General features: G+C 47.3%; 2 protein-coding genes across 6 annotated transcripts; both read right to left on the bottom strand.

Annotated features, from left to right (window-relative positions):
- Positions 1 to 40,373: 40,373 nt before the first annotated feature.
- SMIM12 (small integral membrane protein 12) lies at positions 40,374 to 44,338 on the bottom strand. 2 transcript variants are annotated; one of them, XM_045476628.1, is made up of 2 exons: positions 44,185 to 44,338; positions 40,374 to 41,299 (listed from the first exon to the last, which is right to left on the bottom strand). In XM_045476628.1, exon 2 carries the CDS (start codon positions 41,292 to 41,294, stop codon positions 41,016 to 41,018), a length of 279 nt encoding a protein of 92 aa, XP_045332584.1. In that variant the 5' UTR covers positions 41,295 to 41,299; positions 44,185 to 44,338; the 3' UTR covers positions 40,374 to 41,015. The 2 variants fall into 2 exon arrangements, with proteins under 2 accessions (XP_045332584.1, XP_045332585.1); XM_045476629.1 differs by lacking the exon at positions 44,185 to 44,338 and adding an exon at positions 43,958 to 44,022.
- A 4,792-nt stretch (positions 44,339 to 49,130) lies between these two features.
- DLGAP3 (DLG associated protein 3) lies at positions 49,131 to 111,597 on the bottom strand. 4 transcript variants are annotated; one of them, XM_045476631.1, is made up of 12 exons: positions 111,492 to 111,597; positions 90,269 to 90,351; positions 87,811 to 88,968; positions 83,183 to 83,388; positions 82,797 to 82,869; positions 71,943 to 72,156; positions 71,346 to 71,659; positions 70,930 to 71,015; positions 52,150 to 52,634; positions 51,113 to 51,204; positions 50,732 to 50,875; positions 49,131 to 50,003 (listed from the first exon to the last, which is right to left on the bottom strand). In XM_045476631.1, the coding sequence occupies exons 3-12, from the start codon at positions 88,915 to 88,917 to the stop codon at positions 49,785 to 49,787; spliced, it is 2,940 nt and encodes a 979-aa protein (XP_045332587.1). In that variant the 5' UTR covers positions 88,918 to 88,968; positions 90,269 to 90,351; positions 111,492 to 111,597; the 3' UTR covers positions 49,131 to 49,784. The 4 variants fall into 4 exon arrangements, with proteins under 4 accessions (XP_045332587.1, XP_045332589.1, XP_045332588.1 ...); XM_045476633.1 differs by lacking the exon at positions 111,492 to 111,597 and adding an exon at positions 107,408 to 107,511; XM_045476632.1 differs by lacking the exon at positions 111,492 to 111,597 and adding an exon at positions 94,871 to 94,895.
- Positions 111,598 to 121,896: the final 10,299 nt, after the last annotated feature.

A 121,896-nucleotide genomic window follows, 5' to 3' on the forward strand; every position in this document is an offset into this window, starting at 1 on the left:
ATACTAGAAGTGGAAAAGGGAAAAGAGAAGACACTAAAAAAAATTTAAGAAAGAAATGACTGAAAAAATTAAATTTCATGAAAGTCATAAACATCTCATTAAAAAAGCACAGTGAAACACAACGAGAATAAATATAATTATAGTCACACCAAGGCACATCATAATCAAATAGTTGAAAACCAGAGATACAGAGAAAATCTTAATAGCATCCACAATTTTTAAAAAAGCATTACATATAAAGAATAAAGAATGAGAGAAAACTTTGCATTAAAAACTAAGTAAGCTTGGGGCGCCTGGGTGGCTCAGTTGGTTGGGCAACCAACTTCACTCAGGTCATGATCACACAGATCGTGAGTTGGAGCCCTGCATCAGTCTTTGTTCTGACAGCTCAGAGCCTGGAGCCTGCATCAGATTCTGTGTCTCCCTCTCTCTCTGTCCCTCCCTCACTCACGTTCTATCTTCTCCTTCAAGAGTAAATAAACATTAAAAAAAAAGTAAATAAATAAATAATAAAAAAGTAAGTAAACCAAAGAAAAATGGAACAATATATTTAAAGTTAAAAAAGAACTGTCCAGGGGTGCCTGGGTGGCTCAGTCAGTTGAGCGCCCAAATTCAGCTTAGCTCATGATCTCATGGTCCGTGAGTTCGAGCCCCACGTCAGGCCCTGTGTTGACAGCTCAGAGCCTGGAGCCTGCTTCCAATTCTGTGTCTCCCTCTCTCTCTCTGTCCCTCCCCCGCTCACAGTCTCTCTCTCTCGAAAAATAAATAAACATTAAAAAAATTTTTTTAAAGCAATTATCAGTGCACTCCTTAATCCCCATCACCTATTTGACCCATTAAGGAATGCACTTATCATGATGGTAAAAAAAGAAAAACAAAAAGTGGAGAAGGTAATTGGTTTTAGGAAGGTGTGCAGGTCCATTTCAACTGAATCAAGAAATTGTTACATATTTTTTAAATGTTTATTTATTTATTTTGAGAGAGAGAAAGAAAGAGTACTCACATGAGTGGGGGAGGAGCAGAGGAGAGGGAGAAAATCCCAAGCAGGCTCCATGCTGTCAGTACAGAGGCTGATGCAGAGCTCAGACTCATGAACCATGAGATCATGACCTGCGCTGAAATCAAGAGTCGGATGCTCAACAAAGTGTACCACCCAGGCACTCCAACAAATCATTATAAATTTTTTTTAAATGATCTATAGTACATAAGTATTAACATTTGTTAAATACTGGGAATGGATTCCTGGGCACTCTATTATGCTATACATTTCTGAAGTTTTGAAATATTTCTTAATAAATAATGATAAATAATAAATAAAAACAAAGAATTAACAATAACAAAAGAACTGTCCATCCAGAACTCTAAATTCCAGGGAAAATAGATTTTGAAAATGAAAGTGAGACTTCCAGTTTCCAGTCCAGGATGTTGGGTCTGGAAGTCACCATTTCATTCTAACAACAAGTAAAAAGCTAAACAAACTGAAGAATCAACAAGTTTCCTTGGATCTATGAGAGAATTGAGGTCACAAGGCAAAGTGTTGCCCCCAAAAAGGAAAGGCCAAGAGGTGAATATAGAAAATCACAATAGACCAGACCCATCGGCTGAGACCTCTGACAGAACCAGTGCCAGGGTAGGAAGACCTATACAGTAATTAACAAATCTTAGAAACTCAGTGTGGACAAGTCTGAACCCAAAATTCCAGAGGGAAGATTGTGTGGGGAGATCCCCACACTTCTGTGAGTTTTGCCTTCAAAATCTCAACTAGGTTCTCACAGTGAATATCAGAGAAAAATCCCCTCTGTTTCCTGCAATGGGAGGGGAAAGTAGCCATTTTGAAACACACCAGAGTTCTGTTCTTCTGAACAACATCTGCCCTCAGGAGAAACTTTGAACCAGCTGAGAAGCACTTGTGAAGTTCATGGTCAAGAACCACAGGCTCATTAAGAGACTGAGACTAATCATAAGACTTTTAAACACTTCCTCTGCCCCCACACCTTACCACCATATTACCAAAGTCCTATTTACGGCAGTTCCTTTTATCCACTATGTAATGACCAGTTATCAAGAAAAAAATCACAAAGCATACTAAAAGGCAAAAACACAGTTTGAGGAGACAAACATCAGAACCATACATGGATATGACAGGATCTGTCAGCCTGGGAATTTAAAACAACTATGACTAATATGCTAAGGACTCTAATGGATAAAGTAGGATACAAGAATAGGTGGGCAATGGAAGCAGAGAGATGGCAATTATAAGAAAGAATAAAAAAGAAATAGTAGAGATCAAAAACACCATAACAGAAATGAAAAATGCTGTTGATGGGCTTATTAGTAGACTGGACACAGCCGAAGAATCTCTGAGCTTGAAGATATCTCAATAGAAACTTTCAAAACTAATAGCAAAATGAAAAAGACTAAAAACAAAACAAAACAAAAAAGAATATCCAATAACAGTGGGACAACTACAAAATGTATAACATACACATAATAGGAATACCAGAAGAAGAAAGAGAGAAAGGAACAGAAGAAATATGTGAAGAAATAATGACTCGGAATTTTCCCCAAATTAATGTCAGACACCAAACCACAGATCTAGAAGGCTCAGAGAACACCAAGCAAGGAAAATATGTCTCTCCAAAAAAACACTAACACCTAGACATACCATATTCAAATTGCAGGAAATCAAAAAATAAAGAAAAAGTCCTGAAAGAAGTTAGAGTCAAAAACAAACAAAAACAAACAAACAAACAAAAATAACAAAACACCTTACCTATAGAGGAGCAAAGCTAAGAATTACATCCAACTTCTTCTCAGAAAGAAGAGAGTGAGGTGAAATATTTAAACAGTTGAGAGGAAAAAGTCACCAACCAAAAATAAAGGAGAAATAAAGACTTTCTCAGACAAACAAAAATTGAGAGAATTGGTTGTCAGTATACCTGCCATGAAAGAAATGTTGAAAGAAGGAAAGGAAAGAGAGAAGGGCGTCTGGGTGGCTCAGTCAGTTGAGCGCCCGACTTTGGATCAGGTCATGATCTCACAGTTCGTGGGTTCAAGTCCCACGTCAGGCTTTGTGCTGACAGCTCAGAGCCTGGAGCCTGCTTCAGATTCTGTGTCTCCCTATATCTCTGCTCCTCCCCTGCTCTCTCTCTGTCTCTCTCTCTCAAAAATAAAATAAACATTAAAAAAAATTTTTTTAACTTTAATTTTTTCTATTTTTATTTGATCTAACAAGTTGGTTCAAAAACAAGAATAGCTGGGACACCTGGGTGGCTTAGTCATTTGAGTGTCCAACACTTGGTTTGGGTTCAGGTTATGATCTCACAGTTTGTAGGTTAGAGCCCTGCGTGGGATTCTGCCCTGACAGTGCAGAGCCTGCTTGGGATTCTCTGTCTCCCTCTCTCTCTGCCCCTCCCTTGCTCACCATCTCTCTCTCTTTCTCCCTCTCTCTCTCTCTCAAAAATAAACAAACATTTAAAAAATAAAAAAACAAAATAGCTAATATCTATTCATTTGTGTGTGTATGTGTCTGACTACATATAAGTGAAATGGACAGTAGGAAAGAACTAGGATTATTTTATCATAAGCTACTCACACTACTCATGAAATGGTGTAGTATCATTAGGAAGTGGATTTGGATTAGCTGATATTGATATTGATAGGAAAAGAATAAAACAGTCTTTGTTCACAGATGACATGAATATCTATGTAGAAAATCCTAAAGAATCAACCAAAGAAACTCCTGGAACTAATAAGCAATGTAGCAAGGTTGCCAGGATACAAGTTTAATATACAAAAATCATGTGGTTGTCTCCATAGCTCAGGGATTAGAGCAGTGGTCTTGTAATATACAAAAATCAGGGGTGCCTGGGTGGCTCAGTGAGTTAAGTGTCTGATTCTTGATTTCAGCTCAGGTCATGATCTCATGGTTCATGGTTCAAGCCCCACATCAGGCTCCATGATGACAACATGGAGCCTGCTTGGGATTCTCTCTGCCTCTCTCTCTCTCTGCCCCTACCCCCTCAAAATAAATAAACTTTAAAATATATATATTTTATATGTGCGTGTGTGTGTGTGTGTGTGTGTGTGTGTGTGTATGAAAATCACTCACTTTCTTGTATACCAGCAATGAACAATTGGAATTTGAAATTAAAAACACAATATTGGGCACAATATTGGCTTGGTGGGTTGAGCATCTGAATCTTGATTTCGACTCAGGTCATGACCTCATGGTTCATGGGTTCAAACCCTGCATTGGGCTCCACGCTGACAGTGTGGAGCCTGCTTGGGATTCTCTGTCTCCTTCTCTCTGCCCCTCCTCTGCTTGCTCTCTATCTCTCTCTCAAAATAAATAAATATTTTTAAATTTTTAAAAAGAAAATCATTTAAAAAAAACCACTACCATTTATATTAGCACCTCCCCCAAAAAGGTATATATTTAGGTATAACTCTAATAAAATATGTACACGATCTATGTGAGGAAAACTATAAAATTCTGATAAAAGAAATCAAAGAAGTAAATAAATGGAGATAGTACATGTTCAAGGATAGGAAGACTAAATGGTATCAAGATGTCGGTTCTTCCCAACTTGATCTATAGATTAAATGTAATCAGAATCAAAATCCTAACAAGTTATGTTATGGATATCAACAAACCAATCATAAATTTATAGGTAGAGGCAAAATACCTAGAATAGCCAACATAATATTAAAAGAGAAGAACAAAGCTGGAAGATTGACACTACCCAACTTGAAGACTTACTATAAAACTATAAGAATCAAGATGGTATTGGTAAAGAATAGCAAAGTTCATCAGTGAAACAGAATAAGGATTCCAGAAATGGACCCACATAAATATGGTCAATCTTTGAAAAGGGAGCAAAGCCAATACAAATAAAGGATAGTCTTTTCAACCAAGGATGATGGAACAGCTGGACATCCACATGCAAAAAAAAAAAAGGGGGGGGGCGCCTGGGTGGTTCAGTCCGTTGAGCATCCGACTTTGGCTTAGGTCATGATCTCGCAGTTCGCGGGTTCAAGCCCTGCATTGGGCTCTGTGCTGACAGCTCAGAGCCTGGAGCCTGCTTCAGATTCTGTGTCTCCCTCTCTCTCTGCCCCTCCGCCACTCATGCTCTGTCTTTCTCTCTCTGTGTCAAAAATAAATAAACAATAACAAAAAATTTTTTTTAAAAATATAGACACATCTTAAACTCTTCACAAAAATTAGCTCAAAATGGATCATAGATTTAAATATGAGATGCAAAACTATAAAACTACAAAAAATAACATAGGAGAAACTCTAGATGATATTGGGTTTGGCAAAGACTTATTAAATAAACACCAAAGAAAGGCACAATCCATAAAAGAAGTAAATGAAAAGCTAGACTTTGTTAAAATTAACAATTTCAGGGCACCTGGGCAGCTCAGTCAGTTAAGCATCTGACTTCGGCTGAGGTCATGATCTCACCGCTGGTGGGTTTGAGCCCCACCTCGGGCTCTGTGCTAACAGCTCAGAGCCTGGAATCTGCTTTGAATTCTCCCTCCCTCTCTCTCTCTCTCTCTCTCTGCCCCTCCCCTGCTCACACTCTGTCTCTCAAAAATCATGAACATTAAAAAAAAGAGTCTTTAAAAAAATTAACAATTTCTCAGGGTGCCTGGGTAGCTCAGTCAGTTAAGTGTCCAACTTTGGCTCAGGTCATGATCTCACGGTACGTGGGTTCAAGCCCTACATCGGGCTCTGTGTTGACAGCTCGGAGCCTGGAATCTGCTTTGGATTCTCCCTCTCTCTGCCCCTCCCCCACTCATGCTCTCTCTGTCTCTCTCGAAAATAAACATTTTTTAAAGATTTTTTAAAAATTTGAACAATTTCTCCTCTTGAAAGACACTATTAAGAGAATGCAAAGACAAGCCCCAGACTGAGAAAAATTATTTGCAAAAGACACCTGATAAAGAACTGCTATCTAAAATATACAAAGAACTCTTAAAATTTAATAAGAAATCAACAACCCAATTTAAAAAATTGGCCAAAGACCTTACCAGACATCTCACCAAAGAAGATATACAGATGGCAAATAAGCATATAGAAAGATATGCCACATTGGATGTCTCATGGAAATTAAAACAAGATACCACTACACACCTATTACAATCTCCAAAGTCCAGAGCACTAATCACCAGATGTTGGTGAGAATATGAAGCAACAAGGACCTCATTCATTGCTGGTGAAAATGCAAAATGGCACAGCCACCTTGGAAGACAGTTTGGTAGTTTCTTATAAAACTAAGTATACTCTTACCATACAACCTGCAATTGTGCTCCTTGGTATTTACCCAGATTTGAAATTTCTATATAAAAGCCTGTGTATAGATGGTTATAGCTTTATTCGCAACTGCCAAAAATCTTTCAACAGGTAAGTAGATAAACTGTGGTACATCCAGATAACAGATTATCATTCAGCATTAAAAAGAAACAAGTTATTAAGCCATGAAAAGAGATGGAGGAAACTTAAATGCATATTATTTAGTGAAATAAGCCAATTTGAAAAGACTGTATTATTTCAGCTATATGATATTCTAGAAAAGGTACAACTATGAAGATAGTAAAAACAACAGTGGTTGCCAAGAGTTAGGGAGGAGAAAGGGATGAATAGACCTGAATGATAAAGATGAATAACAAATAGGTAATTTTAGGGCAATGAAACTATTCTGTATGATATACAGTTGTCAAAACCCATATAACACTAAGAGTGAACCCTAATGTAAACTATAGACTTTTGGTGATAATAAGGTATCAATATAGATTCATCAGTTATAACAAATGTATTATTCTGGTGCCAGATGTTGATAGTAGGAGAGGCTCGGGGGTGGGGGGAGAAAACAGGAGGAATATAGGAACTCCGTACTTTCTGCTCATTCTTGCTGTGAACCTAAAACTGCTATAAAAAAATAAAGTCCTGTTTATTTTTTAAGTAAAAAGGATGGAAAAAACATGTCATGCAAATGTTAACAGATAGTTGAGTAACTATACTAATATCAGACAAGATAGACTTTGGAACAAGGAACTAGGGATAAGAGAACATCTCATAGTGTAAAGTTATCAACTCAAGAAGATTCATCAATCCTAAATGGGTATGCATGCACTTAGTAAGAGTCTCGAAATACATGAAGCAAAACAGAGAGAACTGAAGGAAGAAATAGAAAACCTGTAATTATAGCTAAGGATTTCAATTCATTTCTTTCAATAAATTTGAAATAACAAATAGATCAAAAAATTTATTAAGGATGTAAAAACCGTTAACAATGCTATATACTATATAGTTGTTATATACTATAATAATCAATTTGACCCAATTGGCATTTGTACAACTTTCCACCTAACAAGAACAGAATACACATTTGTTCTGAGTTCACATGAAACATCACCAAGACAGATCATATGTGTGGCTATAAAACCAATGTGAACTGGGGCATCTGGGTGACTCAATCGGTTAAGCGTCCAACTCTTGGTTTCGACTCAGGTTATGATTTCATGGTTTGTGAGTTCAAGTCCTGTGTCAAGCTCCATGCTGACAGCGTGGGGCCTGCTTAGGATTCTCTCTCTCTCTCCCTCTCTCTCTGTCCCTCCCCTATGTGTGGGTGCATGTGGGCTCTCTTGCTCTCTCTCTCAAAATAAATAAACAAACATAAACCAATCTGAATTAATTTTAAAGAATTGAAATAATCCAAAGTATGTTCTTGGGCCACAGTGGAATTAAACTTGAAATCAACAATAGAAAGATACCTGGAAAAAAAGATATTTGGAAAATAACAACACTTATAAATAAGCCACAGGAGTAGAAAAAAAAAGCCACAAGAAAAATTAGAAAATATTTTAAATTGAATGAAAATAAAAACACAACATAAAATTTGCAATGAAGCTCAACAGTGCTTAAATGGAAACGGACAGTTTTAAATGCTTCTAGTAGAAAATAAAAAGTTCTAAAAGCAGTAATCTAAACGTCCACTTTAGGAAGCTAGAAAAAGATCAAAATGAATATAATTTTTTTAAATAATAACAAAGATAAGATCAGAAGTCCATGAATTAAAAAATAGATGAACAATAGAGAAAGTGAATAAAACCAAGCTGGCTCTTTACAAAGACATATAAAATTGAAAAACTACAAGCCAGATTGATCAAAGAAAGACACAAATCACAAATATCAAATATGAAAGAGTGGCCACCACTATGTCCTACAGACATTAAAAGAATGATAAGGAGATTTTATGAACAACTTCATGCAAACAAATTCAACATTTAGATAAAATGGACAAGTTTCTTGAAAGACACAAACAACCAAAGCACACTCAAGAAGAAACAAACAGGAACAGCCCTATATCTATTAAGGAAATAGAATTTATAGTTTAAAACCACACACACACACACACACACACACACACACACACACAAGCCTCCAGGTCCCAGATGACATCATTGGTGAATTCTATCAAACATGTAAGGAAAAAAATCTTAACAATTCTATACAAATTCTTCCAGAAAATAGACAAGGAGGGAAAATATCCCAGCTCAGTTTATGAAGCAAGTGTTACCCTGATAAAAAAACAACAGATAAAGACATTCCAAGAAAAAGGGAGGGAGGGAGGAAATAAGGAAGGAAGAAAGGAAGGAAGGAATTATAGGCCAATGCCCCTCATGAACATAGACAACGAAAGTCCCTAACAAAAGTTTAGGGATATATGTATAAAATAACACATTATGGGTAAGCTTTTTCCAGAAATGCATGTAGTGTAACATTAGAAAATCAAAAACACATGATCATTTCAATAGATGCAAAAAAAAGCACTTAATAAAATTAAATATGTATTCATGATTTAAAACTTTCAGTAATCTAGGAATAGAAGAGAATTTATTCAATCTGTAAGGATTGTCTACAAAAACTCTACAACTTATATCATATTTAATGGTGAAGTAGGCAAAGATGTCTGATCTCACCACTTCTAGTGACTTCTAGTCACTCACTATTATGCTGATCAATGCAATGAGGCAAGAAAAAATAATAAAAGGCATACAGCTTTGTAAAGAAAAAAGTCAAATCGCCTTTATTCTCAGATAACATGATTGTTTAGAGAATCCTGAGGAATCTATAAAAGAAGAGATACTAGAACTAATAAGTGAGATTAGTAAGATCTCAACTTACAAGGTCAATATACAAAACTCAACTTCATTTTTATATACCACTAAAAAAGTAACTGGAATTGGGATTTTTAAATTCCATTAGCAGTAGCATCAAATATATGAAAACTAGGGACCAATTTAACAAAATGTGCAAGAACTGTACCCTGAAAACTACAACACATTGTAGAAAGAAAGTAAAGAATGTCTAAATAAGTGCAACATATACCATGTTCATGAATAACAAGACTCATGGTTTTTAAGACATCAATTCCCCCAGGGGCAATTGGGTGTCTCAGTCGGGTAAGCATGCAACTTCAGCTCAGGTCATGATCTCACAGTTAATGAGTTTGAGCCTCACATCACTCTCTGTGCTTACAGCTTGGAGCCTGGAGCCTGCTTCAGATTCTGTGGTTCCCTCTCTTTCTGCCCCTCCACTCTCTCTCTCTCTCTGTCAAAAATAAACAAACATTTAAAAAAAGACATCAGCTCCCCTGAAATAGATTTCTAAATTAAATACAACATAAATTAAATATAATATAGATTAAATACAATCACAATCAAAATTCCAGCAGGGTTTTTGGGTAGAAATTGACAAGATGATTCTAAACTTATAAAAAATGCAATATACCTAGAAAAAGAACTGGGTTGGAGGACATATGCTCCCTGTTTTCAAGACTTACTATAAAATTATTATAATCAACAAATGTGGTATCAGTATAAGGATAAACATATAGACCAATAAAACAGAATAAAAAGTCCAGAAATAGATCCATACATACATGGTCCATTGAGTTTTCACAAAAATGCTAAGGTAAATAAATGGAGAAAGGATAGTTTTGTCATCAAACCATGCTGGGACAATTGGATGGGGTGGGAGGGAAGGAACCTGAGCCCTTAGTTCCACAAAAATTAACTGAAAATAGGTCAAAAACCTAAACATGAAAGCTAATAATATAAAACTTCTACAAGTAAAAAGAAGAGAAATTCATGACTTAGATAAACATTTATCAGAACATAAAAAGCACAAACCATAGAAGAAAACAGTGATAAATGGGACTTCATCAAAGGCAGTAACTGAAATAAGTGAAGAGATGCTCAATAACATTTTGGAAATTTAAGGAAATACAAATTAAAACCATAATGAAATACCACTACAAAACCCACCAGAAAGGCTAAAATGAAAAAATAAAACTGAACATACCAACAACAGGATGAATCTCAGAAACATGCTAACTGAAAAAACAAACAAATATAAAAGATGATACACTATAAGATTCCATTAGTCTGAAATTCTAGAAAAGATAAAACTTCAGTGGGAGAAAGCAGATCAATGGTTGGTAGTTTCCTACTGTAAAAAGTCATCTTCCTGGGGCGCCTGGGTGGCTCAGTTGGTTAAGTGTCCGACTTCAGCTCGGGTCATGATCTCGCAGTCCGTGGGTTCAAGCCCCGCGTCGGGCTCTGTGCTGATAGCTCGGAGCCCGGAGCCTATTTCAGATTCTGTGTCTCCCTCTCTCTCTGACCCTCCCCCATTCAAGCTCTGTCTCTCTCTGTCTCAAAAATAAATAAACATTAAAAAATTAAAAAAAAAAAAAGTCATCTTCCTTAGTACTAACCAACCAGGGTTGTTGCAAGGATTAAATGAGATGACCTCTATTGAGAACTTAGCACAGTATCTTTTTTGTTTTTGTTTTTTAGGATCCTAATAAAACTTTATTTTAAAATTCTTTTAATGTTTATTTTACTTTTGAGAGAGAGAGAGAAAGAGTACAAATGGGAGAGGGCAGAGAGAGAGGGAGACACAAAATCTGAAGCAGGCTCCAGACTCTGAGCTGTCAGCACAGAGCCCGATACGGGGCTCGAACCCACTAACCATGAGATCAAGACCTGAGCTGAAGTCGGAGACTCAACTGACTAAGCCAACCAGGTGCCCCCAATATAACTTTATTTTAAAAAAATAACTCACTGTTAGAGACCAGAAGTCTAGCAGGACCTTTACCAAAATTTTAAACCATTATTTTATAAGATGAAAATAAGTACTTCTCTGTATGAAACCAACCTGGATTTTCTAAATTAGATGACTATGTGTATATATTTTTTTTTCTTCTTTACCATATCACTGGTCATTAAAATCACTAATTCTTCTTGATTAACTTGAACTCAACTCAAATAGCAAAGCAAAATCTAATACAGCAGATGCTTCTTCCACTTTAAAAAAAAATGGCTGGGGTGCCTGGATGGCTCAATCAGTTGAGCATCCGACTTCAGCTCAGGTCATGATCTCACAGTCCGTGAGTTCGAGCCCCGTGTGGGGCTCTGTGCTGACAGCTCAGAGCCTGGAGCCTGCTTCAGATTGTGTGTCTCCCTCTCTTTCTGCCCCTTCCCTGCTTGTACTCTCTCTCTCTGTCTCAAAAATAAATAAAAACATTAAAAAAATTTTTTTAATGACCAAAGTTGTATTACCCAACATAGCAGGAAAAAAATAAACAAACATTGAATGGTCCTGTTTGGTCCTGTGCTGAGATGGGCTATTTTGATGAAGAACAGAAGAGTATGAAGGGGAGAAACATAGGTGATAGAGCTGACAAACTTGGACTTGAATCCCAGCTCTTCTCCAAGTAAATTAGGTAGGAAAGTTTTGGCATGCATTAGACCCACCTCACTAAGCAAATGGGAAGATACAATCACCACCCAGCCAGCATTTGCCTAGAACATACGTGGTCTAAGCAAGCACTTTATGATATGGGATGCTTAAATGGTAGTGGATCAAAACAGTCAACATACATTGTGATAAGCTTTTCTGCCTAATGATATTAAGTATCACCTTTCATTGTACTACAGAGAAAAGACATCTGAAAAAAGCCATACAGTTTTGAAACCCTTTCATTTTTTGTGTGTAATGGCCATTAACAAGTCTATAATAAGGTTAGGATTCCAATTAAAAGAAGTGTTTCCATGAAAGCCTTCAGGGCTCAGTGGTAAGTCATATGGCATGGAGTAGCACTGAATTTGGCATAAGACTTAATGACCTTATTTACAGCCTCCAAGAAATCCTTCTCAGTAACAATTTTTCACCCTGCTCTGATGGCAAACATACCAGCTTCTATGCAGGCACTTCTAATCTCAGTACCAGTGCTGTTGGGACACAGTCATGCTAACAATCCAGATCTGATATCACTTTCAACACTCATGGAATGAACATGAGTCTTCAAAATGTGAGTCCAACCCTCTAGATCAGGTAAGCTAAATTCAATCTTTCTATCCAATCTCCCTGGCCTCCTCAGTGCTGGATCCAAAGCGTCAGATCTATTAGTGGCCATCAGTACTCCCATGTTACCTCGACGATCAAAACCGTCCAGCTCATTGATCAGTTCCAGCATTGAAGCACCATCATCAAAACAAGCCCTTGCAATAGCATCAACTTCATCCAAGATAAGACATGCTTTTTTTGTTCTGGCCATTTCAAAAAGCTTGCAAACTATTAGAGCCCCTTCACCTAGGTACTTCTGTATAAGTTCAGATCCAGTAACTTGAATAAAACAAGCATCAGTCCTGTTAGCAACTGCCCAAGCACAGAGTGCCTTGCCTGTACCCCGTGGACCAAAGCTTAGCACAGTATCTTGCACATAGAAAGTTCAAAAATTGTTAGATAGATAGATAGATAGATAATTGATATACAGAAATAAAGAAATCACTGATATTTTTGTGTTAGAGCCTGCTGGGGCTCATCCATATCATGTTGTCTCTTCTTCCTGGACACACTGCTAGATCCCTTTTCTATCCTCCTTGCATCTAGGTAGGACCATGCAACTAGTTCTTGCTGATAGAATACAGATGAATGTGGTATGAGTCACCTCTGAACAAGGCAATTAAGAACGGGTTGTCTTCTGCATGTTCCGTTTCCTGGAGAATGGAGATGGTCTCCTGGATGACTCTGAGACCCTAGAGGATGATGGAACCACAGCATGGAAGGAGCCTGGGTCCCTGAATGACCGCATGGAGCAGAGCTCCCTTCCCCACCTGACTGCCCATGTGGTGTGCCAGACTGTGAAATAAGTAAAAAATAAACCTTTATTGTATTGAGCCATGAAGGATTGGTTTTTTATTGTTGTGGTTATACCATTAGCCTCCCTGACTAATCCAATATATGCATATGTATATGTATACCCATACATAGTATCATGCTATGCTTGTCCCTCGTACTCTGAACACAACTCCTCAAAAGCCCTAGTTCATGCTGGGATCAGCTTCCCACTCTTCAGTTTCCATCCCCGGCTCCATGCTCAAACCTCCATCTTTACTTTACTTTTGGTTACAATCCTGAGTCTAAAGTCACTGATAGACCAAATCCCACATCTAAGTAGCATGTCTTTATCTCTAGGCACTGAAGCACAAGAGAATGAACAAAACTTTGTGTTTCTGAGACCTAGATCCAAATCTCTCTATAAATTACCAGCCGTGTGGCCTTGGCCATGTGACTCTATCTCTCTGAGTCTCAGTGTCCCCATCTGTAAAATGCAGATAATAATGTCTTCTTCATAGGGTTGTTGTGAAGACTAAACTAGATAACAGATCATAGGGGTCCGCACAGCCTCTGATACACTTAAGTCCTGCAATGAACCCCAAACTACTTGCCTCATCCCCAAGGGCTACCAAGACTGGCCCAGGAGCCCGCCTACAATGTAGGGGGCTGTGAACGTGTGGGAAGAGGCACACCCCACCCCAGGAGAGATAACATCTGCTCAGCACCACTTCCTGTACCTATGGAGACAAAACTGTAGACCTCTTACTGCAAATATTGTGGCAATCTCCTCTAAATCACACACTGAGGACAACAGCAATGGCAATAATCATGTACTAACACTAGTTACAATTTCTTGGGCTTATTGTATCATAGATTCAAAATGATGGAAGTATATTTTATTTTTACAACAATTCTATGAAGCACTTTTTCTACAGATAAGGAAAGTAAGGTTCAGAGAGGTTAAGTAACCTGCTGAAAGTCACACAGCCAGTAGTAGCAGAGCTAGAAACTGAATTTATTCATACATTCGGTCTTTCATTGATTTAGTCAACAAATCATTTCTGCCATCTGCTATGTGCCAGACCATGCACTGGGCCTGAGGACACAAGATGCAGGGAGACAAAGTCCTTGAGATTCTCTGGGGAAACAGATCATGACTCTTTAGCTACAGTCCCAGAAAGAATGGAGCCTGTGCAACACCTCTCCCTCTCTGGTTCCCTTCCCCAGCTCTGCTACCTCCCAGAGCTGCTGAACCCCAGCAACAGCCCAGAGACATTTCCTGAGACCACTGTTTTCCTTGGCCCTGCGATGGGAGACAGTATGCCCAACAAGGTAGAAAACAAGGTGGGGGAGGCAAGCAGGGAGCAGACCTCCCAACAAACTGTCCCTTTCGCTGGTGGGAGCAGGGAACAGAGGAGACTGCCCTTCTACCCACCCACCAGCCCATCCAGGCCATTGTTCCCTTGTTGTGACAGGGGGTTCGGCTAGGGCCCTGCAGACTGGGGGCTTCCTCCCCAGCCAGCCATGCTTGGACAGCTGGAGGAAACAGGCGGCCGGAGAGCCAGCTATCCCTCCAATAACAACAGGCTGCTGCCCGCTGGCAGCCCTGCTGAGGGGCAGGCTGGAAGCCAGAGAGGCCACCCCACTCCACCCCGCCACTGGCAAAACATGTTTTCTTGTTTTCTGAGGGGGAGGAGGAGGCCCGTACCCATCCTGAGCAAACACAGGAGCTGATAAGCATGGACAGGCCTGGCTGCCAGGCTGCCAACAAGGGCTGCAGAGGCAGGGGCAGGGGCAGGGCTGGGCCCACCCTGGAGGTCACTCAGACCAGAATGCCAGCTTCAGAGTCAGGGTGGGGACAGTGAGCTCCTGGCCCCTCCAGGGATAAAGCACTCAACTCCAAGTCTGCCCACACTGAAAAGAGAGGACAGGGGCTTCCAAGCCACAAGTACCATCACTGACCTCAGAAATACACGCATGCTAACGTTTGATAGCAAAAGTGCACCCATCCATTGGGCGCCCGTTTTTTGGCTAGTCTCTGGGACAGCCCCCTTACCAATACCACCATTTTCAATACTAGAGAGGAAATAAGATACAAGAATTGCTTCCCATTACCTTTTTCACACGAGGTGACTGAGAGGCAAAGTGACTTGTCCCAGGCCACACAGCTCTTGGGATGTAAATCCCCATCTGCCAGACCACAAAGCTCATGATCTTTTCCATCATGCCCTAGCGAGCCCCTTCATATTTGTGAGGGTCTCCAGTTTACAAAGTACGTACAGCCTGCTGTATTCATCTACTGGGACTGCTGGGGGGCTATCATCGACCTGCCATAGCTACCCTCACTTTTCATAAGGAAGCTCACAACAGACCCATTAGGTTAATGTCTCAGTTTGGGATTTCCCTAAAGCAGACTCTGAGGTAAGGATTTGAGTGCAGCGTAGTTAATTCAGGAATTGATCCTAGGAAGTTCCCATTAGGCACATCAGTGTGCCAAGACAGCTGTGGGCAACTGGGATTCAGTCACACAGGGAACACAACACAGAACAGAATTGTCCCCCACAGATGCAAGGAAGCTGACATAATCCCCCATCACTGCCACCCATCTTTGGTTGAGGGCTTCTCCTGGGCACCTTAGCTCTCTGAGACTGCCTACGAGGGGCTGAGACTGTCCTGCGGCCAGAGAAAGTCCTCAGGTAGGTGCCAAAGGGGCATGAGTGGGGCTCTAACAGCCTCTGCCACAGTTAGTAAACAGAGAAATCATCCCCATTTTGTAGATATAACTACAAAATGTTCCCCCAGGCCATGCCATGCCCAGACCTATGTGTACTGAGGCTCAGACCCCATGGGCCCATCTTCAGCTCTAGGTAAGTGGATAACCTCTCACCAAGAGTCACAGCCCCTGCAGCCAACCCCCCAGGCTCTGAACCCCTTCCCGAGATTATAAGCCTCACCATCCTCATCCATTCCGACCCTGTCCAGAGAGAACTATGTCCTTGGATCCTCCCCCCTTCCACCCGTCTTCCATCCCCACCCATGACTTCCCCCTCCAAAAGGTGGGAGCAGGATTTATTTCCTCCTTTTCAGAAAGAAGGTCTTAATATTACTGTCCAGCAGCCATATAATAATCCACAAACACCCTCCACCACTTCTCCCACTACGTCCAGGGACTCTTACAAACCACCCCTGGTGGCCCAATCATTCAATGCCAAAGTGCCTGATGCAGGTGCACAAAGAATGCCACACTGGGCACCTCACTGTGCAGATGAGGAAAAGTTCAAAAATTCAAGTGATTTGTCCAACTTGATCACAGCCAGCTATCTTCTGATTCCAAGTGTTTGGAAAAGAGGGAGTACACATCCAGTCACTGGGGGGTTATAACAGATGCTAGACATGGGGTGTTCTGCTCTGTTTTCATCCTACCATTTGCATGTGCGCAGAGGGACGCCACAGGGGGTGGGGTCGTCTACCCCAGGTGTGGACAATAAAGGGGTCCATTGTCTACAGCAAATGTGTAAGTAATAAAACTAATTTTATTATTGACTTATTATCACTAAGCACTGGCAATTCTCGAGAATATTAGTGACCAAATAGCCCTCCCACCCACCACAGCACTGAGCTACTCCTCCCCCATTCTGTATCCCCAATAGACATGTTGATTCAATCCAGGCTCTTTTCCACTGAAGGGAGATGCTGCTACAAAACCCATCCTCCACACGACTCTCAGCAACTATATTCTGAGCTGGCATCAGAACTGACCTCTAGGACCTTACGCTTCTTAGCCCAGACCCTGTTCAAGAAATGGTCCATAGGCTGCTCTCTAAGGCCAGGGGTCCAGCCTGCACCCCATCCTCTTGCACATAACCCAGGGCCCCACCCCTACCTCTCTGATGTCACAATCCTCGCTAATCTTCCCTCACTGTCCTCGGCGCTATTTTTTTTTTTTTTTTTTTTTTTTTTTTGCCTTTTTGCCATACTCTTGTCCAACTCCACACCTGCTTCCTGCCCCCAGGGCTCCTAGGGTCCTGGCCTGAGAATTCAATCCAAAAAAACTTGGCCTCCGGCCGGACTACCTCAGAGCTGTGATCTCCCAGTGGTCCTGCTGCACAGACCCACAGGGAGCACATAAGGTGACTTCTCACCTGTACATTATGTCATCAACACAACCTTGAACCCTCTGGGAAATCTCCTGAAGGGAGGGCCTGGCCCTTAGTGCCTGTCACTGGCGGAAGATTTATTATGATTTGCTTATAGGTTTAGTGTCTCCCTCCACTGAAAAGTAAATTTCAAGAAAGCAGACCTGGTGCATCTTCTTCCCCCACTATGTCTCCAGTACCTAGAGCAGTGACTGGAACAAGAGAGGCACTCAGCAGCTAGCAGTTGAAGAAGTGGATGAGTTTTCCTCAGCCCACACCTTGGCCACAGAGGCCCAGACCCACCTGGGGTAGCTTCAACACTCAGTATGGCTCTGCCTCCAGGATCTCAAACTCTGAGCCCCCTCTGAGCACACTGGCCCTTCCCTCGGAGACTGGATCTCAAGCTCTTCTACCAACCCATCCTCTCTCCTGCCGGCTCCCTGTTTGAGAACCAGGACCTCAAAATCAGACAGGCTGATTGCTCGACCTCTCTAAGGTTCGATGTCTTTTCCCCAACAAAACGGTAAAGTAATAATGCCCGTCTCACAGGGATTAACAAGGGAGCTAAAACACACCAGATGTGTAGTGAGGACCCAATAGTGTTTACCATCACTAATGCCAAGTTAATAATGCATTATTAATACTGAATTAAGAGGCTTTTATACAACAGTCCAAAGGAAAAAATGCCAACCCATTCACCCTCCCCCAGGCCTTACAGGGATCCCTGAAGAAAATGTTCAAAATTTAGGTTTACCAGGAACTCAGACTTTAAAACAATGGGCTAATCACCACCCATTTCGCACGGCATTCATGACTCTAATACTTTATCCCTCCCTGGACCCACAGCCTTTGTAGATGACTTCGTAGCTGACTTTGTAGCTTTTCTCACTAAAGAGATGGAGTCCACCCCACCCCACCCCCAGCCCCCTGGATCTGGGCTGGCCTCGTGGCCTGCTCTGACCAACAACATGTAACAGAAATGACTGTGTGCCAGCTCTGGGCCTGGGCCCCCAGAGGTCTTGCATGTTTACATCTGCTCTCTTGCATCTCCGCCACAGCCAAGACAGCATGCCTGGACTAGCCTGCGGGAGCAGAGACTGGTGGAAATGCGCCCAGCCACAGCAGCCGAAGCAGCAGCCCCCAGACATGTGAATGAGCCCATCCAACGTCAGCAGAGCTGCCTAGCCAACCTCCGTTGACTCCAGACTTGTGAGCCACGCACCCTGTTGTTGTATACCACTCAGGCTTTATTACACAGAAAACGCTGACTGATGCACTACACAACCAAGTGTTAGATTGTGGTCTAGCCTTTCCACCAATGGCCAGCCAGCTTCTTCTCATATACCTCCATCAATGGGAATCTGATCACCTTCAATGGCAACCTAGTTCCAAAAATCTATCCATATTTTGAGCTAAAGTCTCTCTCTGTGTCCTTTTTTTTTAATGTTTATTTATTTTTGAGACAGAGGGAGACAGAGCACGAGTGGGGGAGGGGCAGAGAGAGAGGGAGACACAGAATCTGAAACAGGCTCCAGGCTCTGAGCTGTCAGCACAGAGCCCAATGCGGGGCTCAAACCCACAAACCATGAGATCATGACCTGAACCAAAGTCGGACGCTTAACCAACTGAGCCACACAGGCGCCCCTCTCTCTGTGTACTTTAGCCTTTGGGCCAAATCCCTAGATCCATACAAGAGTAGCCCAATCTCTCCTATACCCGTTTGGTGCTTCAAAGTCAGCATGTCCAAAATCAAAAGCTTCTCTTTTCTCTGTTTTGCACAGGGCAAGACACTCTCGGGTCTATGAAGTCTTGCTCTTCCTCACCCCCTGCAGTGAAAGGGTGACAGAGCCATGAGGCACACATCTCTCTCCACTGTGGGGACAGGGAGTCTCACCCTACCATTCCTTCCTCCACACTGGCTACAGTGTTCTGTCCATCCTTCTTCGTCAAACAACGTTACCTTGCATCTACTCTGTGCCAGGAGCTATGCTAAGGATGACGAGATAAAAGGCAGATCTACTCTCAAGGAGTCCGTCGAGAGAAGGGGCTCATCTTTCTCGCATAGGGATCCGATGATGATACTATGATCTATTATTGGGTGCCTACTGAGGAGGGAGCATAAGGCAAGCTGACATCCTGCATTCCCCCTCACTCACACACACACACCTGCCCCTGTGGGACATGTGTGACATTCCTCTGGTACTTCTGGTTGCCCAAGAACAAAGGAAAGGGAAAAACCAATGGTTAACTGATAGAGATCACAGTCCTGCAGGACATGAGTCTCCATCAGTTTACAAATGTCTTAGGAAATTACAATAAAGAGACAATCTTATTAATAGCCTAACCTCCAGAAACCCATAGACTCGGTTTCCTGGAGCCCCAACATCACTCTCCCCTCCACAGCGATGTGGGAAACAAAGGCAAGAAGGAAATGGCAGGTAAAATTAAATTTCTTTATAGTCTACAGCCCATTGACAAATATGTGAGATGGGCAGAGTAAAACATTCCTCCAGGAACTCCCTACTGTCTTAATGCCTTACTAGAGGAAAAAACAACCTTAGCTTGACAATAGCTTGGCCTCCAGTATCTTAGGAGTCTTCTTTAGCATGTAAAAGTACTGTTAGGAACCTCCCTTTTGTCTTTACCTCATCTGACTCCATAAAATACAATCAGTCACTCTTCACAACAGGGGTGCACCTCATTCTGCCCTGGGGTCCTGTCCCTGTGCTTTAATAAAATCACCTTTCTTTCTTGGCCATCAGATCCAGACCCCCACCACCACTCCAAAACATATCACCTACTATATGCCAAGTACTTTAAATCATGTAAGTCTCAAATCCTTGCAATGGTTCTACTGAGTTTTATTGTGTCCCTTTTTATAGGAGAGGAAACTGGGGCTCAGAAAGTCCAAGTGACTTGCCTGAGCCATAGCTCCAAAAGTGGCAACATCTAGCTGTTGGCCCCCAAACCCAGGCTCTTTCTGTGGCGCCAAACTGATGCTGTCATTATGTCCCTCCCCTACTCAACACTTCAGTGACTCCCACGACTAACAGAACAAAAGCCATTCTCTTTAGCATGGACTCTTTGGTCTTGCCTGTTGCTACACATACCAGACCTGCACGCTCCAGGCTTGCCTGCCTCCCTTGGCTTGTCTGTTTCCTCAACCCAGAAATGCTCCCTCATGTCCTGACCTATCCATTTCTCAAGACCCAGGTCAGGTGCACCAAGCTAGGAGGTCTCCTCAGCTAGCAAGACTCTCCTGTGTTCCCACAGACTCTGTCAGGCCCTCTGTGCTGGCGTGGGTCAGTCTCCCACAGAAGACTTAGGGGTCCCAGGAGACAGAGATGGAGTCTGACCCATCTCCAAACTCCCCAGGCTGCATCATCCCACAGAGGGTCTGTACTCAGGAGTTGCAGAACCAGACCAAGCTGGATTAGATTGCCGAAAAAGTGGGTTTAGTCGTGGGTCAGAAGTTGGTTGTCCAGACGCATTTGACCAATATTTATGGAGTATATACTATGTGCTCAGTCAGGATTCCTAGTTGTCAGAAGTAATAACAACTCTGGCTAACACGTGTGGAAAAGATTATTGGAGGAATATAGAGTAGTAGTAGGAAGACTAAAAAATGAGGCCCAGAGAACCGTGGGGAACCCAGGCAGGTGTGACAGCAGGAGCTCCAGTTGAGGCAACACTGTGGGCAGAAAACTCATGCCGAATGCTGTGAGTGTCCCTCCCGCCTGCAGGCTCAGCCTCTCTGAATGAGACCACTGCTGGCCTTTATCTTTGGGTCTTGTCTCTGCATTCAGCCCTAAGCCTCCATCCCGTGTCCCCACCCAAGCTGCCAGAAAGGACGAGGAGGATGTATGTTGCAAAGGGAGGCTTCTGTAGTGAAAGATGGGGCTCTGCTACCCTCCGAGACTCATATGTGACCCCTTCACGACAAAGAGGGGGTTGGGGGTGCTGGATAGACAAAAATGTATGACAAGTGTCAACAGTACACCTTTGCCACAAGGAACTTACATTTTGGAAGTAGAGGTGAGGAAGGACCTTAGAGACCATCTGTGCCAGCATTTTCCAGTGTGTGCTCAGTGGGACACAGTGAGGACAGGAGCGTGAGAGAGGCCAAGTGACAGACCCTGGATAACTTGGGTTTTTCATTTCAGGACTTGTCGGAGCCTTTGATACACCACTGAATATTGTGGAAGTCCAGGAGCAGAAGCTTTTCCCTCATTTGTCCATGCCACCCTTTCCCTGAAGAGTATTCAGCAGACAGGGAAACCCCCATCTAACTCAATCCTCATTTTCAGACAGGGAAACTGAGGGACTTTCCTGGCCTCACTGGGTCCCTGGCCTCCTGATTATCAGTCCAGAACCCAGGGAAAGGACCCATTCCCGGGAAGAGGAGGCAAAGGTGGAGGCAGGGACCTGGGCCAAGGGAACTGCTCAGGCCCTCCCCTGCCTGGCACTGCCTTCCCTGCTCTGTCTGCTGACATGAGCTCACCCTCCAGGTGCAGCACCCTTCAGGACTTCAGGACCCACTTCCACCTTCAGGAAACTCCTTGGGGGAAGCGGGGGAGAAGAGTCCTGGGCAGCACCAGGCCACCCAGGCCCAGCTCCCAGTTGCCTCAGCACCAGAGGGAAGGGGACAAGACACCCCAGCAGTTCCTGGCTGAGAAGCAGGAGTGCTGGAGTCCAGCTGTGGGATCTCAGTCATGGGCCCTTGGGAAATGTTTGTTAATTCTCTGAGCCTCAGTTTCTTCAGTGGGGAAACAAACTAAAAAAAAAAAAAAAAGATCAGCTGAGACATTACGAATGATTCAGTAAAGTGTATAGCATCCTTCTTCAGATATGAAGAATTACTCTAAAATTTTTTTTAATATTTATTCATTTTTTGAGAGACAGAGTGTGAATGGGGAAGGGGCGGGGGGGGGGGGGGGGGGGGAGGGACACAGAATCTGAACCAGGCTCCAAGCTCTGAACTGACAGCACAGAGCCCAATGCGGGGCTTGAACTCACGGACCAAGAGATCATGACCTGAGCCGAAGTTGGATGATTAACTGACTGAGCCACCCAGATGCCCCCAAGAAGAATTATTCTTACATTGGGGATCAGATAGGAAATAACTTTCCTCTTTTTCCTAATGAGAGACCCTGAAAAAGACTTCTCAGATAAGTCACAGTAACTCAAGGGGGACTTCCGCAAAAGGAGGTGCCTCCTATCTGGTTATGTCTGGAAGGGCCTAGAAACAGAAATAGGACAGCATTAACACTGAGGAACTTCTTCCAGATATATTTTCTGAGTGCCACTAATGTGCCAGGACCTGTACTCACAGTTACTTATGTGTGCACACGTGCACACACACACACGTACGCACATACCTCATGCTGCCTTGTATCTTCATCCCTGTGCCCTTCTCTGACATCCCAGGCTGCCTGGAATACACTTTCCCATCTTCACCTGGTGAATTTCTGTTCATCCCTCAAAACTCAGATGAGGTCTTCCTGGCCTCTCCTCTCTCCGGGCTAAGTGGAGGGCCTCCTCTGTGCTCTGTCTGTGCAGATCCTCATGACCGACCTTCCCACCCAAGAGTGAACTTGCCTGTTTGTACACCTGCCTCCCCCAGTGGATTGTGAGTGACTTAAGGGCTGTGAGCTTAGAAGCCTAACCCGGCACATACGGGTCGATGAATGAATGTATAAATCAGCCTTCAGCTCTTCCTGGGGTGGGAAACCCGGGGCTTTTTCCTCATGCCAACCCTTGAAGCCAGGGTCTGCGTGCCTTCACGTGTACCCCAAGGAAAATATGCAATGTGTCCAAGTGCTGGAGAGTTTGTAAGAAATAAAGAGGACATGCACACCCCACTACAAGATCTCCCCCCAAACTCATCAGACACGTTTGTTCACAGTCTCCCTCCCACCACACTAGTAGCTCAAGGTGGTAAGCAGAATGATGCCCACCCTCGCCAAGATGTCCACATCCTGATCTCCAGAACCTATGAAAATGTTAGGTTATATGGTGGATTAAAGGTGGATTAAAGTGACAGATGGAAGTAAGGTCATCAGCTGACATCAAGATGGGGAGATTATTCTCTATTATCAAGGGGATCATAAAAAGTAGAAGAGGAAGGCAGAAGTAGATGTCAGAGTGGTGTGATATGAGGACTCGAAATAGCTGTAAAGATGGAGAAAAGAGAAAAGGGGGCCATGTGGGAAAGAATTAGGTGGCTTCTGGAAGCTGGAACAGGCAAAGAAATGGATTCTCCTCTACAGACTCCAGAGAGAAACAACTTTGGATCAATGTGGTCTGTTCCAGACTTCTGACCTCCAGAGCTGTAAAAATAAATCTGTGTTGGGGCACCTGGGTGGCTAAGTCCCTTAAGCGTCTGACTTCGGTTCAGGTCATGATCTCGCAGTCCGTGGGTTGGAGCCCCCCATTGGGCTCTGTGCTGATAGCTTGGAGCCTGGAGGCTGCTTTGGAGTCTGTGTCTCCCTCTCTCTCTGCCCCTCCCCCCGCTCACACTCTGTCTCTCCATCTCTCAAAAACGAATAAATGTTAAAAAATAAAATAAAAAATAAATAATCTGTGTTGTTTTAGGCCACTAAATTCGTGGCAATGCATTTCAGCAGCAATAGGACGCTAATACATCCTTCTCTGGCCTTAGCCCCTTACTGTGCTGACTCTCCTGGTAATTCTTCTCTGGCTCCAAAGCTACACAGCTCACCCAGCTAAACAGAAGCCTTGCAGTTGCCCAAACCCACCCTCCTTAAAGGCAATTCAGCAGCCATCTGTTGTTAGGCAAGTTATGTATCCCTTGACAAGAGGGCTCACATTGGCACACCTCACAGCCTGTGCTCACAAGTTTCACAATCTGGCCAGGAGGCAAAGACACTTCTTAATCCACACAGTGCAATTCTCTGAGAGCATCCTGCTCTGAGCTCTTAGAAGCAAAGGGGAGGGGAGCCCAGATTGGATAGGAGGGATCAGGGAAAGCTTTCTGGAAGAGGTGGCATGGAGCTGAGTTTTGAAGGGTATGAATAGTCAAGTGAAAGGAAGCAAAGGACAGTGGGTCAGAAAGACTCTGGGGCATGAAGAGAAATACAGAGACAAGATAGAGACATGAGAGACAGACAAACACTGCAAATTGTAGAGGCAGAGAAAAAGCCACAGAGAAAGAGGCAGAAAACAGCTGACTGTCATGACTGGCTACTCCCAGCCCAGCCTCCCTCCAGTTCTGGGACAGAAAATAGCCTGGCTGACCCATAGTGTGCAAAGCATTTCCTGTGCAGCCCTGGGGACCCCTGAGCTGTACTTTCTCAGGGGTGGGGCTGGCTGAGAGGGGGACAGTGAGGGCAGAGGAGGAGGAGACAAGAAGTCCTGGGCCTGCATCAACTAACTCTCCAGGACAAGAGTGGCTGAAGATGGGGAGGAAGTGACATGCGTATGTCAGGATCCATGTATGTGTATGAGCCATGAGGGTGCCAGAGGTGTGTGTGATGCACTTCCATGTGTGCACGTGGCTAATCCTGGGGTTCTATGTCCCTTCCTGGAAAGTGAAGGCTGGACGGACAGACAGCAGGTCATGGTGGACACCTCTCTATGTTATGTCCCTGGGTGAAAGGCAGCTCTGAGAGCCTTCTTGAGTACACAAGCCATCCCCCCTGGGGAGCCAACAGCTCCTATGTATCAGAAGCAGCTTCCAGTTGACTCTTTATCCTGCCTGTTCCCCAAGGGCACCACCTCTCTTTGCTCCCTTCAGGGGCCAATGACCTGGTCTCAACTTTTGCTGGGGAATGAGTGATCCAGCCAGAACCTTCTCTGAGGAACTTTTCCAAGTAAAAGGGGGGGAGGCAGGGGTACAGTTAGGCCAAGCTTTCAGAACATCTCATTGTGAAAGATCTCTTCGTCTCAGGGAGATCCCAAAGCTGCCCCAGTGACTTTAGCCTAGACCCTTCCCCCACCCTCCTCATTGAGTCCCTGTCCCCACTTTTCCCAAGGTCATTTTTGAGACTATCTTTAAACCAGCTCTTTCCATTCTTTTTTCAGTTTATTATTTTACCCTCTACCTCTGCTAGATTTTTTTAATATTTATTTTATTTTATTTTTTTGAGAGAGAGAGAGAGAGTGCAAATGGGAGGGACAGAGAAAGGGAGAGAGACAGAGACAGAGAGCATGAGTAGGGGAGGGGCAGAGAGAGGGAGAGAGAATCGCAAGCAGGCTCCATGAGGTCAGGGCAGAGCCTGACTTGGGCTGATCCCACGAACCACGAGATCATGACCTGAGCTAAAATCAAGAGTCTGATGGTTAACTGATAGAGCCACCCAAATGCCCCTAGCCCTGCCAGACTGTCATCATTCCAACACATGGAGATGTCTTTGAATGTGGAGCACACTTTTTTCTCTCTGATGGTCCTGCTTTTGGAAACATTCTAGCAGAGCCTGAGTAGCCATTGGCTGGGCTGGGCTGCCACAGAAAGACTGCTCCAGAGGGGATTCCTGCTGGCAGGGGTGGGGGTGTGGGGGGGGGGTGGGGGCAGCTACGCATACCGCAGGAAGTCATCCAGGGGAAACAAGGTAGTCCCTCACTCCCCTCCTAGGTCTGAGTTCTCAGCCAGGATTACCTCCCATGACCTTTTGGCTCAAACTCTGACACACCTAACAACCAGCCGGGACCTTTGACTCGACCACATTGGGACCCATGGAGCTCATCCAAAAAAACCACAGAAGAGCTGCTAGGCTGGATATACACTAGCTTCATCTGGCCAGGCCAGGCCAGGCCTTCCTCACCCTCACTGCACCTACTCCCTCAGCAGATAAGAGGTACCATCGTCCCTGCCTTCCCAAAAGGAGACCACTGAACTCCTGGCTTAAGGAAAGGGAACTACCATTTATTGGACATCCGTCACGTATCTCCTTTAGTCAACACACCAACCCTTCTAAAAGGTCACTGCTGTTGTGGAGAAGAAGGGATTTCCAGAGGAGGCTAAATCAGGATCTGGAGTCAGGTTGTATCTGACACATGAAAATGACAGTGCCCTCTCCTCCCAGCATCCCTCCACAAGAGGAGGGTCCAACATGGGGGGAGTACACAGAAAGGGGGCTCCTGGAGAGAGACCAGAGCAAGATGCACTTTCCGCCGGCTCAGCTAGGACTGGGCCAGAAGCTCAGGGAGAGAGGGGGAGCTGCTAGCAGGGGAGATGCCTTTCCCGGGGGATTACATGGGAGAAGGCTCACAAGCCACACTGTTTGGGGGCCCAGTGACCCAGTACAACTTGGATTTGGTGAGAGGAGCCTTCTCTCCACTTCTTCATAGAATTCCACGTGGCTCCAGTTCAGCAAGGGCTGAGGGACATGTGATGTCACCTGGCACCCTGTCTGCAGGTTTGAGGGCACTGGGACAGCACTGGGCTTGGAAGAAGGGTCCCTGTAGCCCTTCTGGGGCCCGCAGGCCAGGGCCACTCATGAAACAGCAGGCTACGAACACACATGGCATATCCTGGGGACTCTGTGACCAAGTAGAAGTCTGGGGTCCTATAGATGCAGAGCTAGGAGGCAGAAAAGGTAAGGTCTTAACATCAATGCGATTTCATTTGTAACCATAGGTTGCTGAAGCCAGGGAAAGCCACATCTCATGAACCTTTATGGATGTCAATCGAGCTCAAAGAGGCCGAGTCCTTTGCAGAGGTGGGAGAGCCAGTGCCATGCTGAGTCTCTGGCTCCACAGCCATGATCCTTCCAGTACACTAGTCTACCTGGGCACCCCTGATGTTCACGTCAATGCCAACGTCCCAGAAATCCTCTTAGTCATCCCACCCCACCTCCCTTCCTAAGGCCAGTGCATTTATGGTGAGTGATCACAGCAGCACAGAGGACTAAGGCCTTTGCAAACCCCTGCCCTGACCAAGAGGTGCCATCACACCTGCCCCCACCCTCATCATGCACCTAAGAAACTGCCTGCCTTCTCTGGAAACTTTGGCCCCATTCCCCAGGCCACTGCAGAAGCAGCCACATTCTCGCCTAATACTTGCCCTTCCCTGGCTACTACCTGTCAGTCAAGGGACAGGTACATGGACCAGTGGACCTCCTGTCTGGGATTTCTGGATTTGGAAAGCAAGGACTACAGTCAGTCCTGTGATAGAACCTGTCTTGTATCAGACTTGGGAGCTCTCAGCAGCCGTATTCCTCCACATGGAAGAAACAGGTGTGCACAGAGGTTAGTGCCACCGCAGAGACACGCACGGAGGTGAGAGGAGCAGAGAAAGTACTGGTGGCCTTCATGGCTGCCACTGAAGCTGGTTCACAAACTATGAAGCACTTTTTGCCTGAAAAGCTGTAAGCTGGATTTCGGCCACTTGCTTAAGGCGCTGTCCAGCCTCCACATGCCCTTTCCCTTCCCTCCCAGGAGAGGCAGCACAAAGCAGCAGCACCAGGGAGAAGGAAAGCGGGAGGGGGCACCAGCCAGAAGGTCCCATGGGCCTCTCTCAACAATGGCACGGGCAGCCCATTGTTCGTTCTGGGTTGAGACACCTCCCCGGACACCCCCACTGCTCAGCTGGCAGCCAAATGAGGCAGAGGCAAGAATGGGTAGTAGGGGCAGTTCTAGTATCTTCAGAAAGCTGATGCCCGGGGACCACCTCTTTCACTACAACTTCCCAAGGGCAGAGAGGGAAAGAGAAGAGTTCAGATGGGGGACAAGAGAACAAGGTGTTCTGTGCTAGGGCAGGAGTGACCCCAGGCCTGGGTGGAGAAAGGGGCTGGGAGACTTCTGGTCAGTAGAAACAAAGATGGATGTTTGATCTCTACTTAGACTTCCAGGGTGGCCTTGAGTCAGCCATTTCTCTTTTCTTTCCTTCAGGGACCCCACCTGTGAAATATGCAATGGGAGAATATATTCTGAGCAAAAGAAACCTGATCTCTCCCAACTTGGCCTCATGTGTGACCCCAGACCCACTCCTACCTTAGCACCTGCCAAACTCCTCTGAACTCTAGCTGCTGGGATTGTCTGTATGCCTGCCCAAGGTAGGCAAGCCCACGAGGCCAACCCAGGGGCCTCAGTTGTCAGACACACTGGGACTCCTCTGTTGGTGCAGGCATCAGTGTCCCATCAGGGAAGGGACGGGAAGCTAGGACCCGAACAGGGAGGCTGAGCTACTCCAAGGCAAGATCCAGCCCAATGCTGATGTCTTTAGACCAGTTTGATACTCAAAGCAGACATATTCCAGAACTGGAGTTTTAGGGGATGGGGATATTCAGAGCAGGATCCCAGTCCACAGCTTAGGAACACAGAAACCAGCCCAGACCCTCTCAGGGGAAAGAGAGAAAGGTAAGGAGACAGTAACGAGCCCAGTCAGGGAGTCAGGAAGCTAAGCGGGGCTTAAAAACTGGATAAGCTGGAAAAGTATAGCTGGGAGTCAGACAGCTGAGGTCCCGGGGTGCCCAGGACTCACACACACCAGGCTGTTGGCAACAAAAGCTAATTCCAGAGCCCAGTGGCCTGCCAAGGCTCAGGGATCAGACCAGGCTGAGTGGTGAGGTCGGCCCCTGCAGCTAAGCACAGAGTGAGAAGACGCTGAGAGTCACATGCAGGACTATGCTTGGGAGGAGGCTGTGTCATCGCAAGGCCATGTGGGAAGAGAGCCTAGAGCAGCGGCTTAGAGACAGAGTCTTATGGCCGTTGTGCCCCCCAAGTCCTAAGTAGCCACAACTCACACCTGTGTGGGCGGTGTGGCACACAGGGCAAACCGTGTCTGCGTGCAAGGGCTGGAGATGGCCCAACCCTGGGGCACAGGGCCGACTTGGGCAGCTCACTCAGAGGTCCCTGGCATCTGAGTGTTGGCCCAAGTGTGCTCTGGACTCACTCCACTGATGGAAGAAGAGCACCACACACAGAGTCCAAACCCCACGGACACTCCAAGGAGAAGAGGGCCATTATCGCACTCCAGCCCTCTCTCCTCACTCATTTACTTCCTTCTACTTATCAGATTCTGCGGTATAGCACATCCTCCAGCTAAGCGCTGTCCAACAGAACATTCCACAATGATGGAAATGTTCTGGCTCCTCTGTCCAGTACAGTAGCTACCAGCCACGTGCAGCTGGCGAGGAACTGAATTGTTAGTTTTAATCCATTACTTTTCACTTTTAATCGTTGCACATGGCAAGAGGCCACCATATCGAACAGTGCAGTTTTGGCTCTTCCGTGTGGTGGGGCGGTAAAACCTTCTGAGATCCAAACATTTAACCGTGTCCATGTACCAGGAGCTACCAGAAATGGCTCTCTGTCCAGGGTAGGGCTGAAGGGACAGGGAACAAGAGGGAAAGGGAAAGAAAAGAAAGGCCTATGCAGTACCTTATTTCGTCCTCACAGAAACCCTGCGAAGTGAGATTATCCCCACCTCACAAATGAAGACACTGAGACACAAAAAGCTTTAATAACCTGCCTAAGGTCACACAGTTAGTTAGGGCCAGAGTCAAGGTTTGAACCCAAGTGTATGACCTCAAAGCCCCTGGTTTTCCACCTCATTACACAGCTGAGGAACAAAGTGCCCCTTCCTGGCACTGACGGGTCAGAGCTGAGCAGGGCAAAGCCCTGGGCTGCCAGACGTCTCTAACCTGCCTCTTCCTGAGCTAGGTCTGCCCTGTTACAACTTCTCCATTTGGCCTGAAGTGAATTTGTAGAACTCAGACACACCCAGATTCACACACAAGGCCAAAGGCACATGGCCAAAGAAAGATGATCTGCTTCTGTGCCGTCCATTAGTGCAGATAATTAACAGTTGATTTGATATTCTTGGCATAGGGGAAGGCACAGCTCTGCTTTGTTTGGGCTGATATTAAAATACCTCTTCACTCCCCTGCACATGCTGATTCGCTCACTGCTGGAGGACCAGACAGCGGGGTCAGAAGTGAGCTGGAAGGGAAGGAGATGAGGGTGGAGAAGGAACTAACATTTCTCAGACCTCTAATTTCATGCCAGGTACTAAGAACTTCAACAGACCATCTCGAGTACTGATCATCTTATGAGGTGGTTGTGATTCTTCTGGTTTTGTGGGAGCAGGCCTGAAGCTCGGAGAGGTGAGGGGGCCTGGCCAAAGTCACACAGGTGACAGTGGCAGAGTATGACCTCAAAGTCGAGGTCTGCTCGACTCCAAGCCCGTTTTATATCACACTGGCTCTTGGCAGAGATCTAGAAAACCCACCACTGCTAATAAAGGGCCTGAACTCCTTTCCAGGTCTGTCTGGCACGACACCCGAAAGCAGACTCCTGCTGCAGCCATCCCTTCTCCCAGAAGTTCAGGCCCCCGTGAGCAGGAGCGGACCCCAGCCCCCAACCTCATTGTGCAGTCAGTGACAATGAGAGGCAGGCTGTCCCTTTCTCACCCACCGCTTTCCTCCCCACCCCATGGGGAGCTGCCAGTTCAGCACAATAGTGCATTCTGTGTCCAAGAGCCTCTGCTGGCGGCCCCAGGCTTTTGCAGCCCCTCCAGACAATGGCAGGACCCAAAAGGCCTGATAGCCGGTGACAAATGTATGTGAATGACCAGCTCACAGGAAGTGGCCTTCAATAGTCCGATAGCTTCCTGTATCCTGACATTGTGAAAGCCCACTTCCTGTGCTGTCTCTGAAAATACAGCTCGGCAAAGCTGGGGGCAGGGGCAGTGGTGGGGCTTCCCTGTCCACCCCCTGGCCCAGGCAGGATTCAACTCTCCCTGCCAAGAAAGCCACCCATCTCACCTCATTTCTGATTCAAGGGTGAATTCCCTGCTGGCCTCTGCCCTGTTTCTTCACCTCCTTGCCAAACCCCACCCAAGCCCAATCAGAACAAAATGACCTATTTTTAAAGACTGCGTGGCCTTCCTCAGTAACAGTCCCCTAGCCCCCAGTTCCAGGATCTCAGGCCTTCTGCTGGGAAAGGCTTTCCCGTGTCTCCTTGCGTACCTCTGGGACACACTGAGCACGGTTCTAGGCTTATGAAGGGCTCTTCAGTCACCCCTTCAACCATCTATCCTATCAGAATGGATGCTCAGGATTCCTTCAGCTTCCTCTGGGTCATGAAAAGCACAGCACAGCAAGAGAGCAGGGAGGCCTCCTTTCCCTCCGGGCTCCAGCTAGACCCAAGAAAAGTCTTTTCCCAGGCAGTGCCTCCCCCATGAACCCTGCCTCCCAAGAGAGGCTGATCAGAGAGAGCAAGACAGGGGGCAGCTAGGAACAAATGCAACTGAGCATTTTCCATGGAGTCAGGCACTAGACTGAGAGCTTTCCTCTCTGTTACCTGGTGACATTGAAGTAAAGCCTCATGTTCAAGACAAGGACACAAAGAAATGAGGTCATTGGCAGAGGGTCACCCAGCTAATGGGAGGCAGAGTCATACCACCCCTAGCCTTGCTTTGTACTGGGAGACACGCTCTCACGTGCCCCCTTAGGCCTTCTACCCCAGACCCCAGACATGGACAGTCCTCCCTCAACTTCCTGGCACTGGAGAAGCAACCCTCAGAGGGCAGGGGGCTGTACCCACCCAGCCGCCAGCAGCCTGCCTCTGAGCATTGTTCTCCACTTTCGATAAAGGAGGCACTGAATCAGCCTCAGGCCATTGTGGCTGCCTGGGGGAGGGGGGCTGGTGTGGGAAGCCAGACAGGTCAAGGGGTGACTACCCTATTCATTCCCAGCTAGCCACTGGAGACCTGAGAGCTCCAGCTCAGCCAGTGAGGAGCCCCAGGCCCACAGTGTCCAGGAATGGGGAGAACAAAGAGGTCTCTGGAGATGGAAAGGAAGGGAGGAAGCACTCACCAGTTTTCCCACCCTCCACCCTCCCTGTCCCAGGGGAAGAAAGGCCATGGGCACAGTGAAATCAGCAGGGACCGCCAGCTTCCCTGGGGTAGAAAAGAACTCCGAAGCCAGCAGACCTGGGCTTATTAAGTGGCACCACCTTCTCCACCTGTGACTTAAGAGGGTGGCTTAGTGGCTGAGTCTCAGATTCCACCTCCTTAACATGGAGACAATACCTGTCTTGCAGGCATCTTGGGAGGATTAAGTGAGATTTCGTGAAGCACCCACCCAACACTTAGCCTGCAGGAGCTCAGCAAGCAAGCTTATGTCCCTGTTCTTGGCTGGGATTTGTCTGCCTCAGGTGCCGAGACTAATGAGGGCCACCAGAGAACCGGGGCGGCTGTCCTCCAGCTCTCTTCCAAGAGGCTGGAACATCGCAATCCCAGGACTTGAGCTGGCTGGGCAGGAGGTGGCTGGCAGCCTATCCTAAAGCATCCATCACCCCTGCCTGTACGTTGGCTCTGGACCCTGAGGGAACCAGGGGCCACATGAGCCCCGGGGCTGCAGACCCCAGAGGGACACACCGAGGGTTGGGGAAGGGCAGGGCACCATCAGAGGCCCCTGAAATGTTCTCTAATCTGCTGAACAGGGCTGCATGAAAGTGACACAGAGGTGGGCTCCGGGCCAAAGCAAGGTGCTGGCTGGTTATCTGTGGCCAATTCCAAATCCCAGCAAACATCTGAGTCACTTTCCCACCCTGCTCTGCTTTTATCAAAATACACATGAGCTCAAGGGAAAATGTCTATACTGGAATATCAGCATGAACCAACCCAAGCAGGCAGGTAAATCTTCTGGAAAAAATCATAATTCTCGGTGCCTTTCTACCGCTCCCTACCTGAAAGGATACTTACTGTGAGTTGCAGAGCTCAGCTAATTACACAAGGGCAGCTGAGTTCTCCCCTCAAAGTCAGCCCCCACTGGGAGAGCCTGGGGCCATGGCCAGGCCTGTAAAGGCTGCCTCGAGGCGGAAGGGCGTCTAGGCTCTGATAAGGCAGGGGAAGGACAGGACCCATGCCTGGGGCCCGCTGACTGTTCCTTCACCCCAGAGACCACAGGGATAATCAGCTCACAGTGTCTTCCGGCCTCAGGCATTTAGTTGCTACCCTACAGTCTCTTGGGGAGGCGAGGGGGAGCCAGCACCAGCTTCACCCCAGAACCAGGCCAGCGCCAGAGGCCAGCAGGCCCCTGCCTCAGGGGGCTGGGTACCCCACACCCAAGTCTCTCCCCTGAGGCAGAGGCAGCCTTTTCCCTACCGCTGCCTTACCCTCAAAATTGTGTCCCCTCAAAATTCATGTTGAAGTCCTGACCCCCAGTACCTCAGAATGTGACTGTGTTTGGACTTATGTCCTTTAAGGCCTTATGGCCTTTAATGAGGTGATTAAATTAGACGAGGCCATTAAGAGTGGGCCCTAATCCAATCTGTTGTCTTTACAAGAACAGATTTGGATACAAAAGACACCCGGACGCGGACGCGGTGTCACCCACCCAAGTGCACAGGGAGACCACCATGGGTAGAGCAAGAAGGCAGCTATCTCCAAGTCAAGGAGAGAGACCTCAGAGGAAGCAACACTGCAGGCACCTGATCTCAGACTTTTAGCCTCCAGAACTGTGAGAAAAGTAATGCCTGCGTTTAAGCCACCTGGACTGTGGTATTTTGTTGCAGCCACCCTAGCAAATTAAGACCCTCCTCTTGATGAGGGGCCTGGGGGGACTTCCTCCTCACACACTGTCAGCTGGGTTGGTGCTCCGAGAGCCACGATAACCCAGGAAGGACCCCTTCAGCTTGGCCCTTCCCCTCAGATGCCCAGCTTCTACAGCCTCCTCCAGAAACCTCCACCTGCCTACAGGCCAATGAGTGGGCCAACCAAGGCAGGGATGTGTGGGTGTCGGGGACCCAGCTGGAACCGGGGGATGCTGCGAGATGCCAAAGCAATGCAGAAGAGGCTGGGGGGTGGGGGAGGCAGTGAAGCAGGGGTTGGGGCAGAAAAGCACCAAATGGCAAAGCCAAAGGGCCTCAGAGCTGAGGATCAGAATGCCCTCACCACTCCCCAGCCTCCTGCCACGGCATTACTGTAGGCCCATTTCCCCTCTACACTCAGGAACCTCCTCTTAAAGCCCAGAGAACAGGGCCTTGTTGCAAGAGTACATGCGTGGAACATAAAAAAACTGCTATGAATCAAAATAACCACCTTTCCTGAGGGCTATCAGTGAGTCTCAGTTCCAAATGCCTTGCATGTTTTCTCTTAATCTTCACAATGACCCCCTGAGATAAGTCCTGTATTAGCCCACCTGACATGTGGAATTGAAACATAGAAGCTGGGCAGCTTGGATGAGGCCTCAGAGTTCTAAGTGGCTATGCTGGGTTTTGAACCCAAGCAGCCTAACTCCAGAGCTGAGTTTCTTGGAGGGGAAGCGGGGAGGGTTGGGATCAGAGCCCTTCGAGGCCCCAGCATATGTCAGGGAGGTGACAGCCAGCCAAGGACAGGGCTTTAGGGACAACAGTAGATAAACAAACCTTGTCATCAATTGACCAAATTATAAACACACAGGGCTCCATCTGTGGGAAAGTCTGTGACCTCCTACCCTCCTGCGCGTGGGGAAAACAGCCTGGAGAGCGTCAGAGAGGCAGAGCTACCCCTAAAGGTTTGTCTGTGGTCTGTGCACTGGGAAAATGAAAGTGGGAAGGGGCAGGAAAAGCAGGCTGCGGCCTCCATCCGAGGTATGTCACGTGAGCCGCCCACAGAGGGCCCCAGCTGTGCCCTATGGCCAGCCTGCACTCAAAGGGTGCTTCCCTCATCGGGTCTACCGGTCTGCAGGCCAGCTGACCTTGCTTTGGTGTGATGACAACATGTAAACTGGGAAGGGGAGGGGGCACCGGGTGGCTACAAACCCAGCTCTGCTGGTTATCTGGGGTGAGCCATTTCCCGCTCGGGGCCTCAGATCCCCTGTCAGCCTAACAGGAACCAGTGCTCTTCTCCCTTCTGGTTGAACTCACTGGGGATGAGGGACAAATGAAGAGGGCTTCTTGTGAATACAAGGTTTACCTCAGCTTTTAGGTGAAATGAGGAAACGGAAGCCTGCCTCACCTAGCAGCCTACCTGCCCTCCCCGGCCTAAGGGATGAATGGAGACAAACCGGAGACACTCCCAAAGCAGGGGCTCCCTCAGACCCCCCGGCATTCCCAGGCCTCCCTAGGATTTCCGTGTCCCCCAGGGTTGGCCCAGGGTTCTGCTGAGGCTGAGGGAGAGCCCCACCTGGTAAGGGCATTAAGGGATTCCCTGGGCTCCATCCCAGGGCCTTGCCGGGTTCCTTGGAGCGTTCCCATCCACCCTGCCGAGCTGCTGCAGGGCTTTGATCACTACTACACGAAGGGCTTCCTGAATGCTTTCCTGAGGACATTGTTCCCCACTACAGAGTCATCAGGGTCAAATTCATCATGGGCTATGCTGGTCCAGGTCCCACCCAGTGGGGAAAGCCAGCCCTCTGCCCAAGCCCCACTTCCCCTGGGAAAATGAAGCCAGTGGCTTCTTTTGGTTTCACTCATGACCAGCCTCGGGGAAGACAAAGCAGTAGCAATACAGTGCCGCCATTAGCTCAAGGCCACGCCCGGTGGTCTTGCCCCCTCAGCTTCCATAGAAGCTGATCTCCGCACCCAGCCCCAGTTGTCGGCTCCACCCCAGAATCACACTCGGGGGGCCTCTTAATTCACTCAACATTTATTGAAAATGACTCTGTGCCAGGCCCCCTGCGAGGGGCAGAGGTGGATAAGACGTGGCGCCTGCCCTCAAGGAACTCACAGTCTAACGGGGGAAGACACACACCCGTTACAGTGCCTTGTAACAAATGCCACAGGACAATGACCACAGGGCTGGACAAGCAGGGAGGGAAGGACAGCCTCCGCTTAGGAAAGTGCCTTTGAGCCTGTACTATATCTTGCAGCGTCACAGGAGTTCACCAAGTAGCCAAGGAGGAGGGACACACGATGGACATAGAGGTATCAGGATTGGAACAAGCATCATGTGCTCAGGAAGCGGCAAAGGCTGGCCTCTGTCCAGGGATGATGGGAGGGAGGCTGAAGCAAGCTGGTGAAAGAAGGAGTGAGGCATGCCAGGGGCTCTGGTGAGAGGAGCCATGGAGGTCTTTAAGCAGTGACCTCATCAGAAATGTCTTTTAGAAAGAAAATGCTGGCAGAAATAGGAAGAATTTCCAGGAAAAGACTGACAGTTTAGGCAAGATGATGCGATACAGAGGAGGGAAACTGCAGGTTGGCTCAATAGAGCCCACAAGAGGGGGGTGGGGGAGGGAGTCAGACAACAAGGGAGAAACAGGACAGAGGGGGAGGGCTCCATACCAAACCTGGGGTGGATTCCCTCAATCTTCCCAACTCTGTGAGGGAGGCAGATGCATCCCCACTTTACAGATGATGTTTGGAGAAGTGAAGTGACTTTCCTAGTCACACAACTAGATTACGGAGCTATCTGCAAACCCATCATTCGATACTGGAGGGAAATCCAGACTAATTACTCTTCTCCATTCTTAAAGCTGGTATCCCAAAGACTGCTCTTTAGCAAATACTCTGGGAGACTGTGTACAGAAAAGGAATAGAAGAGCATTTATTTCCATTTCATTATTCAGACTGGCTGCCATCCAGTGCGCTAGAAGTAAGGCTTCACTGGACTATCACATAGCACTCGCGGTTTTCAAAGCGTCCTCGGGATTGGTTTCTCCTTCTCTTTACACCATCAGCAGGGAACACACTCACATCCCCAGTTTGCAGGTGGAGAAGCCAAGGCCAGGGGAAGTGAAAGGTCATGTCCCATGTCACCCGGTTTCCTTGTCCCCAAGTCCAAGGCTCTTTCCTCTACCTGTGCTCCTGATACAGGACTCCTGGGGATTCTGCAACCCCTTGCTCCCCACTTCCCATCTCTGACCCTGCAGACGGCACCAACAGAACTGCTACTTAGTGACACAGGTCTGGCCAGCTTGGTTCTTATCCAAGGCAGTCCCTTCTGTAAAGTATTCCTAAGAAGTCCTCAGCCACCAGGCCTGTCAGGGTCCTGTTATCACTCTCCCAGCCAAGCCTGGTCCTGCCTCCAGATCCCCACTTCACCAGGATCACAAGGATACATGCAACTATTGCAGGAAATGGAGGCTTTTCCTGCAGTAAAATGAAAGCAGCTAACGTTATTGAGCACCTACCTACTGGTTGTCATAGACCCTGCTAAAAACTTTACATGTTACCTTAGCCTTGCTGCCACCCAGCAAAAATAGGTACTCTTATCCCCATTTTACGGATGAGGACAGTGAGATTCAGAAAGGCTAAGTGACTTGCCCAAGGTCATTCAGCTAGTTGCGGAGGCAGTATTCATAACTCAACTGTTGGACTCAAGAACGCACTTTATTTTTACTCTGCCACGCTGCCCTGGCTCACCACTCTACAAGTGCAGAGACGTCCACACCAAAGTGGAAAAGGAAAAGGGAGGCAAGACAGCTTTTCCATGTTTGCTGCCCGGCTCCCAGGCAGCTTCAGGAAGGCTAATCCCATGGTGTTTCACTCGGCCAACAGTCCCACCAGCCTGGGACCCTGGGAAGCCGACGAGAGTCAGAGGGCTCCCTGGCAGGCTTATCCTGGCAGCTGCCCAGCTGACTTGTGCTAACACAGCAACAGGCACAGGAAAGGCTCTAGAGGGAGTGGAAAAGCACCAGACACTGGGCCTCTGAGGGGACAGAAGTGATTCCTGCCCAGCTCAGACAGGATAACCCTGCTCTAAAGCCACCACCATCACTGGACCGAGAAAACACCCGAGAAAGGGGCCAAGCACCTTTATCAAGCACCAAGCACCTCTCCTTACTAATAATGTGTTTCAGTGAGTCGTGACAATTGGGCCAGTCCAGAAGAGGGACATGTGCCTCCAAGGTGAATCAGCAAGCATGGAAGAAACCAGTGCCCTGGTTCATTCCAGCCACCTTGGCCTGCCTTTGCCCACAACCACAGGAACCCTGCTACTCGATGTCACCTGAGCAGAGGCAAGAAGGCACGCACTGTGTCAGAGTTCCACCGCGGCAGCAGATCCCGGCCAGCCGTGGGAAAGAAAGAGCCAGCTGGGGATATTAATAGACGTGCTGGCGGCAGAGATTCAGTGAGGGCAAACCCTAGGAAATGAAACTGCCCAAGAGGGGGCATAAAATGAGACTCCTGGAAGGGAGCAATGTAGGTTTCCAAAGACGGGGCTTCGGCAGCCAGGCCCTGGGCGGAGCTACATCAGCAGTGACAGGGTTATTCTGAAATATCTGCAAATCCAAAAATGTCTTAGTTTGTGGGAAAACTTTTTTGCTGCGGTTTCTGTAGGTTTTCTATCCTCTAAAGTTCTGTTTAGACTGATATTAGACATTAAGTATCTAATATCTATTAGACTGGTTTCAAGAGAAACTAATCCTGGGCCCTAATATTTGCCACAAGTTGTTATACTGCTTTAAAAAAAAAAAAAATGTATACCTCACAGATTTCACTGAAAGGAAAGGGACAGTTTGAGAAGTCACAAATTGGCAGCTACTGGATGAAATTAAATCCACAGGTATGTTAGCAGGCTTTGAATTCTTTTTAAAAAATCAAATGTCAACATTTAAAAATCAAGTTTCCAAAAAAAAAAAAAATGCGTAATATTCTCAATTTCTAGCATCTTTTAGAAAAAGGAAAAAAAAAAAAAAAAAAACGAAAAATTTGGCATCACAAATTGGAAGATGCTGCACGGCCACTGCCCCCTTTAGGCAGGCCGGTCCATGTAATTCCTGGCCTGGCCTGTTCACTTAAGCCCCGCTCACTTAAGCACCCCCCCCTCCCCCGACTGACCCCTGGGGGCATGCGCCTTTGCCGCTCCTTGTTAAGCCCAGGGAAGGGCTGCCAGGCTTGGTCATGCTCAGGACCACCACAGGGCGGCAGCACTGGTCTGTCACCCGCCAGCGGGCTAACCAAGCTGAGCTCCGCACACCCTTGCAGAACCAGACATCTCATGCTTACCTCAGTGGTAGACACTCACACACTCATTAGATTTATTCCCTAAAAGCAACAGTGGCTCATTTCAGCATTCCCACTCGCTTCAGGGACTGAGGAGGGCCACTAACGACTTGCTCTCTCCTCTGGCCACCCCTTTCCACATCTTCCCAGCTCCGCGCACCCACCTGTTCAGGAATTCCACCTCCACCCACCTGTTATACCAGCAGGCCTCAGATCCCAAGAGAAGAGAAGCAGGACAAACCCACCCCCACCACCACCACCACCACCATCACCTTGAAAGACAGTTCATTCTTCATCATATGCTCCTTACTTGCTTTTGCTCACTTAGGTTAAATGTCAGTTGACTTCATGGACAATAGGTTCTTACACCTCTTCCCACCCTCTGCTCTCACTGCCCTTCCAACAGCACTAGTGACATCTTAAGCGGCAGCATTTAGTATAAATTCCTGCAGCCATTTAAGAAAGACCTTTGGTATTACGCATCAAGGTCCTCAAAACTGCACATCCATTTCACCCAAAATGCCATTTGTGGTTCCTGCCATTGACTCCAAAATGCAGGAAAAGCTTTATGAAAGATATTCATTGCAATATTTACACTAGTGAACCACCAGAAACAATCCAAATGTCCAGCAACTGGGAAATTACTGAAAACTACGTTTTTCCCACTTGATGGGCAGTTGTGAAGCTATTAAAGTAGGATTGTGAAGACCATGTGATAAGATAGAAAAAATGATTACAATATGAGAAACTATGTAAAGAAAGAATATAAAATTAAGTGGACAATAATGTAAAAATCTTAAAAACCTATGCCAAGAATTAGTGAAAGGGAACAAAATGCTACCTTTGTAGTTGTACTAGAGCCCTAGTTGGGGTTGGGCATGGGGCTGACCCTTTTTAAATCTCTACCAAATGTTCTTTAATGTATATATATTATTTTTATAGGGAAAAATGTAGTTCTGTGTACAACTGGGAAATTTGATAGCAATTCTTAAGCTCCCTGGTCTACACTGAATTCACACTTTGAAATATCCTATAAGCCTCTTCCCATCATGATAAAAAGGCTGCTGGGAACCTGCACGTCCAGGACTCACTGCCTGGGCCCCGGAGCCCTTAGTTAAAGGCCAGTATTATCCACCCCTGAAGTGCCTGCACTTGCATAACTCCTAAGGAGACCCCAACACTATCTGGAAGATAGGATTCAATCAATATGGTTCTCAGATGCCACTTTAATCAAGTTTTGTACCATACAGTGATGGGGGGGGTGAAAAATCATGACTGTTTTCAAGCAAATTCACCTGTCCCAAGGCAAACTGCCTGGACTTCCAAGAACAGAAAAAGGCTTTCCTCCCCGAGGAGTCTCTTTCCTGACCTGATAGGATAGGATTTCAGGAAGAATGAGCACAGGAAGAGGGCAAACTAGTGAAAGAAGCCAGGTAGCTTTTTGAATTCTTCCCAGTGCACACAGGAACTAGGCCTGCAGGCATGCCTCCTAAGGCAGCCCCAACTCCAGCCCCTCCCCGCCGAGGCCGAAGAGCCTCCCCGCAGAAGCAGACGGCCATCGTTTATAACACTTCTCCCAGCAGCACGCCCAGAAGCGCAGAAGCCTGCGCACCACACAACGGATGCAACCTTCAGGCCAGAACCCCCAAGGGCCTTTCCTCTTCACTGGCCCCTCGGCTGCTCACGTGTCTGCCTGGCAACAGAACAGCAGCCAGTATGTGCAAGGCTGGGTGGTGCGGGAAGGGCCAGAAGAAGCAACAAAGCAAATGACATGTGGGTTCTGGGGCCGGGTAGACACGGTGGCAGGGCCACTCATGGCCCACAGAAGGACCCATGGGGCTCTGTGTCCTCCATTAGTTCTTCTCCGGGCGGTTTCTGTTCAGGACAGCTTTAGGGGCAAATTCCAGCTTGTCCTTAAGGCTCACCACCTGGGTGTGGTCCTTGCCTAGCAGTTCATCCAGCTTGCGGTCCTCCCGGCGCTCAGAGATGCTCTTCTCCTCCTCCGCGGGCTGGGGATCCTTTCCCCGGATGAACCATTCCAGGTGGTAACCCACGGCCCCGACCACAAAGGCCACAGGAAATGTGACATAGGGAGCATAGGTACGCACCACGGTCCAGAGCACAGGCCACATGACATCTGCAGAAGAGCACAAGGCCGCATTAGGGAGAAACCAGCACCCCCTCTTCCCCGAATATGGACAACCCAACCCACTGGGGCTCTCCACTTCCCAGGCAGCCTGGCACAATTTACTGAGCATCCACCCCAGGCAGAGTAATCCAAGAGGGTACCTTGCTTTAGGCAACAGTTCGGGCCCTGAAACAACCTAGGCAGTTTTCAAAGACATGATTGTTAGGGAAAGGGGGAAGAATCTCTTTTATGTACTATGCTCTTTGACAATTACACAACCATGCATGGCAGTGTTCCCCACAAGGGAACCTCTGAGCTTACCTACCAAAGATTCAAGTCTGTTATTGACCCCAGGCCCTGCCTCCACAGTTTGCCAACATTATAGGAATGGACAAGAGCCTTTCTCCGCTCTATGCAGTTTCTCCATGAACACAGCCAGCCATAATTTTCCTACCAGGTGTAGTCCCACTGTGAGTCTCCTGGCTCCAAGATAATGAGAAGTAGTTTCTTTGCCTCACAAAAATAATAAGGAGCATATTTAAGTGGCCAAAACCCTAATCCATTACTCAACCATTCTGGATGTTATACAAATGATGATTTTTTCCTATTCTGACCTTGATTTCCCTAACAATGAGACATATTTATACTTTACAAAACTGCTGCCCAAATCTCTTTCAAAATACGTTCTCTTCGGGGCATCTGGGTAGCTCAGTTGGTTAAGCATCCAACTCTTGATTTCGGCTCAGGTCATGATCTCACAGTCAGGAGATCAAGCCCCACGTTGGGCTCTTTGCTGAGCGTGGAGCCTGCTTGGGATTCTCTCCCTCTCTCTGCCCCTCCACCCCCTCTCAAAAATAGATAGATAAATAACAATATACATTCTCTTCAACCAAGCCCATACCCTCATTTTGCATAATAAACTCCTAAAAATATCACCAACACTGAAAAAACTAGGGCTTGAGTTTTTCTGTAAAAAAAAAAAAACAAAAACAAAAAAAAACACTGTACAAGCCCATGGCAGAAAAAAAAAAAAAAAAGGTGGAATGGCTCTGGAGCTTCCTGAAAGTAAGTAAATTAAGCTCTTACATGCCAGTCCTTGGGCTAAGCAGTTTATATACAGTATTCCCTTTAATCGTCTACTCTAAGAAGTAGATGGCATTATCAGAGGGTTAACTAACTTGCCCAAAGTCTCAACTAAAAGATCATTCCATTTGCACTCTGTAGGTGTTTCTCCAACTTGGCTATCTCTGGTCTAAAGTGTACAACTGAAACCTCACCAAGGATAAAATGATTCTTTTTGGTTCCAATTCTCTTTGGAGAAATCCAGTGTTCTGTGCACCAAGACTATAATGGATCATCATCAAGGAAAAAAACTGCAGCAACCTCAAGGTTCCCCTCTGGGTCCTTTGTCTTAGCACCAGGCCCTATGCTGGACAAGTCACACACTAGTCATCACCTGATCTTTACAACACCTCTATGAGGCAGGAATTATCAGCCCAGATTTGTGTCTAAGGCCACAGTGGCTTGTCCAGGATCACTAGAAGTGACACAGCCACAGCTTTTGAATCCAGGCTTCTCCAAACTTCAATGCTTGTGCTCTTTCTAGTGGTAAAAACACACTGCAGACAGGTGTATTGTTTCCTCCAAGTCCTGGACTTGGAGAGAGCTTCCTGCAATTGCTTCCCATCTACTTGGCATGTCACTATCTGGAAGAGCTTCCCTCTTGGGCAAACTCTAAAATTACTCAGATTTGTGAAATCATAAGACTTAGAAGTTAAAATTCCGCTGAAAAACCTCAAACCTAATACTTCATTTTCTTTCCTTTTATGCAAATTCCCTATAAGTAAACACTTACTCTAAACAGCAATCCTCCATTCAGATCCCTTATTTGCCGTCAAACATAGCAAGCATGAGTCCACAATTCATATCACTCCCCACATGCAGCAAAGTCTCTCTGTCGTCCTGCCCACTCTAATCATTCCCCAACTAGTCAATTCATTCATTTATTTAACACTTAGAACCACTTTCTCTGTGACAGATGTTGGGCTGGCAGCCTACCCTACTTATCTGCATTTCTCAAAACACTTAAGCTCCAAGAGAGCAAGGACCATGTCTGTGTGCACCACCCCCCTCCCCCCCGCCTGGTATAAAGCTCCCCAAAACAGTTTGTTGAATGAATGAATGACAGCTCAGACAACCCGCCAGTGTAAAATCACAGCAGTCACCCACCCCCTCGCCCTCAAAAGGCGGCAGGAATACAGCAGGCTACTTTTCTGATTCCAAGAAGCTAAATACTCTCCAAGTCATCCCTGGGGTATCAAAATGAAAGCAGCAAATACTGGAACGTATTCTTTCCGGCCCAACACAGAGGGAGCCTGAGTGTCCGGTAAAGGTCAAGTGGGTTCCCGGGAAGCCTGTCCTTGTGCCGGCGCCCCGGAGACCCAATGAGACCCGAAGCCGCAGTTCCGAGATTTGAGAACTGTTAACAAAGGCAGATGAGATCTGACAGGGTGGAAGGACCGACCCTGACCGTCACTCGAGACCAGCCCAGAGATGGGAGAGCAACTGAGGTCCACGTCCAAGTATCTGCCCTTCTCCCTCCTCTGGGCTCCCAGGCCCTGCCCGTTATCCCACCACGCTCGTGGCCTTGTCGGCGTTCGTTCTCACCCACGTGCCTCAGGCCGAGAAGCCCTGGTCGCAAAGGGTCTGCTGGGAGCCCAGACTCAGCTTCCGAGCCCTGGGAAGAGAGGAGCTGTCAGGCCGGGGCGGGAACAGACACTCGCGATCACCCTTCCCTAATTCAGAGGTCGCTGCCTGGAGCCGTCCCCCCGGCAACGGGCGGCCCCGGAGGCCGCTCTGGGGGAGGGAACTGCCCGCCGGGACCGCGTGCTCACCTGCGCCGCAGCCCGTACTGCACCGTCCGGGCCCCGTCCTCCGCCTGCTCACTCGCCTGGAGCACCGACGTCTCCACTCCCAGCGGCCCGCAGGCCCTCGCCCCGGGATCCCGCCCACCGGCGCCTGCTCTCTCGGAGCGCGGCGATTGGCTGAGCTCCAGCCAGAGAACCAGAGGAAGCTAGGCGTCCTCAGCAGGCCCCGCTGCACAGAGAAGGGTACTGCGCCCCCTGGTGGTGTGGAGGTTTCACAGTGACGTTAGCACGTGCTTGTCGCGGGGAGAAAGTGGAAGGTCATCTATTCTTTATTCAACTGATGTTTATTAGGCGTCTTCTAAGACCTAGGTCTGGGCACACAAAAATTAAAGACAGATTCCTTGACTTCAAGATCTTCTTAGCAGAATATAGTCTAGAACTCTAAGAACGCTTCAGAGCTGGGCTAGCTTTCTAGCCATGTGACCTTGGGAACATTATTAATCAGCCTGCGCCTCCTTTCCAGCTTATGCATAAAGGTAATAACACCTATTTCACAGAAGGTTGTGAGGGTTTGATGAGATAATGCATGTAAAGTGCTGTGCCAGGCACAGAGCAACAAGGAAATAAATGGTACTATCGTTGGTATACAAAAAATTGAAATGCAGTAAAACCTAAGTCTTACCTGACCCCTCAGATACAAGTATTCACTCCCCCTGTATCCACTATGCCCTGTACAGACACGTATTTGATCACATACAGTTGACCTTCGAACCACAGGGGTTTGAAACTGTGTGGGTACACTTATACACGGATTTTTTGCAATAAATACAGTACAGTACCATAAATATATTTTTCTTCCTTATGGTTTTCTTAATAACATTTTCTTTTCTCCAGCTTATTTTATTGTAGGAAGACAGTACATTATATATATATATAATATACAAGATATGTGTTAATCAACGGTTATCTGTAAAGCTTGTGGTGAAAAGTAGGCTATTGGTAGTTCAGTTTTGGGCGAATCAAAAGTTACACACGGATTTTTGACTGTTCAGGAGGTGGGTACCCCTAATGCCCTCATTGTTCAGGGGTCAACTGTGTAGAGAAAAACACCAAAGCTCAAGTTCCATAACCCCCCACTAGCCCCTCTGACATCTGTTCCACGAGTCTCAGCCAAGCATGTTTATCTGTAGGACGCAGGCTAAACTCATATTCCTCCATGCAGACCAAACAGTTCATACCTCTGTGCCTTCTTTTACTATGCTTTTTCATCTACCTGGAGTGCCCCTCCCACCTTTCTTTACCAAAGTAGCTCTGGCTCATTTTTCCAGCTTCAGGGACACCTCCAAACAGGAAGCCTCCTAGATTGCTTAGGGCATCACTTAGCTGCCCTTCCTCTATGATCTCAAAGAAGTCAGTGCTGGAGTGCCTGAGTGGTTCAGTCAGTTGAGTGTCCGACTCTTGATTTCAGCTCAGGTTGTAATCTCACGGTTCATGAGATAGAGCCCTGTGTCAGGCTCTGCACTAACAGCCTGGAGCCTGCTTGGGATTCTCTCTCTCCCTCTCTCTCTGCCTCTCCCACCCTCTCTGTCAAAATAAATAAATAAACTTTAAAAAAAAAAAGTGCTACGCTCTGGAAGTGGAGATAGAGAGAAAGGAACAGTATAAAGAAACACGTAAATGTGTAAGAAACCATTATTAGCAGAACTTGTTCCTCAAAAGAGAGGAGAAGGAAATAGAATTGCCTAGAATAATTAGCATTCAGTCAGCCAATCCACATGTTCTAGGCAATGGGGATGCAAAATTGACTGTGATCACCCCTGTCCCAGGAGTTTTCTGAAGAGATTGCCCGGCCCTGAAAGCAGAGGGGTCTATGAACTGCCAAGGGAGTGACAACAGAAGCATGCACAAGTAGCCCAGAGGAGGAGCCCAGGAAGAATCAGAGAGTGCTCATCAGAAGCACCTACCCTTGATCTGAGTCTTAAGGGATGGCTAGTAGTTCTGTCAAGCAGAACTGAGTGGAGCTCTAGCGTACAGACTTAGGAATCAAATGTGGGTTCAAATTCTGGCCCTGCTGCCTGCTAATCTCAGAAAAGCTGTTTACATCCTTTGTTTAAACACAGGCAATAAGTTCCCATCTCCTAGGGTGGTTCTGAGTATTATATTACCTTCTGTGTATAAAGTGCTTGGCACAGTGCTTGCCCCCACCCCCCACCCCGAGTGCTCAGTAAACGGTCACTGGTATGTTCAGTATTCCCCAAATTGCTTCCTCCTTCTGTAATGCCTGTGTCCACTGAAGGCTTTACTTATTCTCTAAGCCAAAAACCTAAATGACACCTTCAAAATCTCTTCATCTTTGCATTATTCCCCAAACCCAGCTTATGCCTTCTGGAATGTCTCTGAAGTTTCTTCATCATCTCTTACCTGGACCACCTTAGCAACTCCCTGAGTGGTCTTCCTGCTTTCCATTGTTCCCCCCAGTCCATTTCCATTCTTAGCCAAAGGGTCTTTCAAAACCTTAAATAAAACCTTGAAATCTCCAGCTAAAACTCCCTCTCTTCCCATGGGTCCCTTCTGGCCTCTCTCTGAGCCTGTCACCTACTGCCAGTCTCTGCTCTTCCCATGACCCCACATACACTTACCCTACCATTCGTTTGCCCCAGCTGGTCCCTTTGCCTGAAATGAACGTCCTCCCTCTCTTCCTCTGCTGCAAAACTCTAACTTATCCTGCAAGACCCAGTTCAAAACACCCCTCTTGCAGAAAGCTTTCCTAGAATCAACTGGCTGCTAGAGGCTCTATCCTCTGGTCTCCTCAGCCCCTCTGGGAGAGGCCTCCCTTTGTATGTACCTGTCTGTTTATATGCCTGGCTATGGCCAAACAGCGAGCAATTTAAGCAAAGGGACTGGATCTAACCCTTCACTTGCCCGTGGAGCCCAGCACATCTCCCCAGGCCTCAACATCCAGGGACTCCCTGCCACATCAGCCACACATGGGGAGATTTAGACATCCTGTCTGTAGCAAGATGCCCATTACACTTGTTCAGGGCTGTCCTGTTCCTCTATGCCAGTCCCACATACCTCATGGTCCTGGAAAACCCAGCCCAGTTTCTGGGAAAAGACATAGACCCATAAAGAGCTGTATAGTGCAGGTGGTAAAACTCAGACGAAGCCACTTCTCAGCTTTGTGATTTGGGGTAAGTTTAAATTCTGAAAGCCTGTTTTCTCAGCTGTAAATGATGGTAACAATATCCACTCCAGAGGATTGCTCTGAGTATCATCCAGTTCAAACCCAATTTTAGAGATGAGAAAACTCCATCTCAGAGAAGTAAAGTGACCCAGCCAAAGGCTCACTTGGCAAGTCCAGGGTAAATAGACAAATGGGCATTTCTAGTTGAAACTTTTGGACAGTCATCCAACCTAAATGTTCTCAAACCTGGCTGCCCATCAAAATCACCTGGCACACTTGTTAAAGACTCATTTGGGGGCAGAGAGTCTATTCACAGTCTTGGACAGGGCCCAGGAATCTGTTTGGGATCAGCTCCAAGCTGACTCACTTTGGGGAATTTGGAACATATAGGGCTCCTCTCTACCTTCCAGTGGCCTCATCTAGGCGTGTGTGTGTGTACGACCTCATGCTTTTCAGGTGGTCTCCCACACCAGCCTGGAAAATAGCTGCTTCTGCCACTCTCCTATTCAAAACCCTTCCGTGGCTCCCCGTGGCTCTCAGGACCCAGACCCACTCTCCTCAAGTTGACCCAAAAGCCCAGCATGGTCAAGCCTTTGCACTCCCAATGCTTTCCCTCCTCCTGGCCTTTGCACAGCTGTTATCAGACCTTGGAACATTCTTCCCAGCCCTGGCACTGCTCCAGTGGCTCTTTCCAGCATTCACCCTTATTCTGTAACTGCTTGTTTACTTATCTGTTTTTCCCATAAGACCGTTAGTGCCATAGGATAGCAACTACACTTGTTCAGGGCTATGTTCCAGGTGCTGGCCAGTGCCAACAGTGGTTCTTGATAAATACCTGCTAAATAAATGAATGAGAACTGGCTAGTCCAATGTGGCCCAAAAAGGCAGTCAGAGACTTGGATGGCTCTTCTTCCTGCCTCAGGGTGACACATCAACCCCAAGGACCAGAAGGGGTTGCCAGACAGGGTGGGAGCTGTCATCAAACCCTTTCTGGACTGGGAAAACTGTAGAGCTAAAAGCTCACGGTTTGGCATTAGACAGACCTGGGTCCACCACTCTGAGCCCTGCCTGTGACTTTGGACGGGTCACTGAACCTGTCCGGGGCTTCAGCTCTCTCACCTGTCATAAGGATGAGCTCCATTCATGTAAATCGCTCTCCCCCTGCCTGACCCGGAGCAAACATCCCATAAACATTAGCCATCACTACCAGGTCTGGGTTTCTTCTTAGCTTCCCAGGAAAGTCCTGTTGTCCCCCCCGCCCCCACTGCACCCCCCCACCAAAGTGCCCACCCAGAGGAGGCATCGGAAAAATGTGACAACACTAAATTGAATAATGTTTCTGCTGCTGATCAGTAGTGAGTGGAACAGAGGGAACACCGGACCCTTCAGGGAAGGGAAACCAGTATCCATCCATGTCTAAGAATAACAGCAAACCCTGTTTATTGAGCGCAGGCCTGCCGGTGAACCAGGCTTTGGACTCTGGGCTGCCCTGTTGGTGGAGGGAAGCCTGGGAGCACTGAGAGGCAGAGAAATGGACTGTACTAGGAGGAGGAGTGAGGAGGAAACCCTCCCTTCTTCACTGCCCCCGGGCCCCTCCAGTAGGGCTCAGATCCTTCGCAGCCACCAGGGGGCAGAATCCCCTTTGCCCCAGCTGGCTCAGGCGACTGGGCTCTCCCCATATCAAAAGAGCGGCTACCGGCCTCCCCTCCCACCACCCACTTCCCGACCACCCCCGGCTCCCATGCACGGGGCAGAGGTGGCTCCTTCTGGAGAGAGCAGCCGGCTCGAGTGCAGTTCTGCCGTTTTATTTTTCCTGGGATACTCAAGGGGATGTGGGAACAGCCACAGGTGTGGTGAGGGGAAGCCTCGTCTCCCCTCCCCAGCAGCTGGGAAAGGGGAGAGGCCCAGGCGCCCTGGTCCTGGGTTGGTCCAGCCACTGTGGTCCCTGGGCCCGGTGGGCTGAGGGCTGAGGGTGGAGCCCCTGGGAGGGTGGGGCAGGCTCCTAGGTGGGGTTCGGGATTCTTCATAAAAAGCCACGAAGCTTGATCCCCACGAAGCCCAGCCCCGCGGGGTGGGGGGAGGGGTGGGGGGGACGCAGAGCCCAGATGGGGGACCCGGCCCGGCCTGGCCCGTGGGGGGTAGTAATGGCAGAGATGGTGCCCGTGGGGAGGAGGTGGGGACGAAGCGTCGGACCAGGAGGGAGGGGAGTCCAGGTGGGGGCGCAGGGCGGAGAGGCACGGCCCCCAGCCCAGCCCGGGCGCCTTCGCGTGGGGTCAGGAAGGTAAAAAACCCACGAGAGTGTGACGGGCAGGAGGGGCCGGGGCGTGCGGTGCCGGCGGGGCGGGCGCACGGGGCGGCCCGCGTTCACAGTGACCTCGACGCTGGGTGTACAGTACGGGTAGAAAACCGCGGGCCCGGGCCCAGGCTGGGCGGGCCGGGCCGGTCACAGCCTGGTCTGGGCCTCGGGGATGTAGATCTCGATGCTGTCGGCGCTCTCGGTGGCCGAGCTGTGGCGGAAGGAGGCGGCGCGCTTGGCCGCCAGGAGCCGCTTGCGCGCTTCCTGCCGCTGCCGGTCCACCGAGTCCAGGGAGCGCTCCTTCACCGGCACGCCCCGGCCCCGCGAGGGCTTCTTTGGTATCGGCGGAGGGACCTTCTTCTCCTCCTGCCGGGAGAGGGGGCGGCTGCTCAGTCTGGAGGTCGGGGTCCCCCCACCCCCGATCCCCAGCTCACGCTCCCGCCTCCCGTGGGACTGACACCAAGCTCCCGCGCGGGAGAACCGTCCGAAGCCGCCGCCACCGACGCCGGCCAAGAAGTCCCGGGGGTGCTTGCGGCAAGGTCAAAAGCCACTTTTCATTAAAAATTAGGAAACCGGGCGCCCCCTGGTGTCGCCGTTCGCGACTACTCGCATCAGAGCGCTCGCTCCTCCGAGACGGTGGGAAGTGGGCGATATCCCCCCAGTCGGGAGGAGTGCGGCTTCCCTGACTCGTGCAAGGAAATGGGGGTTCGCTACTAGACGTCTGGGCCTCATCACAGACAACCTCTAGAGAAGTGAGGGCTGACGGGCCCGCCAAGGTCCCCGCTGTGCCTAGGTCCAAGCTAAGGGCAGTCTGGAATTTCGCTCCTCTGCTTCTTGAAACTACAGCTGGTCCTAGGCGGCTGCAGCCACCTCGGGGCTCTGGCAGCTCAGGCAGTGATGAGCACAGGGCCAAGCAGATGGCAGTGACCAAGAGTGGGATCATATTGAAAGAAGATGGTCACCATCACCTGTCCAGGACTGCCTTTGCTCCCTGTGAATGTCCTCTGTTCCCCTGCCTCTCCCCACAACAGGTCTGTCTGGGGAAGGGCATTTTCCAGAGTCTGTCCTTTTGGCTTGAAGGGACTCTCCCCTACCTTAGGCTCCAGGAGTTTCCAGCTGTTGGCCTTAAGTTGCTGTAGCTCCAGGAACTTGAGGGTCACATCCTCGATAGAGAGCTGCAGGAGATCCCAAAAACCCGCCAGGTCCTGGAAGGTGGGCACGGGGAACGCAGTGGGGTCCTTTAGTGGAGAGAGACAGAGGAGAGGCAGCCAGTCAGGAAGATCTGTGCCCCAGCCAGGACCAGAGAAAGCCCCATCCACCCTCACTGTCAGGAAGTTCAACCTGGGACAGTGGGGTGGGGGGATGAGAGACAGGGAGACGAGAGCGAGCCCAGGCCTCTCCCTGTTGGGCACAAACACCTGGTCTCACCTCCAGGCATACGCACACCTGGTAGGCTCTAGCCCATGGGCACTCACCATGCTTTGCTGACACAGCCGGAAGAACTGCTGAACTTTCTGGGACAGGAGAAGTTGTGTACTGCCCACGGCACTGCGGATCTTCTCCAGGACTGGAGAGCAGAAGGAGATTCAGGGAAGGGCCGGATGACTCTCCTTTCCCAGCCTCCAAGATGTCTGCCCTGAATGACTCAACCTTCCCGTATCTGGCACTCTCTGTCTGTCTGTCTCCTCCAGTCCCCTCCCCATCCCATCCTCAAGTTCCTAACAAACAGCTCCTACCCCATTTCACCAGGCCAGCTGTATCCTCAAACACCAGTGTTTCTTCCTTCATACAACCTCCATTTCGTAAGCACCTATGCTCCTGTGTCTCTCTTCCCTCCCATGTCATGGAACAGACGGAAGCCAGCCCCAACCTGGCCCTTTAGGCTTAGCCAGGCACTAGCTCGATGACCACCATCGGTCGAATTTTGTCACTCATCAGTATAGGACTCCTTGGCTCATTAAGAATTATGGAAATTTTCATATGCCTCACTCTTGTCTTCTTAGTCACTATCCCATAAATGTAGGGATTCTGACGTATGACTGTCTCCCCTCAGATGGATTTGCAGAGAAGGGCCATGGCTTCCCTCAGTCCAGGGCTGTGTCTCCTTCACCTAGGCCTCAGACAGTGATCTAACATCATGCACTGCCTTGCCCTCTGCCTTGAAGTATGGTCCCACTCACTAGATCAGACCTGGACTCCCACACCAGCTCAGATGAGAACAGAGTCCCCTTGATCCCCATGGACTGGGTGACTTGGACTGGCAGCCATCTCCTAAGAGGCCCAGCTCCTTCATCTGGTCACTTTCCCTGTCCGACCTTGACCTCAGCCTCTGAAGCTGCTCCCCACTTCCTTCCAAGAGCTCCCAGCATGCCATGCTGCCAAGGGGAGACCTATGGAGGTCAAAGTCCTCACAGAGGCACACTCAAGCCCAACCAGAGGGCCCCCCCTGTTCCACGGCTCTCCGCCCACCCCCAGTGGTGATCTCTGCGCGCACACAGGGTCCCCCACTCACTCTCCTCCGGCAGCTCATAGTCCTCCGCCTCGCGCTCCATCTGCTGGCACCAGTGCTCCAGCTTCTCCACCTCCGCCCTCAGCATCTTGATGAACCACTCGCCATCCCGAGGGCAGGGGGACGTGCGGCCTGAGTCGGGGAGGCTACGTGAGCCGCGCTCCATCCAGGAGTCCCGACGGCTGGACCCGGGGCCAGGGGTGGGGGCAGGGGCAGGGCCTGGCGACCCATCGGTGGCCGGCGGCTCGTACGGCAGTGGGTAGCCCTCGCGGTAGGCCCACTGGCCCTGTGTGTGGACCGTGCGGAAGACTGAGTAGGTGGGGGCCCGGGGCCCGGGCTGGGGCTCAGAAGCGTGCCTCTGGAAGGAACGTCCGAACTGCAGGGCCTTGTCTTCTGTGGCCACTGTGGCCAGGCCAGCCAGGCCCTCCAGCTCCAGGTCTGCCTGCACACCCGCCGTCACACTGTTGGAGCGCTTGAACCTTGCCCGCCTGGTGAGAGAGGTGACTGTCATCCCTGCCCCTTCCCGCTCTCATCGCCATCCTCACCCCCACCCCAGGCCCAAAGGAAAAGGAAGAAGAAAAGAAACCTACTATGTGATGGACACTAATCCACGACTTTGAACTATACCAGCCCTTGCAGGTGGGTACAGAATTCCTGTTGCACTGCCTCTGGACAGGGGTGGTATTCAGAATATTTAACAATCTGTACTCAGTGGGCAGAAAAGATGCTGGCATACAGCAATCAGGATGGACGCACCCAAAGTGCTTAGAGCACGGCCTTGCAGAAGCAAGGGGCAAAGCAGTAGGGCGAGAGAGGGACCAGGGTGGTGGCTCTTTACCAATGAACACAGAAACATTTCAGCATTTGGACAAACAGCATGCCTTTGCTAGTTTACAACAACTGCCCGGGTTTGTCTTCAGCCCTTCAGAAACGAGTAAACTAAGGCCCAGAGAGGCCATTGGTCACCCAGCTACAAAACAGCTGAGCCAGGATTTGGACCCACGGCTGCTGGCTCCACAGCTCAAGCATCTCCCAGCACACCAGCTGCTGGAACATCAGGAAGAACTGCCTTGGAGCGGCCGGAGGGTGGGGGGAGCCTGCAGCTGAAAGGATTTCTCTAGGGAGCCCCACAGCTCAGCCCAGAGCCTGGCCAGACACAGTCAGCCAGTGCCAGTGGAGTTGAATTAAGTTGTTGGCAGGAATGACATAGGGCCTGGAAATTTCTTGTCTTTGAGTTAATATGCAAATCCTCTGCAAAACAGAAAGTCAGTTGCCTTTCTTCTGTTTCACCCCCTCCTCAGTTCAGAGTTCTTTCCTATGAAGAAGTCAGTAGCCTCTGAAGTGCATGGAGCTGGGGTCAGACAATGCTTGAAGAAGTGGGAGTCAGGAGATGTGGGGGTGGTGGGGAGGGGTGAACAGAAGTTTGACGTCTGGAAGTTTCCAGACCAAAAAAGGAAGACCCATATGTCCTAAGCTACCTCCACCCCATTACGGTCTAAAGAGAGGGGGACTTGGGGGGCCAGCTCTAGGGACCCCTCAAGCTTCCCAGGAGTCTCCTCCAACCCCCACAACTTCAGCCTTCCTCTTGCTGCCCAGGCCTCCTCTCCCTGCCTGCCTTGCCTGCCTGCTTCCCTCCAGCTGGCGGGCTGCCTGCTGGGAGCCTGTTGCCATAGAAACCAGGCCCAGAAGGATGCTGCAGGACCCAGGAAAGAGAGATGCACTCATGTGCAGTCTCCAACAAGCCCTATGTCCCAACCCCCACCCAGAGAGATAGAGAAAGCAAGAACATATCCGCACTGCCTCCCACATGATCTTTACCCTGGCATCTGCTCTGTCCTGCCCTGGTCAAGATTTCTATCAGCCTCTGCCTTGATGTTGGACCAGACTCCTTTTAAGACACTTCCGTCTCCACTCAGCACAGCACCAAAGAGAAGGACTAGATGAGGAATTAGATCTGAGTTCTAACGCTGGCTTTGTTGCTGTGTGCCTTTGGGGAGTTACTCCCCTCCATCTAGTGTGTAAAATATATCATACAATATATATAATTATACATAAGCATACATGCACACATACATCCTATATAAAATGATAGGAATGGACCAATAATCACTAAGGTACTTCCTCTCTCAAAAATTATACCTTGCATATTTTCAGATCAGGGGCCCAACATTCCCTCACCACTGAGGGAATGTTCCCTCCCTCCAATCCACTCAGGATTGGAGCAGTCTTCCTAAAGCTGATCTCTGCCCAGCTCATTCCCATACCCCAAACTCTTCCATAGCTCCCCACTGCCAACAACATAAAGTTCAGGTTTCCTCTGCTGGCATTTCCCCAATGCTAGCATCTAGTCTGGAAGCAGTCCTCTTCTCTAACCTCACCGCCCCCTGCATTCTCCTTATTCCCCAAGTCGATTACACTGGCCCTGACTCTAAGCCTTTCTGAAACGGTCTTCCTCCTCCTCCTCCTCCATCCTTCCCTGTCCATTCCCTACTCAAGTCATGTCTTCCTCTGTGAGCCTCCTGTTGCCCCCAAGACCATCCTCAGCACTGTATCTCCCTCAGCAGCCTTCTTGCATTTGGAGACAGCCCCCCCAACCCCCCACCCCCAGTTCAGTTAAATTGTTCTCGGTTTCAGGTGAGAGTCTTGTGTGTCTAACTGAACTGTTGGGATGCACTTTCAAAATATCCATCTTGAATATTTCTGTGCCTCTGAGCTCCCGTTAACCTTTGGCTCTTTCAGAGCTCCAGCCGTTGCAAACCACACAGGTAAAGGTGGGGCTTGCCCCAGTAAAAGACATTATTGAAGACCTGCCTTCCCTGTTTGCCTCCCTGGTACCCTCATGGAACATGGCTCTGTCCTTCAGCACCACTGGTGTGCTGCCTTTCACCTCTGAGGGGATCCTGAGAAGATTACATTCTGTCTTGATGGAAACAGGCCACATGGGCTGGAACAGAAGCTTGCATAAGCGCCCCAGGCTGCCTCCATGAAGCCTCTTCACCATGTCTACCTCAAGGAAGACCAAAAAAGTTACAGCTTATGGGAATACTAGAAGCACAGTCTTTACCAATACTCCCAGCAGGGGGCCAGAAAGTGGCAGAGTTTCAGCAGGAGTCAGTCAACCTTGTGCAAGTGGTATTTTTCTTTAATTTTTAAAAATATTTGTTTATTTTTGAGAGAGAGACAGAGACAGAGCACAAGCAAGGGAGGGGCAGAGAGAGGGAGACACAGAATCGGAAGCAGGCTCCAGGCTCTGAGCTTTCAGCACACAGCCCGACGCAGGGCTCAAAACCATGAACTGTGAGATCATGACCTGAGCCGAATTTGGTCGCCCAACCGACTGAGCCACCCAGGCACCCCGTGCAAGTAGTATTTAAAACCAGCAGTGTAAAGCACCTGGCTGGCTCAGTCAGTGGAGCATGCGGCTCTTGATCTGGGGGTTGTTAGGTTCAAGCCCCATGTGGGGTGTAGAGATAACTTAAGAATAAAATCTTTTAGGGGCGCCTGGGTGGCTGTCGGTTAAGCGTCCAGCTTCAGTTCAGGTCATGGTCTCACGGTTCATGAGTTCGAGCCCCCCACCGGGCTTTCTGCTGACAGCTCAGAGCCTGGAGCCTGCTTCGGATTCTGTGTCTCCCTCTCTTTCTGCCCCTCCCCACCAACTCACACACACACACACACACACACACACACACACACTCTCTCTCTCTCTCTCTCTCTCTCTCTCTCAAAAAAAAATGAATAAACATTTAAAAAAAGAAAAGAATAAAATATTTTTTTTAATTAAAAATAAAAATAGAGAATAAAACCAGCAGTGTGGGACATGATCACCTAAGAAAAGAGCAATGGAACAGAGATGCAAAGCTCTGGGGAACATGGACATATCATGAGTGGATGGAGACAATGTAGCCCCAGAGACATCTAAGCCACAGAGGAAGAGGAAGAAAACCAGGGGAGAGTCACCTATAGGCAGAGAGAAGACAGAAGGGTCTCAAGAAGGAATGAGCAATTGACATGGAAAATACAGCCAGTTGAGAATTAAAGGTGTCTACTGATTTGGCAATATGGAAGCCTCAGGAGACCAGGGCAAGAGCCAGTTTGGTGGAGCATGGAGGCTGAGGCAGATGGCAGGAGGTTGTCAGGAGGTGGAGAAAACTTAGGCAAGGCAATTCTTTCAAAAAGGTTAGTTGAGAAACGAGGAAGAGAGAAAACAGTATACCTTTAAGGGAGCGATATTTTGGCTATTTGTCAATTGTATCTCAATAAAGCCGGGGGGAAGGGAAGAGAGGGATATTTTGTCTAGAATGGTTCTCCCATGCCATATCTTGACAGGAGAGAACCTACAGGGGAAGCAGCATAATGGTCAAAGAGGTCCACGTCCTAGCTCCTGGAACCTCTGAATAGGTTACCTTCCATGGCAAAAGGGAGTTTGCAGATATGGTTATATTAAGTATCTTGAGATGAGGAGAAAAGTCTGGATTATCCTGGTGTGTCCAATTTAATCACAAAGGTCCTTATAAGTGAAAGAGGGAGACTGGAAAGTCAGAACCGAAGGAGATGAGATGACAGGATCAAGGCTGGAGTGATGTAATGTGGGGACTCAACCTGCCATTGTGGCTCTGAAGACAGAAGTGGGCTACAAGGCAAAGAATGCGGATAACCTCTATAAACCAGGAAAAAGTGACACAATGGATTCTTCCCAGAGCCTCCAGGAGTCCTGCCAATACCTTGATTTTAGCCCAGTGAAACACAGTTCAGACTTCTGACCCCTAGAAAAGTAATATAATAAAAATGTATTGGGGCACCTGGGTGGCTCAGTTGGTTAACTGTCCAACTCTTGATTTTGGCTCAGGTCATGATCTCACCATTCATGAGTCTGAGCCCTACATTGGGCTCTGCCAACGCTTCTCCCAAGCGAGAAGCCTGCTTGGGATTCTCTGCCACCCCCTCTCTCTGCCCCTCCCTCCTACTCACATGCATGTTCTCTAAATAAATAAATAAATAAATAAATACTTTAAAAAAATTTTAAATGTATTCTTCAATGCTGCTAAATCTGTGATAATTGATTATAGCAGCAATAGGAAACTAACACAACCTGTAAAGAAAAACTGATTGGAGAGGAAAGAGGCAGTAGTCAAAGGACCAAACATAAAGGCAATAAATAATAACTAACATGCTTTGAGCACTTAGTGTGTGCTAGACTTAGCATTTTGCATAAAAACATGCCTAGTCCTCAAAAACAGTCCCACGATAAGAGTGTCAGTATCATCCCTACTTACAGATGAGAATACTGAGGCTTAAAGAGAACAACTGGCCTCTTAAGATTAGACCGTTATCGGGGCGCCTGTGTGGCTCAGCCAGTTGAGTGCCCAACTTTGGCTCAGGTCATGATCTCACAGTTTGTGAGTTCAAGCCCTGCGTTGGGCTCTGTGCTGACAGCTCAGAACCTGGAAACTGCTTCAGATTCTGTGTCTCCCTCTCTCTCTCTGCCCCTTCTCCCACTCATGCTCTGTCTCCATCTCTCTCTAAAAAATAAATAAACATTTAAAAAAATTGGGGGGGAGGGCGCTGGGTGGCTCAGTCAGTGAAGCATCTGACTTCAGCTTAGGTCATGATCTCACAGTTCATGGGTTCGAGCCCCGCATCAGGCTCTGTGCTGACAGCTCGCAGCCTGTTTCAGATTCTCTCTCTCTCTCTCTCTCTCTCTCTCTCTCTCTCTCTCAAATAAATGAACACTAAAAAAAAATTAAAAAAAATTTTCCCATAAACATATGGCCAACTAATCTTTGACAAAGTAGGAAAGAATATCCAATGGAATAAAGACAGTCTCTTCAGCAAGTGGTGCCGGGAAAACTGGACAGCGACATGCAGAAAAATGAACCTGGACCACTTTCTTACACCATACACAAAAATAAACTCAAAATGGAGGAAAGACCTAAATGTAAGACAGGAAGCCATCAAAATCCTCAAGGAGAAAGCAGGCAAAAACCTCTTTGACCTTGGCCGCAGCAACTTCTTACTCAACATGTCTCCGGAGGCAAGGGAAACAAAAGCAAAAATGAACTATTGGGACCTACCTCATCAAAATAAAAAGCTTCTGCACAGCAAAGGAAACAATCAGCAAAACTAAAAGGCAACCAACAGAATGGGAGAAGATATTTACAAATGACATATCAGATAAAGGGTTAGTATGCAAAATCTACAAAGAACTTATCAAACTCAACACCCAAAAAACAAATAATCCAGTGAAGAGATGGGCAAAAGACATGAATAGACACTTCTCCAAAGAAGACATCCAGATGGCCAACCAACACATGAAAAAATGCTCCAAATCACTCATCATTAGGGAAATACAAATCAAAACCACAATGAGATACCACCTCACGCCTGTCAGAAAGGCTAACATTAACAACTCAGGCAACAACAGATATTGGCGAGGATGCGGAGAAAGAGGATCTCTTTTGCACTTCTGGTGGGAATGCAAGCTGGTGTAGTCACTCTAGAAAACAGTATGGAGGTTCCTCAAAAAATTAAAAATAGAACTACCCTACAATTGCTCTACTAGGTATTTATCCAAGGGATACAGCTATGCTGTTTCGAAGGGGCACATGCACCCCAATGTTTCTAGCAGCGCTGTCGACAATAGCCAAAGTATGGAAAGAGCCCAAATGTCCATCGATGGATGAATATATACCAAGAAGATGTGGTGTGTGTATATATATATATATAATGGAATGTTACTCAGCAGTCAAAAAGAATGAACTCTTCCCATTTGCAACTACATGGATGGAACTGGAGGGTATTATGCTAAGCGAAATTAGTCAGTCAGAGAAAGACAAATATCCTATGACTTCACTCATATGAGGACTTTAAGACATAAAGCAGATGAACACAAGGGAAGGGAAGCAAAAATATAAAAACAGGGAGGGGGAAAAACAGAAGAGACTCTTAAATATGGAGAACAAACAGAGGTTACTGGAGGGGTTGTGGGAGGGGGGATGGGCTAAATGAGTAAGAGGCATTAAGGAATCTACTCCTGAAATCATTGTTGCACTATATGCTAACTAACTTGAATGTAAATTAAAAAATAAATAAAAATTCAAAAAAATTTTTTTAAAGATCAAAAACAATTTTTAGTACAGTCTGGTCATGGAGACCAGCTCTTACAGCAGTACACTCCATTGCCTCCCCAGGATTGTGGGAGAGGGGCAGCTTTAATCAGGAAGAGGAGTGCCCTAACCTCAGGCAGGACTGATGGCAGAGGAGGGGAGGGATGCAAATAGGTGGGGGTCGGTCCAGAAATGGAGAGAGGTCCAACAGATGACCCCAATCATTACAATGAAGTGAGTGGGCTGGATATTTGGGGGTGGGGGGGTCGGGGGAAAAAATGTGAATGAGCAGCTTTAGGGGGACGCGGCCCAGCAAAGTGGCTAAGCGCATGCTCCCTGGAGCCGGACTGCCTGGATCCAAAACTCAGCTCTACAGCTTGTGCCTCAGTTTCCTTGTCTATCAATGAGAATGATCCCAGGATTCTCGTGAGATAATATATGTAAAGAACTTAGAACAGCACCTGGCCTACCCATTGTAAGTGTTAGCTATTGTATGGAGAGGCAGGGAGGTTTATAGCTCTCACTGAAAAGAAAGGGAGCTAGACAAATACAATAGTGGGAATGTAGCACTGAGAACCCAGTGAGGGATTGTAGTTATTAATTATTGTGATTGCTGCTGATCACTTCCATCTGTTCTCACAGGGCATTCTGAATAAAACCTCTTTTGTACTCCAAAGCACATTGTATTATAGTTAGTTATTTGCATTTCTGTCTCCCTTATAAATAGAGCCATTCCTCACATAAACGTTGGCTGAGTGGTTGGTTGGTTGGTTGGTTGGTGGATGGGTGGGTGGGTGGGTAGGCTGGTTGGAAGGAAGGATGGTAGAGACCACTAATCATCCCCCAATATCCATCCTCCCTTTCTTCCTTAGTAATAGAATACCACAGTTTTAAGCTGAACACATGGCCACTTTGAATAACGATTCTCTTACCAGTCTCCCTTGCAGCTAGGAATAGCCATATAGCTAAGGTCTAGCTCACAGGATATAAGCAGAAGGGGTATGTGCAACTCCCAGGAAATGTTCTTAAAAGGAAAATGTACCCTTCTTTGTTCCTTCCTCCTCCCTGCTGACTGGAATGCAGATGTGATGGCTGGACTCAAGCAGCCATCTGGGAATATGAGATGGAAGCCAAGTGCTAAGGATGGGGAAGTAATGAGATAGAAGAAGCCTGGGTCCCGACACTGCACAGCACCTACCAGCTCTCAACCTAATCTCTCTAGACTTCTTGTAAGCAAGAGGAAAATAAACTTCTGTCATACTGGGGGTCTTCTGGAACTTACAGCCAAACCTAATCCTAACTCTAACAGATGAATTTTCAGTCCAGGGCTTATGTCCCTACTTAATTCTGTTCTTGGCAGTATTTGCTGTGGTCTCACCAATAGCTGTAAACACAGGATATAAACTGGCTTCAATTGTGAATCATCACTACTTCTTAATGCCTGTCACAATATTTTCTCCCCAAGCTTTTTTTTTTTTTTAATTTTTTTTTTTTTACACTTTATTTTTGAGAGAGAGACAGACAGAGCACAAGTGGGGGAGGGGCAGAGAGAGAGAGAGAGAGAAAGACAGAATCCAAAGCAGGCTCCAGGCTCTGAGCTGTCAGCACAGAGCCTGATGCAGGGCTCGAACCCACAAACCGCGAGATCATGACCTGAGCCAAAGTCGGACATTTAACTAACTGAGCCACCCAGGTGCCCCATCTCCCCAAGCTTTTTTTTTTTTTTTTTTTTTAGCATTTCTTTTTTTTTTTTTTTTAATGTTTTTTTTTATTCATTTTTGAGACAGAGAGAGACAGAGCATGAACGGGGGAGGGGCAGAGAGAGAGGGAGACACAGAATTGGAAGCAGGCTCCAGGCTCTGAGCCATCAGCCCAGAGCCCGACGCGGGGCTCGAACTCACGGACCGCGAGATCGTGACCTGGCTGAAGTCGGACGCTTAACCGACTGCGCCACCCAGGCGCCCCTCCCCAAGCTTTTTAACAAGGTTGAGGAAGCCTCCCCCCTCGAGCTCTTTGGGGTGACAATGATCACATTCCTGATGATTCTGGAAGTTGTTACATGGTTACTTCAGGGAGACATTTCTACTGTGATTCTCTAAGGGATAACACAAAGGGCTCTGGGAAGAAACTGGTTTATCCCAAGAGACACAGCGTCCAAGGAATGCTCAGCATTCAGGAGTTGTCAAGAGGTTTTGCCAGGAGTATTTGGCAGCAGGCTGGCGGGGGTGTGAGGAGGGAATTGGGCAGGGAGGGGGAAGGGCAGTGACATTTCAGCAAGGTACACCTATTGCACTGGCTCCCTCTCTGAGAAAGCAGCTAAAGGCTTATATATATCATCAATCAGGGGCCTTGAGTCCACCACCCCAGCCTGGGGACTAAGACAGTAACAGGGGGGGCCAGGGTGGGAGATTTAAGAAGAGCAGTTAAAGACTGAGGAATGGAGGCCGCATCCACATCCAGGGCTTGTGGTCAATCAGCAGTGCATTGCTTTCGCATGACTGCTCTGGGAGTACAAATTCATGAGGATGGAAACTTCCTTCCCAGGGCTCAGGGGCTTCTATTCTTTCAGTACATGCCATTCCCAAGGCCCCAAAGTCAGAAATTACCATGATGCTAAGGAAAGGGTAGGGTGGGGTGGGGTGGGGTGGGGAGGGGGCTGCCTTCCTCCCATAGAGTTCTCCAGGTGGCCCTGTTTGGGCACAACTGGGTATAAGTAGGGTTGTTAGATAAAATACAGGAGCCCCTGTTGAATTTGAATTTCAGATAAATAACAGGTAATTTTTTAGTATATCTCATGCAATTTGGGGGAACTCCATATACTAAAACCTCTTCATCGTTTATCTGACAACCAGACTTAACTGAGCATTCTGGTGTTTTTTGTTTATTTTGTTTTCTTTTTGCTAAATCTGGAATTTAAGATAAGCTCTTAATAGGAAGGATCTACTGGTAAAAGATAGGAGGGGATTCCCATAGTTAGAGTTTGAAGCAAAACTCATATGGTTTCTATGTTCTTAAAGGGCCCCAGGAATAGTCTTCTAACATTTAGCAAGGTCATGTGATACATTCTTTTTTTATGTTTATTTTCATTTTTGAGACAGAGCATGAGTAGGGGAGGGGCAGAGAGAGAAGGAGACAAAGGGTCCGAAGAAGGTTCTGTGTGCTGACATCAGCGAGCCCATTATGGGGCTCAAACTCATGAACTATGAGATCAAGACCTGAGCTGAAGTCAGACGCTTACCCAACTGAGCCACCCAGGCATCCCCGTGCATTCTTTTTTTTTTTTTTTTTTTAACGTTTATTCATTTTTGAGACAGAGAGACAGAGTGTGAGTGGGGGAGGGGCAGGGAGAGAGACACAGAATCCGAAGCAGGCTCTAGGCTCCGAGCTGTTAGCACGGAGCCCGACACGGGGCTCGAACCCACGAACCGTGAGATCGTGACCTGAGCTGAAGTCAGGCACTTAACCGCCTGAGCCACCCAGGCGCCCTCCCATGCATTCTTTTATCCTGGCCCAGAGTATGCTGGGTCTGGGTAGACAGGTGCTGTAGGATGCCCTAAAACAGCCCTGGTAACTGTTTCTTATGTATGCTCCCTCCCACCACAGGGACTTAGCACATACTGTTCCTTCTGCCTAGAACACTCTTATCTCCCACTTCCACCTAGTTAAACTGTATTAACCATTCATCGAGATCTCTACCCAAATGTCACTTCCTCAGGAAAGCCACGCCAAACCCTGACCAGGTCAAAGCCCCCTACGATACACTCTCAACCGTGCACATACCTCTCCTTTGTGGCACCACCACAGCTGTACTTCTACATCATTTATGAGCTACCCAGATTTAACATGGCAGTATGCTTCACAGGGCAGGGGCTGTCTGGTTCCACTTACCTTTGTATCCTCAGTGCCCAGCATAGTACTTGACAAATAATAGGGGTCTAATAAATATCTGTGGACAAATGAATCTTAGTTGGGGGTGCAGCGGAGATGGAACTGAAGAAGCACCCACAGCCACCCATCCTTGTGTAGTTCTAAGCCAAGTCACCACGGATATGGGCAACTGGAAAAACCCACTGACAACAGGTCTAAGGGGCAATAAATCTGAACTCTTCACCCAACAGGTTGGCAGGGAACACACTGAAAGGCAGAAGAGGAGAGACCTTTCCTTCCTGGCAATTTCTAAAACCAACAGGCAGAGAGAGATGACAGATACCAGGGCCAGTGAGACAGGAGTAAGAACAAGAGAGTCCAAGAAAATGGGGCGGCAGCAGGTGGGGGCTCCTGGATGTCTGCCTGGAAAGGCTGCTGGTAGTCATGGCTCGCTTTTATGTACCATTTGGGGCATGGTGTGTGGTAAGTCAGACTTAAAGTGCCAGGGACATAAGGGACAGAAAGGACAGTGCAGGTGGATAACTAAGGATGCCTGCAGCAGACAAGCAAGGGAGCCTGGCCAGAGAGATGCGCCAGATTTCTTCTCTCCCCACCTGTCACCCCCTTGGATTCCCAGCATGATCACCTGTCCCGGGCAATTCAGCTCTTTAGACATTTATCCAACACCTTCTCCCCCTCACCAGCTCACCCCACCAAGACCCCACGAATACCTACACAAGAGCAAGAAAGACCTCCCCTCAGCCTGTCCCTGTCCTTCCATGACTTTGCTCCAAAATGCTTCTCAAATTGGTCCGCTTCTCTCTGTATCTACTGCTATCAGCCTAGTCCAGACAACTGATCAATACGGCAGACTGAACTAACTTGAAAAGCTCCCACTCACACACATACTGAAACACAGAGAAATACTGGATAAAATAAAGTCAAACGGTGTTTCTGCTATAGTGCCAAGCTTGAAAATAGAAAGAGAGAAATCATCAGGTACTAGAGACAAAAAGGAAATTCAAAACCTAAGAAGTGAGAGGGAATCTAAGCCAAGGGAGCCACAGGAATAGTGGGCCAGACATATGCTAGAGGCTAGATGGTAATGCTCAGGGAGGAAGAGAGGAAAGCCCCCAAACCCGTGCATCCTGGGGAGCTGGAAGGAGACCCCATGTACAAAGCCAGCAGCCACGAAGGATCATTTTACTTACATACGTGGACTAGAAAATGCAGGTCATGCTTCAGAAATGTGGCCTGGAAGTCCGTTTTGTGTGTGGGTATGAGTTACAGTGAGTGCTAGCACTGAAATCCAGAAACCTCAAGAGAAGACATGGACTGTAAAACTGGTCCCAAGCTGAAGCAGTACGTCAGCACAGAAAACGCTGAACGCACGAGGACGGAGTGAGCAGTAACAAGTAATAGTGAACATGTAAGTTGGTCTAAAATATGCTCGTAAATCTAAACTATTAGACCATGAAAGATATAAGAACAGCTGCTTTAGCAGAGTTTTTTTTTAAGGAGGTATAGTCAAAATACTAGACAAATACAACATGGAAGATGGGAAGAGGGAGTTAAGAAGGAAGTTAAGGTGTTCCAAGCTTCTTGGTGTTTGCCCATGAAGGGTAGAAATACTCACTGGTTTTAGACTTTAGTAGAAAAATATGAAACTAAGTATATTTGCTAAACATTTGAGGAAAATCACTACTAAAATGTAAACTTCCAAAGCAGTAGAAGGAAAAAAGAAATAAAGTAAATTTGATCAGTTCAATAGAAGGCAGAGAAGTAGGAGAGGAGGAAAGCAAAGAAAAAGCATGACGGGGTGCCTAGCTGGCTTAGTACAGCATGCGACTCTTGATCTCAGGGTCATGAGTTCAAGTCCCATGTGGGGCATAGAGCTTACTTTAAAAAAGAAAAAAAGGGGGGGGTGTAGAAAATGCATTGTTGGGGCGCCTGGGTGGCTCAGTCGGTTGAGCGCCGACTTCGGCTCAGGTCACGATCTCACGGTCCGTGAGTTCGAGCCCCGCATCGGGCCCCTGTGCTGACAGCTCAGAGCCCGGAGCCTGTTTCAGATTCTGTTTCTCCCTCTCTCTGACCCTCCCCCGTTCATGCTCAGTCTCTCTCTGTCTCAAAAATAAATAAATGTTAAAAAAAAATAATAAAATAAAATAAAATAAAAAAAGAAAAAAAAAGAAAATGCATTGTTAAAGAGATAATAAAAATAAGTCCAAATAAATGAGTAATCAATATATATATATATGTATATGTATATATAGAAATAGACTAAATACATCTACTAAATTTTAGCCCCACACTGCTTACAAGCAACAGATCTAAAAAGGATATAAGGAGGTTGAAAATCGAAGTATGAAAAAGGAGATTTTGGAAAATTAACCAAAAGAAAACAACCATAATGATAAAATCAGGCAAAATAGACGTCAAGGCAAAAAACATTAGGGAGGATGATCAGCAGCCTATTTAATGATCAAAGGGGCAACCCACCAAGAAGACATAACAATCATAAGCCTGAATACTTCTAAGTAGCACTCTCAAACTGAAGAAAAAACTAATAAAAGTACCAGGGAAAATGACACATCCACAATCATGGTGAGACATTTTTAATACAACTCTCTCAGAACTGGCTAAAAAATTTAAACAAAAATCAAAACTAAACATTTGAAAAATATAATTTAGAAGTCTGACCATTTATATAATAAATGTATATATGAGAGAGGAAGTCTCAACAAATTTTAAGGAATAAAAAATATCATACAGAATACATACTATTACCACATGCAACAAATTTAGAAATCAGTAGTGGAAAGATAGCTCCCCACCACCCCCACAAAATAATTTGGAAACTAGAACAAAACAAAACAAAAACTTGTAAATAATTCATGGAATTCACAGGTGAAAAAGGAAATTAGGATGAAAGTTACAAACTATTTAGAACTGAACAATAAAAATACTGCATCTCAAAATTTATGAAATACAGTTATAGCAATATAGCTAAAAGGAAAATTTATAGCCTTAAAAACACACATTAGAAAATAAATAGTGTTCAGGAAACTGTAAAAAAGACACAGAAGATAGGAAAAAGAAAAATAATAACACAAAAGTAAAAAAAAAAAAAAAAGGAAACATTAAAGATAAAAAAGAAAGAATAGAGATGCTAATGACCCCAAAGCTAGTTTTCTTAAAGACTGATAAAATATAACTTCAAGGGGCACCTGGGTGACTCAGCTGGTTAAGCATCTGGCTCTTGGTTTCAGCTCAGGTTATGATCTCCCGGTTTGTGAGTTTGAGCCCCACATTGTGCTCGGGATTCTCTCTTTCTTCCTCTCTCTCTGTGCCCCCCCAAAATAAATAAATAACTTCTTCTAAAAATATATATATCTTTAAAATATATTAAAATGATAAACTATACAAACCTCAGACAACATTGATCAAGAAATAGAGATTGGACATACATATATGGTATTAGGAATGAAAAGAAGGGGCATAAGCTACAGATACAATAAAAACTTATAAAATTATAATACTATGACAAAGAATATTTGTGCCAAAAATGTTTTAAAACTGTCATTTTGGGGTGCCTGGGTGGCTCAGTTGGTTAAGCATCCAACTTCAGCTCAGGTCATGATCTCACAGCTTGTGGGTTCAAGCCCCATGTCAGGCTCTGTGCTGACAGTTCGGAGACTGGAGCCTGCTTCCGATTCTGTATCCCTAGCTCTCTGCCCCTCCCCCACTCATGCTCTGTTTCTCTCTCTCTCAAAAATAAATAAGTGTTATAAAAAATTTTTTTTAAACTGTCATTTTTTTTTTTTTTGTATAATGGCCCATTTCTTAGAAAAATATAAATCACCAGAACTGACTCAAGAAGAAAAAGAAAACCTGAATAGGTCAATAACCATGAAAGAAGCTAAAGCTGTAGTTCAAAAAGTTTCTCCTAGCCCCAAAGGCATCAGGCCTAGATAGTTTTACGGGCAACTTTTACCAAAACGTTAAGAAATAGATAACTCCTACTTTACACAAATTGTTTCAAAGAACAGAAACACAGATAAGGCTTCCAAACTCATTTTAGGACTCCAGCATAACCTAAATGCCTGAACTGAATAACAACAATAAAGCAAAACCGTCATCTAATATCACTTATGAACACAGATATAAAAATCTTAAAGTAGGGGCACCTGGGTGGCTCAGTCAGTTGAGCATCCAAGTTCATCTCATGGTTCATGAGTTCAAACCCCATATCTCGCTCGCTGCTGTCAGCACAGAGCCCACTTCAGATCCTCTGTCCCCCTCTCTGCCCCTACCCCACTCACACTCTCTCTCTCTCTCTCAAAAATAAACCCAAAAAACATCTTAAAGGAGTAGCTATTCAAAAATCCAGTAATGTATATAAAAATAATACAGCAAGACTGTGACAAAAGCCACTAGAGTTCCGTATGTCCATTCTTCTCTTTGTCTTTAGCCAGAAGAACCCTGATTTTCAGCAATGTGCCCTGCTCGTTGTACATTGCTTCCCAACTAAGACTATACATCTCATAGCCTCCCTTGCAGCTAGATGCCACATGATGAGGTTTTAGCCAATGTGATGTACCTGAGCATGTCATATGTAATTTTCAGAAAGTCTTTTTTACAAGGAAGGACTGTGTCCCTCCTCTCTTCCTCCTTGGTACTTCTCAGAATACAGATAGGACTGGCTGGAGCTTGGGCATCAGCTCCTGGGAAGGAGGCGATGCACAGAGTGCAAGACCAGCAAGATAGAAAAAGCCTGGATCCTGACACTGCACTTGTACCGCCAGGCTTTTCTTTTTCTAAGTGAAGGAGAAACTCACTTAAGATACTATTGAGGTTCCAGGCACCTGAGTGATTCTGTCAGTTCAGCATCCGACTTTGGCTTAGGTCATGATCTTGCAGTTCACAAGTTCGAGCCCCGCACTGAACTCTCTGGTCAGCACAGAGCCCACTTTGGATCCTCTCTGTCTCCCTCTCTCTCTGCACCCCCCTCAAAAATAAACATTAAAAAAATTTTTTTAAAGATTCTATTGAGGCTCTGCTACTTCCAGCAAAACTTAATCCAAACTGACAATAGCATCAAGCAGGGTTCATCCCAGGAATGAAATAATGGATCAACGTGGAAAATCTATTAATACAATTCACATTACAGATGAAAGGAGAAAATCTGTGATCATCCAAGTAGATTCTGAACAAGCATGCAATAAAATTCCAGCTCATTTTCTATTTAAAAGGAAATAAAAATGAAACTTCTTAGCCAACTAGGAATAGAAGGGAATTTCCTTAACCTGATAAATAGTATCCACCTAAATCTGTACCAGACATCACCTTACTTGTGAGCAGGATTTGAGAAGATAACCACCAATGTCAGGAATGGGACAAGACTGCCATACTCCACAGTGAACTAGAAGTCCTACACAATGCATTATTGCAAGAAACAGAAATTAAAAGAATACAGATTTAAAAGAAATATCCTTATTTACAGAAGACATGACCAACTATATAGAAAATCCATCATGATTTTCAGACAAACTACGAGTCCTAATAGGAGACAGCAGCTAATCTGCTGAATACAAAAATCAACGTATAAAACTTTATAATCTTCCCGTGCACTGGTAGTGCCCAATTAGAAAATAAAATAGAAAAAAGAGGTCCTCTATGATGCAAAAGGCTATCACCTTTCTTCTGTATCAGGAAACATTCCTGCTTACTAGCCTCCCCATACTCACTATTATTTCCCTCAAGTTCATTCTCCACTTAGCAGCTAGTGATCTTTTGTAAACATAAATTAGATCCTGTCATGCTTCTTTTACCTTTTAATGGCTACTCATTAGTTATAATTAAATTCCAGTTCTTTATCATGCCCGTGCTCTGCATGACCTGACCTCTGCCTATTCTCCAATCCACTCCCTCACCACTGCCCCATCTCGTTCCACACCAGCCCCAGAACCTTCTTTTGGTTCCTGGTGCATGTCAAACTCTGTCCTGCCCAAGTGCCTTCACATATGCTATTCCCTCTTCCTGGTACCCTTCTACCAACAATCATCACCTGAGTATTCCCAGTCAATCCTTGAGTTACCCACTTACCCTAAATAAGATCCCTTCTCTCCTAGATTTTTCCTTTCATATTCCCACCATAACATGTAATAATATCCCATTACATATTACACCATAATGCATGATCATATTTCTTTCTGTGGAGTATTTATTCACTGCCTTGGTTCCCTTCCAAGCCATAACTTCTGTGAAGGCAAGACTCATGTCTTTGATGTTTCCATGAGCCTTTAATAGGAACAGTCATATAAGAGATGCTCAATGAGCATTTTCTGAATGAATGAATGAATGAATGAATGAATTAAAGTTTACTGATTTAGCCAGAATCTCAGTAGAATGTCTACTGCACTCTTCCCAGGATTCAGGCTTGTTAGGAAGAATAGGGGGACCCCCAGGGGTCTCACTGGATGAGGGACCAAGAAGCCTTATAAAGGAGTGAGTGTGGGTAGTGGGTTTGGTTGATGGTCCACAGAGCAGCATTAGACTTGGGGGAAGAGTTCTGAACACAGAGCTACCTCCCTCCATGACTCCTACCCCAACAATCAGGAACTCAGGTCATGGACTTGTGAATTGGGTTTGCCATAAAGCGCTCCTTTCCTGGGATCTTTGTGGAATATTAAGAGTTTGGAGGACAGTGGCTTTCAGGAGCAATGGAGGCAACAAGGCAGCTATTGATCACCCTTGGTGGAAGCATTTACAGCCTCAGGAGCATATGGAACTGCAGGGAGCTGGAGCGTGCATAAAGAAAACTGGTGCAGCCCACAGGAACCCCACGACTTGATCAGGCGCGCGCACACACACACACACACACACACACACACACTACTCCCAGGGGTTCCCAGAAATAGCTAACAGAACTTTAGGGGAGGTCAAAAGGCCCAACAGTGGCAGCTGGGAGCAGCTGAAGGGGCTGCTACTAAGACTCTAGCTTTATTCCTCTAGTGCGTATGGCCTGGACAACACAGATTACCATGAAACTCTTGCAGCCACCGTACTGAGGGCCACTGGCCTGGTGGCATTGCAGCCCAGAGGGCAGATGGGCCACTGTGGCACTGCCACATGGTCATTAGAGAAAGCATCTTCCCATAGGGAGCCAACAACAGAGGGACTCCTCCCAGTATCCTCTCCAGAGCTGAATGCTAATGTTTCAGCTGGAAATTAAGGAAGCAGTGTTTCTGAGGCCACCTAATGCCAGAATAGTGGCTGCTGGTAATTCTACCATCTTGGGTACACCACAGATTCAGGCATGTGATAGGTACCCCTGACTGGTTAAATGCTTGTGTGAGCCAAGTGAGGAGGAGTATTACATTTGCCAGAGGCCCCTGAGAGGCAATCTTCATGTTTATTTGTTTCTTTTTGAGCTCACATACTTGTACACCACAGGTCATAAGGAGGGATTAGGAAAATCCTGCTATCCCCCATAAAGGACAGTTGTTGGAGGCCTGCTCAGCACCTACCTGTTATCTCTCCCTACCAGCCCCTTCCTCCAACCACTCCTGTCGCCTCGGAACACCTGGGACAGGCACGGGTACAAGGAGAACTCGCTTTAGATCTGATGGCTGCCCTGCTGACATCTCCGAGGGTAACCTCTGTGGCTGCCCAGACTCCTCCCCATTAGGAGGGCTCTAGTCGCAGTCCAGAAAGAGAGGGTGTGCAGGCAGACGGCACCAAGAAGGGCACCGTGCAGCCTCCTCTCCTCTTCTCCCCCAAGAAAGCCTGAGATAGCCCCACCCAGACCTACCTCTTGTCCTCTTCCACCTGAACACCAATGGAGTGGAACTCTCTTCGACTCCTGTTCTCCGTGTCCGAATCCGAGATAGTCTCCACCTGGCGGCAGGGTAGCGGGAGTCAGTGGCCGGGGCTAGACAAGGGACACAAGCTCTCCCCAGGCAGAGGGGTGAGCAGAGTCTGAGCCCCAAGCCAGCGGGCAGATTCTGCAAAGACAATCTGACCCAACAAGAAAAGAGACCCAGGAGGTCAGAGGCATGGTACTGGCAACCAGTAGAGGCGATGGCTCCACGACAAGTGACAAGGGAGTGGGCCGGGACTGGTTGTAAGGGTTCTGTCGATGACCAGGCACAGAGCAGACCAAGGAAAAGGTCAACCCATCCCCACCGGCCAGGGCCTGAGCTTGCTTTGGCGCCTCGTCCTGCCTACCTGCACCCCAATGGACGGCCGCCACTTCCGCTGCCGCGCCAGGCTCCGCAGCTCCTCCCTGCCAGGAATGGTCTTGATGATGAGTGTAGGGGGCTTGGGGCTGGCCCGGGGTGGCACCGGAGCCAACTCCAGGGTGCGCGCGCCCATGGCCGGGCCGTCCAGCCCGTCCGCTGAGCTGCAGCGCCGGGCGGGGCCCTCGGCGGCCGTGAAGCTCTCGTGGGCGGAGTCGGTGCTGCTCTGGGCCGTGATGGAGATGCGGGGCGGGGCCTGGCTTCCCGGCGGGATGGGGGACGGGGCCTTTCTGAAGTTGAAGGCTGTGGCCGGAACGCAGAAACGCAGCGGGTGAGAAACTCGCGTCCCAGCGGGTGTCTCGTGGCCCACCGCCCCACACCCACGCGGTGCCAGAGGAGGCAGCAGGCACGCGTCCTCCAAGCGCTGCTATGTACAGAGCCGAGGCTTGTTCTCCCCATCATGCGGCCCAGAGAGGCAAGCCAGCTGCCCAAGATCACACAGCACAGCTGTGACTGGGGCCAGCGCCAGAACCCAGGGCGCTCTCCAACCTAGGGCCGGGCGGGGGTGCAGAGAGGGCACACTCACAGGAGCCGGGCCTCCCTGAGACAGAGGCAGGGGCAGCAAGGAGGGGCAGGCAGTCGTCGTCTTGAGAGCAGCCGGCCTGGATGGCCCGGAGGTAGCTGTGGCTCCGCATGCGGAAACAGCCGGGCAGGTCCAGGGCGTCCACTGCCTGGGACTCGAGTTCCCCAAACACAGACCCGCACACGGCCTCCAGCTGCTGGTTCAGCTCCTCACTGAGCTGGGGGCAGGGGGTAGGGAGGACAGTTACAGGGGTGCTGGGATGAAAGCGGGTGTCTCTGAGGCGCATTGCCTTAGGAATATATCTGGATCTGCAGAGACTGCCTCTGTGGGATGCTGGGACGAAAAGAAACCCTCACTCTGTGCAAAGAAGAAGGATTGAGGATCCTCTGTCCTGTGTGGCTCTCCAGGCCTGCCTCCACTGTCTTGGGGTCTGTTCTTTACCCTAAATACTTCTCCTTCCACCCCATCTATGCCTCTCCCGGACACCTGGGACTGCCTCATCTTTCTCTCCACCTACAGCCAGCCCCTCACATTTCTCTCACCTAACCCAGAGGGAGAGGACCAGGGACATCCACCCTCCTGCCCAGTATGGAGGTGGGGAACTGCAGGGAAGGCAGTGCGCACCTTTTATTTTATTATTTATGATCCATTACATTACAAAACTGATTGCACCCTATAGAGATATATATACCATGGGGCAGGGCAGAAATTAATGGGTAAGTGACGGAGCAAAAGTTTTTGTTTTGATATTTTGTGGTACAGAATCCACGGTGGTTTAAAAAAAATTAAAGCAACTAAGAAAAAAAGCAAAACGAAAATTCTGTTCACGGAACCATGTCCCCTAGCACTGCACTAAGACTAAATGTACTGCAGAGGTTGCAGCATCGTTCATATTATATGAGAAAACTGGCACAAAGGAAAAACAAAGGTAGGTGGTCCAGGGATAAGCTCTACACCCAGAGCACAGGATGAGTACAAGTTTGACCCTGAGCTTCAGAGCAGCCAAAGCATCAAGGAGTATGGCCTGCAGGTTGCCTGCACAGGCTACAGAGCCAGACCCACCTGGACTCAGATGTTGGCTCTGCACCTTCCTAGCACTAACTACTTAAAGCTTTGGGGCCTCAGTTTTATCACCTGCCCAATGAGAATGATAATGGTACCATCTTCATGGGGATACTTAGGGGACTCAGAGAAAAACATGTGGGGCATTTGGTGCAGGTACTGGTACATCCTAAGCCTTCAGTGGATGGCACGTGAAGGTCTCAGGACCTACCTGGAAACAAGCCACTGCTCTTGAGAACCACAACTATTCCCTGTTATTGAGCCCAAGAGAAATCCCCCCATGAGTGATTACGTAGAGACCATTGGAGGAAGTCATGGATAAGGTCCTCGGTAGCATCCACATGGTAAATATGACACCAAGTGTCCCATGGCTGCATCTTGTGACATCTCCCAGGAGATTCATGACATCGTATTTATGTGCAATCAACAGATAAAGTAGTGGCTTGGCTCACGTGTAAAATGCAACTTGACATTTCCATAACTCCACCTCCAAAGCATAACATGGCATCACTAAATTCTACCTCAAATTGAGCAGAAATTTCCATCCAATTCTACTGATCGTAATTTGCCCAAACTAAGGCTCGGAGAGAGCCGATGAACTGTCCAAAGATGCCCAGCTTGTAAGTGATTTACCAAAGTTAAATGCCAGGTTTCCTGGCTCTTTTCCCAGGCTGACTGAGCATCAGAATCTCCTGAGGACCTTGTTAAACCTAACTTAACTCAAGCTCCACTCCAAGGATCTGAACCCAAGGCTCTCTACCCATATGCCTCTCTTTGCTTTGGCTGCTTCAAAGCTCAGGGACAAAATTTTGTGAAAATTTGGATTCAGTGGTTCCAGTGTGGGCCCAGTAATCAAAAAGGAGTGTCTGGACTTCTTTCTGCGGCTTGTTCTAAAGTAACTTCATTAAAAATAATAATAATAAAATAAAATAAAGTAATTTCATTACAAGTGTACAGAAATCACAGGTCATGGAAAAATCAATCCAAGATCCTGTAGAAGTTAAGTTCTGCCATGTTTGGCACAGGCCACACTTCTGTGGCAGCTGTGGTTTTCATCATGACTTCTGCAAGTTTCCTATCTCTGGACCTCTGGGGTACCAAGGACCAGTTTTATTTCCTAAAGCCCAGAAGCTGATCTAACTCCTGCTATTTCTAGGCCAGGCTCAAGATACTCCCCAACTAGAACCAATCCAGCTCAGAGAGTCCCTTCTGGGGCATAGGAGAGTTGATCTGACTCCAGTAGAGAGCATTCTGGATACCACAGATGGGAGGAATCTCATTTTGCAGCTCATCTCTGTATCTCCAAGCCTCTTCTGTGTGTAAAGTTCTAGACATAATATCTGGCATATAGCAGAGAGTCTTAAATCACAATGACAGTACCTTTCAGAGGCCTCTCCTTCCCAGAGTCTCTGAAGCTCTTGAAATCCCAACCATATGCTATTCCTATGACCCATTCTATCCAAGGCAGACAGAGGGAAGGTGAGAAACTCCCTGGGGACACACTTTCTATCTCTACTGGCCAAGAGGAGCTTCTGAAGTGTTTCCACAAGGGACCAGGACCTAAGGGAAACACAGACTTGTATAGACTCCCAGAGGAATATTGCACCGGTGTTGATCTTTACTGTATTAGAATTATAAAATTGTAACATTGTGCTGTGAATTCTCCTATTATCCCTGCACTGTCTTCCACCCTGTTTCCCCCAGCCCCCACTTTCAGTAGAGTCAAAGTCAAAGAATCCTCTTACAAAATAGGAACCTTAGCCTTTTTCCAAACCAGACTCAGAACCGGTAAATATTCCCCAGGGTGTGGGATATTTAGCAGAAAACGCTTTGCTTGGGTCTAACTGAAATTGTCCGTGCTAGAGTTGGCAGGTTCATCTGGGGGCTATGCAACATCCTCTATAGTTTACCTGTGTCATTTAGTTTAGCTAACCTTGGAAAATACTCCCATTTCAAAACACTCTAAAACACTGGATAAAATATAAGAAATGTTTTATATGCATAGCTGAGCTCACAAGAAAGCACGATGTGTCCCCAGGGGACAAAAGCAAAGAGGAGACTAGAAAATCAGAATATTAACTGTGTGAGTCAGGGCTGCAAACAGCCCAGGGGCGGTGGAAGGTGGGGGTGCAGGTTGCTGGTCTCAGGGACTAACGGGTTTAGGTATTAACACTCACTTGGGTGTGGGAGTAAGGCGCTGGGCCCACATGAAACACAGCATTGGAAATGAGAACCTCCATAAAGGTAGGAAAGGGGAAACCTTTCATGAAAAGTAGACTAAAAAAAAATTAATTATCAGCACAGGATGATAATAGGAAGCTAGTCTGTAATCTAGGCACTGGAGGGAGGGAGAAGTAGGCCAATGTTCTAAGATTCTTGTAGCCACAAGCTGGTCTTCACATAGATACAGGATTCTGTCTGCATAGGCCTGGGTGACCCAGACACCTCCCTGCAAATTAAAAATTAACATAAAATGGTCCCAGACCAAGAATAGTCTAACAGAAGCAATTGCAAAGTATTTTCTGAGGAACAAATTTCTAACCCAGGCTGTTCAGGATTGTCACAGATAAAGTTCCACTGAAGATGAGTTCATACCAGACCATGTGGTACACTACCCACGACACAGCCCCTAATGATGTCCACCTCCTAGCATTAACACCCTTGTATAGTTCCCTCCCCTTGAGTATGGCCTATACTTATTGTAATACATAGAACGTGGCGGATACAATGGAATGTCACTTCTGAGATTAGATTACAAAGAGACTGTGGCTTCCATCTCAGGCACTCTCTCTCAGAGTCTTTGCTCTGGGAGAAGCAAGCTGTTATGTTCTGAGTAGCCCTATGGTGAGTCCCACATGTCAAGAAACTGATGACTCTGGCCAATAGCCAGTGAGCATCACATGGCAACAGCCATATGAGTGAGTAAGGAAGTAGATATTCCTCCAGTCAAGCCGTGACATGACTACAGCCCTGACCAACATCTTAGTGAAGCCATGTGAGTCACCTGATCCAGAGGGTACCCAGCTAAGCTGCACTGAGATTCCTGACCCACAGAAATGGTGAGATAATAAATATTTGTTGATTTAAGACACTATGTTTGAGGATAATACGTCACACAGCAATAGATAACTAAAACAAACTGTGACATAAACAACTAAGCTTTTATTGAGCTAAGCCATTGAGAATTCAAGCTTCATCTGTTACAGCAGCTCGTGTTACCTTAGCTAAAACAGATTAGCTTTTAAACTATGTTTAAAACTTCTAAAACTTAAAAGATAAAACTGAAAATATAAGAAGAGAACATAAACTTTGAAAAGAAGACTAGAAATATTTAAAAGAAACCAAACCAGCTTTCCAGAACTGAAAAAAAGTCAGTCAAGTAAAAACATAATTAATGAGTTAAATCGTAGATGGGACACAACTGAAAAGAAAATTAGTGAATCAGAAGATACATCTAAGGAACTTACCCAGAAGGCGGCATAAAGAGGCAAAGAGATGGAAAATATGAACGAGAGGTTAAGATGCATGGAGGAAAGAATAGGATCTTGCAGTTCGTGGATTCAAGCCCCGCGTCGGGCTCTGTGCTGACAGCTCAGAGCCTGGAGCCTGCTTTGGATTCTATGTCTCCCTCTCTCTCTGCCCCTTCCCCACTTGAGCTGTGCCTCTCTCTCAAAAAAATAAAATAAAATAAATAAACATTTTTTTAATCTTAAAACAAAACAAATAATAGGAGCTCCAGATGAGGGAATAGAGAGAATGTAGAAGAGGCAATATTTGGAGATAATTACACTGATGGAGAATTTTCCACACTTCTAACTTCAAGCATGACAGAGTGACAAGCTGGACAAAACTGTCAAAAATAACTATTTCCTCACTCTGAAAATCAGTCAAAGGTATACAAGAAAGAAACATATACATGAAAATTACTGAACAGCATGAGCCCGTGGTGGCCTTGCCTGGGGCTGCTCCCATTACTCAAGTTCCCAGCTCTATCAGTTGCAATAGTTCAATCAGGGTGAGGCAGACTGTGAAAACCAGCTGCTTCATTGCCACCGCCACTTAATTTGGGCTCACTTAATTTGGAACATTGTCAGGTATAGCATCAAGAATGGGGGGGGGGGGGGGGCGGGGAATAGAGCAGGAATAGCCAGCAGCACTGCTAAGCTGAGATTTCAATGCTGTTTGGGACAAGCAATGGACTAAGAGATGAGGCAGAGATTTAACAGAGAAGTTTCAGGGAATGAAATAGCTAGAGAAGGTGTGATGAGCTCTCCACATATCTTGAGTTAAGTAGGGGTGAGTGCATACACAGCACAGACCAGAGACGTCTTGAGCTGCCCACACCTCCCTGGCCAATGGGACCTGTGCACATGTGCGGAGATAACACAAGAGAGACTGGCAAAAAGTAAAATTCAGGGTAGGCTTAAAAAGAGCCTGAAGTGTGTACTCCCAAGTCCACACACACAACCATAAGCAGAGAGAAGCCTTTCTGGCTTAAGGTTTTTGAGCACAATCTCTGACCAATCTCTGGCTGAACACTAAGCTATACAGACACAGGACAACTCCTAGGAAGGAAGGCTTAAAAATAAAAACAAGAAAGAAAAGAAATTTAGTGAATACATCAGAGGCCATGTTTAGCATGGAAGACAGATTTCACACATTTAGTCCAGGGATTAACAAACACATAATAAACAAAGCAATAACAATCAAGGGGTAAAGTAAGAATCCAGAGTTGCTACAATATGTTATCTAAAATGTTCAGAATATAACAAAAAAATCATGAGACATGCAAATAAACAAGAAAATATGAATGTTCCCAAATGTTTGATCTACAGACAAAAACTACAAAGCAGCTATTACAAATATGTTAAAAGAAGTAAAGTAAATCATGTTGAAAGATTTAAAAAAAAGCACAATAACTTCATGAATAAAAAATCACAACAAAAAGATAGAAAAAAATTTTTTTTAAAGAACCAAATAGATATTCTGGAGCTGAAAAGTACAATAACTGAAGTGAAAAATTCACTAGAACGGCTCAGCATATGAAATAATCAGTAAACTTAATCAGTATAAATTATCCTATCTGAAGAATGGAGAGAAAAAAATAATAAAAATAAACAGAACTTCAGAGACCTACAGGACAATAACAAGTAAAGCAGTATACATGTAATGGGAATTCCAAAAGAAGAAGAGAGAAAGGGGAAGAAAAAGGAACAAAGAAATAACAGCTCAAAACTTTCCAAATGTTATGAAAAATATTATTCCACAGATTAAAGAAGCTCAGCAAATTCAAAGTAGGTTAAACACAAAGGGATCCATAGCCAGATACATTACAGTCAAAATGTTGAAAGCCAAAAACCAAGAGAAAATCTTAATAGCACAAGGGAAAAACAATTCATCACATACAAGAAAACAACAATATGATTAACAATGGGCTTTTCATCAGAAACAATGAGCGCTAAAGGCAGTGGAATGGTATATTCAAAATGTTGAAATTAAAAACTGCCAGCCACTGGGGCCCCTGGGTGGCTCGGTCGGTTAAGCGTCCGACTTCGGCTCAGGTCATGATCTCACGGTTTGTGAGTTCAAGCCCCGCGTCGGGCTCTGTGCTGACAGCTCGGAACCTGGAGCCTGTTTCGGATTCTGTGTCTCCCCCTCTCTCTGCCCCTCCCATGCTCATGCTCTGTCCCTCAATAATAAATAAATGTTAAAAAATATTTTAAAAATAAAATAAAATAAAAACTGTCAGCCAGGAATTCTATATTCAGCAAAATTATTCTTCAAAAATGGAGTAAAATTAAAGATGTTTCCAAATACATATAGACTGAAGAATTTGTTGCAGACCTATCTTACAAGAAACAATGGAAGTTGTTCAGGCTAAAGGGAAGTGATACCTCATGGTAACTCAAATCCACAGGAAGAGATGAAGGGGACCAGAAATGGCAAATATAAAAAACTCCATAGATATGTTTTTCTCATTTTTTCTCCTAACTTCTTTAAAAGGCACAAAATTTCACAAAGCTATTATTTATAATACCAACATTCCTTTATAATAACTGTTAGTTTATAGCATATACATAGGAAAGGTACATGACAATAACAGCACAAAGAGAGGAAAGAAAAGAGACACATTGGAGCAGAATTACCAGAATTAATTTTTTTACCAGAATTAATTAGGTTTTAATCAGTTATGATACACTTTGTAATTCCTTGAGCAACTCTAATAACTCAAATAATATAGTAAAAGGGAATTAATAACAAAGAAATCAAAATGGTTCACTAAAACATTCATTTAATACAAGAGAAGACAGTAAAGAAAGAACAGAGGAGCAAAAATGACATATGACACAATCCAACCATATCAATAATCACATTAAATGTGAATGAACAAGAAAGCCTCATTCGAAAGGTGGTAATTGTTAGATTGGATTTCTTTTTTGAAGCACAAGTAGGTTGAAAGTAAAAGGATGAAAAAAGATGTACCAACAAACAGTAACCATGAGAGAATTTTCCAGATTTGATGAATGACATTAATCTTCAGATTCAGGGAGCACACACACATATCACAATGAAACTGCAGAACACCAAAATCAAAGAGAAGATCTCAACAGCAATCAGAAAAAAATGAAAAACTATGCACAAAGACAATTAGATTGATTGCAGACTTCCCAACAGCAACAAGAGGAGACAGATGACAAAAGAATACATTCAAAACACTAAGAGAAAATAAATGTTGACCTAAGATTCCATAATAAGCTAATTTATGTTAAATAACGAGGGCAGACTACATCTTTTGTTTAAGGCAGAGTTTTATACTAACAGACATTCACTGAAAAAATTACTAAAGAAGATTTATTTTTTATTTTTTTAAACGTAATTTATTGTAACTAAAGAATATTTAAAAGGAAGGAATGAAACGTAAGAAGTTATGGGGGAGGGGTTAAAGATATGAGTCTATATAATCAAGTACTAACAGCATAAAATTTGGGCACCTGGGTGGCTCAGTCGGTTAAGCCTCCAACTTCAGCTCAGGTCATGATTTCACAGTTCAAGAGTTCAAGCCCTGCGTCGGGCTCTGTGCTGACAGCTCCGAGCCTGGAGCCTGCTTCAGATTCTTTGTCTCCCTCTCTCTCTGCCCCTCCTCCATTCAATCTCTCTCTCTCTCTCTCAAAAATAAATAAAATGTTAAAAAATTTTTTTAATGTGACAATAATAAAGACTAATTTGTAGAGGTAAAAAGAACATGGAACAAAATACCAGGCAACATGTACAATAAGAAGGGAAGAGGTCATCAAAACTAAAGTATCCTAAGGAAAGAAGAAATTGTCAAATTTAGACCTTGCTAAGTCAAATATGCACATGAAAATTATAAGAGTGACCACAAAGAATGAAAATAGAAAATAGAACTGCCAAACCAGTGTGGGATTTGGTAGTAAGAAAAATGAAGAAGAAAACTAATCCAAAAGAAGGTAGGAAAGGAGTAGAAAAGCATCACTCAAAAGGCAGGAGAAATAGAAGGCACACAATGAAACAGCAGTAATACTGTTGTATTGATACAGGTGTATCAGTAACCACAATAAATGTAAATGTACCAAACCCTCAAGCCATTGTCAGTATAGATATAAACTAAATTCCTTAAACTATTTACAAAAGACCTACCTAAAACATAAGGAGACAAAAAGCTGGAGCACACCTGTGGTGTCAGAAGGGTAGCAAGAGGACCACTGTGACTGCAGTGGGTGACAGGCGGAGGAGCATTAGGAGCGGGATTTGCAGGTAGCAAGGGACAGATCGTGCAGGGCCTTGTAAGTCCTCTGAGTAAGGTGAGGGTTTTGAGTGAACGTAATTCTATTTTGAAATGATCACTCTGGGATGTACTGAGAGAGAATGAAGTGGGGCAGGGGCACGCGCAGGAGACCATTCAGGAGGCAGTGTCAAAGCCCAGACAAAGGCCATGGTGACTTAGGCTGGAGTGGTGGCATCGGAGGTGAGAAGTGCTTTGGTCCTGGATATACTTGAAGATGGGACCAACAAGGTTTGCCGAAAGCTTGGGTGGGGCATGTGAGACAGAGAAAGGAGTCAAGACTGACTTCAGGCTTTTAGATCAGAACTCCTAAAAGGATAAAGTTGTCATTACCTGAAACAGAGATGACAGTGGACGGAGGAATACGTTTGGGGAGGTAGGGGGAATGGGGTAAGGGTACTAGCAGTTTCGTTGTGGATATCTTAAATTTGAAATGTCTACTAAACATCCAAGTGAGATTTCAGTACACAGTTAGACACACATGCCCAGCAATTATGAGAGGATTGGGGCTGGAGATACACATTTGGAAGTCACCAGGCCCTCAATAATATTCAGAGCCAGGGCGCCTGGGTGGCTCAGTTGGTTAAGGATCTGACTTTGGCTCAGGTCAGGATTTCACGGTTTGTGGGTTTAAGCACCGCATCGGGCTCTGTGCTGACAGCTCAGAGCCTGGAGCCTGCTTTGGATTCTGTGTCTCCCTCTCTCTCTGCCCCTCCCCTGCTCTCTCTCTCTCTCTTTCAAAAACAAATAAACATTTTTAAAAATTTTAATAAAATAAAGTAATATTCAAAGCCATGAGCCTAAATGAGCTCACTTAAGGAGTGAGTGTAGAGAGAAGTCCAGAAACTAAGCCCTAAAAAAAAATCCAGTGTTCAGATCCTGGCGAGTTGGAGAGGCACTGGTGGCAAGACCAAGCGTCAGCAGCCAGAGAGAATCTAGGAGAACCTAAAAGGTATGGTGTCCTCAAAGCCAACTGACTGAGGTGTTTCAGGAAGGCGAAAGTCCTCATCTGTGTTAGATGCTGCTGATGGGTCAAGGAAAATGAGGACTGAGCATTGAACTAGTGGGTTGAGCAACATAGGCTAGTCTGATGAGAAACAACAGCTGTGCCAATCAGATTCCCTGATTCAGGAAATGTAACAAAGACCTCAGCAGCAAACAATAGGAGCCAATGTGGACATTCTTCTGCACTGCTTTTTTGCATTGCTCTTTTTTCCCTGGCAAACAGTAAAAATAGCTAACCTTTACTGAGTGCTGGCTATGTGCCACAAGCACTATTATGATGCCTATTTTTAAATAGAGAAAGTGGGGCTCAAAAAAGTCAAGTAACTTGCCCCAGGTCACTCGGCTGGTAAGGAGCTGAGCTAGAATTCCAATTCATGCCATACATGTAATTACTAAACTGCACCGCCTCTGCTTAGCTAAGGGGAAAGTCTACACTTAGGGATGGAACTCACATTTATAAAGTACCACTTTGGAGCCAGGTACCTTGTGTTTGCATACATTTTCTCACGGAACTCTCCCAAAGCCCCTGAGATAAATATCACTACTACTGTCATTTTAAAGGTGAGAAAACAGAGGCGTTGCCGTGTCTTCCAATGGTTGGAGTGGCGGGGAGAGAACTCAAGCACAGGCCATCTCTCAGACCGCAGCTCTGCCTATCCCTGTACCATCTGCACAATCAAGCCTGCCTTTTGCATGGGGCGGACTGGGAGTAATCAGGCCATGACAGGACTGGAAAACCTCAGAAAACTGATGTTGCCCCTGCAAACTCATCACTTAGAGGCCCCTCGGTGGTTTTGAAGGATGTGACTGAGACCCCCAGGCTGAGTCAGACCCAGGAGTCCCAAGGCCTCCCAGCTCCCCCCAGAACCAGACCTGGGCTCTCTCCATGGGCAGACCTCTGATTTTCAGGCATAGGCTGAGTATGGGACTGACCCCACCCCCCTTCCTTCCCACCCTTTCCTTCAGGTGTGCTGGACCATCCCTACCTGTCCGGTGGTGAGGGAACGGCTGTAGCCAGGGATGGAGCTCCGGGGATGGATCCGGGGTGGGACACAGCAGCTGGGAAAGGTCAAAATTCCAGATTCAGAATGGGGGTCTGCTAGAAGGGGGAATAATAGCACTGGGGCCTCTGAGCAGGTTCTATGCCTCAGAAACCCCCAGACAGGGATCCTCCCAGGAGACTCCTGGGTGAAGAGACTCTCCTAAAGAGGCACTCAGAGAGGCACTATCTCACCAGGGACCCCCTCTTCCTGTGGGGCAAAGCGAGACTCCCCCAGTCGAATCCTAGGCAGGGAACCCCTCTGGTGCACATCTCCTGCAGGGACCCAGCATCAGCTTCCCACTCTCCGCCCCCAGCCCTCCCTGTCCTTACTTGATCCGGGCCTGGTCCACGCTGGAGGAGCGGCGGGAGGTGAAGCGCCGGGCGACTGCTTTGGGGGACGTCTTGGGGCTGCCTTCTGAGTCTCCACTCTCCTCATCCCCCATGGCTTTGATGTAGCTGCCGCTCCGCATCCTGCGGCAGGGGATCTCCCCATCCTTGCCCCCAGTGGGGTAACCCCCCCAGTCATCTTGCGGCACCTGCAGGGACAGGGGCTTCTGTCTCTCAGACACGTCCCTATGAAATCTAGAAGCCAGAACCCTCTACCCCCATTGCCGGGGCGCTCTGCTAGCTGAAGCAGGCCATGCTCAGGGGCATGCAGAAGCGGAGCCGGAGGTAAGGTTTCAGCTGTCCCCTCCCTTACAGGAGATGCCTCATCATCCTCCATGGACCTTTTACTACTTAACTGAGGGCCACCTATGGAGTCTTGGAGGTGATATGCCAAGTGCCAAGAGGTTGAAGATCGGAGGCCAAAGTGACCTGTGTTGACCCACCCCCCGCAGTGAAGTATCACCTGCCCTCACCTTCCACCCCTCCTGCTCCTTCCTTCTCTTAACCTGCTGACATCCTAAATCCTCCAACTCTCCCTCCTTCCCTCTCTGAGGAGTCACAGAGGGCTCTAAGCAGGGAAGTGCCATCAAATTTGGTTCAGAAAGAGCACTCTGACAGTCCAAAGGGGGGATGCACTGTGTAGCGCTGGGGGAAGGGCAGGGGATCGAGTGGCAGGAGGGAGACCAATTAAAAGGCTTATGCTGTTAGCCAGGCAAGAGATGATGAGCCTAAATTAAGACCATGACAATGAGGGGGACGAGGAGATGGAAATGAGGTGTTAAGGAGCATCAGTGAGCCTGATTAGATGTAGGGGGTGAGGGGGTGGTGGGGGGTGCACTGGGAGGAGTCACAGATGACTGGGAGGCTGCTGGCTGAGGACCTGGGGGATGGTGCTGTCGTTCACTGAGCCACAGAATCCCAGAGAAGCAGGTTTGGGGAAGAGGTGATAGGTCAGGGTTGAGCATCTTAAGTCTGGCAGAGAACTGCTGAGCAGGTGGTTGGATGTTCAGTTCTGGAGTTCACTGGAGAAATCTGGGTTGGAGGCAGACACGTGGGAGTCATGGGTGGCAGCTGAATCCATAGGGGTGAATGAAACAGCCCAGGGGAAAGAAGAAAGAGAGCTGGGGAGGGATTCACTGACATTTAAAAAGGGGACTGCAAAGAAAGGAAGAAAAGCCTATGAAGTCACCTGAGAAGGAGTGGGCAGAGGGGTAGGAGGGAAGTCAGGAGAATGCCATGTCATGGAAACGGGAGACATTTCCAGAATAAAAGGAGTTGATAATGTCAAATGCCACAGTGCATTGAGAGGTTAGTAATTCGGGCTCAGGAGTTAAAATCCATGTTCAAAATCTCGCCCCATCACTTGCTAGGCAAACTTGGGCAAAACTGATTACTCTCTCAGTTTCCTCATCTATGAATCAGTAATGACAATTATGCCTACATCCCAGGGTTGGTGGGAAGGATAAATAAGTCAATATGACATGCCCAGCACATAGTAAGTCCTCAGTAAATGTTAGCTATTATTATTATAAGCCTTGAAAAGTGCCTTTCAAGGAGAGCTCTCAAGAGACTACTGGGGACCAATGCCAGAATATTTTAGAGGACAGGGGATGTGGATGTCAGACTGTAATAAAGGGAGAATGAAAGGAAGTGAAGGTGTAGAACCTATGCTTTAAGAACTTGGGTATGAAGAGAAGACAGTAGACAGAAGGGGGTACGGAGTTGAAGATTTTGTAGGATGAGAGACTTGGGCATGTTTTCAGAATAAGAGAAAGAGCCAGTAAAGACAAAGCTAGCCTTTAAATGTAGGATGGAGAAGGGGCAGTCAATTCAGGGTTAGAGGGGATCCCAGGGAGATAGGCTCAAACCCTGCTGGAGGGATCAGTCTGGGTGAGTGGTCTTGGCTTTTTCTCTGAGCCAAGAAGGAAGGCAATGGGGGTGACTGGGGATCTAGACAAATCCGTAGGTGGCTGACAGGAAGGTGAGGGAACCTGTGATGGTTGGCCTACACTAGGAAGAATGACGTATAAATAGAGGCGTGGGGGAGAGGGCTGGGGCAGGCAAGGAAGATTTCGAACACCTGTTGTAAGAAACAGGTTGAATGGGGTGAGGATGGAGACTCAGAAGGTCAATATTCAGGGACAGCATAGGGTTCAGGGGAGGGACAGAGACTCTGGGGGTGAGGCTAGGTGAAGGGACAGAGATAAATATGAGAGCAGAGACCCAGGGACGGAATGGGTTCCCAGGATGGAAGTAACCCACCAGGAGGAGCAGGGCTCAGTGAAGATGCTGGAACTCAATCAGAAGAGGGTAACGCAGGGAGGAACATAAAGGAACAAGGGCTCTGAGGACAAAGAGGGGTTCAAAAGAGGGTTGAGGGAGAGCTGAGGTCCAGTGGGAGAAATAGGGTCTCAACAAAAGGGTTAAGGATCCAACAAAGACACCTGGTCTGACGGGGCCAGCTTCCCTTGCTTTTGTGCAAGGTCCCTGCAATCTGTTAGTTCTCCTCCAAACAGGCTCTGACTTTGCAATCCTCAGATGTCTTAGAACCCCAGGCCCCAAGGAATCATTCCCGTCCCTGCACTCTACAGAGAGGAGCCACAAGCAAGCAGAGAGAGACAGGCCAGCAGATGGGATAGCCAGGGCACTCTCTGCCACACTGCAGGGCTCCCACTCCACAGCCACTGCAGCTCCTCACTCCTCTGCAGGACACTGTGAGGTGCATGTTAAAAAGGAAGCCCCCAGAGAGGTCAGGGCAGCCCTGGAGAAGCAGCAGGAGGCAGCGGAGTGGCAGTGAAGCTCCAGGGACAGCCAGGGCTCAGTTATAGCAGAAGAAGAGCTGGTGTTCCCTCCTTGGCCCTTTCTGCTGGACCCTTCAAATCCCAACTTAGAGGACCTCTCTACCCAGGAAAGGGGCAATTCAAGGACAACCCAGAAGTCCTGAATCCGAGAAGTTTCTAACCTTCCCTACTATCTGCCCCCCTTTCTTGCTTTCCCTTGAGCTCTTGTAAGTTCTCCACCCAGAAGAGCCCTAACGTGTGAAGAACTTACCAGCAAGGCCAGGGACACCCAAAAGACACATGCAAGGACAATTCTCTGTACCTTTGAACAAGCTGTAGCCTCTTCCTGGAAGACCCTTAATCTTCTTCTGCATTCGACCAACTCCAGCTCCACCAGGATTCAGCTCAGGGGCCATCCTCCCCCGAAGCTGCTCTGAGCAGTCCCCCGGCCACCACCACCCCAGGTGGGTGAGGTGTCCCCTCTGTGCCCCCACAGTGCCTCGGGCTCTGTGCTATCACAGCCTCATCACTCTATTCTACCTGCTTCCTTGTCAATCCCACCTCGACCCTGTGGGCTCCTCACAAGCAGCGTCTGTGTCTTCGTCTTTATATCCACAGCACCCAGGAAAGCTCACTGAATGAATGACTGTGGATTAAACACGTGGAATGTGGGTTTGGGGGATAACTCTAAGTCTGCTTAGACTTAGAGTTAAGGACTTCCAGACCTTGTAATGACTTTTCCTCCTAAACCCATGGGAGGCCTCAAGAAAGTAAGTCCAGGGTGGGGTGGGGTGGGGGGGTTGGCTGGCTGGCTCAGTAGGAAAAACATGTGACTCTTGATCTCGGGGTCATGAGTTCAAGCCCCATCTTGGGCATAGAGATTATAAAATAAATGAAACTTAAAAAAAAAAAAGCAAGCCAGGGGTATGAGGGGTATGGGAGAGGATCCTGAGGCAGAGAAAAGGAAGGTTGAGAGAGAAGATGGTGAAAAGAACCCGATCCCACCTCAGTGAGAAGATGGAGAGGGGACAGTGTGGGATGGATAAGGGCTCCATAAGGAGGAGTCAGAACTCCTCGCCTCACCTGCAGAGACCACACAAGTGGTGAGACAGGATGGAGACAGCATGCCAACTATCACGGGCACAATCCACTCCCTAGAAGCCCTGCCCTGGTGTTGTATCTGGGCCTCAGACTTCAGTGTGTCCCCAGCCTAGGAAAACCCACAGGACAGACTCCCAAGGCTCTTCCACAGCCTTGTGGTGTCCTACTGCAGGCACCCCAGAATGACAAACCCCAGCACAGGCACATTCTGGAAATAACTGACCTTCATATTCAAACAGTATCTGGACCACCCAGATCTGAGCAGAAAAGAGGTCTGGAGAAGGCCTGGGGGCAGGAGAACTGCTTTCCAACTGCTGACCTCTAATCTCAAGGGAAGCAACTGCCAGGGAGTACCACACTGTCCTGTCCACTGCCTACCCTCAACCTCATTCTGCCTCCGAGCTCATGAGACAGAGGCCAGCACAGCTTGTCCAAACAGCAGGTCGAAGGGGGGTCTTCCTGGCAGTGACATATAATGTCAGAATAGAAGGGCCTCTTCGTTGTACAAATGGAGAAACCAAGATCCCAAAAGGGGCTCAAGGTGACACAGTGAGGCCAGGCAGAACCTCCCTGCCTCCAGGCCTCCATCATGGGGACAACTGACTCCCATCCAACCCCTTTGATAGCTCCCCGGGTGACAACCTCAATGAGGACTGAGGACCCTGTTCCCCACCCCCACCAAAGCCTCACCTGCAGATAGTGATAAGTCCTGGCTTTGGCCTTGGCCTCCGGACCCAGGAGTCCCTTGCCTGGCCCAGCCCCTGGGTATCCATCCCGGCCCTGGCTGACCATCATGGTGTGCCAGGCACTTCGCTTGACCGATTGTCCATCCAGTGACATGGACATGCCAGTGCAGGCGAGACAGCGGCCTTCCGACCCGCCCGAGCGCCCCTTGAAGCTCAAGTCCCGGTAGGACCCATCTGGAGCCTCCAGGCAGAAGGGACCACCAGGCTCCCCAGGGGGCCGCCCACCCGCTAGGAAGCCGCTATCGCTGTCCAAGTTGTCATCAGAGCTCCACCAGCCAGCGGCCTTGGACTGGTGCCGCCCGTCCCCCTTGCGGTCCTTGCTCTTGCTCCTCTTGCCGTGCCGGGACTGGTGGTGGTGGTGGTGGTGGTGGTGATGGTGGTGGTGGGAGGTGTGGGGGCCTCCAGAGCCCGGGCCGGGGTAGCTGTCTCCTCCAGAGCCACCTCTTCCCTCAGCCTTGGGCCCATTATAGTCCCGCTTCCCTGGGGCCTCCAAAGAGTGGGACTTGGCGAAGAGCTTCTGCACAGAGTGAACCAGGTGCCGGATGCGGCTGGGGCTCTCGCTGCGGGCCTCCGGGGCAGTGCCAGACGCTGGCCCTGACCCGGGCCCGGCCCCTGCTGGACCTCGCTGGTATGGGAGTGTGTGGAAGCCATCTTGTTGAACTGGCAACTGCTTTTCAAACTGGTCCAGGAGTGTAGAAGGCAGGCGGGGGGCACCCTTGCCCTGAGGGTGGCCCACACAGTCTTCACAAGTGTCGAAGGGGCCCTGGCCGGGGTACATCCTGGGGAAGGTGCTGCTCCCCCCCCCAACCCCGGCCCCCCCTGGCCCTCCCTCAGGGCCTACTGATGGCCCTTCACTCAGGCTCAGGGGCCCTTCAGGAGAAAGGTGTCCCAGGCCAGCTCTCGGGGCACAGAAGCGGGGCTCGGTGGAGAAGGCCTCCCCGGAGCCCAGCAGGTACGGGGCCCTGGCAGCTGGGCCCACGTCCATATGCTGCTGGTCGGCAAAGCGGGCTGGGCGGGGATGGCTACCGCGGTCGCCATGGTAACCCCTCATGGCCTCAGCAAGGGTTCTTCATAGTGTTGGGGGCCAGGCCCCAGGAACCTCCTGGGAAAATAAAGAGAAAAAGGATTTGGAATGAACAACAGGCCACTTCACCTAAAACTATCTATTATTAGGTATTCCAGTATCCCTTTAGGTAACGCATATCAATTTGTTGTAATTAATTGTACTATCTTTCCACAAATGAGCTTCAAATTCCTTAAAACAGTCATACTAGACAAAGACACAAGGGCACAAAATAATGCCATCGTTCGTCAAATGCTGCAAATTTGATAAATACTTATTCACAAGATAAAATACCCTCAGCCAAATGAGTTTCTAAAAATCCTTAGGGTACCCAAAATAAAAGGATACCCAAACAGACTATATATATATATATATATATATATATATATATATATATATATATATATGAAACCAGTCATTAGGTGAACTAGCTTTCAACAAACTGGCTGTAGGCAAATTGATCCAGAGCCACACCTCTGCCCCAGCCCTACCCACACCCACTGCTTCGAGGAGCCAGGCCTCAGGGTCATGGCCTCTAGCAGCAGCAACCAAAGAGAACGCTGGACCTGCATCTACATACCCACCCCCTCCCCTTCTTTCCACACCCAGTTCCTTCCATCTGGCTGCAGGCTCATTCTCCTCCCTCCCACACCCCCCCCCCACCCACCCACTCCAGGGCTGAGACAGGAAGGAATAACCTAAGATGACTGCCTCTTCTTCTTCTGGGTTCCAAGTGTTCCCCAGTGAAATTTCCCCTTTTGCCTTTCACTCCCATTGGCCACCCCCATTCCACTGTAGGGGAGTCACACAGGGAGGAGAAACCATAAAGAGGAAGAATGTTGGTTGTACAAGGCAGCATCTAAATCCTAAACTGGGATTGGAACTCAGGAGTTCCTCCTCCCAGGAACAGTAGGCTGGAAGGGCAGGGAGGTGGTGGAGAGAAACCGTTGGAACCAGTGCCCCTGGCCCCCATCCCAGGCTTGCCAAGGCTACAGGACAGAGAGGTCAGCTCTCAGCAAGAACTGCCTCCAATCAGGACTCCAGAGCTGCCAGGACAGGAGCTACAGCAGGAGGGGGTGTCAGCAGGAGGGACAGGGACTGAGGAGCTGGCAGACGGCGCCCTCCCTCATCCTAGACCAGGCTCCTGGGCCATCTGCTGACTAGGAGGGGATGACAGCCTCAAAGACTCCAGACAGCAGCACCTCCGAGACCCATCCTCCGTTCCTCCCCGCCACCACCTCTCCATATCCACTGTTTCAGGTTGCATCCAGAATAACCCAAGTCATTCTGATTTCAGAACCTCAATCTACTCCTCATCTCCCAGGCTCCTACAACTCACCATCCGGGGTTTCCCATCCTTGGTGTCAGGATCCCCACCACCAAACAGAATTCTAACTTCAGAAGGCTCAGGACCACTGGCTCCTGATGGAAAAGAAGAGTAGTGAGGAAAGGAAGAAAGACATTCTCCCAGAGTCCTCAGAGGACCAGCCTCTGGCCTTGACAGTTTCCCTTCCCAACCCCCCCAAACCAGGACTGATTAGATCCCCCATGATGCAGAGCCTTTGGACCCCCGGGAAATGAAGGTGGCTTCATTATGCAAATACATGCAAATGAGCTTACAGGTTGGACTACCTCCAACTGCAGGTGTCTGTGTGATCTGTCCATGGTGCTGAGCCACTGCTTTTTTTTTTTTTTTTCCTCCATTGCCCTCAAATATAACTCCATTCCACAAATATTTGTTGACCAGCTACCATAAGTAAGACTCTAAGTAAGAAGTGTGTAGAGGTGATTTAAGTGTGGTCTCTGTCATTGAGAGGCTTATAGTCTAACAAGGGACCAATCCCACATGACAGGGTTATTTTAGGTCGCTATATTTTTGCACAAGCTGTACCCTCCTCCTAGAATCTCCTTCCATCTACACCCTTCAACCCTTTCTCTTGGCTAACACTTATCCAGATGAAGCTTCACCGTCCCTTAAAGACTTTCTGTACTCTTATTCTGGGTTATATCTCTCTATTGGGCTTTCATAACACCCTGGGTTCCCCCATGAAAGAAACATAATACTGCATTGAAATTGTCTGTTTCAGTTTCTGTCCTCTCAACTAGAAAGTGGTCTTTTGCAGTGTAGGAACCATATCTATTTATCTCTGAATCTCCAACACCTCACTCAGGGCTTTGTCCAGAGCAGGTGCTTAATAAATTGTCCACCAAGTAGATGAATAAATGACTGGACTAGAAAGGGGTAGCAAAACATTATGCTAGTTCAGATGAAGACAGGAACAGATTTAATAGAGGGAGAGTGAGGAGGCTTCCCAGAGAACGATGTGTTTGGGATGGAGAACAAGATGGCTGTGTATTCTGAAGACAAAGTGGTGGGGGAGAGAGAATTCCCAGAGAAAGAAACAGGAGGCACAAAGGCAGAAGAGGTGGGCAAATAAGGAATTCTTAGGGGTGGGCTGTGGGAGTTCCAGCAGACATTTAGGGTTTGGCAAATACTGGGATGAGGTGGGAGAGAGAGAGAGAGAGTCAGGAAGGAAGACAACTCTGAAGTTTGCAGCAGCCGTGACTGGAAGACTAATGATGCCATTATTAGACACAGGGATGTCAGGAAGAAGAGCTAGCTTTGCAGGCATGATTAATAGTAGTGGAAGAGACACAGTCAGACATCAGGAAGAACTTCCTGACCCTGAGGAATGTGAGACAATGGAGACAATGGTGGAGTCTCCTGGAAATCTTCCACAGAGGAGAGGGTGAGACATGCCCAGCCCCTGGCCCACCCTGTGGCCTGGACTGGAAAAGCTGTTGGTTACCTTTCCTGGAGAAAACCTGGGGTGACCTCACAGATATCAACTGCTTGGCTCTAGATAACAATTCTTCTCCACTGCCCTTCTCTGGGGAAGCAGAAGTGACTTCAGACCAAGAGGCCTCACAAGCAGTTGTTGGAAAAGCTCTTGGAAGCATCTCTTTGCTTTGGAAAGAAATTTTGATAGCCTGGTCCTTCATCCACATCATGATCCTCCTCCTCTTGCCCAGGCAGGACCCACGTTTGAGACTCACAGCACAAAAGTGAGTCAGACCATCTCATTTGCTTTGTTTGTGGTCACATCAAGGAGTGTCATGCTGAGCTTACCAAGGGTAGATGTGCCCAGGCTCCCCCTACTCCTTGGCCCCGCCTCACACAGGTGCTGCTGCGAAGCCTCTGAACCTCCATCAAGATTATCAAACTTCAGTCCCTTTAGCATCAGTCCATGTTCTCCCAGCTCTAAGTCTCAGGGGAGATGGGCTTCTCTTCAGACAAACTACCCATGTCCTATAGGGTAGCACTGGGTAGTGGAAAAAGTACAAGCTCTGAGACCAGAAGGTGTGTGACACTAGACAAGTGACCAGAAGATGCCCACTCATCTATCTCCCAGGATCTTAATATCAAATGATAAAATGTATATGAAACCATTTTATGAACTCTAAAAGATTACACAATGTAATCCCTCATGTGAATGCTTTATTCTGAATTTGCAAAATCCCCAATGTCCAAATACTAAACTATGATCAAATGCAAACTGCTGGGGGAAGGAGATACCCAATTTATGGATTTCCTAAAGAAAAGACACCATTGATGTAGATTGGATTATACAGGCTTCCTCTTATATGGTATGCTTTACCATCACATTCTCCTGCTGTCACCTTATATACTAATCCATAGAGAGGCAAAACAAGCAAGGAGGGGACTAATAATTCCATCTATCACCAAGACCTATGGATTTTGCTTCCTAAAAATAGATCTGCCCACTATTTCCATATCCACCAACAATGGTTGGCTGCCTAGCTAAAACTCACTCTCAACCTCCCTTCCCCCTTCCCAGCACCTGTAACTAGAGGCTACAGGATTCACTTTTGGCTAATGATACATACATAAAACTCTGATGGTTTCTGGAAAATATTCTGCCTTTGTGATAAAAGGGGTGGAGCTTGTTAGTACCATCCTTCCTCCCTTTCTTCTAGGCTTGAATACAACCATGAAGCCTGGAGCTAAGGTGGGCTGTCTTGCCACCATGAGAGAAAGGCCTAGAGAATCCCAGAAATGCTAGTCCTGGAGTCATTGAGCCATGGAACCAACATAAGCCGTCTGCCTTCCTCTGGGCCTAAATGTGGTAAGAAATAAACTCTTCTTTATTTAAACCATCGTTGGCCAGGTTTTCTGTATTTGTAAGTAGAAAGCACCACTAACCAATCCACCTAACTCAGAACACCATCTCCTGCCTGAGCATCTGAAAAATCTCCTAACTGGTCTCCCTGCTTCCTTTCCTACCCAGCTTCCAATCCAAATGGTCACTTGGAAACAGAAATCTGATATTGTCACTTTTCTGCTTAAACCTCTTTATTGGCTTATTGATGTTCTTAAGATAAAACACCATAACCTGTCCAACAAGGCCTGCAGGGTCCAGCCCTTCCTACGTTTCCAACACCCTCTCACAACATGCTCCCCCTTGCTTTCTCTGCTCCAACCAGGCCACTCTTTTTGCAATCCCATGATCCCATCAGGGACCTGTTCCCCCTGTCCAGAAAGCTTTTCCCGCCCACCTCTGCCTTGTTAACTCCTACACACCCTTCAGATCTCAGCCCCGTTGTTGCTTCCTCGGGGCAGCTTTCTCTGGCCTCCCCGACTAGGTCAGATCTCCCTGCTGTTTGCTCTCAAGGCATTAGGCACCTGTATAGCTCTTATATCATTACCATTTTCAATGTGTGTGATTTGGAGATTGTCTGTCTCTCCCACTACACTGTAAGCTCCATGTGAGTGTAGGAATTTCATCCATCTTATTCACCACCCCCCCAGAATGATGCTTGGCATATGGCAGGTGTTTGTTGAGTGAATGTGAGCATTTCACTTATCTTATTTAATTTCCACAATTATTCCAAGGGATCGGTACTATCCCCCCCACTTCCATTTCACAGAAAAAGAAACTGAGGCTGGGAGAGGCTAACTGATCTGTCCTGGGTCACAGAGTTGGTGGTAAAACCCAAAGTCAAACTCAGTGTTGCCTCACCCCAACACCTTAGCTTTCCTCCCACCTGTGCTCTCAGCCCAGAGAAGACACCCTTATTAAAAGCCATTCTGAAGTAAACACAGTAATGAAAGCGAATTTGTCAAAAGAAGAAGAAAACAAACAAACAAAAACCTCACACGTACCCACACACTCCAGAGCAAACCAGAGTGTGGTATATGGTTTAGCCTTTTCCCCAAAGATGAGTACTGAGTTTGTTCCAAGTCCAAGGTCAGATAAGTACAGAGTAAAGGAAGCTCCCTGAAGCCCTATGACAATTCTAGGTGCTGGTGGTATGTTCCCCATCTTACTGCATGAAGTCACCTCTCTACTATCCCAGGACACAGAGAGTTGCTCAGGTGATGAACCTCTGGGCCCAGGGAAACAGCCACTTTTGCAATTGCCTGTGCTAGCTCGGGAAGTGGAGAGTGGAGGAGTCTGGGAGGGTGCCGTGTATGACAAATTCTCTGATGCAGCTCGAATCTATCTGGGAATGGAAGAACTGGCACACATGCCGTCACCAAGAAATTACCCAATTTAGCACCAACTACACAATCCAGCAATTAGTTTCTTAAACCGGAACTTGCTGCGGGCCGCCAGGCTGGCGGGGTTGTTGTTACAAATCTCACTGGGAAACCAGCTGTGTAATTCGCCAGGAGGTTGTCACTGCCCCAAGCAATTACCTTCCAGAAAAAGAATGGAAAATGGAGGAAGGAAAAGGGCTGCAGAGGAAAGAGTCAGAGTGTTTTCTTTTTCTTTCCCCCAGGGCCCTGCCCAGCCAAATCAGTTGCTTTTCATTTTCTGAGACCCAGGCAACTCACAAATTCCCTGGATCAAAGCACTTATGGGTGCAGACTCTGTTGTCAGACTTTCTGGGTTCAAGTCCCTTTCCACTTACTCACTTGCTGTGTGTCCTTGGGCAGGTCTTAGCCTCTCATCTGTAAAATGGCAATAATAATAGAACCATCAGAAAGGTAATAGTGATGTGATGGTTAACAAAGTGCAGTCTTTAAAGCCCTTGTACCGTACAGAATACTTAATAAAAGTAGCTCTCATTATCTGTCCTTTCAATTTTTTTTTAACTTCCTCTATTGGTTTACAGTGTGACCTTGGGTGGGTCACTTAATCTCTCCAGGACAACCATATGAGACCAAAGGTATTCTGCTGGGAAAAAAGCAGTTCTTAGTCAAGGCTGTCCACACCTGGGCACCAGGGAGCCAGACGTGTTTGGCAAAAGCCAATGTCTCAGAGGTAGACACAAAGCGATGCCTTGGGCAAAGCAAAGATAAAGATTTCAAAAATCAAATGTTAACCGATTCATGCCTCCCCCACGAAGCTGTCTGGGAGAGCTACACGCTGGACACAATGGTCCAGATGGCAGCAAAGGGGTACAGTTGCTCTCTTGCTGGGGATCAGCCCTATCTAGTCCCCTCACACTGGAACCTATGAGGTCATCCCCATACCAGTTCCAACACAACAGAGCTTGCCACAAGCAAGGCCTGGAACTCATTTTGCTGCTGTAGTCCTGGGCTTCTGCAAGTTTCAGGCTTTGCCTACCCATCCCCTTTCCCTGTGTCAACTTAACCAGCATGGCCAGGATTCTGCTTCAGTTTTCCTGTCCGGTCCTCCACCACCCCCTGTCCTAACAGCAGCATATGTGGCGGGGGCTCACTACTGGGGAGCCTTAACACACAGCCAATGACCTGTAGCCCATACTCCTGTGTACATGGGTAGGCGTTCCTCCCCCAGCTGTCTGCCTCCTCCTGCATCCAGTTCTGCCTGAGCCCCCTTGACCATTTCAACACTTGGCTTTGCCCAGCTGCCTTTGGCAGCATCTCTTGTAGCTGGGCTGGTGCCCTTGTCCCTGACCTCTCTCAATCCTACCACCAGCCCTTAGGACCCCAGAGAAAAACTTCCTACACTTACTGCCCCCAGAAAATGGAGAAGGAAGGAGGAACAGAATATTAGGAGGAAGGCTTGGGGTCTTTTTCATTCCCCTTTATTGCTTTATTTAATCAAGTCTTCCTGGGGGGTTAGGGTAGGAATTTTACAGAAAACAGGCTTACTGCCCCAAAACACTCGAGACATTTAGGTAGAGGCAAGTCTAAATCCATCTCCTGACCCATTGGACAGTGCTCAGTCTGTGAATAACCCACACTACCTATAATCTCTTTGAAAATCCCACCTCAGGGGGCTTTGCACTTGATGTTCTCTCTGTTGGAACGCTCTGCCCCAGATATTCCCATGGTTTCCTCTGCCTCATCTTTCAGGTCTCAGCTCAGAGAGGCCTTCCCTGACCACTCACTAACTAAAGTTGAGCCCCATCCCCCAGGTACGCTCTACATCAGCCTGCTCCATTGCCTTCATAGAACTTATTGTTCTTTGAGATTATTTTCTTTATCTGTTACATGTTTACAGTATGTCTCCTGATAGTAGAACATAAGCTGCAGGATGGCATGGACTTTGTCTGTTTCATGTGCTGCAGCATTCTGGGTGTCTCGAACAATGCCTGACATTAACAGGTGCTCAAAAAAATATCTTCATGGGGGCACCTGGGTGGCTCAGTTGGTTAAGTGTCCAACTCTTGATTTCGGCTCAGGTCATGATCTCACGGTTTGTGAGTTCAAGCCCCACATCGGAGCCCACTGGGCTCTGTGCTGACAGTGCACAGAGCCTGCTTGGGATTCTCTACCCCCCCACCCGCCTGTCTGCCCCTCCCCCACTCATTCTCTCTCCCTATAAATAAACTCTCTCAAAAAATAAACTAAATATATAGATATACAAATATAGACATATATATCTGTGTATCTGTATGAATGAAAGTCTTCACTTGCTACCCTCATCCACTCTACTCCTGTGCCCAATAGCCCAGAGAAAGGACCTCCACTCCTTTCCATCTAAAAGCTTTAGAGAGCCCCTGAAGGATTTAGTATTAGAAGTCCAGCCTCCAAACCCAGCCCTGCTCACCGTACCTATCTAGCCCCTCTCAACTGGGCAGATACAGATGGGTTTTTTTCTAGCTACATCTGGGTCTCTCCAGATGTGCCCCTTTGCACAGTTCAAGGAAGGCATTTGGGAGAAAGAGGAAGAAAGAGTAGGGAAAATGACTCTCCCCACACTGCAGAAAAGAATGAGACTCTGAGGAGGGAATCTCAGGGCTCAGGGTCCACCACCCACACCAAGTAGGTCTCTTTATTCAGACTCTCTGGGTTCCAGCTCCTCTCCCAGCTGGGGCCATATAGCCAAGAGACACCAGAGCAAAGTTCAGTTTTCCTCCTTCTCCAGGGCTGCCAAAGACCCTGTGGGACACAATTCAGCCTGGTCTCCACCACCCCCTCCTCCTTCCTGATTGCAGCCATGGCCAACTGCTTTTGGCCTGCTCCTCCCTTCCTGCCAAGTGAACCAATTCTCAGTCTCTTCTGCCTTGTCATGTCCATGTTCCCCCTCCTGAAGATCTCCAGAAGCCTCCTTTGGGGGAAGTCATGCCTGCCCACTGCTGTAAGGCAGGACTCTTAGGACCAGACTTCTAGAGGACCCTGGTCAGAGGCAGCTAGTCAGAGAGACTGTGGGACTTGAGTTAAACTATTTGGGTTCATGTCCCAGGTCCACCACTTACCAGACATGTGGGCTTAAGGAAGGCCCTTCATCTCTCTTGAGCTCTCTTCACCTCAACTTCCAAATGGGGGCAAAAAATAGTTCCTTTCTCATTGCATTGTCACAAGGATTAAGATAATACAGGCAAACTGTTCATCAATCCTATTGATAATGAGGGAGAAACCACTAAAGTGTGTGAGGTCTGGAAGCAGGGTCTCTAAGACCATTCTCAAATGGCCTTGGGCAAAGGCTGTAGCCATACCTGACTCAGGTTTGGATCAGAAATGGGTGCCCTGGAAACTCATTTGTTTCATGTTTCACCCAGGACTTTCTGTTTGCCTGAGCTCCTTTGGAAGACTTCCTACACCTTGAGCATGCTGAAGATAGCAGAGCAGCCCCGGCGGCCAAAGATAGTGGCATTTGAGACTAGAGGCCCTTGATTTGCAGACCCACCAAACCCTGAAGCCAGGGATGGTGGTCTCTCTTCCAACGCCAGGGATCTGAAAGGGAAAGATCCCTTGTTGCTGGGTATTGGAAAGACAATCATCTGCCTCAAACCATTATATTGCAGCCTACCTGCATGATGCTGAAAAATTTGCTTATCTGTCTGAGTCCCAATTTGCTCATCTGTAAAATAGGGATAATACCTACCTCCTAAGGTTGTGGCAATGAGTAAACAAGCTGATCTAACCAAGGCAGCTGACACTTATGTCTCCATATGGTGGCTTCTTTTGACTTTAGCACCCCAGCACCTTCTGCCATTTGTAGGTGTTTGATAAAATTTGGGCTGCTGCTGCTCTGGCCTCCATGATGCTGCCAGATTTCACCCTGCCAGAGCCATTAGAGAACAACAGGTAGGATCCCAAGCCCATGGCAAGGGTCCACTGGGCAGCAGCTTCTCAGGCAGGCCAGGCCCATGGCCTTTCTTACCATCTGGCCCAGATGTCTGGTCTCCTCATGGAGTCCAGAATTTAGGTCTGCCTCCTGAGTTAGCACACTGTCCTGTAAGCTCTCTGTGTCAGCTTGGACGGGGGCTGCCTGCATCAAGACCTGTCTCCTCCTCTGGGTTTCTCCTACAGGGGAGTCACACACAGGGCCCCCATGAAGGCTGGTTGGTCGGCTGACTGCCAGAGTTCACGTGGTAACACCTCCCACCCCTTACCACTGCCTGATCCTGTCCCAGCCTCCAGGGTACCTTAGCCTCTGCTCTCCTCTCTGGATTTCTAGGCTTAGCAGGAGCCACAACCACAGTGGGAGACAGCATGGGGAGAGGAGACAGTACAGACTGTGAGATCCCTCCGTATGGAAGGCCTGCCCTCCCAGCTCTGCCCTCCGAAGAATAGTATCCATTCTTCCAAGAAACCTTACTTACTTACGAGTGCCCTCCCCATCAATCCCAGGACACAGCAGTTGCTATCTCCTCTTAGGCCCCATACTTCAACCCAATAGGGTAAATATTTGTTTGTAGCCTGTGAGCTCCTTGAAAACCAGGATTCATCCGATCTGTTTCTGTATGGACAAGACCTGGCATATAATAGACGCTCAGTAAGTGATTGAGCCATCAAGAAGTAGTACCCCTCAGCTGGGGCACAGGGCGTAGAGGAGAGACAGAAGGTGGCAGCAGGGAAATGACTGCCTGCAGCTGGATCAGAACTCCCCAGCAGGCAGAGCTGGACCAGGGTGATGTGGGTTTCCTGAAGAACGGGGCATGTTCTGTCTAGGGAAGCATGTTAGCAGAAGTTGGAGGGCCACTTTGGAGGGATGCTATAGAATGGATTCAAGCACTGAACCCATTTCAGACAGACAACCTCTGCTGCCTTTCAACTCTGAAGTCCAAGGTGCAGCTCTGTGAATGCCTACAACGGAGCAGGCTTTGTGTCAAGTGCTTTTGATGCATATCTTTATGCAATCCTCGCAAACTCTCCTTTGCAGTGGGTACCATTTTTACTCCCATTTTACAGATGAGGGACTGAGGCTCATTGAAAAATATAAAGAAAATTGCCCAAGGTCACAGGGGTGGAGGAAGAGGAACTGAAATCTGGTCTGAGTCCAGGCCCAACATTCTCAACCACTGGGAGACCAAGCCCAAGCAGGTCAAAAGTAGCATGTCTCTCTGACCAAATGGATTTGATGAGGCCCCCAAGAGGACTCCCAGTGTGTCCTGACTCATCACTCAGCCTCAGAAAACCTCCATCCCTGCTATCCCTCCCTCGCACATGGGCACATGTTGCCAAGGCTGCTTATTCACAGTTTAACATATGTGCTCATCCAGAGTCAGATTACACAGCCATGCATATCATCCAACACAATTCACGTGGCATTTGTCATATATATAGGCATCATCTACATAATGTGCACAAATACACACAAACTTGTTCCCACAAGGGTTCACACATCTGCATTTTTATCCAATGGACATTGATGCTTCTACACAGAGAAGCTGCACAGATGCAAACCTCACATACAGGTTCATTCACATGTTTATCCCCAAATAACAAATATACATGTTCATTCCACATCACTCAGGCACCCACATCTGCTCAATGTCGTACACCAAATCCTCCCCCAACAAGAACTTTATCCATTGTTCCCAGATCCAGTACTAGGCCCAGGTGAGCAATGATGCTCCCTCCCTCTGGGGTTGGCCAGGCAGTCCTGAAAGGGGGAGAAGGCTCAGCCTGCCTGTGATGGATGGAATTAATCTATTGAGCTGGAGAAACTAAATAATTAAATCCCTAATCACCCCCCCAAGCCAGCCCAGGCCAATATAGCTGAGGGAGGGAGGGGGCTCTGAGGCCCAAACCAATATCCTAGAGAGGGGGAGGGGCTTGGGAAGAAAGAGATGGACAGAACCCTCCAGGAGTGCTCTCGGGGAGGAGCTCTAGCAGGCCGGCAGACAGACAGACAGACAGACATGGTTCTCAAGGGCCACAGGCTCTCCCTTTCCATGCTTGAGGAGAAAGCCTACCACCATCCATTGATACAGAGTGAGAGGATTGTGCCCCCCCCCCAGGCCCCTCCCTTCCCCTCCACAGATGCATCCTGGGAGTGCATGGGGATAGCGGACAGACACTCAAACTGCCCAGGACTGTGGCTGCCAATGGGGTCCGCCCAAAGTGGGGCTGATCCTACCATCGGTAGGGGCCTAGCACACCCCTGCCTCATTCAGAGCAGGTCCCTCCACAGCCTGATGCAGATGGCAGGGAAGGACCCCTCCACACAGGTGCACCTGCTTCCCTCAGGAAGTGGGTCCAGCACGTGGCTAAGAGGCTGAGAATGGGGCAGAGGCCTGGGCAGGGGGGCTCACGGAATCAGCCTGGGAGCAGGCCCCAGTCCCATTGGCTGAAAAGTGGGTCATTTTCCTTTTGAAAAATAGTGAGAAAATGGAGAAGTAGGTCGGGCTCTCATCCCCTCAGCCCCAGGCACCATCCCCGACTTGTCGGGTGGGGTGAGGAGAGATCTGCACATGCCACGGCCCGGCCCCATCTCCCCCAGGACGCTGCCAGGGAGACCCCCAGCACAGGAGGCCAAGGTCATCAGCATTACTCAGGACACCCAAGGGCACGGGCACTCAGAGGCCAGGACTGGAGCTCAAGCCCCACCCTGCCCTGGGGGCCCTGGGGTGAAAGCAGCTAGGGCCAAACCACGGGCAGGGTGGGGGCTCCAGCACATAGGACCCTGAGGAGCCTCCTCCCATCCTCACGTCTGTCGTGATACCTCCTCTCTTCTCCCTTTCCTCTTCGTCCACGTGGGCAGAGTCGTTGCCATGACACCGCGGGCAGGTGGGCGGCTCTGGCGGCAGCTTCGGCCCAACCCCCAAGCTCGGAGCCCAGGTGGGAGGGGAGCGGCGACAGCGCCCCCGCCCCTAGTCCAGATGGAGAGGAGATTGGCAGAAGGCCCCCAGACACCTAGAGCCTGCAGGGGGCTCTAGCACTCGCCTCGGGGGGATGAGGCAACCCGGGCGCGAGCCTGGAGGTCTGGGGGAGCAGCTCAAAGAGGGCTGTAGGCCTTAACCGGCCCTACCCCAGTTCGGGGAGCGGCACGGGGCGGGGCTGGCCCACCACTCCCACTTCTCCCCTTTCTCACCGGCCCTCCTCCCGGCTTGCCCCACGCCTCGAGTCTCAGTCCCTTCCCGCCGGCCGCCAACCAGCCCCGCCTGAGGTCTAACCTCAGTCCCGCACTCTGCTACACCGGCGCGATTCCCCCGTGTCTCTTGGGAGAGGGGAAAACAGCCAAAGTTGAGACTCTCCGAGAGATTCCTCCCCTACCACCCCCACCAACCCCCCCCCCCCCGTCCTCTGGAAAACGGGTCCCTTTTCCCTGGATGCCCCCACATACCTGAATTCACATCACAGCCTGGGGAACCACTCACTCCTGAGCCCATACTTGGCCAAGGCACCCACCCCACCAGGAGAGCGGACCCAGAATGGAGCAGGGAGAGGAAGAGGGGAGGGAAAATGCTGAGGAGGCTGCCCTGCCTCCACCATATCTGACTTCAGGAAGGCTGGCCCAGAGCCCTGAGTCCTTTCCGGGTCTGGGTCCAGACCCCAGGGCCTCTGTCCTAAGTCTCTGTGGCTCTGACCTCCTAAGACCCTTCTCCCTGTCCAGAATGTTGTTCCCTACCCTGTTCCCTAAGGCAGGAGCCCTGTATCACTGACCAAATGGAACCAGAGGGACCCCTACACAGCAGCCCTCTGTAATCTGGCTGGCAGGGGTAGGCCTAGGTGGGGTGGTGGTGACAAGACCCAAAAGGAAGGGAGAATGTCAGCCAGGGTTATCTGGAAGGTGTCCGGCTTGCCATGGGGTGTTCATGACATGCAAACCACATACACACATAAAGACATTTTTACTTTCTTCCTTGGCCGTCTCCAGCTGAGACAATAGATCTGACTGGCCAAAATACATACGTGTGCATGTGTGTGCACAGGAGTGCATGCATGCATGTGTTTACACATTGCCTCTCCTTTTATCCACCTCTACTTCCACTGTTCGACATCAAAGCGGCCCTCATCCTAAGTTCTCACCAAAGCTACTTCAGCAGGCTCCTAACTGGTCTCCCTACCTCACATCTTGGCCCAACCCCCATCTATCCTCCTCACTGGCTGCCAGTGTGATCTGTCTAAAATGTGTTTATTCAACAAATATGTATTGAATACCTACTCCGAGCCAGGCACTCCTCTGGACACAGTAAATACAGCAGTGAACAAAACGGACAAAGCTCCCATTCTGAAGAAGTTTATATTCTAGTACAGCATGTATTATAGCATGTATATTAGAATGTATAGGGTATATATCCCCTACATACACCTCTGAGCACCACAGCGTCTGATCAGCCTCGGACTTGGCTCCCTGACTCCGAGAAAGATGATAAACAAAGATATTTAATAATGGAGTGGGGTGAGGAGACAGAAAGACAAGGGGATAGTCAAGATTGACTGTGGGGGAGGCCTCTCCAAAAATGTGACTTTTGAGCGAAGACTTGAATAAAGTAAGAGAGCAAATCACATGGGTATCTGGGGGAAGAACGTTTCAAGCTGAGGGAAAAGTTAGTACAATGGCCTCAAGGTGGGACTGTGTTCACCATCTTTGGTTCTTGTGGAACCAAAAGGCAGCCCTTGTAGGGATGACACCTGAGATCAGGGAGGTCACTGGTGACTGGGAGGTCAGCATTTATGTCACTCAAGCCCCACTAAGCACTTTGGATTCCATTCTGAGATGAAAAGCCATTGGAAAGGCAGGACCTCATCTTACTCAGGCTGGTTTTCCAGGGGAGAATCTGTGGGGGAGGGGGCTGGCAACGGTGGAAATAGGGAGACCAGCTAGGACATTTCCTGTCACTGAAACACCTTTTCCTACAGTTGTCCACCTGGGGAATACCTGTTCTAACTTCAGGCTGTGGCTCAAGGGCCTCCTCTCCTATGGATCCTTTGCCAAACCCTTCTCCTCCCCACCCCAGAACTGACCAACCTCTCTATAGGTCTCCACCACCTCCAACGAACACTTATGTTGCACCACCTTCCTTAATACTCTCCTTACTTGGTTCCAGGTCTTTTACCTTCCCTAGATTGTAAGTTACCTGAGGTCAAGGACCATCCCCAGTGTCCAGTACAGACTGTAGCAGATCGTAGGCATAAAATAAACATTGGCTGAATGAAGGGATGCATTGGATGAGGCACGTGTGGTGTAAAAGGGACGATCTGCAGGCTGTTGTTAACATGTGAGTGGGTGAGTGAGGTGCACATGTATGCACTCACCAGGTGCAATTAGGCCAGTGTTAGCATATGCCCACATATCTCTGCATACTCTGTTTATATGTATGTTTGTTAGCATGTAAGTACATGGTGACAAATACATTCCTGTAGATTTATTCATGTGTGTACATGTTAGAATGTGCATTTAGGTCAAGGTAGGCATACTGAAGCATAGACAAGTAATATACACAGACACACATACACACATATTGCCACATGCCCTGCACGTGTGAGACTCATACACATACTCAGGCCTCTCTAATATCCCTGCCCCTTTCACCCACCAAGGCTACTTTGTTCTGCTTGATTCTTGAAATGTCTGTGATCATGTTAATGTTTAATCTCCCATATTCTTTCCCCACATACACTGCTAAGCGCCATAGCATCTGATCAGCTTAGGTTCGACTCCCTCACTTAGCTATCCTCAAGGCCTGTATAGGTTTCTCCTCTGAAAACCCACATCCTATGGATGGTAGTGAGGAACATGAAAATTTGAGACATCTCAAAGAGGCTGCTTTCTGGAGAAGAGCCACAGGCATCAGAGTGGATCAAATTCAAGCCTGTGGGAAAACAACTTTTGGACAGCCCCAGTGTTCAGCCAGAATCTCTCTCTCTCTTTCATTCTTTCTCTCGGTCACATTTATTCACATGACCCAACTTAAGTGCATATATTCATACGCTATTAATTCATGTGTGCACATATGTCCCCACACCCATGCTCACATGCAAACTTAAACACATATGCACTGTTGAGCGAGCACCCCAATACACACACACACTCACACATAGGTTTAATTAATTGTCTTCAAAGTCACATATATACGTGGATGCGCACATAAAGTCATACATACATATACTTATGTATACATGTCTCAACACTTATACACAAGTCCGTTAATGTGTTTGAACACATTCATACACCATACTCATGCATATGTGTACATATCCACAGTCACATACCCACTCACAGGCAGAAAAACACATACATGTGCACTGGAAGAGCAGAGATATACAGTCCATCCCCTGACTTCTATCCTGTGAAGAAAGCCAGGAGTCCATATTCTCTCCAAAGGACATCACAGGTTTGCACTCCCTCTCTTTCTTGCCAGTCTCCCACTTCTCCATTTGGAAAGTTGTTCCTACTATCAATAGGATATGTCCCACTCCTGGACACACCCCATTCCCACCCACTCTCAGAAAAAAAGTCATTCTAAAAATGGGCTCTGTTATCCCTTTGTCCGATGCCTGTAGTAACCAATATTTCCTCAGGCAACCTGGAGGATCAGTAACAATGAAGCAGGTGCACCTTGGAGTAGGTGTACTTTTACCCACCGAAGAGGCAGCTCCCACCCCCACCCCCATATACATATGTAACTCTTAAATTTAAAAAGAGAAAATAAAGAGAAAATATCAAGATCAGAGTTTTTCCTCCCAGTACCTCTGGATATGGTCCACTGCTCCCAGACTCCAAAACAGTTACTGGAGCAGAAGAAGGAACAGTCAGAATATCTCTGGGCCCTAAAACCTCCTGAGATGCCTCTCCTTTCCTAGAGGGCAACTTCATGATGTTCAGTGGACCTCTTCCACCCCAGCCCAAGGACCCTGCCAAAGAGAGGACCTCAAGGCTCCAAAATGTAAAGATGATGACCTTGGCTCAAGATAACAAAAAAAGCAAGTATTTAAAAAACAGGAGCTGGGTAGGGAGCAGGGAGGGAAGCTGAAGACACCTCCCAGCAGGAAAGTGGCTGCCGGAACATTGGATCATGAATAGCAGGACTCTCCAAGGGGCCAGGGAGAGGGAGGTGGACATCCAGTATTTCGTGTGGGGGTGGAGGGGTGACTGCTTCAGGCAGTAGCAGCAGATCCAAAGTAAAGTCTTATCAAAGCTGTTATGTAACCAAGGGAGCTGAGTGGAGCACAAACACCTCCCCTCCCCAAACAGGCACCCACACCCACACCCACCACCTCCCAGCACCCACAGCATAGGAAAACTCAGCTCCTCCCAAGCAGCTAGAGAAGAGCAGAATCATCTTGATGAGTTACATCAAAACCATGATGGGTGATGGGCTCCTTATTAACTAGAAGTCACATCTGGGAAAGAATGAACTGGCTCAGCTTGGGGTCCCTACATACTTCCCCCTTTTCTTGAACTCCCTGCCACACCCAGTTTTTGCCCAGCATCATCTGGAACCCTCTCTGCTCTCCCCTCAAGAAGGATCCCATTTGAATATTTGATTGTGCTCTTGGGGATGGAAGTGAAGCTGCCATCAACCCCTCCTGCCTGTTGTTCCCCCACAGTCTCATCTGCATGTCCTGACATTTGGCTCTCATCCCCCTGGGATGACAAGGGAAAGGACCTGGAGAAATAAGGCCTTGCTCTATTCCCTTCTGAGTTACAAAGATGAAGTCCAAGAACCCAGAAAACTGAGATAACTCTAGGTTAGTGGGGAAAAGATTTCCAAGGAAGCTGAGGATTGAAACCCAGACCCTATCCCCTAATTTCAGGGGGAGGGGTTTCTCCCCCAGATCTTCCTCTTCTCATTGCCCTGTCTCCAGTGGCTTCCTCCTTCTCTGCTCTGTGGCTCTGAACAACCCCACCCACTCTTGAATCCTTTGCTTGGAAATCTTCCTCCCCAACAAAAGTCTCTCCCAAATGCTGCTCTGAGCTGTGTTTGGGGTAGGCAGAGCATGAGACAGGCTTGCAGAATATTTCACTGTCCCCTGCCTCAATTCCAAAGTATGCCGGGCAAAGGAGTACCACATAGTCAATCAAACTGTCCTGAACTCCTGAGCTCTATCTACCCCAGGCCTAACCAGTAAACCTAAACTCTCCTAATCTAGAACTGTCTTGAGTCTGAACTTCTGGGACCCAGTAAGAGAAAAGCTGGTGCCCATACCCCTGAGCTTCTTGCACTAAAAACTATCCAGAAGAGAGCTCACAGCCACAATATCATCCTCCATTCCTACCTCCATACTAACAGAAAAGTGGTTTTGGAAAGGGGAGGGGGAACTGAAACAGGAAAAGAGGAATCCTTTTCTCAAATACCACTAATAATTGTGAGGGCAAAGACAGAGGGAGGACCCCAGAATCTATCTTTCCATCCAGGGACTCCTTCCTTGGAAAGTGGGTCATCTGGGAGAATTTTTCTAGTGAGCCCTCAGCACTGCCTAGTCACCATTCCATCATCGGGTCCCAACGCAGCCCCATTCAAGACCCAAGACAGTTCCGAAGAAGCAGATTCCCGCCGAGTCCCGTTCAGCACTCGGGACAGCTCCCAGCGACTCTGAGGGGCCAGTCCCCAGAAACCCAGGATGCTTCACCCCACCACACAAGGGTGCTCTTTAAAACAGAAGCCCCTCTCCCCTGCCCATCCCACACTCGCTCCCGTCCACCGGGAGCACCTGGTATTGCTCCCTTCCTTCTATGTCCAAAGAGAGAAAAGAAACCCAGACACGAGGCTTCCCTGAGGGAGCCTAGAGAGAGGACCCCACCCACCTCCTTTCAGCCCTGAGCCTCTCAACGCCACTCACAGCTGGTTCTAAAAACCACTTTTCCTTCTTAACCACCACCCCAAAGATAAGAGAAATACTCACGTGGGGGCTCCCAGCCCTGTAGGCAGATGTGGTGGGGGGAGGCAGAGACAGGTAGCTCCCCACACCCTGATCTGAGCCCCCTTTCTGAAGGAGCCAGCTCCCATCTGGACTGGGGGGAGGAGAGACATGTGGAAGCACTGATTGAGGGGAGGGGAGAAGGGAAAGGGGAGGAGGCAGTAGCGGGGGACTGCGGGGTGGGGGTGTCGAGATGGGGGCAAGGGAATCCTTTTTAATTTCATTCTCTCCCCATGTCTACATCAGCCCTGCAGGCTCAGCTCTTTAATATTTACACATAGGAAGAGGAGAGGATGAGAAAGAACAGAGAGTGAGGGGAGCAGGAGATACCTGAGCTCAAAGGACACAGAGGCAGGGGCCTTCAGGAGCTGGGAGTTTGAGCCCCCCACATCATTCCCAGCCCACTCCCATTCTCAGCTCTTGACTGGAAGGAAGGAGGAACCCTGGTACCATTCCGTCCCTTTGTTAACAAGACACTTTGAAGCTGCATCAGAAAAAGATCAGATCCCCACCCACATACCTGGACACCCCCACAAACCCAGATTTCTTGGGTGACTTATGTGCAGACGGTAGAGGCAGTATTCATGTGCAAGCATGTTCTGATACTTGAAAGCATGTTTACATGTGGGTTGCTGTGTAGAAGCATATGAACATGTCAGCTAGCATGTACAGGTCTATACAAGAATGCTCTGAGTGTATTCACATGTAATAGCTCAGGCAATCATACACAAACTTATGTAATCAAACGTGTAAATCAGCCCCCCAGTGACCTACCCCCAGCTCTCTAGCTACAATCCAAGGACAAGGCCATCCACTTCTCTAGAAGCCCTTATTTACTGGCCCCCTCCCTCATAGCCTCACTTTTTCTTTCTGTGACATGGGAAGAAGAGCTGGTGGGAAGGCATGCTGCATTTGAGCCCAGGGACTCGACAAGTTATTAGCAACAATGAGCTGGCAGCTCGTTACCATAACGATGGTGCCACTGCCTCACCCCAGCTCAAACCCAGACTCCCCAGACAGCAGGAGGCCCGCTGAGCCAGCAGTCTTCAGACTGGGGGGCGGGTAAAGAAGGAATCAAGACATAATGCTTGTATAGTGGAGGGTACACAGCTGTTCTTCCAACTCCCACTGAGACAACACGTTGAATCCACCAAGTGGGAATAATTATCAGACTCTGGAAAGGTTTCCTGACCATGCGGATGATAAGACACTAGAAGGGGTCGGTAGAAGCCCCTCTAGACAAAAGGTTCTTTTGTCATTTGCTCCCTTCATCGCCTCACTCCAAGAACCTCTTCTACTGATCTTAGTAGACTAAGAGAAAAAACAAAACAAACAAACAAAAAACAGCCAAATAGAAGGCCCCTCTCTGAATTTCAGTCTTCCCATCTGTGAAATGGGGACAATTATCCTATCATTTCCCCTAGACTTCCAGAAAGTTTAATTAGAAAGGGTTTAAGGGTAACTATAGACCCTTCCCAAACCAGAAAAGCCCCAGAAGTTTCTCTACCCAACAGGAATCCATGAAATAAGGAATTGTCAGGCCAGCTAGAGGCAAAATGCATCAGAAATTGGGTGGGATGAAGGAAAATGGAGCTCAGCCAGCTCAAGCCCTAACATCAGCTGGAGAGAGATGATGTGAGGTGCCAGGCAGCAGCCGAGCTGCCACAGAAGAAAAGTCTGGGAGTCTGGCCTTCAGCAACTCCAGCCCCTCACCAGCAGGTATCAAGACAAACCCATGGCCTACTCAGTGGTGGGTATGGTTACAAATCCCCATCCCCAATAACATCTATCTCTCTTTTTGAAAAGGGCCCCAGGTTGAAAGATCTACAGCCTTAGGCTTAGTTAGTCTTTGATTCTTCTCAAATCCCCTCTGCTGAGCTCTGATGGGCACGGATGGGGGTGGAAGGGGGAGAATTCCAGGAAGGGAAAGCAACAAGGGGGGTTGGAAAGTTCCTGGGCTAAGACTAGCCAGGAACACACAGGTTTGCTGTGTGACCTTGGGCAAGTCCCCTCCCTTCTCTGGGCTTCAGTGTCCTCACTTTATAATTAAGAGGTTAGACGAAGTTAATTCTAAGGTCCTTTCTCTGGCCATCATTCAATAGCTACATACAAATTCACTCCTTGGACATGAGCACCCTGGCATAAAATGCCAGTGGGCACTATCTGCTAGATCAGTGGGACAGTGGGAGTGAGGGATGCAGGGCTTGTATCTGAGGCTGTTCATCCTATGTTCATGTTCCTTTTAGAAACACCTGCCACCCTAGCCCTCCCGGCTCCCTTTTTAGACCCTGATTCACTGCCAACTCACGAAGCCTCTCCCTTCCCTCCCTCCTCTCTTTCTCCCCCTCTCTCCCTTTTAGGCCTTGGCAGCTGGGTGCAGAAGTAGCCCCAGCAGTCAGGGAATGCTGGGGTGAGGTGAAGATCAGTGCCCCCAGGGTCAGAGAGAACACACCAGGGAGTACTATTCTTTAACCTTGGCCCAGCCCACCTCTTTGAAATCACCCAAAGACCTAGGTTGGAGTCTTTCTGTTCCACTGATTAGCAGGGTGAAATCATGAGAAATGCAATTCACCTCTCAAACCTCAACATCCTCATCTGTAAATTGGCATTGTATTTAGTTGAATTACATGAAGCTGCTGTTTTCATAGGTAAAAAGCAAAAACCACTGAATACTGACAATTTCATATGGCTTAACCTGGCCTGCCTGCTTCCCAAGGCTGTTTGGGGATAAGAAGAAAGAGTTGAGAGGGGAGTATTTTTCAAAAGCCCTGGGCTGATAGAAGGGCATTGTTTTCCTACTATTATTACTTCAAAGAGCTTTAGCACAGACCCACCTGGAGCCAAGGAACTGAACAAATGACCCAGAACTTGGAAATTTAGGACTTGGAAGTCTGGGAGACAGCCACCTGCTCTGATGACTAACAACAGGACAGAAGCTTCCACCTGGCCTCCTCAGCTCCTGGCACTAAAGGGCCCTTAGTGAAACATTACTGGGCTGACACAAGTTCCCAGGCTCCAAGATGAAGCACACAGACACTCCAGCTCACCCCTGGTCATACTACCACCAGGGGCCCCAGCAGGCAGGAAGGACACAACCAGTAGCATCCTAGAGGATACCCCCTGAGGTAGGTGAAGGTGAGGATCAAGGTGGGGAGTACAATGCAGCTCTTGCCTGAGTCAGAGGTGAGGAGTCACAGGGGAGGAAGGATGATCTGACCTCAGAAAAGTCTGATCTCCCTGTCCCATGCCTCCACACCACCAGGAATCCCCTGGGGAGAGGAGGGACAAGGCCCAGGTGTCAGTGATTCAGAGTGAACCCTGCTCAGATACATTCTCACACAGCCAATACACACACACAGGCCACAGACACCTGGACCCACTCACAGAGACACAGTCACACTGGCACACACACATCCTATTCACATACACACGCACAGAGACATACACAGGCACGCACGGTGACAGCACACACACTCATTCACACACATATCTACAGATACATACACTGTAACACACTCCACACTCACTGCATACACCCACTGACACACACTCACCCACAATGACACACGCACACACTCACTGCATACACTCACTGCCATACAGAATCACCCACAGACCCACACGGTGACACACTCACACTCATCACAGACACAGTGACACGCACTCACACTCACACACCTGCAAAGGAAACTTCTCTCCGGATCTCCCCAACACCACCACTTCCCCCCACAACCCGGCTAGCTACTCCCTCCCCGGCCCGAGCCTCCATCCCCGGCCAGCACTGGGCAGGGGCTGGCCGGCCCCCGAGGCTCAACCCCGGAGGCCCGGTCCTCGCTCCGCGTGGTCCCCCTGCCCGTGTCCGGGGTCAGGCCCGCGGCCGCCAGGCCGGGGCGGGGGCGGGGGCGGCGGAGGAGGCCCAGCCCTCCCCCCACCGCTCCCGGGGCCGGGAGCCGAGGCCGCGGGAGCCCGGGGCGTGGGCGGCGCCGGGGCCGCAGCCAGGCCGAGGCTGGGGGGCGCTGCAGAGGGCGCCGCGAGCGCGGCCCCGTCCCCACCCCTCCCCGCGGCTTACCTGGCCCGGCTCGGGCTCCGGCCGGGTTACATGGTGCCGGCGGCCCGGGCCGGGGGCGCTGCGGCGGCGGGCGGGCGGACGGGCGGGCAGGGACGGGGCCCGGCACTGCGGAGCCCCCAGCGGAGGGGCCGCGCCGGCTGCGGAGCCCCGAGCGAGCGCCGAGCGGCAGCGGGCGCGGGAGCGGGAGGCGGCCAAGCCACGGAGGCTGGATTTCCCGGGGACCAGGAAGGGGAGGCGGGGGGATCCCGCCCGCGCGCTCCGCCCCCGCCCCCGCCCCCACGCAGGGCTGCCGAGCCCGGGAGAGGGAGGGGGACCGAGCTCCCCGCCCCCGCACCGGACCCAGAAGGGCCGAGGTCGCAGCCGGCGGACGGCCGCCGGGGTCTCGGAGGAGCGCCCGCCGGGCGGAGCGACAGCCCTGGGGAGGCCCCCAGCTCGGGGGTGCGAACCAGCTCCCCTCCCCGGGGACCACCGGGTCCGTGTCCGCCCGACCCAGGAACAGGCACACGGTGTCACGACCAAGCAGAGCCGACCTAGGCACAGGGACCCAAGCCCCGAGGCGGGCGGCCGGGGAGACAGTCGCACAGCCTCACAGGCACGGAATCGCGCCCACCGAGGCACAGTCACACCCTGAATGTCACACACAGCCCCCCATACACGTTGCCTCGGGAGACCCTTCGGGTTTTCCCAGTCAGCTACCCGACTTCGGCTCCTGGCCTGGGTTCGAGGAGCCCCCTTTCTCTGCCCCAGCCCCTGCCAGGGTGGGGCGCTGTGCCCGGCCTCCAAGCCACGGACCGGAGTCCCCCACCCACAGTCCGCACAGCCCCAGGCATTCCCAGTGTGGAGGGAGAACCCCGCTATACCTGGCGACTTTGCTGGGGCTCCCACCCTTGCCCACTGTGCCCGCCCACCTCTAGGCCCTGAGCCAGGGTTTGTGCCATGGCGGGGGCGGGGTGGGGAAGGGAAAGGGGACTGTCCGAAGCACAGCCGGAGGCTGCAGAGCCAGGACACAGGCTGCAGGAGCCAGGAGAGGCGGAGGAGAGCTGACTGCAGCAGTTCCTGGCTGGAATCCGTCTTGGCGCCCAAAGCGATGCTGTAATGGGGGGGGGGGGGGGGGGGGGGGGGGGGCTTGGGGGAAGCCGCAGGGGGAGGGGCTGGAAATGTGGGGGAGGGGCTGGTCCTGGATCCTGACTTCCCAGGGTGGGTGTGAGGGAACACTGCCTCAGGCGCTGAAAGTTGGGGTGGAGAGGAATCCTTAAAGCCCTCTTCCCATCTTCCTTCCTTCACCTTGTCTGGTCTTGAAAGCTTTGGGGCGGTGAAGTGAGGGCTTGCAGGCTTGGGAGACCAACTGTCCTCCTCTCCAGGAACGGATCTTGGAGTAGTTACGATTGAACATCCACTCAACAATTCCCTTTTCCCTGTACCCCTTTGGGGTTCCTGGCTCTTCCTTGTATAAAGGGGGAAACTGAAGCAGGGAAAGTAGAATTCAAAGCTCCAAAAGGGAGCTACGCCCTTTCCCCTTATGTCAAGATGCCACATGACATAAATGACAGAAAGGAGTTTGGAAAGCCCTTCCCCAAGGAAACTTAGAAGTCTGGGGACGGGGATCTGGCAGAATGGTTATACGTGCCCTGCTGCCCACAAGACCGGTTCCATCAAGAATTTTCAATCATGAGCTAAGGTTGCAGACCATTTCCAGGCCAGGGACCACCCACGAGCAGATATGACAGAAAATAAAGTAGAAACTTGTTCTCAGGAACCCACTTTAGAACCGAAAGAACCATTTTGCTTTCCATGAAGTATGAGAATAGTCATCATGTCAGACACCAAAAGGCACCACCATGGTTTCTCAGATACACATTTTGTTAACTATTCTGACATTGGAATGCATCTTATAATGGATAGGGACATTTCATATGGTTTTCTACTTTTCTCTTAAAGCTGTCATCAAAGGGTTGATATGTTTGAGAACTGAGAATATAGGGCAGCTTTCATTTGTTAACTCAACAACGATTTACTGATTATGATTAATCAGACAGGCTTACCTTAGGCGGTGTTCTTTCATAGCCATCCAGTGACATATAAGGGAGATGGAAATGTAAGCCAATAATTACGATCAGGGCCAGCTTCTTACGAGTGTGAGCTGTGCAGTCACACAGAGTCCCGCACTTAAAAAGGCCCCACTCTTGGTTTAATGCTCTGCTGTCACTGTCTTGGAATTCTTAATCTTTAACAAGGGACCCTGCACTTCACAAAGTATGATTGCCGTGTTAGGAATTCCATGCCTTAATAGAGATAAGCACAGAATACTTTGAGTCTAGAGGCAACAGCCAACTCTGCCTCAGTGAAGAGGAGTAGTCAGAAAAGCAAAGAAACATAAAGGAAGCATTTGAGTAGGCTCCAAGTTGGGAGAGAGAATTAGGGTAGAAAACCACACATGTGCAGAGACAAGAACTCATCAAACTGTCTGTCATTCAAGCAGTATGGCAGACTAGGTGCTTCGTTGATCCTCCCACTGAAAACGTGATAAGTGTTAAAAAGTGATAGCTAAAAAAAAATTTTTTTAATCTTCTTAAATGCATCAATGAGCTGGCAAGAAAATTAAAATCACCCCAGCCAAAATCTAACTGAAGGCAAAACCAGAGAAGTATGCAGAGCACTGAAGGCAACTTTAGTCTTGGCGGTTATGATACATTGGTTGCAAAGATGGCACCAATTCACCCCTCCCTGCATCCATGTCCTTTGCCATATGACTTTGAAACTCCCTGCATCAAGAGATGGACTCTATTTTCCCACACCATGAATCTGACTTGCCACTTGCTTTGGCCAATAGAATAGGGAAGAAGTCACGTGCCAGTTCTAAGCCTAAGCTTTAGAGCTTGCATACTCCTGCTCTTTCTCTTGAACTCCTGCCTCCACGGTGAGTGTAAGCCTGGGATAGCCTGCTGGAGACAAAAGACAGGTGCAAGAGAGCCAGGCTTTCCCAGCCAAGACCATCAGAGCCACCATCTCTTGGTCAGGTATAGCCAGCCAACCCCCAAACATGAGCAGCCAAGAGCAACAGAGGTATATACCTGACTGTAGCTGACTGCAGACACTTAAGTGAGGCCAGCTGAATGAGAAGAACCATCCCACAAAGTTGAGGACTCTTGAGCAATAACAAATGCTTATTAATTTAAGCCACTGAATTTTTGAACGGTATGTTATGCCATAACATGGTGGCGATAAATAACTGACATGCGGGTATTTGCTAACAGGTGAAATTGAGCTTCAGTTTTCATGATCTCTCAGGGCAATATGGGAAAAAAGATAAAGCACAGGGTCTGCCCAAGTTAAGCAAACACTCCCCTGCGTAAACTTAGAACCTCAAAGCATTCTCTCTACTCTAAGGTACAGGCGAACTAGAAAAAACTTGCCCCATCCCCACACCCAGGAAATTGCAAGAAAATAACTGTTTTTTTTTTTTAACGTTTATTTATTCATTTTTGAAAGAGAGAGAGAGAGAGAATGAGTGGAGGAGGGACAGAGTGAGAGAGAATTCCAAGCAGGCTCCATGCTGACAGCGTCAGAACCTGATGCGAGGCTCAGTCTCACAAACTGTGAGATCATGACCTGAGCTGAAATCAAGAGTCAGACGCTTAACTGACTGGGCCACCCAGGTGCCTCAAGAAAATTACGTTTTAAACCTTGGCAATAGCAATGAATGTAGGAAAAAAGAATCATCTTCTGAGATTCCACAACTACAACTTAGACCTCACACAATATGCAACTATCTGGGACATCTGAAAAACCTCCAACCAAGAATTTAGCATTAAATGATTCCAAACCGGTAGTGCCCCAGGTGCCAGGCAGAAGCCAATATAAAGCTCAGGCCTCGAATGATTTCCACAGATAAGGTTCCAAAGAAAATGAATGAACACAATCAAATATCACCAAACACACATGGAAATATGACATCAAGGACAAGAACCAGCGGGGTGCCTAGGTAGCTCAGTCAGTTGAGCAGCCAACTTGGGTTCAGGTCATGATCTTGCGGTTCATGAGTTTGAACCCCACATCAGGCTCTCTGCTGTCAGCATGGAGCCCACTTCAGATCCTCTGTCCCCCCCTCATCTCTCTGCCACTCTCTCAAAAATAAATAAACTTAAAAAAAGAAACAAGAAAAAAGAAGAACCAGCTAAAACAACAAATAGCAGAAACATCTGCAAATAACTCAACTTAGAGTTGTGAAACACAGAATATAAAGTAACTGTTTAATATATTTAGAGATAAAATAATCCTGTTGCCTTTCACTTATTTTCCTTTTTTTATTGTGCTGGCCAGGTCCTAAAGTACAATGTTAGAAGTGATGATGGCAGGTAAGTTTGTCTTATGTATGAATTTAATGCTCTGGCATTTCTTCTTTATGATGATATTTATTGCAGAGTTTTTGGAGACCTCTCTTGATCAAGTAAAGGAAATTCAAATTTAGTTCTAATTTACTAAAAGTTTTAATTAAATCCACATTGAATTTTATCAAGGGCTTTTTCTGCATCTTTTGACATGATCATATGGTTTTTCTCCTATAATCTGTTGTGGTCAATTATATTTAGAGATTTTCCTGATATTTGATTTTATTTTCCTGAAATAAACCCAACTTACTCAAAGAACTTTATGATTTATTGTACATATATCATTGGATTTGATCTGCTAATATTTGTTTTGGGTTTTTTCATCTATATTAATAAATAAAATAAGCCTGATATTTTCATTTTTTTGTTATCTAGGATTTGGTATCTAAGCTATTCTAGCTTTATAGAATGAGTTGGACAAGTATTATCTTTTTTCTTTTCTCTAAAAAGTTTATATAAAGTTGGAATGATTTGATATTTTTAAATTTGGTGAAACACATCTGTAAAACTATCTGGAACTGGTGTTTTCTTTATGGGAAGTGTTTTGTTTTGTTTTACTATTTCTTCTGTTTCTTTAACAGTAATATTTAAAGCACTATTTCAGGTTTTCTATTTCTTTTTGAGTCAGTTCTAATAAGTTATATTTTTCTAATACTATGTCTGTTTTGTCTAAGTTTTCAAATGTATTGCTGTAAAGTTGTTGACAAAATTCTCTTATTATCATCTGAATCTCTGCTTCCTCTGTGATTGTGTCTGCTCTATTTTTTTGGTTAACATTTATTTGTGTCTGCTCTATTTTTTTGGTTAACATTTATTTGTGTCTGCTCTATTTTTTTGGTTCTCATTGGCAGAGACTCTTTGTCCATATTTTAATCATTATAAAGAATCAATTTGTTAACTTTGCCGATCTTTTCTATTGTATCTTTTCTAATTTCTTGATATCTACTGTTATTTTTATTATCTACTTTATTCTACTTTCCTTGGGTTTACTTATTCTTTAACTTACCACTTAAGTTGGAAACTTAGTTCCCTAATTTTCAGCTTTTCTTCTTTTTTCATATAAATATGTAAGGCTAAAAATTATCCTTGAAGAACTATTTTCGCTGTATCTCACATGTTTTATTATCATTCAGTTCTGAGTATTTTTAAATTTCCATTATGATCTCTTCTTTGACACATGAGTTATTTGAAAGCATGTTTTTCATTTCTAAATAGCAGTATTTAGGGTATATTTGTGATCAAAGAACCTTGCCCGTATGATACTTTTTCCTTAAAATTTGTTGAAACTTGCTCTGTGACTAGAATATAATCGGTGTTTGTAAATGTAATACATGTGCTTATCAGTCTTCAAGGTGGCCCTCAATTATTCTTATCTCAAGGCATTAATAATCTTGGGTAGTCACCTCCCACACTGAATAATAAGCCTGCTATGTACAAGCAATAAGATGTTGCAAAAATGATAGCATGTGACTTCTGGGGCTAAGTCATAAAACACCTTGCAGTTTCCACCTTGCTATCTGAGGTTGCTCACCCTAAGGGAAACCAGCTGCCATGTCATGAAGATATTCCAGTAGCCCTGTGACAAGACCCACAATGAGGAGGAACTGAGGCTTCTTTCCAACCACTAGCACCAACTTACTAGTTATGTGGGTAAATCAGTCTGAAAGTAGATACTTCTGCTTCAATCAAGCCATCAGATAACTGCAGTCACTAAAATCATCTCCGTGAATCTCATGAGAAAATTGAGCTGTCAGCACAGAGACCACTTTGGACCCTCTGTCCCCTTCTCTCTCTGCCTCTCTCCCCCTAAAATAAATAAAAAAATTTTAAAAAGATGTATTGAATCAAAACCACCCAGCCAAGCTCCTCCTGAATTCCTGACCCATAGACATTGAGGTATTTTTTAAATGCTTATTTTTGTTTTACACTACTGAGTTTTCTCAGTAATGTAAGATAGATACTAAGATAGTTCTGGAGAAGATTTTGTACTCTTTAATTGTACTAGGATAGTACAATTAAGATAACTAAGATAGATAACTAAGATAGTTCTGGAGAAGATTTTGTACTCTTTAATTGTACTAATTGTCAAGTCTCTGTTGTACAATTTTATTGTCCACGTCTTCCACATATTTAGTGTATTTTTATCTGTGTTATCACCAATTTAAGGAAATGTATTGAAATCTCCCACTATGATGGTGGATTTGTTTATTTCCTATCTATTGTAGCCCTATCAAATTTTCTTTTAAGGTACTTTTTTAGGCACATGCATGTTACGATTAAAGAGGGAAAATAAAACTAACATTATTTTCAGATGACATAACTCTTTACCTAGAAAATACAAAAGAAAGATAAATTGTTAGATGCAACTGTATTTAGCAAGGTGCCTGGATAGAAGATCAATATACAAAAGTCACTTGTATGTTTTTACATTAGCACAATACTAAAACATGTAATCTGCAAAAGTACATCATTTACTGTATTACAATGACGGGTTAGATATTTAATAACCTAATAAAGATGCAGAAAAGTATAAACATTTCTTGAAATTTTAAAAAAGCTAATCAATGGAAAGATAATTCACATCCATGAATTTAAAAAGTATAACTTTATAATGAAGTCAGTTCTTTCCATATTGATCCTAGATTCAGTGCAGTTTCAATAAAAAACGATGTAATTTGATAAGCTGGTTCTAAAATCAATATGGAAAAGTAAACAACAAGGGGACAGTTTTTAAACTTCTTATCATGAAAAATTTCAAACACACACACACACACAACAAAAATGTAGAAGAAAGAATAATATAATACTCCCCCTGTATCAATTCAATTATCCAATTCAATTATTATAAACTCCTGGCCAATCTCATTTAATTTATATCTTCCACTTCCTCCTCTCTTTGTATTATTTTGAAGCAAGTCCTAGATATAATATCTTACTAATAAACATTTTAGTATGTATCTCTAAAATACAGGCATTTTTTTTGTTAAATATAATTATAATGATCACATCTAAAAGTTTAACAATAATCCCTTAATATCATTAAATATATAGTAAAATATACAAATTTCCCTGAGTCTTCTCATACATTATAATTGATTAATGTCACTGAAGTCTTTTTTAATCTATAGATTCCCTCTCCATTTTTTTTTCAGCAAATTCATTTGTTGCAGAAAGAAGATTGTTTATCTTGAGAATTTCCTATAGTTTGAGGGTTTGCTTGCAAAGTTGTTTATCATATTTCTCTATCCCCCCATATTTTTTTGTAAAATTTTATAAAATTCTTAAGTAGACCTAGAGGTTTGATCAGACACAAGTTCAATTTGAGGGCAATAATTTTTTATAGCTAGTATTGTATATTTCCATCAGTGGATGATTGTATCTGGTAATATCTCTTTACACGATGCCTCTTTTTTATGCATTAGAGGTTGCAAAATGGTGATATACCAATTATTTAATTCCCTCCTCAGTTATTAGCTGGGTCATTTCTATGAAGAGAAACATCACTCCTCAATTATCTCTTCTATGAAGAGAAATATTCTCTCCTCAATGCATAGTTCATACAGGAAAAGCAAAAAAACATTTGATTTGTTCCCTTTAAGTTTGAGAAACCGTGAGTTGGTTAAAAATGAACCTTGACTTGGAGTGCCTGGGTGGCTCAGTCGGTTAAGTGACCAACTCTTGATCTTGGCTCAGGTTATGATCTCATGGTTCATGAAATTAAGTCCTGAGCCTGCTTGGGATTCTCTCTCTCCCTCTCTCTCTCTCTCTCTGCCCCTCCCCTGCTGTCTGTCTGTCTCTCTTTCTCTGTCTCAAAATAAGTAAAAATCTTAAAAAAATGAACCTTGACATCAAAAAATATTTTTAAAAAATCTTGACTACAAAAAAGCAACTCTTTTTTTTCTGTTTTTCTTTTGTTTTTTGTTTGTTTATTTTCAAGTTAAATAACATACAGTGTAGTCTTGGCTTCAGGAGTAGAATCCAGTGCTTCATCACTTATATATAACACCCAGTGCTCATCCCAAGTGCCCTGCTTAATGAAAAAAAGCAATTCAAAATGGATTGCAGACCTAAAGATGAATGGTAAAGTATTAAATCTTCTGGATGGAAATATAGGAGAATATCTTTATGATTTTGGAGTGGGAAAATCTTAAGCAGGATGCAAAAGGTGATAACCATATAATAAAATATCGTAGAAGGATTCTAGGAAGATGATGGAGTAGGAAGCACCAACAATGTGTCTCCTCACCTAGGCAACAATTGCACTGGAGAATCTATTTTTGGAGCTCTGGAGTCTTTGGAAAGGCTTGCAACTTCCAGGAAAAACTTGGACAATAAACTCCTATTAATTTTGGTCAATTTCAGGTTTAGCACAGTAACATCTGCTTATCCCCCACCTCCAGCTACCTGACAGGTGGCTGTGCATGTTTTCTTGGAGCAGCTTGCAGAAGCCAGGGTGCCAAAAGTAGCCTTTTCTCCAAATATCAAGGATCTGTGCTCTGACCCTTGAAAGTTACTTCAAATAACAGGATGTAGACAAAGAGGAGGTGGCCATTGTATTTGGACCTCCTCTCATTGTTGCAAGACACCCACACACACACCCCGGCTAAAGTGACTTCCAGGGGATTTAAGAAGCTAGATCCTGCTTTCCCTTCATTTTTCTTTCTCTTTTTGGTAACCAGACATTAAAGACTAAGATATTTAAAAGCAACTACATATATAGGAGAAATTAGAGTGTCACTGGGCATATGCAGGAAAAGACGTGGTCTCAGAAAACAGTGGAGAAGACCTTAAGTTTACACCTCAGGTTGATCCTAGGCATAGAAACAGTTTACAAAAATGTATTTAAAAGAAGAAAGGAAGAAAGAAAGATGAAAGAAGAAAGAAAGAAAGAAAGAAAGAAAGAAAGAAAGAAAGAAAGAAAGAAAGAAAGGGAGAGACAGAGAAGGCAATCCTGGGGATAGGAGGAAACTCTGAATTCCAGAGTTACCACATTATTAGGTACAAATCTCAAGTTTTCAACAATATATCACAAAGTATACCAAGAAACAGAAAAGTATGACCTATGCAAAGAGAAATAATAAACAAACAGAAACAGTCCCTTAAAAAGACCTAATGCTAGATTTACTAGACAAAGACTTTAAAGCAACTGTTTTAACAATGTTCAAAAACTAAAGAAAGCTATGGAGAAAGTCAAGAAAATAATGTATGAACAAAATGTCTATCAATAAAGAGATAGAAAACCTAAAAATAAGGGCACATGGGTGGCTCAGTCGGTTGATCTCAACTTTGGCTCAGGTCATGATCTCGCGGTCCGTGAGTTCAAGCCCCACATCAGGCTCTGTGCTGACAGCTCAGAGCCTGGAGCCTGCTTCCGATTCTGTGTCTCCCTCTCTCTCTCTCTCTGTCCCTCCCCCACTCATGCTCTGTCTCTCAAAAATGAATAAATGTTTAAAAAAATCTAAAAAGATATTCTAGGGATGAAAAATACACTAACTGAAATGAAAAATTCACTAGAGGCATTCAAACACAAATTTGAACAGGCAGAAGAAAATATCCATGAACTTGAAAGTAAGACAATGGAAATTATTGAGGCTGAGGAACAGAAAGGAAAGAGATTGAAGAAAAATGAACAGAGCCTAAGGGACCTATGGGATACCATCAAAGGACCAGCAAATATATTGTGGGAGTCCTAGAAGGAGATTAAAAGAGAGAACGGAACAGAGAGAATGTTTGAAAAAATATTGGCTGAAACTTCCCAAATTTGGTGGAAGACATGAATATAAACATCTAAGAGGCTCAAAGAATCAAAGATGAACTCAAAGAGACCTATACTGAGACACATTATATTCACACTGCCAAAAGACAAAGACAAAGAATTTTGAAAGCACAAGAGAGAAGTGACCTGTCACATTACAAGGTGTCCTCAATAAGATCATAAGCAGATTTCTCATCAGAAACTCTGAAGGTCAGACTAGAGTCATCAATATATCAAAATTGTTAAGAGAAAAAAAACCTGT

This window comes from Leopardus geoffroyi, chromosome C1, assembly GCF_018350155.1.
Source record: "Leopardus geoffroyi isolate Oge1 chromosome C1, O.geoffroyi_Oge1_pat1.0, whole genome shotgun sequence".
NCBI classification, from domain to species: Eukaryota; Metazoa; Chordata; class Mammalia; order Carnivora; family Felidae; genus Leopardus; species Leopardus geoffroyi.

Excerpts from the sequence above, each read along its gene's own strand:
- SMIM12 (XM_045476628.1), bottom strand. The coding sequence starts at position 41,294 with ATGTGGCCTGTGCTCTGGACCGTGGTGCGTACCTATGCTCCCTATGTC.
- DLGAP3 (XM_045476631.1), bottom strand. The coding sequence starts at position 88,917 with ATGAGGGGTTACCATGGCGACCGCGGTAGCCATCCCCGCCCAGCCCGC. Across the intron at positions 72,157-82,796 it reads GTTCCCTCACCACCGGACAG|CTCAGTGAGGAGCTGAACCA; the intron begins GTAGGGATGGTC and ends CCCTGCCCCCAG. Across the intron at positions 71,660-71,942 it reads CTCAGGGAGGCCCGGCTCCT|CCTTCAACTTCAGAAAGGCC; the intron begins GTGAGTGTGCCC and ends TTCCGGCCACAG.